The sequence below is a fragment of the Patiria miniata genome, unplaced genomic scaffold (assembly GCF_015706575.1).
Source record: "Patiria miniata isolate m_02_andy unplaced genomic scaffold, ASM1570657v1 HiC_scaffold_5, whole genome shotgun sequence".
NCBI classification, from domain to species: domain Eukaryota; kingdom Metazoa; phylum Echinodermata; class Asteroidea; order Valvatida; family Asterinidae; genus Patiria; species Patiria miniata.
This window is the reverse complement of record NW_024037072.1, coordinates 10,241,787-10,385,965: the sequence shown is the minus strand read 5'-3', so window position 1 is coordinate 10,385,965 and position 144,179 is coordinate 10,241,787. Positions and strand designations below refer to the sequence as shown.

Sequence of the window (144,179 nt, the reverse complement as noted above, 5' to 3'; positions counted from 1 at the left end):
GCTGGAATTGTCTTCCGCTTGTGCTGCAACGCTGGTTTCCTGCTGTTGGCTGAGTATGTCTGCATTAACCTCTGTTGTGTTCTCAATCCATGAGATGAGGGGATTTCCTATGTAGGACTTCAAGCAGTCCCGATGCACAACTTTCATCTTTCCTCCCGTTTTACGTTGAATCCGGAAGATGACATCGGACAGCTTGTGCACGATGAGATACGGACCCTCCCATCGGCACTGCAATTTAGGCGACAAGCCTTTCCTCTTTGCCGGATTGTGCAGCCACACGAAATCTCCAGCCACCAAGTTATACTTCACAGATCGTCTGTCGTAATGAGTCTTCTGCCTTCTGGCGCTCCGCTTCAGACACTCACGTGCCCTACCGTGCGCGAGTCTGAACTGCTCCCTCAGTTGTTGCGCATAGTCAGTCTCTTCGCTTTCAACCTCTTGTTGGTCGTCACGGGGTTGTTCAACAGCCAAGTCGATGGGAAGGCGCACCTCGGTCCGAGCATCAGCATATTAGGTGATTCACCTGTTGACTCCTGTGGTGAGGCACGATAGGCAAACATTGCCAGTGGAATCTTTTCATCCCAATCTCGCTGTCGTCTGTGGGGCTCTATCATCATAGAAACCATTGTGAGCAATGTACGATTGAATCGCTCAATCATCCCATCACTCTTCGGATTGTACGGCGTCGTTCGCGTTTTGTCAATGCCAAGTAGGCGACACATTCCGCGAAGACCTGGGACTCAAAATTACGACCTATGTCGGAGTGTCGAACCTGAGGCACACCATACCGGCCCACAAACTCTTTCACGAATTTATCGGCTACTGTTTTTGCCGTTTGGTCCGGGATCGGGTAGGCTTCTGTCCACTTACTCAGGTAATCGCCCACCACCAGTATATACTTGTTTCCTCTCTCGGTAACCGGTAAAGGTCCAAGTACGTCCAAGGCGACCCTTTCCATAGGTGCTCCAACCATCTTTTGCTGCAGGGGAGCTCTTCCGGTCTTTGTTGGTGATTTCTTACGGGCGCAGACATTACTCGCCTGAGGATGGACCGAACGTCTGCCGAAATTCCAGCCCATTAGAATCTCACCTTAACTTTAGCCAAGGTTTTCCTAACGCCCAAGTGTCCTCCAGATCTGTTGCCATGTAGTTGATTTACCATTTCGTCTTGGTATTTCGCTAGTAGCACCGTGAGCCATCTCGACTCGCACCCGTCGTCCGTCTCCCATTTCCGGCAGAGAACACCAAAGCGGACTTCAAGTTGGCCCCGGTGGCGCCTATAAGTCTTCGCCCTGGACGACAACGCAGACAAATCCGCCCAGTCAGGTTTTCGCTGATGTTCTTTTTTTGCTTTTATCACCCATCTGAGGTCTTCTTCCTCCAGCTGCGCCTTCCGTAACTCTTCTGAACTCAGGGTCGGTTGTGCGGTCACCACTCTCGAGTGAGATACCGCCGACGGTGTTTCTGTTTTCTTTACTTCATCGTTGTCTGTCGGTTGACATTTTGCCTGTTGTCCCTCTTCTCGGCCACATTGAGTGCAAGGCATCCGTGATTAGAGGGCGCTGCACCGTGGCGACCACTCGTCTCTGCAAAATTGTCTGTTGAAGTTTTACGTTTTTTTCCCGTTTTATGTTACTTTTGGTGTGTTTCGTGCTACCAAGTGTTGTGGTATGGCTTCAAGCTCAGTTTTAGTGTGGAAATGTGTCGTCGTGTTTCTTACTTGTGGTGTATTTCGTAGTGTTTTTACACAACCATGGGATGGAACTGGCAGTCTCTCCAGTGTACGGCCATTGCCTATTGTGTACAGCCGGGATGCTTTGTTAAAGCTCAGGTCACAGGTTATCACACCACCGAATTCCGACATACCTGAAGACTGTGCCGGCTGTATGAAAAGCCACTACAAAGGTCGCAAGCGGGGAAAAAAGGGAGGCGTACGAGTACGACTTCGACGGCGGAAACATAGCCCACCTTTACCTTCAATCATCACAGGTAACTGTCGATCTTTACGGAATAAACTGGATGAATTGCAAGCCTGTGCAAAATACCGCTATGAATATCGTGAAAGCTGTTTAATGTGTTTCAGTGAAACATGGTACAAAGATACTGATACAAGCAATAACACTGACATCGATGGATTCATTTGTGAAAGAATGGACAGAACAACGGAGTCCGGAAAATCAGCCGGCGGAGGAGTCTGTATTTACGTCAACAAGCGTTGGTGTAATAACCTAACAGTTAGAAATCGATTCTGCTCTCCAGATATTGAGCTGATTACCGTCAGTGTCAGACCGTTTTACCTGCCAAGGGAATTTACACAAATATTCATCACCATGGTGTATATTCCACCTTCAGCAAATACAGATATTGCAGCAGCTAAAATCCACGGGATAGTTCAGCAACTTGAATCACAGTCGCCTGACTCTGTGAACTTGATCCTTGGAGATTTTAACAGTTGCGACCTGAAAAATGTACTGCCTCATTACTATCAATATGTCAACATATCTACTAGAGGTGATCGGACATTGGACAAATGTTACGGAAATGTCAAAAATGGTTACAAAGCTTATGGAAAAGCGGGCTTGGGCTCTTCTGATCATTGCATGGTGCATTTAGTACCGGAATACAAACAGAAACTGAAACGGGAGAAACCAAGGGTGACTCGCATCAAGAAATGGACTGACGACAGTGTGCAGGCTCTTCGTGCATGTTTTGAATGTACAGATTGGAACATTTTTACTGAGTCAAACACACTTGATGCAGCTGCTGATGTTGTCACTGATTACATCAAGTTTTGTGAAGACATGCTGGTACCTGTCAAGGAAGTGAAAACATATCCGAACAGTAAGCCCTGGGTAAACAAGGAGATCCGGAACCTCTTGAGGGAAAAACAACAGACTTTTAAAAACGGCAACTCATCAGATAGACGGAGGATCCAAAACGAACTCTCTCAAGCGATTCGTTCAAGCAAGAAGAAGTACGGCAAGAGAGTGGAAGATCAGTTCCGTGCCGGGAATCCTAAGGAAGCATGGCAGGGCATGAGATCTATCACAGGGTCAGGGAAGAATAGTCAATCTGTAGTACCACCTTGCGACGTACCATCATTCATAGAAGATCTAAGTGACTTTTATGCTCGGTTTGACAGACTGGACTTTAGAGCCCTTCACGAAGAAGGTCGTAAGACCCTTGAGAGCCAGGTTTGTAGTAATGACTTCATAAAACTGGATGCTACTGTTGTTGAAATTACTCTTAAACGGGTAAAAGTTTGTAAATCTACAGGACCAGATGGACTCTCTGGCAGAGTTCTTAAACATTGTTATAAAGAACTTTCATCAGTTTTTTGTGACCTCTTTCAGTGGTCTTTGGATACCTGTCAAATTCCTAAACTGTGGAAATCATCAACTTTGATTCCAGTGCCTAAAAAGCCTAAGCCATCAGTACTCAATGATTATAGGCCTGTAGCACTTACGTCAATAGTAATGAAGTGTTTTGAACGCATTGTAAAGGATATTCTTGTCAGTCAAACAGGTGCCTACATTGATCCCTTACAGTTTGCCTATAGAGCTAAACGTAGTGTCGAAGATGCTATCATTACACTATTGCATAGCGTCTATAGCCATCTTGATCAACCAAGGACGTATGCTAGAACATTATTTGTGGATTTTTCTTCGGCCTTCAATCTGATCCAACCCCATGTTCTGACTGGCAAACTGAGAGGGATGAATGTGAACCCCTGTTTGATTATGTGGATCGGTGATTTTTTGACAAGCAGAACGCAAAGGGTGCGTTTCATGAATTCCCTGTCTAATGTTGTTCATAGTAATACAGGGGCTCCACAGGGGTGCGTTTTGTCCCCAGTGCTTTTTACTCTTTACACTAGTGACCTCAGAAGTGAAGACCCTATGTGTCCTATGATAAAATATGCAGATGACACCTCACTGACAGGGTTGATTAGTCATGACAATGAGACTGGATACAGGAACGAAATTGTTAAGTTCTGTAATTGGTGCAAAGATAACTTCCTAATATTGAACACGCAGAAGACGCAAGAAATTGTTTTTGATTTTAGGAAAAATCAGAATGTCATCAAACCTGTTGTTATTAGTGGTGATGAAATCCAAATTGTGACAGAGTATAAGTACCTTGGGACGTACATTGATAGTAAATTGAATTGGAATGTGAATACTCTTAAGTTATGTGCCAAGGCTAGTCAACGGCTCTTTTTCCTGCGGAAATTGAAATTATTTCATGTTAATCGTGATATTATGTTGCTTTTTTATCAGAGTGTCATACAGTCCGTTATGTCTTTTTGTTGTATCGCCTGGTTTAATGGTTTGACTGTTGTGAATTCGAACAAGTTGAAAAGGATCACTAAAATTGCCAGCAGGGTCATTGGTGTTGATGTTCTGGACATTCAATCAATGTACCACAATGCTCTTGAATCCAAACTGAGAACCATTATGCAAGACAATACTCACCCACTCCATTCGTTCATAGTACAAAACAGGTCAGGTAGAATCCGTCAATTGAATTCTCGTACAACACGACACAACCTTTCATTTTTACCCAGTGCAGTTTCACATTTTAACAAGAATTATACTAGATAATGCTGTTTTTATAATCGTGCTGTAGTGTGTTTTTAGTGCAATCAGATTAGCCCTTATTCTGTCTTATCTCATAATATTCTTATCCACCCCTCCTCACACATCTACCCATTTGTGTCAGGTTAAATTAGTAAATTGAAATCTCGTTAACACGACACATTTTTTTTTTCCCCCTTATTTTTAACCAGGGCAATCTCGTGTTTTTAATCAGACTTATAGTAGATATTATGCTTTTTAAATCGTGATGTAAATGTGTGTGTTTGTACCCCTCGTACATGTAAGTTTAAACCCTTTCCCTGTTTCCTTTTCCCCCGGTCATATCCCCCTGGCTTTCTAATCCCCCCCCCCCCCGGCTTGCCATTGTGTCCTTCCCATTTTTCGTCTTTATACATAATAGCTCTATCAATCCAGATATTTTATTTATATATTTAATCAGGCTCAATTTGTTGTTCTATTTCTGTTTACGTGTACTCTTGTCAGTGTTCTTATATTGTTACGCCTATTTGTACATTTATGTAATTTGTTTTTGTTTTGGTTTTTAATGTGAAGTTTTTAAGTGTTTTATACATCATATTTGTGTGCAGAACGAGGAGACAAGTTTCATGTTTTTACATGATGAGAATAAATAAATAATAATAAATAATAATAATAATAGACCGTCCGCATTCGTGTGAGAGCGCCCTGCTCGATGTACCACAGTGAAGTCGCCATCTCGCCATTTGTCCTTGCCGAAATTGTTTCAGGAAGACCACTACCGCCAAGAGCTCGCGCCTCGTAACGCAGTAATTGCGCTCAGCCTTGCTTAACACTCTACTCACCTAGGCGATGACTTGTTCTCGACCTTCAGTATCCAAGATGTAATCGGCATCTGCAACAGGATAGGCGAGTATAGGTGATTGTAGTAGTCTCATCTTCAGCCCCTGGAAGGCTCTTTACAGGCGCCACTCCAAAAGAAGTCTCTGGACTTCTCGGTGAGACTATGCACGGGGCGGGCAATGTCAGCAAACCCTCTGATGTACCTCTTGTAATAAGACGCCAGACCTAAAAAGCTCTGGACATCTTTTACCGTCTTGGGTGATGGCCACTCCCGTTTGGCGCAAATCTTGCGGGTCAGTAGCGATACCCTTACCCGACACGACATGCCCTAGGTACAGTACACTCCTCCTGAACAGGTGACACTTTTTAGGTTTAAGCTTGAGACCGGACGCTCGCAAGCGTTGGAATACTGTCTCGAGTCGGCTCAACTCTTCCTCCACCGTTGTTGCAAAGACGATTACATCATCCAAGTAAACCAATATGGTTTCCCAGTGAAGGCTAGCTAGCACCCGCTCCATCAGCCGTTCAAAGGTGGATGGAGCACTACATAATCCGAAGGGCATGACTCGCCAGGAGTACAAACCACCTCGGACTACGAATGCCGATTTCTCTCTCGCATCATCGTCGAGCTCCACCTGCCAATACCCGGACTAAGGTGGAAAACCACTTGCTGCCAATAGGGTGTCCATGGACCCGTCGATGCGGGATATATGGGAAGGCGTCCTTGATGGTTACCGCATTTAGGCGCCGGTAGTCTACACAAAAGCGTTGGCTGCCGTCCTTCTTCTTAACGAGGACCACATTTGATGCCCAAGGACTTTCTGTCGGCTCTATCCTACCCTCCCTAACCATTTCCTGGATTTGCCGATTTATTTCGTTCTGTTCACTTGGAGGAAAACGCCTGGGCCGCTCCTTGATAGGATGCGCTTCGCCTGTGTTTATCCTATGTCGGACCAGGTCTGTACGTCCGATATCTGTGTCGCTCCTTGCAAAAACGTATTGGTATGTCCGCAAGAGTTCACCTACTTTCCCATGGTACTTCCTCTCCACATCTTGGATGCTACGGTTGTACAGATCCTTAAGGTGTTCGGGGACATCTACCTGCCCCGTCTCAGTAGGCGGTGTCAGCCCATTCTCTACTTCATCATTCCCAACAGGCGTTAGGAAGCCTACCATAGTACCTCGCCTCACAACACATTCCCTCTTTCCAGGGTTGAACACACACACGGGAAGCAACTCTTCTCCTGGGTTCACAAGAACACGCGCAACGATCATGCCCTTGTCTGCCACCTCACTTCGATCAGATGGCTCTATAAGACCCAGCTGACTCCTGACGCTCTCACCTGTCACAACCCAGGCACTAATGCTTCATGTCCTGCGGAAACCCTCGTTGTTTCTCCTATGATTACCCTTGCACATAGGCCTCCTCCATTTAGGTCATTGCATGTTATTTTCTCCCCATTTAGTTTCAGTTCAAGAGAGTGGAAGTCCAAGGAACCCTGCGTTGGCAACAGGAAATCCATTCCCAGGATTCCTTCAACTTCACCTATTTTGCCGAAAACAGCCGGAACGGGACACGTCGTCCTTCCAATTTGCACTTCTACCCAGGCTCTTCCGAGAGTTTTCATGTTGCTACCGTCAGCGTTACGAACTCCTGTACCTCCACTCTCCAGCTTAGGTCGTTTCTCAATGGGAATCATGTAGTAAAACTCTAGCTGACGATAGGACGGTGTCCGTCGCACCTCTGTCCACCAAGAGGTTTGCCTTGACTCCCCTTATAAACGCCTGAACAAATAGTCCAGCGCGCGCCCTTTGGCCAACGGTAGGCTTCACATCTCTCCCATCTCTACTTGGTCTCTCGTGGTTGTCTCCGTTCTGGTGTTTCGGCCCGTCTATTTCTCCAGCTGTCCCTCTGGCCTTGGAGCCAGCTGGCTGTCGTTTCCCGACGCCTGTCTGTCGATGTCATTGCACTTGAAGCACACGTCTTGGGGAGTTGCCTTGCGCCTGGCAGCAATCCTCGGCCCTCTAGGCGCTCCTGGGTTTCGCTTTGACTTCATGTCATCTAGCATTTTTGTCATCATTTGGAGCCACTCCTTAACTTCTTGGTCACTTGCACTCTGAAAAAAAATGACTCCTTTGCTTGACTACTACTCTCCTGAACTTCACTCTTGACCTCCTCCAAACCCAACCCAATCGACGCGACCCGGCCCGGGTCTGACATTAGTGGCCGCAGCCGCTATACATCAAGAGTGTTAATTTGACCCAACTACTCTCCCGAACTTCACTCTTGACCTCCTGCATAGGATCGTTAGATATCCCGTCTACTGCTCGGGCGTACTTGACTCGTCTGTCACTCCGTTGTTCTTCAATCTTAAGGAAGCTCTCTGTGCTTAAGGCGGCGCGGATGGCTTCATCCAGTGACGACGGTCCTGCCCTGAACACTCCTTCGCGGATGGCTTGCTCCCAAATTGCGTCTGAAAAATGACCCCTAGCTAGGCGATCTCGCCCGTCGTCTGTCAATTCTGGATAGGCGAGTGCCGACAGGTCACGTATGGATTATCCCAACTCGTGCAACGTCTCCTTATCTCCTTGACGCCTGTGGCGAAGTTCCACTAGGTGATTTTCCGCCAGTTGTCCGGGGCCAAATCGCTTTTCAAGGAGACCCATCAGCTCAGTATAGGTAACGTCTTTGCCGCTGGAAGCGAGGTTCCCAAGCACTTTCACTGCCTCGCTTTAAAGACTCGCTGCAAGGAAAATGAAGTGAAAATTTTCCTTGCAGCGAGTCTTTAAAGCGAGGCAGTGAAAGTGCTTGGGAACCTCGCTTCCAGCGGCAAAGACGTTACCTATACTGAGCTTGACTATCGGTCCAAGCATTTGCCAGTTTACACGCCTTGAAGTGTTGCTTATACTCCCTCCAAGGGGTCTTCCCGTTGAATCGGTCTGGTAGGATGTTCGGCCGCTTATTAGTACTAGTGCTCGACTCGCAGCTGCCCTTCTCCTTCAGGTTTTCTCCCTGACGCCAAATGGATCCAGCTTGCCTCCTTCGAATTTGGCGCTGTGATTCACTCGCAGAGAGACATCTTCTATTGCACTCGAGGGCGAAACTTCACTGTCACATCTGGAAGGTGTCCATCCTATAAGGTTGCTGGTTTCAGCTGTAGGCGTCGATGAAGCTGGTTGCGTAAGCACTGGGGTAGGTGGAGGTGCGAATGTGTTAAATTTCCTTCTGGGTTTTGGAGTAGGTGGAATTCTTGACCGCAGAACAGGCGCTGACATCACCGAACCCCGATGTCCAATGTTGAGTATCTTGAGTAGTTCTTGTACTTGAAGTTGTAACCGGTAGTTTTCAGCCTTGAGTTTCTCTCTCTCGTGGGTCGCTCGCTGGAGATCGCTGTCAATCTGGTCGACCTCCGACAAATCGCCATCAAAATCAATGAGGCTGACAGCCATGACGCCTAGGTACGTGAAGTACTCCTTCACACTCTATCGATGATTGATGGTGACTGATGATAACTCACAGGAGACAATGATTAAGTCACAGTCCTCTTTATATAACTTAACAATGGTGTTTTATTGTGTGCGCCTTAACAGGCGACTCCTGTATAGGCGTTTATCGCTAACTCTTACGTGGACACAATTGTTGGCTGCTTATTCTAACTCTTACTGGCCAGTTAACTCACTGACTGACCACTCACTCACGAACTAACATGTGTCATGCGCTTCTGCTGCTTGTGACTCCACTGGTGACTGACCGAGTGAGTGAGTGTCACGCGCGCGGCTGACGCACCCTTTTATACCCGCGGGCAGTGCGTGCATAGACAGTAGTAGCGCAGAGACCACCGACGAGGGCACCAGTACCCTAGACTTGAACTATGTCCAATGTTTTGTTACAATGACAACATTGGTCATAGAGTGCACAAGCCACTCCTATATACCTGGAACAACCCCCATTGGGGTTCCATGATGTGATTTACCTATTCGGTGAATAGCACAAAACACACACGGTTAAAATGTATTAAGAAAGTTGTTATTGAAAAATACCACGGAGCAATTTGGAATCTTTTTAGAAATGATAGGAAACCATTCATGGGAAAAAAACCCATATAAAATGTCCCATGGTAAAAAGCCAATGGGAAAAATCCCATGCTACATGGTGTCCAATTCACCATGCAATTCCCATGGGGACCTATGGGAAAATTGGGAACTACATGGGAGAATTCTGTAAGGGTGTACCTTTCTGACTGACCGATTTGCTGATGACCCCACCCAAACCCAACCCAATCGACGCGACCCAGCCCGGCCCTAACTGACCGACTGACATTATACTGTCACGACTTACTATCTGGCAACTGAATGACTTGTGACATAAATACTTGGCTACGTACGGCTTGAAGTTACAAACATGTCATGGTAAAAGTGGTCGCAGCCGCTATACATCAAGAGTGTTAATTTGACCCAGAAAAGGTGTCATCTTTGACCAAGAAAAGGGTTAGGCCACATCCTGTGTTCCTTGTCAAGCTGACAAGGACGCGTTGTTTCGAGTGCAGACACGTGTGTAATTTCAAGCCGTAGCCGCGTAATTTGGACACCCCACAAGACTGGTTTTAATTTTCGACTGAGATCAGGCGAAATCAGGGCAGTTATGTTCTATCATGAGTGAACAGATGGCTAGATAGGCCAATCCGCGCTGAGTTCCATGGACATGTAGACAAGGATCAGTGGATGTACCAGTTGGTGGATGTGAGATAGTTGGATCGGAATGTAATGGCTGAGCTGCCAACGTACACTGCTGTAGATGTCCTGACGGCCCACAGGTTACAGAGCCGTTGTGTATGGGGCGTCACATGCCACTGTTCTGAGCTGTTTATTAATCCCAGGTGTCAGGGTGTTGTTTAAAGCCGTTAAGCTATTGTATAAGCCTTAACCTTTGTCCGGATTTTTAAACCTGAATAGCCAATACTGTCCGCATTTATGTTCCTATAAAACCTCCATGCCTGGCTTTTCTTTCTGATGTTAAGCTATTGTATAAGCCTTAACCTTTGTCCGGATCTTTTACCCTGAATAGCCAATACTGTCCGCATTTATGTTCCTATAAAACCTCCATGCCTTGCTTCTCTTTCTGATGTATTTAATGATCCCCATATTTTAATAAATAGCCAAGACCAGCCTTTTCCCAGACACTCTGTATACATTGTAACACAGAACCTTGGAAGAAACCACAGCCTGATGACCACTAACACGTGTCCCTACATCATGTTACCCCCCATGCAGACCCTCCTATAACCCTAAAGGGGCCGGGGGCAGAATCCGCCCCCTCAACTTTTTCCGCGATAGCTTTAAACAAAATTTGCGACCCGAGCTGGTCTGACTTTTTAGCCTCGAGCCATGCGCATCTTTTGATACCAAAAACATATGAATCGGACAACGAGTTGCCACGCAGCGAACATTTTTCCGGCGCTAGTACGCGCCGTGAAAAATGAATTCCACAACACGTGGTCTACACAGAGCAGAATTACCATTCATGAATATGAATAATTAATTAGCAATAATTCAAAACCCTTTGACCTATAGTCATGAAATGTCTTGTATATGTTCATGATAAGTCGTTCTATGCATGTACCGAGTTTCAAAATGTTTCGTCACTTGATGGCCGAGATCGTGGGGGGGGGGGGGTTCCAGAAACCGCCCCCCCCCCCCCCCCCCGGCTGAGAGATGATCAAAATAGCCAGGCCCTTTTAGGGTTAATGCCCTTTAATTATAATTCACTGTCTCTTCCTTAACCCTTTGGCTCCCAGGAGAATAAAGTACCATGAGTCTCCATTACCAGGAGCGTTTGGAAACATTTCATTGTGTAGCGCCCTCGCATTTCATGCATGGAGGACAGAGCCAATAGTCTTGTGCCCTAGACCTGACAATTATTCCCGACGCTCACGTCTAAATTGTAGGTCAGGCAGCCTCCGTGGCTAAAAAATAAACATGACGACATTGACGGCCCTTTTTCAAAGCTCGGCTCCGTCTCCGATTTCACTTTATCACTTATAGATTTTTACTGTTCTGATCAAATTTGTAAATAAACCACTTGCTTTATAATATCATAAAGTTACGATAATACTGTTTGATTTTTCTGTGAGATAACATTGACTAATGTTGATCTGGAATCTTCAAAATTAGGCACCCAAATAGCACTGTTAGCAGGTTGAGCCGAATGAAGACCGAGTTTTGGAAAATCTCGGTAACGGTCGTCAAATTCAAAATAGTCCATGACGCAGCAAAAAGTTCGCCCATACGATTCGAGTATACTTGATGCACAAAATCGTCGTTGAATTCCAAGTTTTCGTAATAATAATAGAATTTAAAATAAGTAATTAGCAGTTAATTAAGCCTATATTATACTCGGAAATACTCGGGCGCTATCCAATTGTCGACGAAATGAACTCGGCAAACCTCGGACATTTTCGGAAAAAGGAGGAATTCCTCCCGTTTTAGTCACGTGACGTAAATTGTAATACAATGTATTACCGGAGGCTACCTGACCTAGATTCATCAGGAATAGTCAGAATCTTTTGGTCTGGGAACCAGACTACAGAGCCCATTGCTTGCCCAGCAATGTAAACAATATGTGAACTTCTTAACCGCCTTCATGTTTATTACCCTTAATGTGTTTACCAAGATTATGTAACCGGACACGCGCAAGTTCAAGCCCCCCCCCCCCCCCCCGTTCAATGTTGTTGGAAATCGGGCGTTCAGGCAGACTGGTCAATTCCCCTAGCAACATTGCATGGGGGGGGGGGGCAGGAATAATGTTTATATTCACATAGTTGAGTAGTCTGTTTGATATGCTTCAACCATGGAGTTATAACAATACACAACGCATGATGCCAGAAAGACATTTCGTCGAGAGGGGGCGCTATTTACATTTTCGCAAAATGCAGAATGGTTTGGTACCAAAAGGAAGAAAGTGGTGTCGACTTTGGTGCCAAAAGGAGCCCTGGGAGTGAAAGGGTTAAGAAGTCAGACGTACCTCTTCAGACTTCCTTATAACTTAATTGGCTCGAGCTAGATCTCTTTCCTGTATTTCTCCATTGTCATTCGCTCCAGTCCGCACCTCAAACAAACTCAAAGTAACCAAAACACTGGAACCGGTAAAGTAATCTACCACCCAGGCAAATGTTTAGTGTAACACTGTCTTTACAGTTTTTGTTTGGCCAATGTGCGAGCGCTTCCTACTTGTAGCTCGACGTAGAGGAGCTATTTTGGTATGCGACGGTATGGCACAGGAACTGCATGACCTGCCCATACTGCTACTACTAATAATAACAATATATTATTTTTATTGAACCCATTCCATTCAATGTACACAAACGCATAACAATTATAAAAAAACTTTAATACGTTGAAAAAAGAACAATGATAAATCGCTGAAAACATTGGTAAGTTATTACAGTATCACAAATTATTCGGTAAAAAGCTCGAAACTTCACTTTAAACTAAAAATACAATACAATAGAATAGAATACAAATCAATCAATAACAGGTTTAACTATTTGACAGTAAATTCCTTACATTATCTAAAGAGAACATCTTTTCCAATTATATAAAGCTTATAAGATATTGCTTTCGGTAGCACCATGCGATAAATATGACCCTCAACGTTTCGGACAGTATGCTCTGCCCGTCGTCAGGAGACTGAGGGATTCGAACGGTGAAGCGGGGTTATATGGTGCCTCATACAGGACGTACGTGGGGGTGCTGGATGATCAGTGAGGCGTGTCAGTCTGAAGGAAGGGCGTGATGAAGGGAAGGTTGTCAAGGGTATAGGGGACCCCAACGATGGAGAACTAATTTGTCCTTTGGGTATAGGACTTCGAGGTCAGGATGGGGTACCAGTTGTCACTGATAGAGAAACCGACGTCTTTGGGAACCGCGTGTTGTTTTTGACGGTTTCAATGGCTTCTCTGATGCGACTTGGGTAGCCTACGACCAGGTTCCAGTTGATCTGATGGTCTCCAGTTGATTTTTACTGTTCTGGTGATTGGTCAAATACTGTTATCCGGCCGTTAGGTCATACTATTTTATTTCTTTTGTTATCGTTTAAGTGTTCTTCTTATATTGTTTTATGTTTTGAATTACTGATTATAATTTGTATATTGTCCGATTTTCAACCAACACAGCCCCTTGAAAATCAACCTCGGTTGAATGGTTTACTGTGTATAAACACGTTAAAATAATGGAATAATAAAATAATAAAATAGTCTTCGCTGTTGGAGTGTTTGACTGTGGATGACTTATCAAAGTCTCCCTTTGTGCCTCGGGCTTTGTGTTCATTGAATCTGGTGGGGAGGTCCCTGCGAGTCTCGCCGATGCACACTCTGCCACCGTTGGATCCTGCCAATTTTAGACTTGTTAACCCTCAGGGTGCATTCGTAGCCCCCTCCAGTGTGAATACACCCTACATCACAGCAGTGAACAATTGTTTGTGTCTTTCCAGCAAGTCGAGAGCATAAAGTAAATTGATATTTTCTGCACCTATCATATTTAGGCCTATTTATTAGTTGAATAACATCCGCCACTCACAATTAACCCTTCACATTCCTTTTAGATACCATTGTCCGGTTTATTTCCAAACAGATAACAATTTTCCAGTAAGGCTTGTTGGTGGAACTTCGGGACGGAACGGCGCACTCGAAATAAACTTCCGAGGTGATTGGGGAAGTGTATCGTCTGACAAGTGGAACGCCTTGCAGGATGCCAGTGTGGTTTGCAGAGAGCTGGGCTTCAACGGGTCGCATATATCATACGCCCTCAGTCGTCGATTCGTTAGTTCATCGCTCCTCCAAGGTGTTGAATGCAGTGGGGAGGAGATGGTTCTTGCTGATTGCGCTATCGATGGTTGGTTACCGGCTATATTTTCCTACCGAGTTTTCGTGTCTTGTGGAATTGGTAATTGTCTTGTTTTCCATTCTTTTTAAATACATGTAATATAATTATTTTTATTGAAGAAAATTGAACCTCCTAAACATTTTAACCATACACGGAGAAATTCAGGGGGATAGGATGTGGCCCAATATGCACTCTAAAAAAGCATTAGTCAGATTTGACCAGAAACCAGTCAAATTTGACTAGCCATTCAGGGTCAGCTGGGTGCAACTGAAAATCAGTCAATCTGACTAAATTTTTCCAGTCAGTATTATTGACTTTGGAAAAATAGTTATGCAAGAAACTGAAATTGGAGTCGAACCCAACTACTTTTTCTAGTCAAAATATGAAGCTTTGCATGTTTAACTAAATTCCTAGTCAATTTTCAATAACTAGGAAAACCAGTCAATATTTTGACTAAGTTGTTTTTTGAGTGTGTGTTCGAGGGTAATATTCACGTCATGGTTTCGTAAAGCTCATAATGCTGACCCGGCCAAAAAAAAATCAAAATTATTTGCATTGCAATACAAATCGTTACATTTCAAATATTACAGCACCAGACCTTGTCCAATTTAACTGAATTATGACCACATTTCAAACAGATGACGAAACATTCTTGATCGTTCGACTGGTGGATGGGCTGTCTTCTACCCAGGGACGGCTGGAGGTTAACTTTGACGGCCATTGGGAAAATATAAACAGTAAAAACTGGGATGATGCAGCCACCAGTGTTGTGTGTAGACAACTGGGACATTACGGCCATAATGTATCCGTGCAATGGGACTTCTTTGGGCGGGGTGAAATGCGCGCATTGATTCCATACCGGTTCGAGTGCAGAGGTGACGAGGCCACACTTGCAGAGTGCCAGATGAGTGATGATGGCGTCGAATACTATGGAAGTTCAGTGGGAATAGTGTGTCAGGCAGGTGAGTTTTGTTTCTGCAGTGGCGTACTTGGGGAGGTGGCCCATCCCAATCCCCGCTGGAGGTCTGCCTCCCCTTGTGCAACATTAACCTTTTACAAATTGTATCTAATAATAAAAAATATATTGAAGTCCCCTTTACAGAAAATGAGCTCCCTCTTAAGAGCCCCCCCCCCCCCTGCAATACTGACCCCAGATTGTATTGTCGTTTCCATCGGCTTTCTCGTATCGTAGCCGAGCGGTTAAAGCGTGGAGCTACGGAGTGGAAGGTTGGCGGCTCGAATCCCTTTCGGACCAAAAAATGGAAAACTCTCTTTGACGACCCAACAGTAAAATGGGTACCTGATTCGTTCAGGGAAGGTAAGACGGCGAGAGGAGAGGACTGGGCACCGCCATTCATATGCTGCACCCAAGACACAGTAGACCTCTACCAAGCTCAGTAAGAGATTCCTCCTCTGCAAGCCTGGTCTTGCTTAGGGCTGCGAAGTCAATGCTGTAACGTGAAATTCCTTTGGCGACTTAGGCTGTTCTCCTCTGTGGTCTTCCTGACTTGTCCCTGTCCGTAAGAGTGCGTACTTTCCATGTTCCAATAAGTAGTTTCATTCTCTTTTTGTTGTCAACCGCATCAATGGATTATCTTCCTGATGCTCGTGGGGCAGGCGAAGTTAAGACCACCTTTTATAGACCTCTCCTAAAACGGTGAGCAGCGTTATCCTGAAGATATCTGTTTAGTCTCACTTGATACTGCCGGACTCCTCCGCTGACCCCGGGTACCAAGAAGAACGACCACTGGTCCAATGCCCACCTGTACGTGCAGGTTCGTAACTTCAACTCTCCGTTGTCACCTCCACCTGTTGCTTCGCCACTCCAACATTTCTGCAGGACTTGTACAGTAGGGTTAAGGCCGAAAGTGCACAACGAAACATGTACTCGAAAGATATTTAAGTTTGAACGACTTTGCACAGGGGCAATCCAAGTATCTGAAGTCGGGGTCCAGTGGCAAGAAAATCGTTATAGCTGGAGAACTCTTTGGCTGAATTGGATGGTCGTGATATTACGACCTCGGCACTGTACTCATTGATGTGCTGCTGCGATGCCTTTCCAGCCGTTGAGTCTCGGGGATTTCCTCTGCCTGGTCCGCCAAGGCAGTCTTCACAAGCTGGGATTGCAGATCCCTTATCACAGTTGTTTTGGAATCCATCGGCTACCCTCACCTGGTTTAGCCGGCCTGTCAAAGCTATTGCCTGGGGTGTGGCCATTACCGCATGCAAGTACACATGTGAGAGCTGGGTTGCCAGCCTGGACCCATGAAAACCACTTGGAGAAGTGTGACAATACTACCTTTAGAGGTGGATCCCTCTGTTACAACCCAACACAACCCCAACCACGGAGAGGGTCTACCCGATGTTCCCCAATACTTGTGTTCCCCAATACCGATGTTCCTAAAATCCTTAGTCCTGATTCAGGTTAGGGTTAGGGTTGGTGAACATTGGTATTTGTGACCATAGGTATTGGGGAACATAGGTATGCACCCCCAGGGAGGTGCACCAACCGCATCCACCTCTTTCACGACGCCACGGTAGAAGTACTCTCATGTGGTGAACTTTCCAAGAGTTTTAATATTTCAAACGGGGTGAAGCAGGGCTGTGTACTTGCTTCGGTACTTTTTTCACCTGTTTTTTTGCTGTGAGAGAACTGAATATGGGGGTCTACCAAAGGTACCGCCTGGACGGGTTACTGTTTGACCGCGTTACCCGTATGGACGAGTCCAGGATTCCACGGCAGATATTCTACGGAGAGCTGCAGATGGCAGACGCAGACAGGGTTGCCCGAGGAAGACGTGCGAGCACCACCTCAAGTCCATGCAACCTGAAGTGGGCAGACCTCCATCCACGACGCTTTGAACCTGCTGCCCTAAACCGAACTAACTGGCGTACATTAACCATGAAAGTGGCAATGAACCTCGAGGCCGATCGTTGTCTGCGCTCGCTGCTGCACGTGACCGGCGACACAGATTAGCATCTGCCCCTTTCCTGACAAGCGGTGTCACGTGCCATATTTCTTATCGCCTCTGCGCATCAAAATACGGCCTGCCAAGCCATATGCGCACCCGCAGACGATAACTGCAGAACGCATCGTCTTTCTCGGTTCTCGAGATACAGCAACCGATCGTAGCGTGAAATAAATTGAATTCCTGTCTTCTTTTGTTGCAAAATGCCAATAAGAGAGACACAAACACATGATTCCTATATCTCAGAAAACAAAGAAACTTTTTTCTTCCTCAGCCAACAACACTCGAACTAAACAAAACGACACAGCTGACGCCACAGCAACTCACATCGGACTTAACTTATACACCGTGTTGCATCGCCCACTCGCCTGGGCGTCTGGCCAAACCCTTCCGCGTAACTGAATAAAAGAGACCAAATTGATAATCTATTTGCATAACCTAATTTCTGGAGAGCGCTTGTATACTTGCCACCACATTGTCAATCAACTATACCGGCAGTATAGTCCACCAATACCGGCGGTATTGGCGGTAGCAAGAAATAAACGAAAAGAAAAATACTCCCCAAACGTGTCTGTTAAAATATATTTATCACGTTTGACAGTAGCTGGCAGGACAGGGCTGCGTACAGAAAAGGGTGTTATTTTGTTTCCACACTGTTTACCTAATTATCGTCTTGGTATGAAGTGTGTATAGTTGAGACTGTCGAGTCCTGCACCAGTGCCCCGAATGAGACTCACAAGTTTATTACAACTCGTATCAAAACCCAAGACAAGTCACAAGCTTATTCAAATGGACTGTGACTAGCGACGTACCTCGTTTCTAACTTGTGGGGGCACAGCGAGGCACTGATTGTGGCAAAGGTATTTCTTTACAGTCTTAGAACCGCCTTTGCCCTGGTCCTTATGACCTAATTGTAAATTAAATTGTGATTTGATTGTGAACTGGCGTGTGATGGACTTGATATAAAGTGAAAAAATAACAGATTTTTTTTTGTTCATTTCGCAAATTTAAAGTTGAAGAGCACCCAGTTCGACTTATTGGTGGTCATTCCAACGTATCGGGGTTGGTCGAAGTTTTCTTCAATGGTGACTGGGTAGCCGTGTGTATGAATGACAACACTGGTGAACTGTACGGACGTGTAGTCTGCTCACAACTCGGTTACGACGGACCAAGCGTGAGCACGAACGAACAGTTCTTCACTGGTGGGCACGGAGCTTTGGTTAAGTATGGTATGGATGCTGTACAGTGCGCTGGAAACGAGACTAAGCTGGTGGATTGCGCCTTCAAAGACTGGGGAACTCGTAGGTGTCCATCCTATTCTCTCGGCGTTGTGTGTCAATCAGGTATGAGCCTATAACATGGATAATGCATTTATGTCTTTGCTGTTTCCGGAGGGCCAGCCTATACAGGGTGTCCCACATAAATGGTAACTTCCAGGGACATTGATATCTTGGATGCACACATCTGGTCATGCATCACTGAGTTCCATTGTTTTGACAAATGGTGTGTAATAACCTTTTCAGGACAGTTTGAGTAAAACATTGAAAACACAGCCACATCTAAGCCACATCTGAACAAAACAGATTTTCCAACATTAGGTTTCGCAAGCGAACGGATACGCTTACACTTACGCTGAGCCATCCGTACCCGTTTTTTACTTACGTGTAGCGAGCGAGATATGCGTGTCGTCTGCACGTTTAGTGGATAGTGAGTGGCGTATGACGTCATACGTGCAGACGACATGCATATCTCGCTCGCTACACGTAAGTAAAAAACGGATACGGACAGCTAAACGCAAGTGTAAGCGTATCCGTTCGCTTGCGAAACCTCCCTGATATCTTGTGATGCCGCATCGCGAGTTAAATTTCGAACATTAAGGAATGGTACATGCATTTTCTAACATCAAGGGAAGGGGGCACAAGACGGTGCCCCAGCCGACATACTAAATGCTGTCAGGAATCGCTTTCAGGAACTTTCGGGGACACAGTAATGTCACTGAATCATTCCTTGGAATGACCTTCCACATGACATAATTTGACACCTTGAGATTTTTTTAGGGGGGGGGGGAGAACAAAAGAACAATGTTTTTTGCAATCAACTCCCCGACCTTCAGGATTTGCAGTCCTGCATTTTGCACGAGGTGGACAACCTGCAATGGTTACTTAGATGGCATAATGGGCCACGGAAGATATGCGCCACTGCTGAAGACTTTGTGTAAAAAAGGCAGGTGGACATAATGTGGAGGGTGATGTATGTAGTAAGGTCTTGAATCCTGAATGGTTGAGATTATCAATTGACAAAAATTGTGTGTGTTCATGATTTCATAAATTAACATTTCCCATTGAAACGTCTTATGTCTGGCTGTATTTACAATGTTTTAGCCTAAGCTTCTAAAGAAGCTTTTTACATACCATCTTAAAAAGCAATGGAAATCAGTGACGAATGACCAGATGTGTACCTCCAAGATATCAATGAAACACATAGTTTATGATAAAACCATACTTGTAGTCATAAACATCATAGTTTGTTAATATTGTCCCTTTTTGTGGGTTACCTTTGGGGGGGACAACCTGTATAGTCCACCTGTACCTATCTCACTGACCGACTCACTCATTGACTGACTGACTGACTGTCACTTGTCACTAAGCCTGCTTGTTGGCTGGTGAAAGCCGGGCAGTCTCATTGTAATAGATTACCTCCATATTAGGCTAAATCCAGTCCATTGTGTACACAAGATGCATGGCAAGACTTCCAGTTCTTAGGGTTATGTTCGATTCTGAATGAACGTTTATGCGCTCAAGGTGTTAGCATGTGGCCTAAGAAACGGGAATACGCACAGTTGCTCTTAACGTTAACTTCTTTAATCAGACATGTTGGGCAAGTGCATAGCGCCCTTATGAGACGGGTGAAGATGTGACACAGGGATCAGCTTTACTAGGCTTGCTTTGCTTCAACAAATGTTGATTTTTTTTTCGACGCGTCCAAAATGAATTGCAAGTGACTACTCGTCCTCTTTTCAAAGCATCCTTGTTTAAATCGTTGTTCTACTTTTGAATATAATAATACTGTGACGAAACTTGGAGGTCTAAGGACTTAAAATTAGTGCGATGGCTTCTGCTCACCGGACACAATTTAACAGATGAAAAGAACGGGCCAGTGACTGGGTGTAACAGAAAATTTGGGGAAACATTGCCCGAACACAGATGAAATAAAGGGAGAAGATGGAAACGAAATATACCGTCTTGGGACTCTCTGATCATTTAATAATTACATTTCCATAACCAATCATTCATAAGGTCTACACTTACAATGCATAAGTCAGTGTTCCATTTTTTTCTGGTCTGAGGTGATGCGCATCCGATTCGAATCGTAGATGGCATGTCAGATACGGCTGGTCGTGTTGAGGTACTGTTCAAGGGAAAATGGGGAGCTATATGCAGCGATGGATGGGATAACGCAGATGCTAGCGTAGTATGCCGGCAGCTAGGCTACTTCGGCCCAAACGTCTCGGTGATTGTTCCACTGTACTACGGCTCAGACTTACCACTTTATCTTACCAATGTCGGCTGCAAGGGTCACGAGGACAAGCTCACGAACTGTCCTCTCCGATGGTGGAGTGTTCCATGTTTCACACTTGCAGGTGTACGATGCCAAGCAGGTGAGAAAACTGACCAGCCAAACGACCAATATGACCGACTCCTAGACCGCTTGTCCAGCCGACTGCAGCAAACAAACCAACCAAACAGCCGACTGACTGTTTGAACAACTGAACGACCAACTGACTGATCGACAGACAAACCAAACGACCAAATGACAGATCAGATGACCTACTAACCAACAAACCGACCAACCGTTTAGCCGACAGACTGACAGACCGACCGGCCGACTGCTTCACCGTATGACCGCCCAACCAACCAACCTAGCCGATCGACCGACATACCTACCGATCAAGAGACAACAACCTGACCACAAATTCTCTCACTTATCTCCTTACCAATGCCTCTTCCCCAAACCTCCACTCCCGCCTTTTCTCCACATCCCACAAGAACTGAACACATTTAAACAGATCTACAATGGCGCCTTTACGACGATTCTGATACATAGACAGAGAATGAAGATGTTTTCTCTAATAATCTCCGTGGTTTGAATTCATCTAATTTCAGAGGATGAGTACCCTATCAGACTTGTTGATGGTCCATCGAGTACGGAAGGTCGCGTTGAGATGTTTGCCAACGGTGAATGGGGAACAGTATGTGACGACGGTTGGAACGCCAATGCTGCCAGTGTAGTGTGCAGGCAGCTCGGCTACAACAACGGGTCCAGCATATCTATCACCAATGAACTCGTTGAGCAGAGCGCCGGTGTTATACAGCTAAGTAGTGTGAACTGTAGAGGCGATGAAGAGAGACTGATAGATTGTTCATTCCCTTCCTTGGGGGCTTATTATTGGACCTGTCCCGGACATGGAGCTGAAATTGGCGTTATTTGCCAAGCAGGTTTGAAAGTTGTACTTATTATAGACCAATCCAGGCTCACTGTAACGCACACTCACACCATTGGTGTGTTTTCCAACTGTGTCCCCCTTGATCACGTGACACGGGAAGCTGATGTTCAGATGATCCGTCTTACGCAGTTGATTGAACAATATCAGTAACAACGCTTTCGACATTGAATTGTCCTCATGTGGATGTACTTTGATATGGTCCGGTAACTTAGAGCTAATTTTGGGGAAGATCGTGAGAAGCACCTAATTTGGTACACTTGCTGTCTAGGTCCCTAGAAGTCATCCTAGAGGAGGTACCCAGTTTTGGCAGCCTAGAGCAGGCTTAGGTCAAAGTTTAACATGTGTGCAATACTGCATATAGTTGTCGTAAATTTCCACAAAACTCTGAAATTTAAGGTTCTGAATAGCATAAAAGGATGCCAAACAACAGTACTATAAGACCTACCATATCAGAAGAAAATCAATCAAAAAGCCTTCGCCTAACCAAAACGTGGAGTTTACTCTATTTCCAAATATGCTGAGTCAGCACTTTTGAGAAAGCTTGCTTTTTGTTTTGTTAATGTTAAAGAATTTTTCCCATTATTTCTTTGGAATGTGATAATAATCACACAAGCATTAATAATGATCTTCCTTTCTTTTATTTATTAGTAATGGTTTATTATTATCTTAATTAAGCGTCAGTTTGCTTCAAATGATGTTTTTAAAGTTGCCATTTTGTTTGCATATGTGTATGTATATGTATTCTCATCACATTTAACTCACAAGGCATGAAGGTGTACAATCAATTTCCAGTATTCTAATCTTGGTCCAGTGTAATAGCTTTGCCCTATTACTACTATAGTTACCCGTGTTTGATATAAGTGTAGTGTGGAAGGTGAACATGCATGTACTTGGATGTCGAGAAAGGTCAGTACTGCATACTGAGCTCTTTAACTGTTGTAATCTGTTCATAAAGGTTTATTTTCTGATTTACAATATATTAATTCATATTTTGTGGCCAAAACTCAAGAGAATGCACTGCACGTTTACAATCATTCCTCATCAATAGATTTTAATCATAAATCTTAGCAACCTACGGAATAGTTGGCTATTCTCCAGCCATTGGCTCCGTTCGAAAAAGTTGTTGAGGTCATATACTTCTGGACCACATTTTCAAACTAGCCTTATTTTCATCATTGAGAAATATAATATTTGGCATGATAAAGTGTGCACATTTATATGCATTTGGGTTTAGCAACTCGCAATTTTACATTTTGAGCTTTTATGGAATGAAAAGTGTTCTTGAAAATCTCTTTGTTCATTGTGAATCAATCACACACACGGTATAGGACAGCAATCATTGAACACATCAGGGTGCTATGATGCAAATGAAAAACAACTTGCTTGCACATATCATTACAGGTATTTGCCTCATCCGTAATTATACATGCACATTGTATATAAATGTACGCGTACGTAAATATCTACCGTCCACCGTGAAACAATGACACCCAAAGAATAAAACTGTAAACTGGAACGACCAATAGATTTTCAGCAGGAAAAAAATGGAATACTCGAAATTGTCCATGCCTTTTCATGCCCTGTGAGTTAAAACGTGATATGTAGATTCAATATATACATAATGCATACACAATCAGCTTTAAATCATTAGTGAAATCAAACTAACGTTGTGATAAGGATAATTAATAAACCACGTATAATTTATAAATCAATCAAAGGAAGTGCATTATTTGTGCTCGCGAGTATCCTTGTGCCGAAGTGGCGATACGAAAAAAAAACCCAAAGTTCCTTTGTCTATAACTTTTACATAACAGAAAGGAAACTTCCTAAAAAGTGCTGACTCATCACTTTTGAAATGGAGTAAACTCCCCTATTTTATTGGGCAACGGTTTTTGATGGAACCTTTTCTGAAATGTAAGGTCTTATCGTTGTCAGACATCCTTTTATGCTATTTAGAGTTTAAAATTTCAGATTTTTTGTGGAAATTTGCTTCAATTATATACCGTATAATAGTACACTATGTGAACTTTGACCTAGGCCTGACCATGACATAGACCGCCAAAACCGGAAAGCCCCCTCTAGAAATCCTAGCATTTTGGGCAATATGCAGATCCGTTATTCTTTTCTCCCCTGTTAGATGAAGACTTCTCCATTCGTTTAGCTGGCGGCGGTAATCCGAAATCTGGCCGTGTAGAGCTGTTCTTCAAAGGTCAATGGAGCACTGTATGCAACAGGGAATGGGCTGATTCGGACGCTGACGTTGTTTGCAGACAGCTGGGTTTCCTTGGGCCCAGTATCGCAGTCTCTGGAATCATCCCGGATGGGGAGCTGCGTCCCTTATATATTTCGTTTGAAGCTTGTCGTGATGATGAAGCCAGGCTGGCGCAGTGCATTCTTGAGGAAACTGTCCTTGGCCTCTATGGTTGCAGACCCGACACTGCTGCGGAGGTGATATGCCAAGCAAGTAAGATTTCAATAGAATCAAAGTAACATCTATCTAGCATGTTTCAATTTGTGATAGGAGGGAAGGTGCTTGTGATGCATCGTATCGGATGCAGAGCTCATTATTCCACAACTGTCAGTAATGAATCCAGGTAGTAGTAGTAGAAACATTTATTTCAATGTTGCCATTTCCAAACAATAAAATGTTACAATGCCGAACATATTATACACAGAGAGCAAATTGCAATGAATTATGTAATTGTGTATAATAATGTACATGATCAATACTACAACAAATTTACGACAACATTTAGGTATAAGGTGAAGCCTCACGCTTTTGTACCCTTACCTATCGACAGACAAGTGGACATGACCGAGAAAAACAGAGACAGTGACAAAGGCCAAAATGGACAACAGTGACACACACAAAGACACAACCTAGAAAAACAGTAACACGTATGAGACGAGGGCATATATCTAGATTCATAAATTATAACTAGTTGTTCGAGTAATAATTGAGTAGATGTGATCTAAAGTTTTTAACAAAGACAGAGTAGGAGGGTGATGATTTTAAGAAGTCATCTAGACTATTCCAGTATGATGTACCACGTTGAATAACATTTCTCCTACTAGTGCTTCGGGTATTATTCAAATGGATATCAGATGTGAGCATAAAGAAGGGGTTGAAACAAGTAGGTAATGCATTGTGTATAAACCTATACATAAATTTACCCAAGTTAAAGTAGTATAAGTCATTGAATTGTAAGAGTCTCAAATTCGCAAATAAAGGAAGGGTATGATCACGATAAACAGCATGAGATATTAATCGTACCGCTCGCTTCTGTAACATGAGCAGTTTGTTGCATTTGGATGGTGAACTACCCCAAGTCGAAATTAAATAAATTTAGATATGGCAAAAAAGGAATTGTACAAAATGTGTAAGATTCTACTGGGGAGGTAATATTTTAAACAATTCATTATGCCAACATTGTTTGATATTTTTGTCGCTATATCATTGATGTGGTTTTTTTTGTCCATGTGAGATGCTCGTCAAAAATTATGCCCAAGAATTTAGTGCTTTTTACTTGACTAAGATTGGAATCGTTTAAAATTAAGGGAACACTGTGATTGAGTGCATTTATACTGATGGGCAACAAAAATCATATAGTTCAATTTTAACAGATTAATGCAAAGCTTGTTAGCTAAGAGCCACGTACTATTTTTTTTCAATTCAACATTAAAGTTTCTAATAGCAGTATCAACATTTTTATGAGTATATAATTAACTAGTGTCATCGACATAAACAAAATGAAATAATGTCAGAGGTGTTAATGATATCATTAACATAAATGATGAAAAATATTGGGCCTAATACAGAACCCTGTGGTACCCCACAAGTAATATCTCGATAGGAAGAATTTACACAATTATAAGACACGTACTGCTTTCTAATACTCAACTTTTAAATAAATCAAGTGCTGTTCCACGCACACCGTAGTGTTCCAACTTACTTATTAAAATATCATGATTGACTGTATCAACAGCTTTTGACAAGTCTAGAAATATGCCAATCGAGAAATTATCATGTTCCATCGCGGTACATATTTTACTTAGAACATAGGATGTCGCCAGATCAGTTGACGTTTTTAGTCTAAAACCAAATTTTGCATCAGGCACGATATTGTGCTTGTTCATAAAAAATATTAATCTTGTGTAAATTAACTTTTTATATTAGTCTGGTATAAAATAACTTTTCAAATAATTTGGAAAATGTGGACAATACCAATATGCAGTGGCGTAGCCAGGAATTTTTCAGTGGGGGGGGGGGGGGGGGCGCTGGGGGAGCTGGAACATTTCATGGGGGGGGGCGTCAAGTAGGGGCGTCAATCGCTTCTCGAAAGTGGGGGGGGGGGGCATACCTTGATCATAACTGATGCAAGCGCAAAGCGCGAAGCCCTTACGGCGTGGGGTTCGGGGCCCGCTTAAGGGCCGCGAAAAAAATTGGATTCTAGATGTTCTGTGGTGTGATTTGAAGCAATTTCTTACCACTTTCCTCCATAATTTAACTAATATTTTCTTGGCAAAAGATAATTATTTGAACATCGTTTTCGAGGTTGGAGACATTAAATCAGCTATCGGTATTCTGAGCTATTGGCGTGGGGTTCGGGGCCCGCTTAAGGGCGCCGAAAAAAATTGGATTTTCGATGCTCTGTGGTGTGATCTGAGGCAATTTCTTACCACTTTAACCAATAAATATCTTAGCACAAAAGATAATAATTTAAACATAATTTTCGATTTTTTTCTCAGCTTAAGGCATAAGAAATTTTGTGAACATTGTTTTCGATGTTGGAGTCATTGAATCAGCTACCAGAATTCTGAGCTACAGGCGTGGGGTTCGGGGCCCACTTGAGGGCCCCGAAAAATTTTGGATTCTAAATGCTCTGTGGTGCTATCTGAGGCAATTTCTGACCACTTTATTCAATATTTTCTAAGCAAAAGATACATTGTAGTACATAATAGGGCCCCTTGCGTCATGTAGATCACTGATAATTTTTTTAGAAACTCAAAATCTCAGTGGGGGGGGGGGCGACAAGGTTTCATGGGGGGCGGTCGCCCCTCCCCCCCCCCCACGCCCCCCCCCCCCCCGTGGCTACGCCACTGCCAATATGGGTCTATAATTACCAAAGTCATGCTTACAACCTTTTTTTGTAGATTGGTGTAACCTGGGCTATTTTTAAATCATCAGGAAGCACTCCAGCTGTCAAGCACTTATTAAATATGTCGGCCAAAGGCTTCGCTATAGAATACCGTGCTTGTTTAATAACAAAATAGCTTAAGCCATCAAATCCGGAGGCCTTGTCAGAAGGAAGTGTTAAAATTATCCACAATCTCGTCTGGGGTAACAGGTGACAAAAAGAATGAGTTCGAGCATGGGCTCTTTAAAAATGAACGAAAAGAAGTGTTACATGACGGTAGTTTGCTAGCAAGGTTATTGCCAATATTGACAAAATAATTATTAAATGCCTCAGCAATCTCCATGTTACCTTTAAGATTAGTACTTGTTAAAAAAAAGAAGGGTGAGCATTTTGCTTTCGCTTATTTAGAAGAGAATTAATTACATTCCAAGTACCTTTAATATTGCTTTTTACTTCATAAAATTTTTTTATGGAGATAACTTTTTTTATAATTTAATAAGAGAGTTAAGTTTATTTTTGTAGCAGGTTTAGACAGATTTATTGTGCAAAATAGGTTTCTTCCTGAATTGTCTTTACAAATAATTTGTACGCCTAATTGAATGGGGGATTTAAGTTTATCATAAAGGCATTTTAACTCGTGTAAAGGAAAGTTTTTGTTATAAATTTGTGTAACATGTAACAGAAATGTATTGTACATACTATGAATATCATTTGATGACGTTATTTCATCCCATTCAGTATCATTCAAGTCATGAATAGAATTGTCAATATTATTGTGGTTAAAGTCACGCTTTTTACATTTTCGATCAGGTTGCTCTCTTTCTTTAAGGTTTTCAATTACTAAAATTACAGGAGGATGGTCACTGATATCGGTCACCAAAACACCGGCAGGATGAGTTTGATAAACATTGGTAAAAATATTATCAATAAGAGTTGCACTTTCCGTAGAAATCCTGGTTGGTTTGTCTATAGTAGGATAGAAAGAATGAGATAATAAGGTATTTAGGAAGTTTTGAACGCTATTATCAGTATCACATTCCATTAAGTTGATATTAGAATCGCTCATAATGTAACACGATTTATTCTCACTATCTATTTGTGATAATATTGTATCAATACTTTCAATAAAGTCATTACATGTCACATGTCACGCAAGGAGGTTTATAAACAATTCCAACGATAACGTTCGCTTTAACTTAGATAAGTTTGGTACTTGGAACACTAAAATCAGTGATACCTCGCGCGCCCGCATTTTGTTTGAATGTAGCGCGCGTAGCATGGGCCGAGATTTGTCGGGTCAATAATTTTGTTGCTAGCGCTCTCTAACGCCGTGGCGCCGTGAACCGGCTGCTTTATGGGAACTAAATCCTAATCAATTCTGGGAACAAGACTATGTTGAATTGAGATAAGATCCCCCAATATGTACGAGTTTAGCCTCTCAAGATAGATCCTGAAGGGTTTTCAGACTGTATTTTTATAAAATATTATGAGGCCAGCGAATATGAGGCACATAGGAAACAAAGGCATTGTAATATTCAGTGTTTTACTCGCAAGCATGGCGAATGTATAGCTAAACATCTAATTTTGCATGAATTGATGAAGAATTTAATGTAAATCATTGAATGTCGGTATTCATATTTATATTCACACAGATGAAACTTTCCCAGTTCGTCTTGTGGACGGTATGTCCTATGCATCCGGACGAGTTGAAATATTCTTGAACGGCCAATGGGGAACCGTTTGCTCGAATGACTGGGACTTGGCAGACGCCACGGTTGTATGCAATCAGTTGGGCTTCGACGGAGCAGAAGCTTCAGTCTACCAGTCCCTCTTCGGAGAAGGCACCGGGCCTGTTGTGATGAACCATGTTCAGTGTAGCGGCAATGAGAGCAAACTGGCTGATTGCCCTTTTGCCGGATGGGGAAAGGCACTAAACTTCTGTGAAGGGATCGTAGGCGTCATATGCAATAATTGTAAGTTTCCAACTGTTGATTTACAATGGACCGAGTCGCTTTTATGTGTATATTTGCAGTCGACAATTTGAATCCCGCGGTCTTATTGGTCACAATCTTAATATCATTGTAAAAGTTCCACATTTACATAGCATTGCATGATGAAAACTAATCGGCCAGTTCAAGGTTCCTCGAATTTTATGTCATGACGTCGTCAAGTTGCCCTTGTCGATAACACCAGCGAAGTAAGGTCAAATGGCAGAGAAAGCATGATTTTTTGCGATTTAAAGTGTCCAAGATGCAATTGTTTGTTTTTGCGACCATGTAAACTCACGGAGTATTATTCGCATGCGTCTTAAAGTCACCGAGTATTATAATCATGCGTCGTTAAGTCACTGAGTATTATAAGCATGCGTCGTAAAGTCACTGAGTATTATAAGCATGCGTCGTAATTACTCGTAAAGTCACTGAGTATTATAAGCATGCGTCGTAAAGTCACTGAGTATGGTTCGCATGCGTCGTAAAGTCACCGAGTATTACTTGCATGCGTCGTAAAGTCACTGAGTATTATTCGCATGCGTCGTAAAGTCACCGAGTATTACTCGCATGCGTCGTAAAGTCACTGAGTATTACTCGCATGCGTCGTAAAGTCACTGTGTATTGTTCGCATGTGTCGAAAAGTCACTGAGGTATAATTCGCATGCGTCGTAAAGTCACCGAGTATTACTCGCATGCGTCGTAAAGTCACTGAGTATTATTCGCATGCGTCGTAAAGTCACCGAGTATTACTCGCATGCGTCGTTAAGTCACTGAGTATTGTTCGCATGCGTCGTAAAGTCACTGAGTATTATTCGCATGCGTCGTAAAGTCACTGAGTATTATTCGCATGCGTCGTAAAGTCACTGAGTATTATTCGCATTCGTCAGTTGGTAACGGAATGGTTCTCGGATTTAAGTTCCCTTGAAAAATCCCCCAGGGCAAAGAATCAGAAAGAATAAAGGGACTTTTATTTCATCGATCAGGAAGGGGGGGGGGTGTTAAATTACTTGCAGTTGTTCAAGGTGAAAGAAAAGGTCCTGATGCCAGAAATTAAAATGCGCGACACATTGCATGTATAGTTACTTACCATAATGCGCATGCGTCAGTTGGTGACGGAGTAGTTATCGGACTTAAATTCTCTTAAAAATCCCCAGAGCCATGAATCAGAAACAAAGGAGAATTATATTTCATCGATCAATAGGAATTGATTAAGTTTAAGCAACAGTTTAAGCAAGAAATTCATTTCTGGGGAATAGTTTTCACCTGCAGCATTCTTACCACCGACCGAGCGTAGCAGGCCACAGTGATGTCATGCTTTTCGCAGTGAAATCTAATACATGTATGTTATTTCAAATCAGATGACATGTTAATCAATCACGTGATTATGTTTCACGCATGCGTATCTAAGCTAATGGCTTTACCAGCCTGCAGAAGCAAACTTTGCGTCCCGGATATTTAATGATATAAGCATGATTCCGAAGTATATGTTTTACTCATCCAACTTGTACACAGGATTATAATGAAACTGCATTAAAACAATATTTGTATTTTAATTCATATATTAGCGGCTTTTGGACAAACATGCCCGCCTCCAGAATCGTCATATATTGACGGAGTCCCAACCATCGAGGTCATAATTCCTCGAGGAGAATCGACAGCCAACGTGAACTGGACTCTGCCAACGCTTGTCAACGTACCAGAAAGTTACGAAGAATACACGACGTGCAAAGCCATTGGTGATGAGACTTCCCGTAGGCCGTGCGAGAGTGGCGGGTCGTTTGGCGTCACAAATATCCTATGGGCCCGGTTCAACAATAAGACAGAGGTGGAAGTGGTAATGGTGGTCAATCTGGATGGAAATACCTCTGTCAGTCACCGATGTACGTTCTACATATCCGTCCGAGGTGAGAAACCCTTCTCCTCATTGTGTGCGTGACAAAAAAATGCCACTGACTTCTAATTGGACACTCTCTGGCCAATGTGTCTCGATCAGTGTTATAGTTGAGACCGGATATTGTTCGAGACCAACACCAAGACCGAGACCTGGAGTTTAGAGACCGAGACCTTTTAAAAGTACCGAGACCGAGACGGTAATGGTCCGAGACCGAGACTGCGAATAGTACACTGAAAAAAAAAAACACATCATGAAAATATACTACATCAATGGATAACAAGTTGATTGCATGTAGACATTTAATGTAACTTGGAACCTGCAAGAACAAATAAAGGCCTGTCACACTGCAGTGATAACATCATTGAAAACGAGATGCAAAATGTTGTATCAACCAACGATACTGAACGAAAACAATAAACGCAATGCAATCGATATTATGAGCGAAAAACGCTGCATACTGCTGGTCTCGACTCGAGACCAGCAAAAATATCGAGACCACAGGGAACCGAGATCAATACGGGTCGGAAACCCAGACCAGCAAAAAGTGGTATCGACTAGACGGGTCTCCAGAACGTGACCTACATCGTTTGTCTTAAAGTAACCGTCTGCCATCTTGGATCCCCAAAGCGTCACGTTCTGCAGTTGAGGTTTTTTTTCAAACAGTAACTTCCCTATAGGCCTAATCATTTATTCTTCGGATGTTGGCCATCCTAGGAGTGGGATTGTCGAAATATTGCAAAAAGCCCATCATTATTATTTTCGCTTCCCAAACTACCATTAAATATATTATCAAAACTTTACAAGTTTAAACCAGCAGTTACTGTGTGTGCGTCATGTGACTCAAGATGGCGGAAACTGCGTCAATGCGTGGACATTGTCAGCCAGTACAGTTAGTATTGAGATTAGTGATATGTACATTGATCGTGGATAGTGACCTACCCACAGGGATTAGTGGTCACCAGCGTCATTGAATAGAGCGGTGGGAGACGAGCAAGTGCCTTGCAGTGAACCTAAGGACCCGAAGCTCATTTCACATTAATGTTTATGCAAGACATGTATGCCCCGGTCGCGATTTTTGTTTTTTCCAAACTACATCCGCATATGGGTGTGCGCTATGGCGTTTTGGACTTTACTTTTCTAAAAACATGAGAGGGAAATATAAAATTAGAAGAAAAAAGATGAATTCGAACGTAATTCAATTCGGACAAAAATCCTCTGAAGCCCCAGGTTAGAAAAAAAACAGATTCGGGTACAAAACGGTGATTGAAACCCGCAAACTCGCGGTGCAAAATCACGACCCTGTATCGACTGAGCTATCACACTGCTCGCCAAGACGTGGGGAACAACTTAAAAACCTCGTGTCATTGGACGTAATTTGTTTTGCAGAAAGTTTCTTCAGAGATGGAATGAGTCCCTTTGCTCGAATTCCTGTGCAAGGCCAAGACGTGCCGGCAACCACCGCTGGTTACAACTCAAGCAAAGGTACATTTTTTTCATTGAAAAGCCTATTTTTTGTTTATAGGCCTGATTTTCAAACACTCGCAAAAACGAATTTTGCTTTTTCAATACAACTCCGCTCGCCACATGAAACAAATTTACCGAAATTGGGACAATTGAGAATGATAGGCTACAAAGTTGAATTACAATACACCTTAAATGGAAACCTTTTAAAATTGAAGTTAATAATGATAGTAATAAAATACCGGAGTCTTATATTACCCAGCGCACGTTCTATCAAGAATTGGGTACTCAAGGCAGTGATAATTATGTCTAAGTTAATGAAATAATGAGGCCCATTATGTAGTACCTTTATAAAGGCTAAAAAGGTGTTTCGGCGCACATTGCAGCCACTGCCAGAAACACTGGGGTAAACCCCTTCTCTTGGCAATAATTGAAATTGATGTTGAGAATTGAGCTCGATAACGTTCTGTTACGAATCGTTATGTGGAACTAGTGTAATACAAGTGTTAAAATAGTTGGGAAAACCTATACTAAATCATATTTATTTTGTTGAATATTAGGGCAATGTCCTGAGGATGTGACGTATAATGAGGCGTTTGGCTCCGTCACATGGCCTGCGACTGAGGCTGGTGTACAGGTGGAATCCGTGCAGAAATGCCCACCAATGACGTTAAATGGTAAGACTTAAAATAGATAAACTACCGAGATATAACAATAGACGGCAGCAATTCTAAAGTTGTCGGACTCAGATATCTGAGCCGGAGCATTAACTTGTGAAATATAATAATGCACACGACACTAGTGCAATCAGATCAGGTTTGCTTTCGATTTCGAGTGAAACTGTAAATTATCAAACCCTTGTATGTGTTTATACGGCTGCCCTCAAACGAGCAATATAAACATGGTGCTCATCTTTGTTTAGCTGGTAGCCCACTCGGCAGGAGGAATTGCTTACGAGGCAATGACCAAGAAGAACCCAGGTGGGACGATCCGCAATATCAGAGCTGTGATGAACAAGTAGGCCTACAAAGTACGGGAGGGCAAGCGCCGGTATGTATACTAGAAGGGGCCTACTAAAACTCTGGAGGGCGCCCCTGCACAATTATGAATTTCAGGTCACTGTAGTGTAACCGGATATAGAGTTCATGAAAGTCTACACAAACTGAATGAATGTCGTCCTTATTTCAGCAATTACGTTCTGAATTACGAATCAGGGTGTAAGTGGCAGTTCGAAGGGACATTCAGAAAGCAACTTGCTATGTATACGAATGCTCTAAAAGGGTGTAAATCGTCAAAATTAAGAAGAGATCAACTGAGCGCGAAACTAACACGCCTTTGCTAGGAAGCGCGCGTGATTACAAACAAGTGTTTCGCTTTAAATGCAGTAATATTGCTTCCCCCGGACTTGTCCCTAAAAGCTTCACATTTCGTTGATTAGTGATATGAGTAGTGATTAATTCAAGATTTAGTATCCCTATATGCTACGGGATTTTTTGCTACCCTCGTCTTCAGGCTTATTCAAACGGAAGTCACGTGGCCAAGCTTCTTTCTCAGATAACATCTTCGGAGATGTGGAGCAATGGCCAACTGTCTGCACAGAACATCAACACAATAGCTGACATCTTGCAGAACATTTCCAGTGCTGGTGTCGGCCATCCTCGGGTATGTATTATGTAGTAAAAAGCCAATCTTATCGTTGAACTTTACTGCAATCCGAAATAGCCTAGACCTGACGTAAACAAAAGACGAATGAGTTGCTATTTTCTGATCATATCACAAGAAGACGACAATTAGTTTGCTGTTTGCATGCTCGAGGAATTTAAGCGGTTGTGTCTTTGCTTGAAAGCGGTATTGATACACATGCATCGGTTGCACGTACTGCAGCCATCTTTGGGGATTCAACAGAGATACGTCTGAGCAGACCACTTGTGTATCATTATTAATGAATTAACATAACAAAACACACCTCCAAGACGGCTGCTGAAAGCAGTCGATTTCCGGAGGGTACAACTTATTATGAAGATAGTACAACTCATTATGAAGACAGTCTCCAAGTGGCCGGAGTAGGTTTTTGTTTTAATATTGGCATTTTCTTTTCCTGTCAATTTCAAGACCATTTCAGATACAAAACTACTGTCGGGGATCCAATCAATTATTACGAGAATAAGAGTGCTTTTTCTTTTTCTTCACCGAACGGAAATCTAAAACAAACTCGTATGACACTCATTTTGTGAAGTATATCGAAACCGAATTGAGTTTGGGCCTCGGAAGAGGAACATAAAAGTCATGACAGTTGCTATAAGGTACCGGTTGTCTTTTATTGAGAGATGATGTCGATCCTTGACACATTCTATCTTCCTTATAAAATAATATTGGTCTCATGGAGGGCAGGTCTAGTAGGTCATCTTTGCACTAGACTGACTCATTCAGTGACTGACTGAATGAATGACTGACACTTGTGAACCAGACTGGTTGCCTATCTCACGGACTGTCTGTCACTTATGGCTTACACTGCTCTGCCGGCTGCGTGCAACGTATCCATTCGTGTATGTCGTATGGCATCTACACCGCGTGTGCATGTAGCGCGACTTGTTTATGTACTTCCATGAAGCCAATAAGTTAATTCGGCATGCGAACAACATTAAGACTACAGCTTTCTTTAATGAAATTGTGAATCGGCTGATTTTACGCCTGCAGGTTACTGATGAAGTTCTTGACGTTGCTGATAAGACCATGCGTGCTTTGAAACGCCACGACGCATCTGACAACACGGAAGCAGGCAAGCTTGTCAGCATTGCACAGTCAATCGAGACTCAGGTCTCCTGGACCCTTCGACAGCAGGGTGAGGTCAGTGTCCAGAAGGATTCCATCAAAGTCAAAGCGGCCAACCGCAACTCCTCCGATGTCAGCGGCGGTCTAAGCTTCGCCTTGGTCCGTCACCAGAACGGTCTACCGCCCTCTGCCGGTCCAACGCCGGAGGATGGAGCCTTTTCCGGGTCAGAGGTCAGAGTTTATGAGAGCAGCGGCGAGATACCAGATGAAACGATTGCAGCCGTCAGTCTACCATCCAATCTGTTGGCATTGGTCGAGGCAGAAAATGGTTCGTATCAGCGGAAGGGTTTGTATAAACCACTGCCCTATAATAACCGAACTGGCTGAAAATGTCCATGCTCTAAAGTAGTTGTAAGCCACCTTGAGTCTCCCATGATGCACTCCCGGGAAAGTGATATTGTTTCAAGGGTAGTTAAGCATTTGACTGCTCCAGAGTGAAGCGGCAAAGTTTCTCCAACTGGATTTTGAGAATTGAACAATTCATTCCTAGGACTGGCCAGTATTTCAAAGCGTAATTGATTATCATGGGAGTTGGTGTTTTAAGTTGCAGAACTAAGCTAACATCAACAGTAGAGCGATGTCCACGTACGTCCTGTCATGTCGCTTATAGATTCAATATGGTGGATCAGTTGCTTTAAGTCTCTTTTTCCACATAGCTTGTCCAGTTTGTATAATGGTCAGCGTTAGAGACTCTGGGTTAATTAAAAGTCCGAGGATTTTTTTTTTTAATGTTTATGTTCTTTTTTCCCCATAGATACCTCATAATTTCACTTTGGTGTTACCTTTAGGCAACAGCTCACTGATGTACATTGCTACTCGTTTCATCGCCTATGGGGATGACTCTCTCTTCCCTTCGACAAGGAAATCCTTGTCAGGAACAGGAACCCGTTCGGTTATTCCCGGTGTAGTAGTTTCTGTTGCTGTCGAGGATGTGGAGCTACGGAACCTGACTGAACCAGTTGTTATTCAGATTCAGGTGAGATGACGGGTAACCTACAGGACCACGTGGTATGGGGAAAAAGTCGTGAAGAGTAACTCACAGCAAAATGTAACATTTTTGGGGAAAAAATGTCATTAAGTTTATAGTGACAATTGTTATCGTGGAAAGCCTTTTAATTCTTTTGAAAACTACTAGAATATATTTTCCTATAGGCAGACGTTTGTAACAAGATTTTTTGATAGATACCTGTAGCATAGATATCCAAATGGCTGTGCATTTGCGCCATTGCTATTTGAATGGCCTTACTACAGTGAAAGATCTGAATCAAGTGGGTTGCCTCGGCTTCCCATCCACAACTTGCTCATAGAGGATATTCGTTAATAAACACCAATATCCACAAGACTGCGGATTTCGTGGCTACTTCTTGCGGTAGCACATAATGTCAATGGGAAGTGGATTTCGCTGGTTGCAAGCGCATCACACGGGACTTGACACTCATTTTGACAGTTGCTTATGAGGCAACTTTGGGCACCTACAGAAAGCCACAGGCTTTTATTCATCCAGTGTTAATCGTGATCTGACGAATATAGGGTTTGACTTGAGATTTGATTCTTGATTGTCTAATGGTTGACTCGATTTACAACTCTAGCTTCCAGTGATTATCAACATCAAAGAGGTCACGTGTGTCTTCTGGGACTTAACTCTGAGAAACGGAGTCGGTGATTGGTCCAATGCTGGATGTGAGTTTCAGGGAGTGACCAATGGGCGACACAGATGTCATTGTAATCACGCAACCAACTTCGCAGTATTTGTAGTGAGTATATGTCCCTCGGATTTAAGTAATGTGTGATGTTTGCCTAAACATTTCTCCATTTTATGTTTTATACGGTGTGCATTGCTCATGACATGAGAAGAAATGACGACAAAAGGATGACGTGAAAAGAAATGACAACACGTGAATTTTTTTTATATCCTATTTGGGATTAAAATCAATCAAATTCAATGTTATAAATATCTGAATAAATCACTGGATAATGACGAAAAGAAGCGAATTATTATGGTACAGTCATGTGGTTGCGAAGGGCGATTTCTCAAGGTTACGTAAACTTAATTTTGAATGAAACTACATTTACACACATGTTCACGTTGGCGGGTGAAATCTTTGAAAATTAATTTCTCCAGTTTGGAAGACCGTATTTTCATGCAACATTCAGGATTAATTGCCTTATAATGATCCAAGTATATGTGCTAAAAATCGTTGTGATATGTTCATTATTTTTCGTTAAAATTGGAAAAATAGGCCTGGCTACGTGCATTTTTGAAAATTGTAACACTGGCGTTTGCAACATATGTCAATCTTTTCAAGCCTGAGGAATATTAATAAGGTTCCTATCCATAATGTTGTGCAGTAACAAAATGGAGAAAAACCTCCTACACGAGTAATTAATTGATAAATATCACCCTTTTTGCCGGCTTCCATTGCATTGGTCGATACCGAGACCCACGCCTAGCCTGCCGAGTGACGCTAATGAATATAATCTACCATATGTTATTGTGTGGCTTGGCCGGAATCCCTCAGCCGTAGACAATGCACGTCGGTTGTGTCGGCGGAAAATCCTCGTCAAAATTTTCCATGGAGATTGTTCTAGTTGTAGCACTAGCGTTGGCAACAATAGATTAAACTGAAATTCTGAATATTCTTAGTGTTGAACTAATCGTGATTTAATCAAATTCCTAGAAATTGAGGTTAATACATGCATTTGGGAAGATTCCTTCCAGACTTGAAGGTCAGCTTTACCAGTTACCAGTATTGACGTTTCGGCATCGATAAGCAAGATTTGTTCACTGACGTGAAGTTTAGAATCTCGTCTTCCGTTACAATTTTACAATTCAATCATACTGAGCATATTTACTGATAAACACAACGTTCAAAAGGCCATGTTTTTTCGGGTGCATGGATTTCACTGCTCTGTTATAGCGTCTAAGTACGTAATCGGATTAGCTTTGCCTAACTAAACCAGACGCTTATTGCCTTAGCAACTACATGACTGTATACCTAAACAACTTAGAACAGCCGCTGCAAAGACACACCAATTCGTTAGTTACAAATCTATTAAATTCGGTAAAATTTCAATACTGACACCAGGGATAATATAGATGTGTTGTTTTTATTTTGCAAGGAACTAGAAGACGAGTTGAAGTCGTACCATCGAGCATTGAATCCAATCACACGGATTGGCTGCATTGCATCAGCAGGGATGTACGCGTTCATGCTGTTGATGTATTTTCCGTTCAGGTAGAAAATGCTAATGTACTTATTTTGCGAGATGCCAATAATAAATTAACAAACATTGCAAATATAACGGCAGAAATATTATCATACATAGCCCAACACTGTGTTCCACTTCAAAATAGATCTTGAAATACTACGTTACGTATAGTGATGTTAATCTTGTTTTGAGTTTGGTGAATTGTCTGTGAGATTTTTATATAAGGAACTAAATTAATTGTATGGGTTATGTATTTTTTGTAGGAAGCTGCGCGCGCTGAAATCCGGCCAGATATTCGCCCAGTTCATCCTGTCGCTACTGTTATTGTACACTGTGTTGGTGTCCGGAGTAGAGAATGCGAAGGTATTATTGTATGTTGTATGATTGTATGAAAAGGTTCCACTTTCACTGAGACCAACAACAACATGACATAACAAGTTATGTTAAATGTTATGTGGACCTTAACCCTTTTCTTTGTGAATTTGAAATTCCAAGCTAGAGCCTATTTAGTGTTTACCGTGTTCAACTCCGCAGAGTGGAATGAGGTACTATATACTGTAACATCACCTAGAATAAGATTGGTTTTATTTCACTGACAGGTTTCAACCTACGGTTGTGTAACTGTGACTGCTCTTCTGCACTACTTGCCACTATCCACAATGATGTGGACGGCCATTGAAGCAATAAACATGTACACCAATGCTCTGACGAGGCAAACTCCTACGGATGGAACTTATTACATGATCATTGCGAGTACCGTGGCGTGGGGTGGGTATATTTTGATGTATGGGGAACCATATTGCATTGTATTATTTTCCATTTGTCACAAATTAATATATTCTTATGCAGCAGTTTATTTACTACAACAATATATAATTTAATAGAATGCTAATACATGTACAACACTTTGATATATTTGAATGAGTTTGTTTCTTCATTCAATAGGGGACGTTAAACTATAAAGGACAATAAGGTCCCCAATTCCCGAGAGGTCCCCTATTTGGATTCGTGTACAAACACATATGGGAGGTCTTCCCAAAAAGTTATGAGTACAAACAAAACAGGGGTCCCCGATTGCAGGCAAATACACACTTGTGTGTATGGGGAACCTACTATCATTTTACTGTCCGGTGGAGACATGAACCTAGTGCATTGAGGACACTGGTTTATCGTAGTTTCTGGTTGGAGGGGAATTTGTGTATATATGAAATTTAAAGTGGCCGTAATTTTGTTTTTTCGGCCATAAAAAAATATATTTTGCTAAATGTGGGGACGGAGAGTAGAGGGCTTCCATTAGGAAACCTACAAGCAGGAGCAGCGGGGGGGGGGGGGGGGGGGGCACTTGTCCCAAGATTTTCCCAGGCCGACACAAGTGCCCCTCTTGTGCCCCTCGAGATGTAAACAAAACTGCCCCTCAAACGCACACGTATGAAAGCATAATGCTTGCGCTAAAATAAAATCGTTTCCTGTTGTAATGCAAAACTGCCCATCAAAACACATTGAGGATTGTGCACATTCTGGAGAAGGAAAACTACCCCTTGAAAGCACAAATATACCTCTCACAATAATAAATCTATGTCCTTGAAGTCGCCTGTTATTTCATTGTCTTCCCCCAGGACTCCCCCTGATTGTGACAAGCATATCGCTGATAGTTGCAACTGACCAGTACGGCACCGCTGATAAGTAAGAAACTGTTTTGTTTTATTCAGCTGGTAACATCTGTGTTTTGACCATGGGATGACGTTTGGTTTATTGGAAAAATATAAACTTTGAAATTACAATAGTGCACCACAGGAAAACAAAAACAACACAGCTCCCAATTTCTTCATGCTTATTAAAACAGGCTTATTAAAAACATCATCAAATTTTCTCTATTTAGAAATATTGTATTAAGGCCATCAAACAACAGAAGTTAAACAAGAACCATCCAAATAAATTTAAAGTTAGATTGAAGTGTTTAAACAGTTCTAGTAACTGTCTGCTAATATGGCTATATATCTTGTATCAAGTTACAAACAAGCCTGAGTTCATTAAGTACCGGTACACTAGTGCTTGTGAAGCAAGTTCTGTTGGGAATGATTTGACAAACTATGATTCACTGAAATATAATTTCCTGGTATCATTTTCAGCTGCTTTGTAGCGCCAAATCTGGCGATGTACCTGGGCATCCTCCTGCCAATCTGTCTCATTCTGGTCAACAACGTCGTCCACTTTGCTCTGGTGGTGCGCGTCCTGTGCAAATCCAAGGATGAGCCTCCCTATTACGCGCAGATGACAAAACGCCTGGTGACGGCCGTGGGGATCTGCACTCTGACATTGGCTGCCTGGTATGTGGGATATCTTTCCCTGCAGACTGCGTCAGATGCCTTCTCAATCAGCTTTTGTGCGGTCAACTTGGTCCAGGTGAGGTTTTAGGTGTCTCTTTACCTTTGACACGTTAAAGTTGTTCTCCCCGTGCTTTTCCTTTCTTTCGAGTCTAACCCGAAAAAAATACATATATGTATATAATTATATATAGTTGAATTTTCAAATTGGTTTGCTTTTTTTTAAGCAAAACAGTTTTATTCACTTTGAACAAGTCAACATACACATTTTGGATTAGCCTACCGTTCTGTGCGGCACAATTATTATTCGGGTGTATCATTTCGTGCTTTGTGGGAGCAAAACAACCCAAAATAATTTGCTTTCAGGGGGTTACAAAAGTCGAAAGTAAACAATATAGCGATTCGATCTTTAATCATGTACCAACACCTTCGTGCTTTTAACCTCCCGCCAAATACTCCACTGTATTCGATTCCTTCTGCTTCTGTTCTGATCGATTCCTAGATCTGATGAGAATCCATTCTGTCATACTTGTATTCGATTCTTACCTTGCCTTGTTACTAAAGGTTGATAAAAAAGGACGACCAGTCAATTGCGCCCTATGAAAAAAACAAAATACACGGTGTTCAAAAGAATCGCGTGACACAAAAACAATTGATAGCCGATGTTAACGTACCGTCTTGGATCAAGACTCGATGTAATTGAATTATTTACACTAATCCTGCAGTTATACGAAATGAACATCAATGACGTCTTGATTTGCAGGTTGCTCTTGCCTGCTTCAAAGTACACCTCATCGTCAAGGGAGACACTCTGTCCTCAGGCAAAGCCCATGGCGCCGAAGCGGCTGATGCTGGGAGCGAGGAGAACCCACCTGCCTCCCTGTCTAATGTCCAGATCGCCCTGCCTACTCTCTCGGAAGCTGGACCCGAATCGGACAGCAAGGGAGACGGGGATCAGACCGACCTTGCATTTGACGCGTCCTTGTAAAGTTCCAAGGGGGATCAGTGACAAGAGATCTAGCGAGAGTACGTGAATCCTGGGAATGTAGTAACCACAAATCGTGCACATTAATGTTGCGATAAGACACACGCGGAGTATGTAGTCAGTGTTCGGTATCAATATATGTTTACATAAAAAGGTGAATGTGAAGTTGTATAAACATGAACACCTAGTTAGATTTGACTACAGAAAACAGTCATATTTTCATCCAGCCGACTAGGCCTACAGCTAGGGTCATCTAGGTGCAAATTTAAGTAATATGTGTTTCAGAGTGCAGAACAAATACGAAATAAGAACTTTTTTGAAATCACTTTTTAGAACTCAAGTATTCTGGATGAAAGCAAACACATACACTTGATGTTATACGTGTGGATGAATGTTGTTTTATCGTGCACGTGGTAAATCAGTGTAAATCAAATTTTCAATATCGGTTTTTGGTGGTTTTTTTTTTTTTGACCCACTTGACTTACTTCTGAAAGCGATTCCTAGCCCATTATCACTACAAAAATGTCCGTAAACTTGGTCCTGTTTTGACGTGTAGTCGAAATGGGTTGGGAAACACAGCAAAGGATGGCTACCTCATGAATTAAGACCAATCGTTGTATCTTGTACAATCCTTTGCCTTTGGCGGGCAACGGGGGAAAAACTTATGATTTTCAGAAATTAAGATTTGAGGCTTGGCACGGTGAAGATAGTAATGAGTGAAAGGTTTGCGGAAACACCATAAGGGCATAATTTCTCAACTAAGAGAATGGTTCTGAAAAGAATCACCTCTAGCCTGGTTCTTTTCACAACCATTCTCTTAGTTGAGAAATTATTCCCATGGTGTTTCCGCAAACCTTTCACTCAATTTTGAGATAAATCTTAGCGAAGTTCATTGTTATAAACGATTCTTATCACTGTACTGCATTAACGATGCAACTTTCAATATTGGGTGGGGAGGAGAAGAACACCTAAGTTTCAGACCAGTGTTTGATTAAGTACTGTGTGATGTTGTGTGGCTGATTATAAGCAAGACTTGTGACGATTTATTCCGTAAAGTTGTCAATGCACCGGTAAAACAGTGTTGTGTTTAAATAATCGAGTGTACTAGTTTAAGCGTCAAAAGTTGTCGCATTCGTAACACGTAAATTCTAAGTAATTCAGGGTTGGTCATGTGAAAAGCCATTCAAATACACTGTGGCAAAAGCACAGACGTCAGAGAGTAAATTTAGATGCATGACATAAAGGGTGGTGTCCATTTAGGATCAATGTTGTACTTGTAAAGTGAAGGTGAATATTGTTGTATCGTTTTTTTAAAATAAATCTGGGGGAGGGGGACACAAGGAAGTCTTAAGTCAGTTGAGATCTCAGTAGCAGAATAGGGGAGGGGGCTTGGTAGGGGGGAACGCCCCATTCAGCCGCTGACTCATGTTAGGATACTAGGGACATTAATACTAAATGGAATGCTAAAATTTCTCAAATTGCCTTGGAATGTAAAGGAGAAAATATCGTTTATTTCAACCTACCGGGGCCATTCGGAACGTCTACACTTAATCCCCTTTCATATCACCCACCTTCCCCATTTTTGAAAGCAAGAACCGCCCACGGATTCAGGAAAAGGAAACAGGTACTTAATTTGAGTAATAAAGAGTTGTCTGAGTGGTGTTATGTATTTGTTTTGTGATTTTGGGAAATTAAAGCGTTGTGAATGTTGTCATGAGATTCGTTCATATTGTCATGTTTCATTTATCCCCTCAGTAACGGCACGGCATCGAAAACAAACAACAAACAACCAAAACCCCCAACAAACAACCACCCAATGGTGCTGCCGGCAAAGTAAAATCTGAAGAATGGAGAAGGAAGGGATAATAAACCCCGCTGCTAAAAAACCCGCGAAGCTAAAATCCAGTTCTGAACTCATGGCAAAAGATTGTACATGCTATCATGTCAGGCCTTCAGGGCTTCGATGTTGGATGTTTCATCTGTTATAGGAACTCGGATCCTGTACTCCACGGTCAATCCTTGGTTTCAGCTATGACTACTAACGGATATTTAAAGATGCAATTTATATTTTACTTTAGGCCTCTTGTTTCCTTGAACAAAAATATGACTTAACCTCTACCAAGACTTGTAAACCTGATTTAAAAAAATGGGAGATAGAAAGTATTGAATTATTTTTAACAATATTTCCGTCATGGAATATAGACTTGTACATGTAGACCCACAAGTTGCGAGGTACCTGACTGCAATTCACTTGCCGCGAAGCGCGGCCACTGCGTGTACAAAAGTACAAATTCCCTGGTGTACGTGCGTCACAAACAAGGAACGGTGCGCGTCAACCAGCGAAATGTCCCGTCGATCCATGGGACGTCGTTGCTAGGTAAAAGGGCGCCCTCTTTTGGTGGCGCACGGCGCTCTTACAAATACTGACTCACTGGTAGTGTTGCGCATGCCTACGTGAGGATTAAGGCACCGGATTTTTGGGAGTCCAAATTTCATGTGACACTGAAAAAGTGTTGAAGACCAGCTAGCCATGTCTTTATCATCCATTTTAAGACCGGCCACGTGACGGGCTCTCGACCAATAGGAATGGGTAAACTGAATAAAGGTATTTATGAATGTCCCTTTAAGTATATTCGAACTCAATACACATGCAATTCCTACCGAGTCATTAATTTTCGTTTAGTTTCGCTCTATTGGTTGGAGCATTTAGCGCAAGATATATAAACCGGCAGCTACAGCTCCTTTTATCGTTACTTTTGCAAAATACATGAGGATTCAAGATCATTGCGGAAAAATGGGTTTATTGATGTAAATGTTGGTAAGCGATAAGGCCTACAAAGAAAAAATATTCGGTCTCTGGTCAGACCAAAGTTCCGGAATTGACGCGGGGACGCGCCTTTTTTTTTTTTTTTTTTGCAAGCTTGGATTGTACAGACATAGAGGGGTACTATTTTGCTATTTAGTGTCCTCATGTACATTGGTGTCCTCCATAATTTGCCTTGGTGCTCTCGATCATTTACCTTGGTGCAATTTCCCATTCCTTGGTGCTCTTTCGTAAAAAGAGGAGGTGCGGCAATAGAGGGCGCTATTGGAGCTACCGTGGAACATTTTGGGGGAAAAAAGATTGACGCGCATGATTAAAATCGACGCGCGCGCTGACCAGAGACCGACTAATATTTTTTTGGTCTACTATAGGCTATTATTTCTAGCTAATGTGTGCGCTGTAATTGACACCGTCGTCTTGGTACAATCAGAGCAAGTATCACGTTTATTGAGGAAATTTAGAAACTTAATTTTAATCTAAAACATTAATTCTGCAATTGTCTTTAGCCTGCAGTAACCTGCATGGGATTTACGTCTACCTGTACCGCTAACATGATGCCGCAATAGCGCCCTCTTGTGCTCACAGTAGGCGCTACTCTCAATTTTACTTTTTTACACCAAAGAATAGACTGCAAAGTGACCATTGGTCGCCAGCTCCATCTCTGTTGGATTTTCACCGTGCAGACGACACTCGCTGGTGCCCGACACGAAGTCGAAGGAAACGCAGCCGGTATACCTGGTGCAGCTCGCGGCACAGCGAAGCAGCGATGTGAACCGTTTGATGGACAACGGGGCTGAACTTCTCACCGAGACTCCCTCGTGTAGACGAACGAAGTTGCCAAACTTGGGCATTGATCCTGAAAGGCCAACAAACAAGGGGAAGGCTATGTTAAGGTGGTTGAAGTTGTTTTCAACTTGCTCTGGACTGGCCTCCTTATTTTGGCACCCAACCCAACAACATGTGAGTTGGAAATCGCCACCAGATCTACATTGATAACATTGATAACTTTTTTCCCCCAATTCTTACACAATGGAATCAGGAGAGACAAAGTTTGTTAGCGTGTTGGCATACTCAGGAACCAATTTGAGATCAAATGAATTAATGTAGGTGCCCTTTTCCTCGCATCTGAAAATCTATAACTTAAAATATATTTATATATATCTTTAAATGAGTGGCATAAACTATCAGAGGCACGCCCTCTCCTGCTTGAGGTCAAAGTGCATCTTGGTCTTCCCTTTCCCTGCTAACTCAGCATCTGGGGAAAGGCAAAAGTCAGCTTTTTGTTGTCAATAACGTTCATTAAGTTCCCCCAGTTCAGTGGCGTGGCAAGGGCATTTTTGTAAGGAATGTGGTTTAGACGTTAAAAAAGGGCACTCGCCTCATCCTTGCTGAAAGCTGGACATTTTTGTTCACTGGCCACCCGGCCTCCATTAACGTTCACGCGACATTTCCCCCCAAAATGCACTGGTTAAAAAAGGGTGCTCGTGAAAAAAAAACAGTTGTGAAAAGGGGTTTTCTACAGGCACAGAGTATTGAAGTGATGAAGTAACTGATTAAAAATATAGTCCCACCAAAAAGTGGATACACCTTTCCCTCCGGACTTGCCGATTTTCGGCGCATCACACTCTCCAGACGTGTATTCCTCCAAACGGACCTCTGCCAGTTGCAGATAAGCCTGGCTGGCCGTCACACCTGGACGAGAGATGTTTATATCCAGGCTAACATAGCGGGCCATTCGCGGCGGATCGCACAGGAATGTGTTGGTTGCCCCGTCCGAGGACTGATTCCTGAAGGCTGGGGAGCCGCATGGTGGGTTTGGATCATTGGTCACATTCATGTTCAGTCCTGCCCGGACTAATGCGCCGGTGAAGCGGTGCTGGCCTGATTAGGGGAAAGGAATTTACTTATGAACGACAAGCAAACAACAAACGACAACAGCGCCGACGGCGCTGGTCGGTTGGTTCGTGGTCACGTTCACAAGCATGTCCGTTGGTCGTCGGTCGGAAGGTCGGTGGCCGGTGGTCGGTCGGTCTACCTGTTGTTTGGTCAGTAGTCAGTTGTTATTTAGGTCCGAAGGGCGGTTGGAAGGTCGGTCGGGTCTTTCGTCGGAACTTACCGCAGCATCCTGTCCGAAGTGTGACAGTAACTCTGCCCAAGCAGTGTTCCCCATCTAAATCGACAATCCACCACGGATGAGGGTCCCCAGGGACTGGAAGGAATCCATAAACAAGACAATGAGGTACATTATACGTTTCCCCAGTTAATACATTCGGTGAAAAGACACTTTAATTTCGTTCCTCAACATCTTCAATGTAAATTTCAATTCCACCTTTGCACTAAACAATTTCGTTTTTAGTGGACTGTAATAATGAGGGTATTCCTATTTGCTTGTCATTCATTATATTGCTTTTGTAATACCATTTCGTTTGTGGCAAGGAGAACGTTACGATTAAAAATGTTTCCAATGCTTCATTTCTTCAGTTAGAAAAACGGTTATTTACCATGATGATTATTTTAAAATTGTATTCCAATGTACATACTGATGAACGTTTAAATCGTACAGACACTAACATTAATGCATAACACGAAATTTCATGGTCGTTCCAGGGAATTTGTAAGATAATGGTTAATGAAAGTGACCGGGAATCCTTTGGAGGAAGCTGAACAACATTGTGTGCATTATCGAAATAGGTAGAATATGGTAGCTTTAAAGGGACATCGCACACATATATTGACACCTGTTCTGCCTTCGGCAGCCTTTCCAAAATGTGTTTAGCGCCCTCTGCCGTTTATGCGTATTTTTTCATGCCATCATTTTGATCAGTTATTTATCACAATCGTGCTCTAGAAAATCAGTAATTTCGACAGGTTTCACCAGTAATCCAATCCCCTTAATCAGCACAATCTGTAAGTAATCTTTCTCTGATCATGTAATGTATAAGCTTTACTAGTTTGATCACTGTTTTGTGGGTTTTTGGGGGCTATTTCTTAAATTTAGTGTCGTTTATTTACGGACACGTGTACATAAACGTGTTCGGTCGCATGTACATTTTGTAGGGGTTTTTGTGGACATTTTGAGGGCTCTGTTTTTCCTTCTCATCTTGCTTTCATGTCAATTTGGGGGATTTGTCTACTTTTACATGTCTGAAATCTTTATTGTAATTTCTCTGTTATTTAATGGGGTATTTCCAGCCAGTTAATTCTCAGATTTTGGATTCTTGGGGTAGACTTGTCATAGTCCTTGGGCCATTTCCTGTATTTTCGTCTCTTTCATTAGTGGTCAATTAAGATAGTTCATGTAATCACCTCACACTAATTAATACTCCATTAATCTTCTGTACTTTATTGTTTTAACTCAAAATGTGTTCTGTATGATTTAAATTGCAGTTTCACACCGCTTCCAATAAACAGCTAATTTGCCGACTCCACTACAGTCCATTTTTGGCTCATTGGGAGAGTGTTTAGCCTCTGCATAGCTGCGCACATACACGTGCAGTGAGGGCAGAAGAGTGAAAAGATTAACGCTACAACCCAAGAGGATCTACATTAACTGGTATCCTGCTGCAACATTGTTCCACAATGTCGGCGCCTCCAAGGTCCCGTGGACCGCCATCTTTATCTTCACGACACTCGGTCCAGTCCAATGTCAGCTTGGCTGCAGCAGAGGCCCGTGCTGCAGCAGAGGCCGCACGCACAAGAGCTGACTACACCAGACGTCAGATTGAGATGAAGGTGGAACGGGCACGGCTTGACGCCATGCTTGTCGCTATGCAGGAAGAGGGCGAAGCTCAATCTGCATTAGCTGCTGCTAAAGTACTAGAGGAAGCTGCAGACACTGAAGCAGCTAAGGACAGAGCAAGCACTGCAAGTCCCCCTGTTCTTCAACCTGAAGCCATGCAACGTACAGAAGAGTACGTGAAGACACATTTTGATCACGAAGATCAACGCACCACCCAAGTTGACCAAAAGGACAACCCCATTGATAATGGGAACTCACATCTACAAACTGTCGCTGTCGACTCGCAAGACCCCTTACCTCCACGACTCCCGCAGAATCCTCTAACCTGGCAAGCTGCACCCCCTATACCTACCATGTCAACTCCCCTTTCACACACCCCGCACTATACGTGTACTGATGTGGCCGATCATCACAACATGTACGGTTACAACAGTGGACCAAACAGGAACCTCCCCAGACTTTCAGACATCTCTGATCTCACAGCACACCTCGCTCGTCGAGACCTCCTCTCCGCCGGACTCAAGGTTTTTGACAACCGGCCAGAGAATTACTTGTCTTGGAAAGCCAGTTACCGCAATGTCACACGAGGACTAAACTTCAAACCCAGTGAGAAACTGGATCTACTTACCAAGTGGCTTGGTGGAGAGTCACAGCAGCACGCTATGAGAATCAGAGCGGTCCACATAAACAATCCATCGGCAGGCCTTGACATGGTATGGCAAAGGTTGGATAAGAAATATGGATCTCCAGAAGCCATCGAGACGTCTCTCTTCTCGCGTTTGGAGAAATTTCCTAAGATTGGAAACAGAGACTATCTGAGACTACAGGAGCTTGCAGATCTTCTCGCAGAAGTGAAGGCAGCAAAGCTTGAAGACAAGCTACCAGGTCTTAGCTACTTGGACACTGCTAGAGGGACAAATCCGATTGTAGAGAAGCTCCCTCACTATCTTCAAGAGAAGTGGCTGACACAAGGCTCGACGTACAAGAAGACACATCGGGTGCCGTTCCCACCCTTTTCTTTCTTCGTCAACTTCGTGTACTCACAGGCTGAGATGCGAACTGATCCAAGCTTTGTGCTCCAACCCTCCAATGCGACAACCATTGCTGCTGAGAAGCCCTCACCAAACCGGTTCAAGCCCAAGTCCTCAATCACTGTGCACAAGACTGTAGTGGGAACACCAGCGACCCCATCATCTGACTCCAATAAGCAGATGGAACCAGATAAGCAGTGTCCTATTCACAAGAAGCCCCACTCCCTCAGAAAATGTCGATGGTTCCGAAGACAACCACTAGAAGAGAGAAAGGCATTCTTGAAAGAACATGCTATATGCTATAGATGCTGTGCGTCTACTGCCCACCAGGCCAAAGATTGCAAGGTCGATATTCGCTGTTCAGAGTGCGGCAGTGACTGTCATGTGTCCGCTCTTCATGCTGGGCCACCCCCATGGACAACGAAGGATCCCTCATCTGCAGAAAATCATGGCGGGGAGCAAGTCGGTACAGAACCGACTGTGGCTGCCCCAAACTGCACGGAGGTCTGTGGAGAAGGAATGCAGGGAAAATCATGCTCCAAGATATGCCTGGCCAATGTGTTTCCAGAAGGGCAACCTGAACAGATGAGGAAGGTGTATGTGATGTTGGACGACCAAAGTAATCACTCACTTGCCAGATCAACCTTCTTTAACATATTTGGTATCTGCGGAGACATCTCCCCCTACATACTACGCACCTGTTCAGGCACAACAGGCGCACAGGGAAGAAGAGCAAGTGGCTTCACAATTCAATCAGTAGATGGCGAAGTCCAGCTGTCATTGCCGCCACCCATCGAGTGTGACTTCATCCCAAACAACCGAGACGAAATTCCAACTCCCGAAGCCGCAAAGCATCATCCTCATCTGGAGACCATCGCCCACAAGATCCCACCACTCGATCCCTCAGCTGAAATCGTCCTGTTGCTAGGCAGGGACATCATACAGGTCCACAAGGTTCTTAGTCAGTGTAATGGACCTCACAACGCACCGTATGCTCAACGCCTGGTCTTAGGCTGGGTGATAGTGGGGGATGTGTGCCTCGGCGGAGCACACAAACCTGCTGTCAACGCCAACAAGACCAGCATTCTTGACAACGGACGCCCCAGTTATCTGACGCCATGCGAAAGCAGGATCCATGTGAAGGAGACATTCACTAACAAGACCCCATGGCATGCTTCAGAGATGTGCCAACCAAACAACATCAGTTCTGACATCTTCAGGGAAAGTCCAGAAGACTACAAAAAGGCATTATCGGTTGAAGACGAGATCTTCCTCTCCATCATGAATGATGCATTTGTCAAGGATGATGGTAACAGCTGGGTGGCCCCGCTCCCATTTCGTTGTCCTCGACGGCGTCTACCCGATAACCGACAACAAGTCGTGAACCGCCTCATGTCTCTTCGTCGGATGTTACTGAAGAAACCCGAGATGAAGGACCACTACTTAGACTTCATGAAGAAGATTTTTACCAACGGCAATGCAGAGCTAGCTCCCCACTCAAGCCAGACCAAGAATGTTGGTACCTACCAAGCTTCGGTGTTTATCACCCCCAAAAGCCGGGACAAATAAGGATCGTGTTCGACTCCAGCTCCAAACATGACAACATATCTCTCAACGATGTACTGCTCAGAGGTCCAGATCTCAACAACAGCCTGCTGGGTGTCCTCATCCGCTTTCGGCCTGAACCCATAGCTGTTATGGCTGATATACAGCAGATGTTTCACAGCTTTCTGTTCAAGGAGGAGCACCGTGACTATCTCCGCTTCCTTTGGTTCAAGGACCACGACCTCAATGGAGAAGTACTTGACTTCCGCATGAGGGTCCATGTGTTCGGCAATTGCCCGTCACCAGCTGTAGCAATCTACGGACTCAAGAGAACTGCCACTGAGGGAGAGAAGGAGTTCGGAGACGATGCAAGATGTTTCGTTGAACGACATTTCTATGTCGACGATGGGCTAAAGTCGTTCCCTAAAGTAAGCGAAGCTGTTGATGTGCTCAAGAGAACACAAGACATGCTATCCCAGTCCAACCTTCGGCTTCACAAAATCGCATCCAACAACTCAGACGTCATGAAAGCCTTCCCTGGTGAAGACCTTGCCAAAGGGCTCCAGACCTTAGACCTCGGACAGGACCCCCCTCCGATGCAGCGAAGCTTAGGCCTTCAGTGGGACTTATCCGCAGACACGTTCACTTTCAAAGTGACAACCAGCAGTAAGCCATTCACCAGACGCAGGGTATTGTCCACCATCAACAGCTTGTTCGATCCCCTTGGATTTGCTGCACCTGTAACTATTCAAGGGCGCTTCATCCTGCGGGAACTCAGCTGTGATGCCTGTGACTGGGACACGCCCCTCCCCGAAGAGAAGTACGTGGAATGGATGAGATGGAGGGATTCCCTTCAAGATCTTCAGGAGCTCAAGATCCCCAGGATGTACACAACCCTTCCGTTGTCTCAAGCAAAGAAACGAGAGATATGCATTTTCTGTGATGCCTCAACCAAAGCAATCGGCGCTGTTGCCTACCTGAGAGTCACTAATGCAGCGGGCCAATGCGAAGTAGGATTCATCCACGGCAAGGCAAAGCTTGCTCCAAAGCCTGAACCCACTATCCCTCGTTTGGAACTTGGGGCAGCTGTCATGGCTGTGGATATCGCAGAGGTAGTGCAAGACGAGTTAGATATGCAACCAGATGCAGTCACTTTCTTCACTGATAGCAAGGTAGTACTTGGCTACATCTACAATGAAACAAGAAGGTTTTACGTATACATCCACAACCGAGTGCAGCGCATCAAACGTTCCACACGTGCAACACAGTGGAACTATGTGCCGACAGACCTTAACCCTGCTGACCATGCCACCAGGGCACTACCTGCGAGTGTCTTATCTTCTTCATCATGGCTCAGTGGGCCTGCATTCCTCTCCGATGCTGGTCACGGGCAACTACATGAGGAGACCTTCGATCTGATTGATCCCCAAAGTGATGCAGAAGTGAGACCCCAGGTGACCAGCTGTGCCACGGCCGTGACTGATGCCAACTTGGGTTGTGACCGCTTCAAGCGTTTCTCAACTTGGAAGTCCCTGCTCAATGCCATATCGAGACTCTCACATATTGCCCAATCCTTTCTTCAGGACGAAGGCAGCACCTGTCGTGGATGGCATCTTTGTAAGGTACATCTACGGCCAGACCAGCAAAACCAAGCAAAGGCAACTATCCTCCGTTTTCTTCAGATGGAGACATATGCAGATGAGGTCAGATGCCTTGAGAATGATCAGCCAGTGTCCAGGTCAAGCCCACTCATCAAGCTCCATCCGTTTCTTGGCAAAGACGGTCTTCTCCGTGTTGGAGGTCGGCTGGAGAAAGCCAAGCTTTCATTTGACGAGACACACCCAATAGTAATCCATGGGAAATGCCATGTCACTACCCTTCTCATCAGACACTACCATGACCAAGTACGCCATCAGGGCAGACACTTCACCGAAGGTGCTGTGAGAGCAGCTGGTTACTGGGTTCTTGGTGGCAAGCGAGTTATCAGCAGCATGATCTATCACTGTGTAACCTGTCGTAAACTAAGAGGCAAGCAACAAGATCAGATTATGGCAGACTTGCCCGCAGACCGCCTAACCATCGACCCACCTTTCACTTATGTAGGCCTAGATGTGTTCGGTCCCTGGTCCGTCACAGCACGGAAAACAAGAGGAGGTCAAGCTAACAACAAGCGATGGGCCGTCATCTTTACCTGCATGGCTACGCGGGCTGTGCACATTGAAGTAATAGAGTCGATGGACACCTCCAGCTTCGTGAATGCTCTTAGACGCTTTCTGGCCTTGAGAGGACCTGCTAAGCTACTGAGGTCTGATTGCGGCACTAATTTCATTGGTGCCTGCAACGAGCTTGGCATCGACTCAGTAGGACGTCAGAAGGATCCGATTGAGCACTTCCTTGCCGGTAAGGGATGTGTCTGGCAGTTCAATCCTCCACATGCCTCGCACATGGGCGGCAGCTGGGAAAGGATGATTGGCATTGCTCGTCGCATTCTCGATGCCATGCTTCTCCAACTAGGACAAGGGAAGCTAACCCATGAGGTGCTGACAACCCTAATGGCAGAGGTGACTGCAATCATCAATGCAAGGCCCATTGCACCCGTTTCTACAGATCCCGACAACCCGTCCATTCTCACCCCGGCGACTCTCCTCACGCAGAAGGTTGGTACGCCCTCTGTCCCTCCTGGTGATTTCGACAACAAGGATCTTTTCAGAAGTCAGTGGCGTCGTGTTCAGAGATTGGCTGACATGTTCTGGATAAGGTGGAAGCGGGACTACCTAAGCAACTTACAAGCACGACGAACGTGCAAAACAGAGAAACCAAACCTGCAAGAAGGAGATGTTGTCATCCTGAAAGACACCCAAGTGAAGAGGAATGACTGGCCCACCGGGTTGATCACCAAGACCTTTCCCAGCGAAGACGGCAAGGTCAGGAAGATTGAGGTCAGGATCATCCGTAATGGAGAACCGAGACTGTTCTTGCGACCTGTGACTGAAGTCGTTCTCCTGTTCAACAAGGACTTTACCAAGTGAACTGTTTGCACAGTGAACACTCACATTGAACATGTTGAACCTTTTCGATGTTTCTAGTTTGGAATCTTTCAGATACCAGGCGGGGAGTGTTCTGCCTTCGGCAGCCTTTCCAAAATGTGTTTAGCGCCCTCTGCCGTTTATGCGTATTTTTTCATGCCATCATTTTGATCAGTTATTTATCACAATCGTGCTCTAGAAAATCAGTAATTTCGACAGGTTTCACCAGTAATCCAATCCCCTTAATCAGCACAATCTGTAAGTAATCTTTCTCTGATCATGTAATGTATAAGCTTTACTAGTTTGATCACTGTTTTGTGGGTTTTTGGGGGCTATTTCTTAAATTTAGTGTCGTTTATTTACGGACACGTGTACATAAACGTGTTCGGTCTCATGTACATTTTGTAGGGGTTTTTGTGGACATTTTGAGGGCTCTGTTTTTCCTTCTCATCTTGCTTTCATGTCAATTTGGGGGATTTGTCTACTTTTACATGTCTGAAATCTTTATTGTAATTTCTCTGTTATTTAATGGGGTATTTCCAGCCAGTTAATTCTCAGATTTTGGATTCTTGGGGTAGACTTGTCATAGTCCTTGGGCCATTTCCTGTATTTTCGTCTCTTTCATTAGTGGTCAATTAAGATAGTTCATGTAATCACCTCACACTAATTAATACTCCATTAATCTTCTGTACTTTATTGTTTTAACTCAAAATGTGTTCTGTATGATTTAAATTGCAGTTTCACACCGCTTCCAATAAACAGCTAATTTGCCGACTCCACTACAGTCCATTTTTGGCTCATTGGGAGAGTGTTTAACCTCTGCATAGCTGCGCACATACACGTGCAGTGAGGGCAGAAGAACACCCATATTGACGCCAATATTCACGACATGGCCTCCATGTCGCAAATATTTGCGCCAATATTCACGACATGGAGCCAAGTCGCAAATATTGACGCCAATATTGACGCCAATATTCACGACATGGTCTCCAAGTCGCAAATATTGACGCCAATATTGACGCCAATATTCACGAAATGGCCTCTATGTCGCAAATATTCACGCCAGTATTGACGCAAATATTCACGACAGGCCCAAGTTGTAAACCCACTCATGCGTGATTTTTTTTCACAGCAACTTGACCAAGCTCAAGGTAGCCGTGGATTCGGCCGGATTTCTAGCAGAATATTCAACTGCGTATTCAGCCGCGCATTCACCAAAAAAATCTATACTACGTGCTGCAAAAGGTGATCTATTTTCCAAATAGATAATTTACTTTATTTAAAGAACGAATTTTTCAAAATAAACGACAATTATCAATATTTTTTTTCACGCTGTATCAAAACTCACAAAATAAGCAACCATTTCAAAACGATTTTTAAAAAGGTTGATGCAATACTAACTTATAAATTAGCTACTTAATGGGAATAATCACATTTCATGTAATTTTTCAACGCTTTTAGAGATGTTGAAAATTAAATACTTCATTTGAAAAAAAGGGTACCTCACATGTCGCCAAAAACTTGCAGTTTTATTTCATAATCTACGAGAGCATATTACTGGACGCACTTAATTTTGGTATTGGCTTCATCCCTACACTAATTAGTGCCTAATTAGCGCGTTAAAGTGACCCCATTCTTACTGCACTATTCTTACGCAAATTCTGCTGCGTATTATCACTTCCTCTTTAAAACAAAGTGTACCTCACATATTATTTGCCAAAGACTTGCAGTTTTATTTTATAATGTACGAGATATACTGGCAGACTTAATGTTATTTGCTTCTGCTAAAGACTAATTAGCCCGTTACAGTGACCCCGTTTGCCCTGCCTTATTGAATGGTTCTATTCGGCTGCGTATTTCACTGCCTCTTTGTACCCACAATGTTAATTCTTAAAAACTCACAATTTTCTTTCATAATCTACGAGATATTGCTACACACTTATCCATGTATTTGGTATTGGGGTCACTTCAAGGGGCTAATTAGGCACTAATTAGTGTACGGATGAAGCCAATACCAAAATTAAGTGTGTCCAGTAATATGTTCTCGTAGATTGTGAAATAAAACTGCTTTTTGCGACATGTGAGGTACACTTTTATAAACATCTCTAAAGGCGTTGAAAAATTACGCGAAATGTGATTATTCCCATTAAAGCCCGAGTCCATCATTTGCAGCTATCCAAAAAAGTAACCGGCGTAATTATTGTTGAAAAACATACTGGTTGAAAGATAGTAAGGGGACTAAACTCCTTGTGAAATAATCCTTTCTGGCAAGCTCTCATTTTGAAGAAATCAACGAAAGAAGGCATTTCCAACGGTGCTTCATAAGAAGCACCGTAGGAAAATTTAAATTAGTTGTTTGTTTTGTTATTCGGCGCAGCGCGCAAAAAGCATTGGAACGACGCACAGGCGCGCGCGGTTGCTATAATTCGTTGGATCAGTGCGCAACATCGCATAAAGCTGCAATTCAATGCAATTCGAAACATGATTGAGCAACTTTTGATTTTAAATTGAGATCCTAGAATGCTGTTTTTCCCGGAATATGAAGATGAAGCTGAGCTGAAACTTCATGAAATAAGTTGTTCAGTATCCTTCATTAGATTTTAAACACTTTTGTTGCTTCAAACGAACAAAATGCACTAATTACAAATGATGGACTATAGCTTTAAGTATTAATTTATATGAGTTATTATTGCATCAACATTTCAATAATCGTTGATGAAATGGTTGCTTATTTTGTGAATTATGATACAGGGTGAAAAAAAATGATAATTGTCGATTATTTTGAAGAAAAAAAAATGTTAAATAAAGTAAATTGTCTATCTGGAAAATAGATCACCTCTTGCAGCATGCATTATAGATTTTTTGACTTTTGGTGAATGCGCGGCTGAATACGCGGTTGAATACGCGGCTGGAAATCCAGCCGAATCCGCGGCTACCTTGAGCCAGGTCAAGTCGCTGTGAAAAAAAATACACGCATGAGTGGGTTTTCAACTTGGGCCTGTCGTGAATATTGGCGTCAATATTGGCGTCAATATTTGCGACATGGTGACCATGTCGTGAATATTGGCGTCAATATTGGCGTCAATATTTGCGACTTGGTGACCATGTCGTGAAAATTGGCGTCAATATAGGCGTCAATATTTGCGACTTGGGTCCATGTCGTGAATATTCGGTTAATATTGGCGTCAATATTTGCGACTTGGGTCCACGTCGTGAATATTCGCGTCAATATTGTCGTCAATATTTGCGACTTGGAGACCATGTCGTGAATATTGGCGTCAATATTGGCGTCAATATTGGCGTCAATATTTGCGACTTGGGTCCATGTCGTGAATATTGGCGTCAATATTGGCGTCAATATTTGCGACTTGGGTCCATGTCGTGAATATTGGCGTCAATATTGGCGCAAATATTTGCGACTTGGGTCCATGTCGTGAATATTGGCGTCAATATTGGCGCAAATATTTGCGACATGGAGGCCATGTCGTGAATATTGGCGTCAATATTAGCGTCAATATATATGTGCGATGTCCCTTTAAACCCACCATAGTAGAATGATTGCTAGACTGTTTTTACAGAAATGATACGTACACATTTTCAACTTTCTTTCCCTGAAACATGTCCGCTTGCACCAGTCTGTCACAAAATATATTGTTAAACGCGACTTCATTGCGTGTTAATTGTGTATAAAATTGAGGACACTCACGTGCAACATCATTGGTGAATGGAGGACAGGAACCAAATCGAGGACGATCTCGATTAGAAAACGTGTACAAAACCAATGAGAGCTGATTTAAACCACAAACACACATTGAGTGGTCTTACCAGTGTATTGGAACGTTTGGTAGGAATTATCAATCGCCCTCCCCGCGGGCCCTCCGCTAGTGCTCTGCCATGCTTGCTTGTTGACAAGCGGAAGGGCTGTGAAGAAGAAACCAAATCACGGTGTTTGCAGTCAATGACATCAACGTATTCATTCTTTTAAAAAAAGTGGATTTTATAAATCAAATTGTTTGCCTAATCAGTGTTGTTAATAAAGATATTGTGTAGGCCTATACTACAGTTGTTAACAGTTGTTTAAACAAGTATTCTTTGCCATTTTCTTTGTCGTCGCCAACAGTCAGAAAAGACACCAAACTGTGGGTTTTTTTTGGACGCAACAGGTTTTAGGGCCATTGCGTTTAACTGGTGATATTCTTTGAACGGATTGAGCAATTTCAGTATTGTTTCGTCTAAAAGTAGCTTATGAAATTGGCTTCCAAGTCATTATTATGTTTGGTGCTACATATTTTTTAAATATGAAATATATTTGTTGGGATTTGGGTTTCGCTTTTTTTTACTCACCCTGTATACACTGCAATGATTTTTTTTTCTCGCAATTAACTCGGGTAAAATTGTATTCACGCTAAGGGGTATATATAAGTTTATCATCTATTATTTTTGTCATAGATCAATAAATTCGTCTTAAAGCAAATGTGTTTTTCATCATCAAGTTGCAATGCCTCGGTCATTCGAGTTTCATTGTTTTTACGCTTCCATCTCCTCTTTCGCCGAGGATCGGGAATGCACGTACTGAATATAAATGACAGAAGCGCGAAAATAAATGATACTTTCTCAATTCAAAGCAAATTAAAATCGAAAACGGAAACAATAATGACACCTAACGACTGCCCAATGTGGTTTTCTCCAGTTTTTTGCTTTTCCGTAAAGTTGCGGAAAAAACTTTCTTTTTATTCCGATATTTGTGTTTTTTGCTTTTTCGAAAAAGCCTTTCTTTTTGTTCTAATTTTTTGGGGGCTTTTCTGCAAATTTGCGGAAAAGCCTTTGGTTCTGTTTTTTTAATTTCTTCATTTTCTTAATTCACATTTTCACTGTTCTGCTGCTGGACCTCCCACCTCTCTGCTTAAGACTGCCATTTAGAGCAATGCATAGTTGTAGGTGTGTCTGTATACTAGTATACTCGTGTCTGCATTAATTAGCTCTGCGGAGGCCATCCGTGTTTTTTGCCTCAACTATGCATTGCACTGATCGGCAGACAGGTGGAAGGGTGATTCAGCAGGACAGTGAAAATGTTAACCTTTTCAGTAATTCAGATTCAAGTTCAATACATGTAATTCCATTTCATTCATATTCTGCCCTGTTGTTTATATTTCCTTCATTGTCTAGAGGCCCATTGTTGCTTTTGTGTTAGCAAGAGACATATTCTGAACATTGTGCTGGCAGTGTTTTCGGTTATAGCCCGATAGTCTGAAGGTTCGATAGTCCGAAGGGCCCATTTGTTTAGTCCAAAAACAAACTAAGGTTCATTAATCCGAAGGCTCGATCGATAGTCCAAATAGACGACAACAAGGTTCGATATAGCCCGAATAGATGATAAGGTTCGATAGTCCGAATATACGGTAGGGTTCGATAGCCCGAATCGTCAATAAGGTTCGATAGCCCGAATTGACAATAAGGTTCAATAGTCCGAATTGACAATAAGGTTCGATAGTCCGAATGGACAATACGGATCGTCAGTCTGACACTTTGGACCTTCGGACCTTAAACTTTATTCGGACTATCAGACCTTATTGTCGATTCGGAATAACGGACCTTATTGTCGAATCGGACAATCGGACCTTATTTTCAATTCGGAATAATGAGCCTTCGGACTATTGAACCTTATTTTCGTTTCGGACTACTAAATCTTCGGACTGATTAATCGTATTCTAAATTCAGACTACTGAACCTTCGGACTAATGAACTTTCGGATTAATGAACCTTTGGACTATTGCATCAAAATACTCGGATTATAACGAACCTTCATTCATTTTCGGACTAACGAACCCCCTCTTATGGAATTTTTGTGCATTCGGACTATCGAACCTTCGGACTAAGAATTGTCGGACTATTGGACCTTCGAACTATCGGGCGGCCTGTGTTTTCGGGTAGTCACAAAGTAAGGCCTGTTTCCTTTCATGCATGGCTGAATATCAGTAAGGGTTTTACTGAACATGGTCAATACACAGACTGATTGTTGGATGAGAGATAACCCTAGTAACTTTTCCCGTTTTTGTGGGAGACAAAAACTAATCCAAACCGACAATTGTTTTGACTCACATTGTATGTGTTTGGAATCATCTAAATACCTCGTTAAGATACCATGTTGAATATCAGCATGCTTCATTTTGTGGAAAGATCGCGGGCAGTACTTATGAACGGAACTTGGATAAAGCATTGTACACGTGTTCTAAACTACCCAAAATTAATGATTGCAGAATAGGCGTGCGTGATCATGTACATGTAAAAGCTTGCCGTTCAAAACTCTCGAATTTTTTGCGTTGACTTTTTGAGTTTGGGTTGACTTTTCGAGTTTCTTTTCGTGTTTTATTTAGTTGAATTTTCAAGTTTCGAGTTGAATTAGAGTTTCGAGTTGACAGTTCTAATTTCGCGTTGACTTTTTAAGTTTGGGGTTGTAACGTCGTTATGACGTCAAAATGTCCATTTAAAAAGAAAACACATATAAGGGAATGCCTGATCTTGTTGAAACTTGGTGTTAAAACATTATGTTAATAGGATGGAAAATCTGAAATCAGTCCAAATACCAACCTTTGAATAGATGCACGAGTAGTTACTAATAGTGAACTTAAAATGGACTACAAAAATGGTATTGTTCTGAAGAAAACAATCCATATGGTTTTGAGTAATTGTGCCAACGGGATTCGTTAATTAAAAACTGCCAAGATTAGCCAGCCAATGCGACATCGACGTCACGTACACTAACCGTCTGAATAAGAATCGTGTCCAGAGTACTGATTTGGGGATTTTATGAAATTCAAAATACGGAACAGCAACTTCTGAAACGGAATCTCTAGCAACGGAAGCCACTTTCGAGATCAAACAATGTGCAATGTGTTTCTGTGATTTTTCAAAACGTATAGAATGAAACTTCAACAGGTTGGCTGCCGTGCACAAAATTGCACAAAAACAAATGGTCCTACGTATACGTATATACCTGTAAACATTTTGTAATTTCATACCTGTAAGATCGCAGTAAGCATACTGGATGCAGCACAGCAGAATCGCCGATATAGAGAAGAAACTATTACCCATTTGTTTGCCTCCAGCATTCAGTGACAGGCCAGGTTTTTCCAACTTCTCCACTGAAATAGTCGGAAACTAGTCAGTCAAGTGTATGGACGTACTACAGCTCGACCTTGGCGTAGAAGTGACACTGTATATTTTCACCAAGGATACCGGTCTTTTAACCGCATCAGGGAACCAATTTTATTGCCTAATTATATCGTTAATAATTAAGTATATGAGTCGCCTGCGACATATGTAGCGCACAGAGTACCACAAGTCTCTCACTTGCTGGTGCCCCCCCCCCTCCCACTGGAAAAATACTGGCTACGCCACTGGTCATAGGCTGGAGAAGAGAGCCTGTTAATGATATGGGTATAGGCCCTATGACTACCCCATAACGCCAAGAAATTGGCTAAACCCGGCCCATTGTGAAGATCAGATGCGTGGAAAGACTCTACTATAGACAGACCATCGCTTATGTTCTAACGTCGTTTATTATGCGTATGGCGCCATCCTTGAAAACATTATCGCAGCAGAATTAGCACTGTCCGCGGAACCGACATCACAAACAAAATCCACTTAGTGCATCCGTTCCACCTAAACAAGGATACGGATAATTAAGCACAGAACAAAATGGTAATAAATATAACTATCGTCATGAAAAAGATACGCCGTAACGAGTGCTGTCTGTTTGGTCAACCTACAAACGCTCATTGGGATGATTAGCAAATACCCAGAAAAAAAAACATGAACAATTCAAGGACTAATATCGAAATAGCGCACTTTGTGTAATTATTTCCCCTCAAATGGTATATCGTTTGGAAGAAAACTGACATTGATGGTGGGTTTGAAAATAGGGTGCCCAGGGTCCTGGCACGCTACGCTAGCAACGGAATCCAGTTACAAAACCCTAAAAAATTGCGTATAAGATTGTTTGTTTCCTGAACTAAGAAGGCTAGGCCACACTGTGGTATTTTCGTACACTGTCGAAATATTGGGCATTAAAACGTTGAGTAAAGCCAGATTATCCAGAAGGGGGTCTTTTCTAGTGAAGATGTTGGTATTTTTTCATAATATTTACCCAACACCGGGTGCTCTAATTTGGTGAAAGACATCAGACAACAATTGTAGAAAATTTGACCAGATCATCGTAACTTCCTTACCCTAACTGAGTTGGGTATATTTTGTCCTCTCAATTGGGTAACATTGGGTATTAAAACGTTGGTTATTGGGCATTTCAACGTTGGTTAATGCTGAATTGTTAAGATGTTCGTCCTTTTTAGTTCGTCCTTTGCCCAAGCTGAGTTGGGTTTGTTGTCCTCTAAATCGGGTAACATTGGGCATTGAAACGTTGGGTAAAGCTACATTGTCTAGAATTTGGTAATCATAGTGTTACAGCAGAAGTTGGTCATTTTCCATAATATTTACCCAGCACCTAATTTGGTGAAAGGCATTAGACACAAATTGTAGAAAATTTGACCAGATCATCGCAACGTGGGTATTGAAATGTTTAATTAAAGCTATAATGTCCACAAGTTGGTCATTCAGTTTTAGTGTGAGTCGGTTGTCATTTCCTAAACTACTGGTGCTCAATTACTTGGTGAAAGGCACTAGACAACCCAACTCCCATATTGATTTTCAGAGGCAAAGTGTCCGGAAAAAAATTCATTTCAGAATTATTTGCTTATGATGAAATCCACACTGCGAAAATTCCTGTATCCGCCCCTTGCTGGGTATGTTGTCCTCTCAGTTGGACATGTCAAAGGCATATTATCGATGCAACAATATTAGTTGGCAACAACATGACCATCAATAAGTGCAAATTTTGAAGCGGACCATTTTATATTTAACCGTATGGCACAAAGCTCATAAAGTGGGCGTAATGTGCTGAAAATTACTTTAAATTGATAAATTTATGATGGCCGTTTTGACATAATGTTATGTAGGACGTGAGCCCAAGTGATATCTGTGAATTTATATGTGTTTCTTGACAACTATATCACTGTAAAAATGTTGGGCAAAACACTGCTGGGCAATGTAATTTTACCAAACATTGGTTTGAAAATTGATTTGGGTAACAATTTTCCAATTATTTGGACAATTTGCACAAGAGTTCAACCTGTTGATATGTTCACCATCACCGGTCTACATACATATCGACTCATTTTGCCCAACGTTTTTACAGTGATGTATGAAAAATATGTCTTGTTGCACAATGTGAAAATAAGCCTGACCAATTTTCTTGTAATCATAGTTGACCGTTAAATGTGATAATAGACTTTATAAACGTTGGTGAAAAACCAGTGACCACTCTATGAGAACATATCGAGACACCAATGTTGTTAAAGTATAGTTGACCATTAATTGATTGAGTATATGCTCCATGTATTGGTCAAATCCAACTTGCCATCTAATTGTGTAAGATAATTTGACCAATAAAATGGAAATTTTTAATTGACCAATTGATTGGAAAAGGCTGTGTAATCATTAGCTGGTAATTTATATTTTACCCATCTTCTGGTCTAAGTTGATATTTACACCAATTTAGGGCAAGCAGTTGGTCAAGAAATGCTTTATTTTTTTTTTTACAGTGTAGGCCCTCAAGCTTTTCGTAGGCCCCAGAATATTATCGCAGGTCCTAGGCACAGTGCTTCCTGTGGCTATTGAATAATAATCAACAAAATAGTTGTTTATGATATACACTCCATTTACGATTTTGAGCAATTTCATTGCTTCAAACGAAAAGAAAGAAATCATACGTAAGAAATCATAGAAATCATACGTACCTTTAAGTTATATACTAACATAATTAGCGCGACTTCATGCGCCAAAGGGACCTATTAGACTTAAGGACATATTTTGGTTTTATTCCTTTCTTATTATTCTTATTATCCCACTTAGCTAGCTAGGGACCTATTAGACTTAATGACATATTTTGTGTACCCCTTTCTTATCATTCTTATTATCCCATCTAGCTAGCCAGGGACCTATTAGACTTAATGACATATTTTGTGTACTCCTTTCTTATCATTGTTATATCCCACCTAGCTAGCTAGGGACCTATTAGACTTAATGACATATTTTGTTTACTCCTTTCTTATCATTCTTATTATCCCACCTAGCTAGCCAGGGACCTATTAGACTTAAGGACATATTTTGTGTACTCCTTTCTTATCATTCTTATTATCCCATCTAGCTAGCTAGGGACCTATTAGACTTAATGACATATTTTGTGTACTCCTTTCTTATCATTCTTATTATCCCATCTAGCTAGCTAGGGACCTATTAGACTTAATGACATATTTTGTTTACTCCTTTCTTATCATTCTTATTATCCCATCTAGCTAGCCAGGGACCTATTAGACTTAATGACATATTTTGTTTACTCCTTTTTTATCATTCTTATCATCCCACCTAGCTAGCTAGGGACCTATTAGACTTAATGACATATTTTGTTTTATTCCTTTCTTATTATTCTTATTATCCCCACCTAGCCAGCTCACCATGAGAAAGAACCCGTGTCAAAATACGACACTGCAAGCATACCGTACACTCATATTCGGTGCCGTTTACAATCGGGCACTTCCATGTCCATTAAATTTAGACTGGACATCTATGTTATCACATTTTGAAAATATTAATATCTATAACCTGGATATTCAGGATCTACAAATAAACCCAATACAAATGTTCATCCAAAAAAAATAAGACGTGGCAGGATATTGTTTCTTCATTAAAACTAGAAAGCACTCAGAGCGCACACTCCTCCGCTAAGGCTAAACACAATGTAATCGATTTGCAATTGTACCAAGGACGTGGTGTATTCACTCTTCCATGCCACGCGTGTATCGCAGCTTTTGCCAGTGAGTTCCATGGAATACCTACAGCTTTGTGACACTGATGCGCATGCGTCTAATTTGAATATTAGATCACGCCCCATTGCATTGCAAAATTCGCGGTAAACTGTTCGTGGGGGAACCACGTACCACTTGGTACTTGTTCTTTTAGGTCCGAATAAGATCTTAACCTTTTACTTGCTTCAAACCCTCAAGAGTAAAGTGCACAAAAAAGCTATGTTAAGAAAGCAAACTGAGGGTAAGGCCAACCAAAAAAATGTTCGGTCTCTGGTCAGACCAAAGTTCTTTTTTTTTATTGGCTTTTTTTTTTCTTCAAGCTTGGATTGTACAAACAATGTGGGGTACTATTTTGCTATTTGGTGTCCTCATGTACATTGGTGTCCTCCATAATTTGCCTTAGTGCTCTCGATCATTTGCCTTGGTGCAATTTCCCATTCCTTTGTGCTCTTTGGTAAAAAAAAAATGAGGAGGTGCGGCAATAGAGGGCGCTGTTGGAGCTACCGCGGAACATTTTGGAAAAAAAGATTGACGTGCATGATTAAAATCGACGCGCGCGCTGACCAGAGACCGACTTATTTTTTGGGGGGCCTAACCAAAGGTGTTTTGTTGCTTAATAAATTGTGCTGTGCAACACCCTACACCTTGTTGGGAAATGACTGCTGTTTTATGACGTGTTGTGATCAGATAGTTTTGCTGTTACGGATGAAAGAGGAGCCAGCAGCGAAAGGAGGGGTGAAGGGGAGTGGCTCATCAAAGATGAAGGAGGAATGAAGCGTTCTACACATAACACTCCTTCCAATTCATAGTGTTCCCAATTAAAGGCTCATACCATACTTTCAATACTTTCAATGGGGGCGCTGTTCAAATCCGATAATTATTAATACTATATCCGGTATTATCATTATTATATTAGGCAATAAATTATTAAGATGTACATTATGAAAACATCCTTGAGAAATACACAATAACGATCGTTCTTATGCGTTGTATGCATGGGCGGAATTGGGGGGGGGGGGGCGTGGATGCCGGATGATATGTGTTCCTCACTCTTTGTCCCCCGCCAAGACTTTTGTTATGATCAACAAGAATTCCGGGTTTGAGGTTTTCTTCGAACTATATTAATTATTAAACAATTATTCTCAAAAACGGAGAACACAATACAAAAGATTTCAATGCACATTTTTATGCAAAATAGCTTAGGGCGTATGTGCGCAGCATGTACATTTGAAAAGACAATAAAGTTATTTTGATATTGGGCATTAGACATTCACATCCAAATAAAATATGGACATTCACTTTACAAACCAATGTGCACATCCAATGTCCAATATCCAAACAGCAACATGGACATTCCCTGTACAAACGAATGTGAATGTCCAATGTCCAATATCAAACTAACTGTATTGTCTTACATTAAGAATCATGAACAGCGTCCCCTATTGTCACGTGGTTTCTATCCCCTCCGCCCTCTCTTCAAAATTGTTCACTGCCGGGCAATTTTAGTACTCTGCCGTGTGGTCATCCGTCATCCCCCGACTCGTCGGCACAGATTTACACCACTGGTTGTAGGTATCTCAGAGGGTGTTCTCTGTTGTTTTAATTTAGCTACAATGAATGCATCTACTCATTCCTTTCCCAGTAATGCAAAAAAATCCCTCAAACTCCGCCTTACCGCATAAGGTCTATAAAAAGGCAAAAATATGTAGCAAATAATAACAAAACACAGGACAATAAATCAGCCAAATTGCATTAGGCATACATCATGTGTCAAATCTTAAATTAGGGTAGGAACAATGACAGAGGGATACGTTGTCATCATTATTTGCTGGAGCGACTTTTAGTACATCATATTAATTGAGACCGAATGAAACTGGTTGCTGAGTTGTTCTTGATGTGTGATGACACGAGGACCTGACTATAGCGCTGTAGGCGATCATAAGGATAGCATGAAATCTAGCATGAAATCTGTAGTCCACAGTGCCAAAATCGGTTATGGTTATGGTTTATTTTTTCATATCATAGCACAAACAACATAATAAACAGGGAACTAAATAAAAAATGATACAGGTAAAAAGCATATGCTTGTAGCTTATAAATTAATATTCACATTCGTATGAATACACATAGGTCTAAACAGTACTTACTTACATCCATACATTACAAGAAATAAATCAATTTATTACAATACAGGAAAGGGAGGAAGTGGGCAAGAAGCAAAAAGTGGCCAAGGAATTATAAAACAATACTATATTTTCCAACAATCTGTGAGATGACATGAACTTACAATTTATTGGGATACTAATAATGGTTGAGATAATACAGATTATTGAGATCCACGCGACGTCCGTATTGTGTGATGTTCTGGTCACATCAGTAGAAGGAAGTTCTAATTGGACACGATGGAGGAGACGTCAACAAGTGACACGTGATAAGCGTTTGTTTTGCATGAACCTACGTTAGCTCAAATCTCTTTAATTGGTCATTCGGGAAAACGTCCATGTTTATATGAGGTTTGTAAAACCACGCTACGAATCACTTCGTCTTTGTTTTCGTAGGGCACTGACTGTATGCCTGAAGAAAGCAAAAACAGTGGAAGGCTGCCAGATGATGTGGCTTCTTTTATTGGGCCTAGCCCTAGGACTTCTTGGAACAGCTTTGGCAACAGGTACAGGCACTGGTAAGCAAATTTTGCTCACAATGACTGCATTTTATTAAAATATCAGGCCAGGTCATGGATCAATATAAGTTACCATTTGTAAATCATATAAAATCCCGTAAAAAAAATTAAGACTATTTTGTAGGATCTGCAATTTGTCCGTTTATATTTCCGTTTTCTTTCGTCCTCGTGCGTTGTCTTAGAACTCAAAAGGTTCTAACGGCTGTATTAACACAAGAAATTATTTACGAAGAAAATTGGTCAAAATAACAAAGGATTGTTTAAGTTATACGTCATTAACCCTGAAAGAGCCATTTTTATCTTACAACCTGGGAAAACTTGGAATGTCTGCAGAAGTATCCATTATGAGTACATCTGTACATCTCACAATCATTATGTAAAGTTACAATTAAATTGGACACTAATTTATTTTGTTATAAAATGTAAATCCACACCCCACGCGTGCCAGTCTGTACGCAAGCACTTTTACACCCGTAATGGGAAAAGTTTACATATTCGCTATACCCCTGTTCGAGAACAGTATGCCTAATTTTCATAAAATATGAGTCGAAATGACCGCAAGACATTAGAGGAACAACTTATGAAAGAAAAAGAAAAATGCGTTAATATATATAATATCGAAAAAGGAAAATAATTAAAAGATGGGGTCGTCCCCTGCTATTTAAGGGATGAAATAAAATCTGTAAATTTTTCCCCTCATATTCACATGGGTCCCAATGTATTGGCGAGTAACAGCAAGGGTGTTTGTCTGAAAAACATTTGAATTTTTAGGATCGTTATTCATGAAACATGGTAGAGCGTATTATTGGTTTTCCCGGCTATTTTAAAACATTATTAATACAAATTCAACAACTCTAGCATTCAATTTCGTCCGAGAAAAAAATCATACGCTTTAAACAAAACCAATTTAGTCATTTACCATTCAATTTCAAAGTTTGGTCACGCTCTTTAGTCACGGGCTCGAGAATATTCGTCCTTACAGATCAATTAATTACAGATCAAAGCTGAATGTTGCCGAATGGCAGCATTCAGAGATCGAATTCGTCGTACATAAATCAATTAAGATCAATTTAATTTCTGAATAACAAGGTTTGGCATTGACGAGACGAAATCGAAAACTCCGGGACGAAAACGTGTGCTCATTGTTTGAAATTGCTTGAACTAAATTTAAAATAGTCCGACAAAAGACGAATTCAACATTGGAAGTGCACGAAATCGATATTGATGGTCGAATTTCAATATTAGAAACGGTGAATTCAAATGATAAAAAAATTAAAATAGCTTGGGAAACCTATAGTAAGTTTATTTGTAAGATGATATTTGCCCTTCGAGACGTTATTGAAATAGCACTGGACGCTCCGTGCTGTCAGAGAACTCGCAAGAGGAATTCTCAAAACCTCAAGATTACTGATTGAATTGCGCTTCAGGAAGATGCAATATGTGATGTTTTATAGAATGTCCTTTATTAAATCCGCTCGTCTAAAATGAACGACTTGAACAAATATTGTATTGATCTTGCGAGGTAAAATGGCCGGGGCGGGTATCCCCCTCCACCCGCCACCTGTACATTTTTCAGATACCACATCAAAGCAATATTTTAGAAAATCAGTCCGGGCTTTCATAAGCTGTTCGGCTAATGTTTTTTTGTCAATTTGACTCCCACTGTGTAAAAATCAGACACACCGTTCACTCCAAATGTCCTTTTTTTTTTGCTTCAGGGGTACAAGCAAAAATGCAATCTTTTCTTTTTCAAGGTCGGATCAAGAGAGGTTTCTGCCGGGATGGGGGGGGGGGGGGGCGCTCTCAAAGGAGGGGGGGGCTCAGCACCCACCTGGATTGCACATCTGTTCATGCAAAGACTACACGCATGCATTGAGAAAATGAATTAGAAATGTTATAATGAAAACCCTATTTTTTACAATTGAATTGAAACTAACTATAATTCCAGGAATCTCTGTGTGTCTGTCTGTACTTCGATTGTTTCCAGAACCGGGCAATGTATGAAGTTGAAAATTGGCGGGTTTATTGCTCGGGACCACATAATGTGCAGTGTCAAGTTTGAAGTTACTTGGCTGAGCGGTTCTTTAAAAAAATGCAAACAAACTGCAAATTGACCCCATTTGCACATACAACTTATCGCAGAAATGTTTAGCGCCGCTCGTTATGACGTCATCGTCACGTTCTCGCTTTACACGCATGCCATCTACTTCGGCCAATCTCGGTCGACTCGCTTCAGTTTTACGAATGAGCTTATTATGCATCGGGTGGCGCACATGTGTAGTATGGCATGATAAAAAGCTAAAGATGGCCGCTTTCTGGTGCAGACGAAAGCGTCCAAATCAATGAATTAAAGTTGTTTGGATGAACGGTTCTCGAAAAAGCTGCAAATTGGCCCCATTTGTCTAATAAAAGATACAAGATTTGGCCTGTGTGTGTGCGTAGAGCTGACTTTCAGGGGGGGGGGGGCTATCCATTATCAACAATGGGTAATTTACGGGGGGCTATTCCATCATTATCAATGGGTCAATAAACCGTCCCCGTTTTCACGAAGAGACAAAAGTCTGCCCGTTTAAAGTGAAAAGCATGTTTTGAGAAAATCGCATTTGAAGTTGGTCTCTTTTTGCATCGCACATTTCCCTATTACCAGGTACTCTTTTTAATTCACCAATGTTACCACACGAAAGACCAGATGTTGAATGACTAAAAACTTTTAAATTATTTCAAAAAAAGAATTAATTAACATTGGTTAATTAGCAAAGAAACACTTTTGTCTGTTCGTGAAAACGCTAAAATGTGTTTTGCCCTCCACGCAGTCACTTTTCTCTCTTCGTGAAAACATTACGCGCTGTACCTACGCGCAGTGGCGAAGTGGGGTAAAATGCACTTTCGCTCTTCGTGAAAACGGTACGCGCAGTACGCGCAGTGGCGTTGTGCAGTAAAATCATATAGCTCTAGGGTAAAATGCACTTTCGCTCTTCGTTAAAACGGTCAAGTCGATCTAGGGCAGTGTTTTCCCCTACATTCGCGCATTAATCGTGTACACAACTAAGGTAGATGGGCAAACACGCATTATTTTGCAACTCAAAGCAACTTGGTTTCCACGTAAAATATAATTATGGTCTTTTTTACAAATCATTAGTCTCTTATCCGGCCGTATAACAGATGCAGTAAGATTATATGACGTCATTTATTATGTGCTACTGCAGTAGCTATAGGGTGCTTTCGGGTTACTGTGTGATGAAAATTTTTGGTCAATGGGACTGGGTAATTTTTGTTTACATTAATTTTGTACAGTTTTTTTTTCCATTTAAACTGTTCTCATTTGTTTGTTTTGTTTCCACACATTTATGATCAAGTTACTTCAAGAGGACCCTTCAGCTTAGTGATAGACTTTTCATTTTGTCTGATACCATGAACGCAAAATATTATCAAAATGAAGTTTTCATTACATGCAATTTGCCATTTTCATTTCACTGTTTTTCCATTTTTAATTTTTTTTTGGCTTTCGTGAAACAAAGGGAAATAAGTTCTGCACGTAGCACTTTCAAAATCTAGGATATGAAAGCCCAATTCATCAGCTTTCTTTTAGTGCAAGAATAATAATCAAGTCATTCATGTAATGTTCACGTTATGGAATTGTAAACACAACCACCGTTTCAAAGTTTAGTCCAGAAACCTTGATAAATAATGATATAGGCCTATTTGGATTAAATTCAAGCCAGTTCTAAATTAAATGGTTGTGGTATCCACTAATGATATCAGTATGGCAGGAACACCTCTCGTCATGAGCAGGCAATCGGCAAAGGAGAAGAGATGTACAAATGCATTAAATCCATGTCTTAAGTGTACTTCTCTCTTCCCGTATTGAAATATTACAAGATGGAGGAGACGTGAAATGTGGCACCAAGGTGCGGCAGAACTAGGTGGAAGGGGGAACTTGCCCCCCCCCCCGGCCAACAAAAGTGCCCCTCTCCGGGTCCGTAAATGTGCCCATTCGAGATTAAAACAAAACTGCCCCTACGAAGTCATGAAAGCATAATCATGATTGCGCTTAAATATTGTCTTCTCTCATGTAATGAAAAATTGCCCCTCAAAAACACAATACCCCTCGCGTGAACCTTCTCCAGATTTGTGAAACTTCTCGATATGGAAAACTACCCCTCGAAAGCACAAATACCCCTCTTGCAATACTAAAATTGTGCCCCTCTCGAGATTTGAAATTGGCTATCAAAAACAAAAGTGCTCCTCTCCCAACAACATATCGAGATGGAAATCTGCCACGCGAAAACATAACAAGTACCCTGCTCGCAACATTATTATACTCTGCCACTCTCAAGATGGAAAACTGGCCTGTGAAAAAATAACATGTAAAAGTGCTCCTCAAGCGATAAAACAAAATGGTTACTAACCGGCCATCAAAAGCAACATTGCCCCTCTCACGATAAAAAATCGGGTTCCTTTGCATAGGCTTAGCTAGTCAAATTTAAGGGCGGACCCAAAGAGGTTACTGCCGGGGTGTGCTTGGATATAGGAGGCCGAATGTCTCTCTCAAGTGAAAAAGTCAGGAAAAGCTAGCATACTGTAAATTATTTGAGTTAGGAAATTAAAATGTAAAAAAAGTTTAACGCAAACATTTCAAAAAGTGTATTTCGCTGTTAGTAAATTTGTTGCTAGTAACTTTTTTTGCAATGTGAACGAAAACAGTTTCACAATTTTCTCTTCTTTCACACCGACGGGAGGTGCCTTTTTTCTGAGGAAGTGCCGCCTTTTATTGATGCCCCCCCCCCCCCCCCCGTTTAAAAAGCATTCCGCAAATACAAGCTATTATTATTAATAACAAATGATCAAAGCACTTGTGCAAGCTTCCCAAACGTCCTCCTGGCAATTGAAATCTTCACATAAGCATGCTGTTTTTTGACGAGTTTTATTTTCTGAGTATTTATCTTGATCGTTTTCTGTATACATTGTTACAAGAAGTTTAATGATGAACAGAAACACTTTGAAATAATTGACATGTTTCATTTGGAGTGCACTTATGAGACATAAAAATGATCAAAATAGCACGTTTTAGCGGTGTAGCAGTCAACTCATTACTCTAAACATCTTCAATTAAAGCCATATTTTCCATCGTTTCACGCACGCCTCCCCAAAATAAGGTGCACTAAAACAAAGGTAAATGACAATCCAGTACTGTCCTTGTCACAAAAACTTCCTTTTGTTCTATTTTCGTTTATGGTATCAGACAAAACGAATATTCCATCAGTAAGCTGAAGGGTCCTCTTGTAGTTTCTTTGGTGGGAACAAAAATTGAAAGAAAAACTGTACGAATGTAAACAAAAAAAGTTACTCTCAGTCTAACTGTCTAAGTGACCTGATATTTTCAAAACACAGTAACCCGAAAGCTCCCTTCAGCTCCTGCAGTAACACACAATAAATAATGCATATCATCTTGCCGACCGACCTGCATCTGTTATTTAAAAAATGCCGAGGAATACGAATGAGAACCCACGATTTGTCAAAAAAGAGACCCATAATTGCGCAAACCAAAATCTTCTAAGTGGCAAAATAATGCGCGTTTGCTCATCTACCCAAAGTTGTGTACACGGTTAATGCGCGAATGTAGGGGAAAACACTGCCCTAGATCGACTTGACCGTTTTCACGAAGAGCGAAAGTGAATTTTACCCTAGAGCTATACGATTTTACTGCACAACGCCACTGCGCTTACTGCGCATACCGTTTTCACGAAGAGCGAAAGTGCATTTTACCCCACTACGCCACTGCGCGTACAGCGCGTAATGTTTTCACGAAGAGAGAAAAGTGACTGCGGGGAGGGCAAAACACATTTTAGCGTTTTCACGAAGAGAGAAAAGCGTGATTTCATTGATTAAAACTGATTTTGACAAAACAAAAGTTTGCCAGGATGTTCGTTATTGTTCACTTATTCAATTAAGAATGTAAGACCAAAACCAGAATTTCGAAAATATGAAGATTTCTGGCCACTTATCTCTCTTCGTGAAAACGGTGCCGAAACAATGGCACACTTTTGTTCCTCATGTTTTCCGTACTATAATTTGAGAAATCTTTGTGTGTCTGTCCACAGATAAAAAAAAAAAGTGCGTTCAACCTTGAGTGTGCGTTCAACCTGTTAATACAACACCATGAATCGTGTGCGTTTGCATGAGCAGGTCTCAAAAACGCTGCAAGCAACCAATACCAGCGGCCAAGCAATGTGCTCCTTTTAAACAGGCACATTTTCAACGGGCTCTGCACTAATACTAATAATGAATGCTCCTATATACATGTGTGACTGGTGTCATCACTTAACGCTTTGTTCACTTATTCAATTAAGAATGTAAGACCAAAACCAGAATTTCGAAAATATGAAGATTTCTGGCCACTTATCTCTCTTCGTGAAAACGGTGCCGAAACAATGGCACACTTTTGTTCCTCATGTTTTCCGTACTATAATTCGAGAAATCTTTGTGTGTCTGTCCACAGATAAAAAAAAAAGTGCGTTCAACCTTGAGTGTGCGTTCAACCTGTTAATACAACACCATGAATCGTGTGCGTTTGCATGAGCAGGTCTCAAAAACGCTGCAAGCAACCAATACCAGCGGCCAAGCAATGTGCTCCTTTTAAACAGGCACATTTTCAACAGGCTCTGCACTAATACTAATAATGAATGCTCCTATATACATGTGTGACTGGTGTCATCACTTAACGCTTTGCGTAGGATTCCTTTGTGCTTTCATTTTGACCTATAGTCGATTGAAATTTCCAAAGTATTAAACTCAGCTCTTAGAACTTTTTAATTCCCAGAAAAGGCACGAGGACAAAAGAAAATGGAAATGCATGTATACTGGTCTACTTGTTTATGTGATCGAATCCTGCGACATGATTCTTAAGTACCTTTTTCACTTATGGGATGTTAACATGATTTATAAAAGTGTGTAACTTTCCCTTTTGATTTTGGAGATATAAACCATACTGGTGTTCTAATAACATGAAGTTATTAAGGGGTGTCAGTTTTTATGAATATAAACAGTGCGAAATTAAGTTAAGAGGCTAGTAACGCAATGGTAGCTCTGATGACTTATGCCTCATTTTGTTGGGTTGGATCACAATTGATTGCATAAGTGCGGTCATTTTGATGACGTCATTTCAACATGTTGTCCCAAAGTGACTCTGGGAAATTTTTATTTCTAAATTAGTCAGGGTCCCTCTAAAAAAACACCAAATTTAGCTGGCAGAAACTAGTTCCCTCTTCATCCAACACTTTCGGCTCATTCCAATCGCCAACTATCGATATAGGCGTATGTGCTCAAATATCAGCAATATGTTTGTTTTTAAAATAAATAAAAAGTAACAGAAATAAACGAGCCGGGAAATAAAGAAAGGACCTCAGTACACATTTATATTGCAAGAAATAACAAAACATTGGAGAAAACACGTTGAAGAAAAAAAGCAAAACTGTATTCTTTTGTTTAAAAGATGTAATGGAAATAACAAAGCACCGCTATCAAAATAAGGATTTCTTCAAATCAACACAAACAATGGTTTCTAATGCTAATTCTCCAGTGATTAATCACAAGGGAGGGCGTGCCAAAGTAATGATGCTAACGAGTTCATCAATATACTGCACTTACAAAACGTGTCCGTTTGATAATAATTATACACATGGGATCAATTAAGTTTCATTTTGTTTCTAAATTTTTCGCAATTGCAAAACAGATGATCACGATGATTACCCAATTCGGCTTGTTGACGGTGCGACCGATAACGAAGGACGCGTTGAGATCCTCTTCAATGGCCAATGGGGAACCGTTAACAGCGAGGGTTGGGATTCCCGAGACGCTAGCGTGGTGTGTCGACAGCTTGGCTTCTACGGCCACAACTCATCGGTTGGTAGTGCTTACTTCGGTGAGGGGACCGGCACCATCCTGATTACCTATGTCGGCTGCTTGGGGAATGAACATCGCCTAACTGACTGCGCCTTTGAAGGTTGGGGTGTCCTGGCAAGTCATGCGCTAGATGTCGGCATTCTCTGCCAGACGGGTGAGTTGTACATAAACAAAAAGTGTAAAGGGACCGGAATATGCGGCATTTCCTGCAAGAATGTTGCTGGTCACAGAGGGCCAGCACAATGTCATCTTTGCCCTTACAGATATGTCCCATGAGCATCCCATGGGATTCCCATTAGGTATTCCCATGGGACCCCATGGAAAACCCATGGGGTCATCAAGAACACCATGAAAGTTAAAATGATCACCATGGGAGATTTTATGCTCATCATGGGAAACCCATGGGAACACCATGGAGATTGCATAGACAACATGGGAACACCATGGGGATTTTATGGACACCATGGGAACACCATGGGGATTTTATGGACACCATGGGAACACCATGGGGATTTTATAGACACCATGGGAACACTCTGGGTATGGACACCATGGGAACGTACATCATGGGGATTTTAGACACATAGGTGCACTATGTACGCCGGGATATACTGGAGAACATGCATATATGCCATGGGAACCATCATAGACCCAATTGCACTCCCAAACTATAGGCAAGCCTTTCTTTAATTTATTTATTTATTCGCAAGTAAATTTGAATTCAATTAAAAAATGTTCCCTTGTGGTCATAGAGGTTATCAAGAATTCTATTTTTTTTATGCTGACCATGGGAAACTTTTTTCACCAATTGAACACAATGGGATAGACACCATGGGACACCATGGGAAATCGCTTGTGAGAATCGCTTCAATAACGAGTGTTGTAATTGCAAATTTTTGAAATTTTCTGTTGATAAGTGAAGTCATGAAGCATACAGTATTTTTTATGTGAAAAATGTGTCATTCAAAGAACTTTGGATAATATTGATTTATTTGTTATTATGGTTGGAAACATTTATGAGAAAATAAATTGGGTACACTGTGATAATATGGTACAACTTGGCAAGTGGTATGGAAGCAATAATGATGTAACAGTCCGCCGACCCTTCGTCCCTGCTTCCAGCCGGGAGATGCCGCCGGACGGACGCTGACAGGATTAGGCTATCCCGATGAGCGGTTACCGGGAAACCCGGGACGTTACTTCGTTTGGAGGAAGTATACCCCCAGGCATTGCAGTGGACCAGAGATACTCTCACTCAATCACTCTCACCCTATTAGGCTCAATAACTCACAGGAGACAATGATTAAGTCACAGTCCTCTTTTTATAACTTAACAATGGTGTTTTATTGTGTGCGCCTTAACCCTAAAGGGGCCGGGGGGCGGAATCCGCCCCCCCCCCCCCCTCAACATTTTCCGCGATAGCCTCTAAAAAAATTTTTTCGCGACCCGAGCTGTTATGACTTTTTAGCCTCGAGCTTCGCGCATCTTTTGATACCAAAAACATAAAAATCGGACCACGGGTTGGCACGTAGCGAAAAATTTTCCGGCGCTACGCGCCGTGAAAGCTGAATTTTCGCATATACGTCGTGTACACCGAGCAGAATTGCCATTCATACATATGAATAATTAATTAGCCATAATTCCAAAACCCTTTGACCTATGGTCATGAAATTTCTTGGGCATGTTTAGGAAGAGTTGCTCTATGCATGTGCTGAGTTTCAAAATTTTTCGTCACTCGATGGCCGAGATCTTTGGGGGGGGGGCGGAATCCGCCCCCCCCCCCCCCCCCCCCCGGCTGAGAGATGGTCAAAATAACCCGGCCCCTTTAGGGTTAACAGACGACTCCTATATAGGCGTCTATTGCTAACTCTAACGTGGACACAATGTTCGCTGCTTATTCTAACTCTTTCTGGTCAGTTAACTCACCAACAAGGCAGCCCGTCCGGTGGGTCCCTCTTCTGGGTTAACTCGCTAGCGGATAATCAATCGCAGCGCTGCAAGACCTGCATCCAACTGACTGACGACTCACCCAAGAACTAACTCGTGTCATGCGCTTCTGCTTGTGACTCCATTTGTGACTGACCGAGTGAGCGAGTGTCACGCGCGCGGCTGACGCACCCTTTTATACCCGCGGGCAGCGCGTGCATAGACAGTAGCAGCGCGGAGGCCACCGACGCAGGCACCAGTACCCTAGACTGGCACTATGTCCAATGTTTCGTTACACAGCCTCGCCTTAAGTTTGGTCAGTCCCTTTGACCAATAAACTTATACAAAAATAAATAAAGAAACATTGGTCCACCTAAAGTCTCTTAAATTTTGACATAAGGTGATATCTACCGGACTTCTTTGTCCTAGATAGGTTCCTAGCTATACAGCATAACTTCAATAAACATTCAACTTCAAACTGTTCGAGTTTTATAAACACTTCCTAAACTTATGGCCTCAATAAAGTTAACATGTAAACACAAAGTTTAAACAACTCCTAAGCTTAATCGGTAAACGTAATTAAACAACTTGCAAACTTCAAGGTGTAAGGCGTTTAAGGTGAAACTCCTGGTTTCTGTTAACTTGTGAACTTAAAAAGATGTAAAGGCGTCTAAGGTGAAACTCCTGGTTTCTGTTAACTTGTGGACTTAAAACCCAGCTTTAAAATTAACATCAAAAACGCGCTCGGTTTCCTCTCGGGTAACCAAAAGTCCTCCATGGTACAGACTACGGGTCTTCCTCTCGGTGATCTTTGTCACGTTGCCAATCATGGAGCCTACCAGTTGTGCGATGTTCATGGAGGGTCCCAAGCCTTCTGACCTCGAGTCCTTATCCACGATGATCCTACGAATCTTCACCGGGGTGGCGACTCAAAAGTGTGGCCCGCCTTCTCAGGCTCACTTGCCTCTCTCAGTACGACTACATCGTAGTGACGGGATGCAGAATCGTGCAGGGTACGCATCTCACCAAGGTAAGTATCTGTCTTCTCCTATTCGGTGATCCTCACGACTTGCCCGGCAAAGAACTTCCCAAGGGGTACCTTTCCTGGTTGCCGTATCGGCTCCTCTGGTTTAGTGGCAGTGCTACACATCGGCATGCTGTCCCACAGCATGGATAAGGTAGGCGAAACCGCTATCTCGAGGATGTCCTCACTTGCTAGGAGCGGTCCCGCATCAAACTCTGGCTGGGAAGAGCCCTGCCCTGCAGGCTCTCCATGCTCGCCTTAAAGCTTAATCGGTAAACGTAATTAAACAACTTGCAAACTTCAAGGTGTAAGGCGTTTAAGGTGAAACTCCTGGTTTCTGTTAACTTGTGAACTTAAAAAGATGTAAAGGCGTCTAAGGTGAAACTCCTGGTTTCTGTTAACTTGTGGACTTAAAACTCAGCTTTAAAATTAACATCAAAAACGCGCTCGGTTTCCTCTCGGGTAACCAAAAGTCCTCCATGGTACAGACTACGGGTCTTCCTCTCGGTGATCTTTGTCACGTTGCCAATCATGGAGCCTTCCAGTTGTGCGATGTTCATGGAGGGTCCCAAGCCTTCTGACCTCGAGTCCTTATCCACGATGATCCTACGAATCTTCACCGGGGTGGCGACTCAAAAGTGTGGCCCGCCTTCTCAGGCTCACTTGCCTCTCTCAGTACGACTACATCGTAGTGACGGGATGCAGAATCGTGCAGGGTACGCATCTCACCAAGGTAAGTATCTGTCTTCTCCTATTCGGTGATCCTCACGACTTGCCCGGCAAAGAACTTCCCAAGGGGTACCTTTCCTGGTTGCCGTATCGGCTCCTCTGGTTTAGTGGCAGTGCTACACATCGGCATGCTGTCCCACAACATGGATAAGGTAGGCGAAACCGCTATCTCGAGGATGTCCTCACTTGCTAGGAGCGGTCCCGCATCAAACTCTGGCTGGGAAGAGCCCTGCCCTGCAGGCTCTCCATGCTCGCCTGAGTACACTATCTCCAATGGGTGAAGCGTCGCCTTGCCTAGCTTTGGCCCTACTTCGTCATCTGGCGCCTTCGATACCGTGCTAGATGGAGTATTCGCCTTCTTCGTAGCCTCGCCTAGCTTTGGCTGTACATCGTCAGCTGGCGCCTTCGATACCGTGCTTTGTGGAGTCTTCGCCTTCTTCGTAGCCTTGCCACGATCTTTACTGGGAAAGTCCTCTGCCTGTTCATACTTGCATTTCTTGTCCGATGTGGCCTTGTCCTTCGATTCGGCATTGCTTTCCCTTCGGCGTCTGTCTTCGCGGGTCTTGTGAGACTCGCCCTTTATCTCGCCCACTTCATCCATGCGGTTGGGGTGACAGTCGCGGTAGTGCGCCTTCAAATGTCTCGGCAATTGTTCTTGTGGGCGCAGTGCCTACACCAGTAGTACAATCGCGGCCCATGCTCGGTAATTAGGTGGCGTTCTAGGCTTCTCTTGTGAAGTCTCTCGTGGCACTTAAGGGCACCTAGTGTGGTCCTGGTCCACCTCATCTCTGGACTTCTCTTGACTGTCTCGGCCCATGGCGAGTATGTACAGACTCTGTAGTGAAAATGCAAAAGTGGTGAGTTTCATTAATGTGTATTTCACCTTCTCTCGCTCTCACAACAATCTTTCACATCTAGCGATATCTCTGGGGCACCTTGCAATGCCTGGGGGGATTCCGACGCGGTAATGGGGTCTCAGTATGGCATGTTTACCCTTCCGAGTTTTCAGGCCTCAATGTGGTTTTGGGACTTGGAATCACGATCGGTGGTGTCTCCTGGGTAAGGTGATTGCCCTCTGGTGACACTCTGGGGGTGAAAGGACGGACGGTTGGGTTTGGAATTCGCCTCCCTGTCGTAGGCGTCTCTATTTGCCCGCTGGAATTGTCTTCCGCTTGTGCTGGAACGCTGGTTTTCTGCTGTTGGCTGAGTATGTCTGCATTAGCCTCTGTTGTGTTCTCAATCCATGAGATGAGGGGATTTCCTATGTAGGACTTCAAGCGGTCCCGATGCACAACTTTCATCTTTCCTCCCTTTTTACGTTAAATCCGGAAGATGACATCGGACAGCTTGTGCACGATGAGATACGGACCCTCCCATCGGCACTGCAATTTAGGCAACAAGCCTTTCCTCTTTGCCGGATTGTGCAGCCCCACGTGCCCTACCGTGCGCGAGTCTGAACTGCTCCCTCAGTTGTTGCGCATAGTCAGTCTCTTCGCCTTCAACCTCTTGTTGGTCGTCACGAGGTTGTTCAACAGCCAAGTCGATGGGAAGGCGCACCTCGCGTCCGAGCATCAGCATATTAGGTGATTCACCTGTTGAATCCTGTGGTGAGGCACGATAGGCAAACATTGCCAGTGGAATCTTTTCATCCCAATCTCGCTGTCGTCTGTGGGGCTCTATCATCATAGAAACCATTGTGACCAGTGTGCGATTGAATCGCTCAATCATCCCATCACTCTTCGGATTGTACGGCGTCGTTCGCGTTTTCTCAATGCCAAGTAGGCGACACATTTCCGCGAAGACCTGGGACTCAAAATTACGACCTTGGTCGGAGTGTAGAACCTCGGGCACACCATACCGGCTCACAAACTCTTTCACGAATTTATCGGCTACTGTTTTTGTCGTTTGGTCCGGGATCGGGTAGGCTTCTGTCCACTTACTCAGGTAATCGCCCACCACCAGTATATACTTGTTCCCTCTCTCGGTACCCGGTAAAGGACCAAGTACATCGCCTGAGGATGGACCGAACGTCTGCCGAAATTCCAGCCCAGTAGAATCTCACCTTAACTTTAGCCAAGGTTTTCCTAACGCCCAAGTGTCCTCCAGATCTGTTGCCATGTAGTTGACTCACCATTTCGTCTTGGTATTTCACTGGTAGCACCGTGAGCCATCTCATCTCGCGCCCGTCGTCTGTCTCCCATTTCCGGCAGAGAACACCTCTGCGGACTTCAAGTTGGCCCCAGTGGCGCCTATAAGTCTTCGCCCTGGACGACAACGCAGACATATCCGCCCAGTCAGGTTCTCGCTGATGTTCTTTTGCTTTTATCACCCATCTGAGGTCTGTGAGATACCGCCGACGGTGTTTCTGTTTTCTTTACTTCATCGTTGGTTGTCGGTTGACATTTTGCCTGTTGTCCCTCTTCTCGGCCACATTGAGTGCAAGGCATCCGTGATAGGCCGTCCGCATTCGTGTGAGAGCGCCATCTCGCCATTTGTCCTTGCCGAAATTGTTTCAGGAAGACCACCACCGCCAAGAGCTCGTGCCTCGTAACGCAGTAATTGCGCTCAGCCTTGCTTAACACTCTACTCGCCTAGGCGATGACTTGTTCTCGACCTCCAACAATCTGCGATAGAACGGCTCCTATACCAGACCGACTGGCATCAGTATCCAAGATGTAATCGGCATCTGCAACAGGATAGGCGAGTATAGGTGATTGTTGTAGTCTCATCTTCAGCTTCTGGAAGGCGTCTTCACAGGCGCTACTCCAAATGAAGTCTCTGGACTTCTCGGTGAGACCATGCACGGGGCGGGCGATGTCAGCAAACCCTCTGATGTACCTCTTGTAATAATACGCCAGACCTAAAAAGCTCTGGACATCTTTTACCGTCTTGGGAGATGGCCGCTCCCGTATGAAGGAAATCTTGCGGGTCAGTAGCGATACCCTCACCCGACACGGCATGCCCTAGGTACAGCCCTTACAGAATTCTCCCATGTAGTTCCTAATTTTCCCATGGGACCCCATGGGAATTGCATGGTAAATTGGACACAATGTAGCATGGGATTTTTCAGGAGGAGGTCAAGAGTGAAGTTCGGGAGAGTAGTAGTCAAGCAAAGGAGTCATTTATTCAGAGTGCAAGTGACCAAGAAGTTAAGGAGTGGCTCCAAAGGATGACAAAAATGCTAGATGACATGAAGTCAAAGCGAAACCCAGGAGCGCCTAGAGGGCCGAGGATTGCTGCCAGGCGCAAGGCAACTCCCCAAGACGTGTGCTTCAAGTGCAATAACCGAGGGCATTTTGCACGGGAGTGCAGGAAGCGCGTCGGACATGATGAAATCGACAGACAGGCGTCGGGAAACGACAGACATCTGGCTCCAAGGCCCGAGGGACAGCTGGAGACGGGCCGAAACACCAGAACGGAGACAACCACGAGGGACCAAGTAGGGATGGGAGAGATGTGAAGCCTACCGTTGGCCAAAGGGCGCGCGCTGGACTATTTGTACAGGCGTTTATAAGGGGAGTCAAGGCAAACCTCTTGGTGGACACAGGTGCGACGGACACCGTCCTATCGTCAGCTACAGTTTTACTACATGATTCTCATTGAGAAACGACCTAAGCTGGAGAGTGGATGTACAGGAGTTCGTAACGCTGACGGTAGCAACATGGAAGAGCCTTGGTAGAAGTGCAAATTGGAAGGACGACGTGTCCCGTTTGGGCTGTTTTCGGCAAAATAGGTGAAGTTAAAGGAATCCTGGGAATGGATTTTCTGTTGCCAACGCAGGGTTCCTTGGACTTCCACTCTCTTGAACTGAAACTAAATGGGGAGAAAATAACATGCAATGACCTAAATGGAGGAGGCCTATGTGCAAGGGTAATCGTAGGAGAAACAACGAGGGTTCCCGCAGGACATGAAGCATTAGTGCCTGGGTTGGTGACAGGTGAGCGCGTCAGGAGTCAGCTGGGTCTTATGGAGCCTTCTGATCGAAGTGAGGTGGCGGACAAGGGCATGATTGTTGCGCGTGTTCTTGTGAACCCAGGAGAAGAGTTGCTTCCCGTGCGTGTGTTCAACCCTGGAAAGAGGGAATGATGAAGTGAGACTACTGAGACGGGGCAGGTAGATGTCCCCGAACACCTTAAGGATCTGTACAACCGTAGCATCCAAGATGTGGCGAGGAAGTACCATAGGAAAGTAGGTGAACTCTTGCGGACATACGAAGACGTTTTTGCAAGGAGCGACACAGATATCGGCCGTACAGACCTGGTCCGACATAGGATAAACACAGGCGAAGCGCATCCTATCAAGGAGCGGCCCAGGCGTTTTCCTCCAAGTGAACAGAAAGAAATCAATCCGCAAATCCAGGAAATGGTTAGGGAGGGTAGGATAGAGTCGACAGAAAGTCCTTGGGCATCAAATGTGGTCTTCGTTAAGAAGAAGGACGGCAGCCAACGCTTTTGTGTAGACTACCGGCGCCTAAATGCGGTTACCATCAAGGACGCCTTCCCATATATCCCGCATCGACGAGTCCCTGGACACCCTATTTGGCAGCAAGTGGTTTTCCACCTTAGACCTGGCGTCCGGGTATTGGCAGGTGGAGCTCGACGATGATGCGAGAGAGAAATCGGCATTCGTAGTCCGAGGTGGTTTGTACTCCTGGCGAGTCATGCCCTTCGGATTATGTAATGCTCCATCCACCTTTGAGCGGCTGATGGAACGGGTGCTAGCTAGCCTTCACTGGGAAACCTTATTGATTTACTTGGATGATGTAATCGTCTTTGCAACAACGGTAGAGGAAGAGTTGAGCCGACTCGAGACAGTATTCCAACGCCTGCGAGCGTCCGGTCTCAAGCTTAAACTCCTGTTCAGGAGGAGTGTACTCCTTTACATGGTAAATTGCATGGTGAATTGGACACCATGTAGCATGGGATTTTTCCCATTGGCTTTTTACCATGGGACATTTTATATGGGTTTTTTCCCCATGAATGGTTTCCTATCATTTCTAAAAAGATTCCAAATTGCTCCATGGTATTTTTCAATAACAACTTTCTTAATACATTTTAACCCTGTGTGTTTTGTGCTATTCACCGAATAGGTAAATCACATCATGGAACCCCAATGGGGGTTGTTCCAGGTATATAGGAGTGGCTTGTGCACTCTATGACCCATGTTGTCATTGTACGTAACGAAACATTGGACATAGTGCAAGTCTAGGGTACTGGTGCCCGCGTCGGTGGTCTCCGCGCTGCTACTGTCTATGCACGCACTGCCCGCGGGTTTAAAAGGGTGCGTCAGCCGCGCGCGTGACACTCACTCACTCAGTCAGTCACAAGTGGAGTCACAAGCAGAAGCGTATGACACGAGTTAGTTCGTTAGTTCGCGCTGCGATTGATTATCCGCTAGCGAGTTAATCAAGAAGAGGGACCCACCGGACGGGCTGCCTTGTTGGTGAGTTAACTGGCCAGAAAGAGTTAGAATAAGCAGCCAACATTGTGTCCACGTTAGAATTAGCGATAGACGCCTATATAGGAGTCGCCTGTTAAGGAGCACACAATCAAACACCATTGTTAAGTTATATGAAAAGGACTGTGACTTAATCATTGTCTCCTGTGAGTTATCATCAGTCACCATCAATCATCGATAGAGTGTGAAGGAGTACTTCACGTACCTAGCCGTCATGGCTGTCAGCCTCATTGATTTTGATGGCGATTTGTCGGAGGTCGACCAGATTGACAGCGATCTCCAGCGAGCAACCCACGAGAGAGAGAAACTCAAGGCTGAAAACTACCGGTTACAACTTCAAGTACAAGAACTACTCGAGATACTCAACATTGGACATCGGGGTTCGGTGATGTCAGCGCCTGCTCTCCGGTCAAGAATTCCACCTACTCCAAAACCTAGAAGGAAATTTAGCACATTCGCACCTCCACCTACCCCAGTGCCTACGAAACCAGCTTCATCGACGCCTACGGCTGAAACCAGCAACCTTGTAGGACGGACACCTTCCAGATGTGACAGTGAAGTATCGCCCTCGAGTGCAATAGAAGATGTCTTTCTGCGAGTGAATCATAGCGCCAAGTTCGAAGGAGGCGAGCTGGATCCATTGAGCGTCAGGGAGAAAACCTGAAGGGGAAGGAGAGCTGCGAGTCGAGCACTAGTACTAGTAAGCGGCCGAACATCCTACCAGACCGATTCACCGGGAAGACCCCTTGGAGGGAGTATCATAAGCAACACTTCAAGACTTGTAAACTGGCAAATGCTTGGACCGATAGTCAAGCGAAAAAAAATTCTTGCAGCGAGTCTTTAAAGCGAGGCAGTGAAAGTGCTTGGGAACCTCGCTTCCAGCGGCAAAGACGTTACCTATACTGAGCTGATGGGTCTCCTTGAAAAGCGATTTGGCCCCGGACAACTGGCGGAAAATCACCAAGTGGAACTTCGCCACAGGCGTCACACTATGAAAATGTACACGGTTAAAAATGCAGTTTGACGGTTAAAAATGGAAACCACACATTTTAACCGTGCCGGCACACGATTGAAACACGGTTAAATAATGGGACCAAAAAGTACACGGTTAAAACAGGTGTCTTTTCGGGACTTGGCTTCCAGAGTTGCTCATTAACTCTGCGGTCAGTTTCGCGGATTTAATCCCTCACATCCAGTCTTGCTTCTCGGTTAAAATGGGGTTGTTTTCGGGCGCTTTGCCTTTGCGGTTTTTAATCCCGCACGGTCAGGCTAAGTGCTTTGTGTAAGGTGATAATCCTGTAATAAATAGGTGGCTAATGGCTCATCAAGTAATGGTGCATAACGGTTTGTGATTGACAAGTTTGTTGCCTTAGTCGGCTGCAAGTGATGTGGCGCAAGCTAGCAACAGGCACATTGATTCCCGCATTCATTTCCGATAAACGGCTCATCCCCCTCCAATCGAGGTCGGACGCAGAGTATAGATTGGCGGCAGCCGTCAGCGCGCTGCTGTACTGTAGGCGTCCGTACGACGGAACAGTTTTATTACTATTAGGCCCACCCTATTTATTTAAGCCGCTACCCTAAACATTGTTTCGGCAAGTTAAAAAAAATAATACTAATAAATGAACGAATAAATTAAAAAAATTATGTTGTCTTTTCTGTCTTCACAAAACATGTGTCAAAAATGGTGGTATTAATTTGTTCGCCTACTTACTAACTTGTTTTCAGCCTATAACCTCCGTTATTTTCGGTTCGCTTTGCATTAGGCCTAACGGTACGAGTTCGCAATTCGATGTCGCGGTGACGATAAGAACACGTGCGATGACCGTGTTCCCGCCGCACCGCCGGGCCAAGGAAGGCATGATGAAAATGCGGTAACCAGTCTATGCACGCTATGCCAGCCGCGCGGTGTATTACAGGTACGGCGGACTGAAATGCCAAGAAAACACGGAATTGTTTGCAAGTTAATTCACGGAACTTGATCAGTCTTGTCTTTGTATGTATTCTCCGTGTTTGTGAATTTATTTCGAGGTCGTACTGGTCGTATATTTGTCATGACAGTGTTGGCCAGTTTCCCGTACTTGACTTGCGGGGTGTATCATGGTGTGCACGACCTGATATTTCCATTATTTTTTTAAGAATTATCGAACGTAAATACTTTAAGGTAAGCTTTAATCACTTTTTGTGGCCATTTTTTGTATAGCTTTCGTAGTTCAAAAATAACACGATGTCTTAAAAATATATTGAAATTTTGTGTTGTTTATTTCTCATTTTAGGTCAAAAAAGCAAAATTTCAATATTATGCTTTGGCGATGTGTCCAATGCCCTCATTTATCATTTTTGTTCATAAAATTTTATTTTTTTAAACAAGGACCTTTTTCTTAACATTTGTTGTTTGGGAGGTGGTTGCGACATCTAGCGTCAAGTTTCGTGACATTTGACGCATCGGTTCTCATTTTAGGTCAAAAAAGCAAAATTTCAATATTATGCTTTGGCGATGTGTCCAATGCCCTCATTTATCATTTTTGTTCATAAAATTTTATTTTTTCAAACAAGGACATTTTTCTTAATATATGTTGTTTGGGAGGTGGTTGCGACATCTAGCGTCAAGTTTCGTGACATTTGACGCATCGGTTCTCATTTTAGGTCAAAAAAGCAAAATTTCAATATTATGCTTTGGCGATGTGTCCAATGCCCTCATTTGTCATTTTTGCACATAAAATTTTATTTTTTCAAACAAGGACCTTTTTCTTAATATATGTTGTTTGGGAGGTGGTTGCGACATCTAGCGTCAAGTTTCGTGACATTTGACGCATCGGTTCTCATTTTAGGTCAAAAAAGCAAAATTTCAATATTATGCTTTGGCGATGTGTCCAATGCCCTCATTTATCATTTTTGTTCATAAAATTTTATTTTTTTAAACAAGGACCTTTTTCTTAACATATGTTGTTTGGGAGGTGGTTGCGACATCTAGCGTCAAGTTTCGTGACATTTGACGCATCGGTTCTCATTTTAGGTCAAAAAAGCAAAATTTCAATATTATGCTTTGGCGATGTGTCCAATGCCCTCATTTATCATTTTTGTTCATAAAATTTTATTTTTTTAAACAAGGACCTTTTTCTTAACATATGTTGTTTGGGAGGTGGTTGCGACATCTAGCGTCAAGTTTCGTGACATTTGACGCATCGGTTCTCATTTTAGGTCAAAAAAGCAAAATTTGAATATTATGCTTTGGCGATGGGTCCAATGCCCTTATTTATCATTTTCGCACACAAGTAGAAATAGTAACTGTTAAAATTTATGTATGTATTACTGAAAGTTTTCAAACACTCCCTGACCATGCACAAAAACATGTACAGGCATCAAACAACACACGAATATTATGCAGAACTATACCAATATACACACTTGTTGTTGATACACCCATGAGTACACCTCAGTGACTTTTTTGAAATCACAGCACAATAGGATTTCTTCAGACTGGCTTTATGTTATGTGTGTGGTTAAGCCAGGGATTAACCCATCTTAAACTGGATGACTAGATACATGTACTGTGCAACCCATGGGCGGATGATAATGGGCCTCATTAGCTATGCCAATCCTCTAGCATGTCAGGATAATAAACTGGTAAATTCTGAGGGTAAAGGGACAAAGGACTTATTAAAGGCAGTGACCAGTACTCTTCATTATCACATGTGGATAGTCAACAACTGCACATTCCCACTGACCGGGGAAAACATTTGGTCAAAGAGTCCCTATTAAGAATGATGTTCTAACTTCAATAAGACCAATGATATTTAAGTTATATTGCGACATCCTGGTTTATGTCGAGGGAATTTCATTTTAAACACGCTCTTGTTTAGTGTTGCATCAAGGAAAAGCGTTTGATATCAACAAAACCACTATATAGAAACAATTCCCCCAAACTTTGCAAACCGGTCTTGGCATAATGATGTAAATACTATTACTAGTCTAGGCCTACAAACAACTGACCAAATGTCATGCATGTACCCAACCTTCCAACAATGTTTACCGCTTAGCACTGCGCTTATCTGCTAATGCGCCAGCCTCAGATTTGTGTTATAAGTTTTCGTTGATGTTCAAACCATGGACCATGGTGAACAAAACACAGTACACGTAGGCCTACATCGCCGGTGTTGCACTGCAACAGTGCATGCAAAACATGCATGTACACCATTCATCGCGATCGGCATCGTGATGGACACCACGATCCCAATAAAATTAGATTCTGAAATCTTACACAACTATCCCGACGTGTAACCATGTACTTATTTTTTTTTCTTTCCATAAACTCTCTAACACCATGCTAAAACTATATCGATAAGTACTAAACGTAGCCAAATCGACCGACTCCGTTTTCCAAAGTTTTTAAAAAAAGGAGCTTTAGCCATATCGTCTGGAGCCTGAACTTAAGTCCCTACTATGATATGCAATGGAACAAGAGGAACCACACTACTTTGCATGTGGGCTTTTCGACTAGCTCCCAGTCCATCCGGCAGGGTTTTTTTCGCTAGTGCGCACAAGGTTCTCGGACTTTATTTTCCCATCCCGTGTCATTTTAAATACAAGTCAGACTATGACGAAACTTCTAGCAAAACAAGCTTTAGTTTTCAAAGATTGCTTCAGGTATTAATCGGATAGAAATACACTTAAAAGGTAAAAGAGAGAAAATACAATAGGAGTTTATTCTGAATTAACAAAAGGAGCTTATCGCCCGCGAACTTCACAAATACTTCAACAAAAACTTCTTGGCAAAACATCATGGCAGAACAAAAGCAAACAGTTTCTTTAACGAATACTGGGGGCGAATATGACAATATAATGAATTAAATCAGTGTAAAAAAAAATTTTTTAATGGAAGCTAAACAAATTTGAATTAATTAATCAAGTTTCCAAAACGATTTTTTTTTTCTTTAAAATGTCACAATTATTTATCATCGAACAGAACTTTTTGCAATAACAAACGTAATTTCTTTTACAAATGATTGGGTGCGAATATAAATATATCATTAATAAATTTCAGTTTAAATCTTTGAAAAAGTTCCCAAACGAATTTCTAAATTAACGTTATTAATATCTGCAAACATCTTCATATGCCACTTGTCCTTGCCAAATCCTAGATGCATGACAAATAAAACAGCAACTCCCAATCACTGGATGTCCGATCACTTAATGATGAGACATTATTCGTACGTACAATTAATGCGAACAGCGAACCGCACGTGCCGCCCAACCAGTGTCGGCTGATGACTGCAAATGGTGCCCGACTGCAAACTTACTGCAAATATATGGAGTCCAGAGAGGCCACATAAAGCTTATTCTCGATCATAACCCTACCTAAAAACACGTTAGAGTTGTGCAGCAGCAGGATTTCAGTCAAACCAGTGAGTTTGGCGGTTTTGAGACATTTTTTTTTCATTAAAAAAAAACTTTTTGATTTTGCCGACGCGCATGGCCGGCCACGGCAACGCGCATACCAGAAACCGGAGACTTTTTTTGGGGGGGGGGGCCTTATGGATTTTCACAAAGAATTCCTTGAATGTCATTTTAAGATTCCACTGAAAGAAATTTCCTGTTTTTGTTTTTTTGGAAAATGTTCGCATTCTCCGATGTGTAGAGCAAATATTGCCGTCTTGCGTGCACGTGCACGAGAGCCGTATACGTACGCCGCAGTGAAGTCCTAACCACGTGGCCATTGTAGAATGATATAGCATAACGAATTTTTCTATTGGCTAACGCGATGTCAACAAAGACTTGCTTTCAGCAACCTGAAAGCGTTTAGTTTTAAAAAATGATCGTTAGGACACTTTGTTTCCATGATTTCTGCCACAATTTCAAACAACAATTTCATCAAAAATCGGTTTCCATGATGCATGACGTCCCTAGGCTCGAAAGTCTGTACGGCCGTGTAACTCGCGGTCAACCAATAGAATTGCTTGTATAGGCACGGACATTTTCGTGGGAATTTCCCCTGTCACGCAATACCGCGCTGCTGTACAGCTAGCTAGCTCAGAACTTCGCTCGTAACCCCCGCTCTGCATGGCGCACGCACAGGAACATGAGACGTACACAGGACCAGACTTTTTGGATTGCATTGACGAAGTTTTGAAGTACATGCAAACTATAACACGATGTTTTCTTTTGGATAATAAGACAGAAAACAAATTCACTTGCTGATCATGACTATAAATCATTTTGGCGGTCGGCGATTTTGACCAATTTCGATCGAAAGTCGATATAGTAATAGTTTTGTTCTCTAATAAACCCATACAATTGTGTGGGGTCGCATTTATCGCTTTCAAAAATGGGGTCGGTCGGGTGACCCGAACCAAAGGTGTTTTTTTGTTTTGTTGGCCTAAAGGATCGCCATTATGCCAGTGCGGCCCATTGGCGCAACAATTCGTGTCTGTTTAGAAAAAAAACATGCCATTCATAAATTACAACTAAGCCTTTCTAAGATAATCAGGCCATCTACTTACCCCTGGACGCGCGGTTTGGTAGCGGTCTCATACCCTTCAAATTATGTGGACCATCAACACAGTCGTTGTTCAAGACCAACAATTGCAACAAAAGACCGTTTAGCACCTAGCGAACACGCAGAATCCGCCCCCCCCCCCCGGCTGAGAGATGATCAAAATAGCCAGGCCCTGTTAGGGTTAATGCCCTATAATTATAATTCTCTGTCTCTTCCTTAACCCTTTGGCTACCAGGAGAATAAAGTACCATGAGTCTCCATTACCAGGAGCGTTTGGAAAAATTTCATTGTGTAGCGCCCTCGCATTTCATGCATGGAGGACAGAGCCCGTAGTCTGGTGCCCCAGACTTGACAATTAGTCCCGACGCTCACGTCTAAATTGTAGGTCAGGCAGCCTCCGTGGCTAAAAATAGACATGACGACATTGACGGCCCTTTTTCAAAGCTCGGCTCCGTTTCCGATTTCGCTTTATCACTTATAGCTTTTTACTGTTCTGATCAAATTTGTAAATAAATCACTTGCTTTATAATATCATAAAGTTACGATAATACTGTTTGATTTTTCTGTGAGATAACATTGACTAATGTTGATCTGGAATCTTCAAAATTAGGCACCCAAATAGCACTGTTAGCAGGTTGAGCCGAATGAAGACCGAGTTTTGGAAAATCTCGGTAACGGTCGTCAAATTCAAAATAGTACATGACGCAGCAAAAAGTTCGCCCATACGATCCGAGTATACTTGATGCAAAAAATCGTCGTTGATTTTCAAGTTTTCGTAATAATAATAAAATGTAAAATAAGTAATTAGCAGTTAATTAAGCCTATATTATACTCGGAAATACTCGGGCGCTATCCGATTGTCGACGAAATGAACTCGGCAAACTTCGGACATTTTCGGAAAAGGGAGGAATTCCTCCCGTTTTAGTCACGTGTATTACCGGAGGCTACCTGACCTAGATTCATCAGGAATAGTCAGAATATTTTGGTTTGGGAACCAGACTACAGAGCCCATTGCTTGCCCAGCAAATGTAAACAATATGTGAACTTCCCAACCGCCTGCATGTTTATTACCCTTAATGTGTTCAATAACAGGTTTAACTATTTGACAGTAAATTCCTTACATTATCTAAAGAGAACATATTTTCCAATAATATGAAGCTGATAAGATATTGCTTTCGGTAGCACCATGTGATAAATCTCTTATGTGAGTACGTGTGGTCCTGAAGAGAAGAGGAGGGAACTCAACGTTTCGGACAGTATGCTCTGCCCGTCGTCAGGAGACTGAGGGATTCGAACGGTGAAGCGGGGTTATATGGTGCCTCATACAGGACGTACGTAGGGGTGCTGGATGATCAGTTAGGCGTGTCAGTCTGAAGGAAGGGCGTGATGAAGGGAAGGTTGTCAAGGGTATAGGGGACCCAAACGCTGGAGAACTAAGTTGTCCTTTGGGTATAGGACTTCGAGGACAGGATGGGGTACCAGATGTCACTGATAGAGAAACCGACGTCTTTGGGAACCGCGTGTTGTTTTTGACGGTTTCAATGGCTTCTCTGCTGCGCCTTTGGTACGGCCAGGTTCCAGTTGATCTGATGGTCTCCATTTTTAGTGTTCTGGTGATGGTTCAAGTACTGTTATCCGTTAGGTCATACTATTTTATTTCTTTTGTTATCGTTTAAGTGTCCTTCTTATATTGTTTTATGTTTTGAATTACTGATTAGTATATTGTCCGATTTTCAAGCAACACAGCCCCTTGAAAATCAACCTTGGTTGAATGGTTTACTGTGTATAAACACGTTTAAATAATAGAATAATAAAATAATAAAATAGTCTTCGCTGTTGGAGTGTTTGACTGTGGATGACTTATCAAAGTGTCCCTTTGTGCCACGGGCTTTGTGTTCATTGAGTCTGGTGGGGAGGTCCCTGCCAGTCTCGCCGATGCACACTCTGCCACCGTTGGATCCTGCCAATTTTAGACTTGTTAACCCTCAGGGTGCATTCGTAGCCCCCTCCAGTGTGAATACACCCTACATCACAGCAGTGAACAATTGTTTGTGTCTTTCCAGCAAGTCGAGAGCATAAAGTAAATTGATGTTTTCTGCCCCTATCATATTTAGGCCTATGTATTAGATGAATAACATCCGCCCAGGGGCGGCGGAACCGAGGGGGGCTGGGGGGGGGGGGGCGTTTGCCCCCCCCCAGATTTTCCCAAGTGTCCCTTTTGCGGCCATAAATGTGCCCCCTCGAGCATTGAGGTGTCCCCTCGAGATAAATAAAAAAAAAACTTAAAGTATCTTACTATTTCTTCGAAGTAACCATTTCCCAATAATGTTAGAGAATTGTTTGATATAAACGAGGAATATGAAAACCAAGTCCCAAAACCCATACAAGACTCCCTGAAAATGGGCACATAATGTATGTTTAGCATATAATCATTGGTTTTGAAAAGCGCCCCCTATGTTGAAAGATGGTACCAGCCCCCCCCCCCCCCCCCCCCCCCACCCCCCACTATTTGATTCTACGGAGGCGAAGTGTCCGGTGAAAAAAAACGTGTCGACATTTCAGCAAGTTTTGCACGGGTTTGCAAGTGCCCCTTTTGGTTTGCAAGTGCCCCTTTTAGGTGCTCCCCCCCCCCCAGTTTCAAACCCGTTCCGCCGCCGCTGCATCCGCCACTCACAATTAACCCTTCACATTCCTTTTAGATACCATTGTCTGGTTTATTTCCCAACAGATAACGATTTTCCAGTAAGGCTTGTTGGTGGAACTTCGGTACGGAACGGCGCACTCGAAATAAACTTCCGAGGTGATTGGGGAAGTGTATCGTCTGACAAGTGGAACGCCTTGCAGGATGCCAGTGTGGTTTGCAGAGAGCTGGGCTTCAACGGGTTGCATATATCATACGCACTCAATCGTCTATTCGTTAGTTCATCGCTCCTCCAAGGTGTTGAATGCAGTGGGGAGGAGATGGTTCTTGCTGATTGCGCTATCGATGGTTGGTTACTGGCTAAAACCTCCTACCGAGTTTTCGTGTCTTGTGGAATTGGTAATTGTCTTGTTTTCCATTCTTTTTAAATACATGTAATATAATTATTTTTATTGAAGAAAATTGAACCTCCTAAACATTTTAACCATACACGGAGAAATTCAGGGGAATAGGATGTGGCCCAATATGTGTTCGAGGGTAATATTCACGTCATGGTTTCGTAAAGCTCATAATGCTGACCCGACCAAAAAAAAATTCAAAATTATTTGCATTGCAATACAAATCGTTACATTTCAAATATTACAGCACCAGACCTTGTCCAATTTAACTGAATTATGACCACATTTCAAACAGATGACGAAGCATTCTTGACCGTTCGACTGGTGGATGGGCTGTCTTCTACCCAGGGACGTCTGGAGGTTAACTTTGACGGCCATTGGGAAAGTATAAACAGTAAAAACTGGGATGATGCAGCCACCAGTGTTGTGTGTAGACAACTGGGACATTACGGCCATAATGTATCCGTGCAACGCGACTTCTTTGGGCGGGGTGAAATGCGCGCATTGATTCCATACCGGTTCGAGTGCAGAGGTGACGAGGCCACACTTGCAGAGTGCCAGATGAGTGATGATGGCGTCGAATACTATGGAAGTTCAGTGGGAATAGTGTGTCAGGCAGGTGAGTTTTGTTTCTGCAGTGGCGTACTTGGGGAGGTGGCCCATCCCAATCCCCGCTGGAGGTCTGCCTCCCCTTGTGCAACATTAACCTTTTACAAATTGTATCTAATAATACAAAAATATATTGAAGTCCCCTTTACAGAAAATGAGCTCCCTCCTAAGAGCCCAACCCCCCTGCAATATTGACCCCAGATTGTATTGTCGTTTCCATCGGCTTTCTCTTATCGTAGCCGAGCGGTTAGAGCGTGGAGCTACGGAGTGGAAGGTTGGCGGCTCGAATCCCATTCGGACCAAAAACTGGAAAACTCTCTTTGACAACCCAATAGTAAAATGGGTACCTGATTCGTTCAGGGGAGATAAGACGGCGAGAGGAGAGGACTGGGCACCGCCATTCATATGCTGCACCCAAGACACAGTAGACCTCTACCAAGCTCAGTAAGAGATTCCTCTTCTGCAAGCCTGGTCTTGCTTAGGGCTGCGAAGTCAATGCTGTAACGTGAAATTCCTTTGGCGACTTAGGCTGTTCTCCTCTGTGGTCTTCCTGACTTGTCCCTGTCCGTAAGAATGCGTACTTTCCATGTTCCAATAAGTAGTTTCATTCTCTTTTTCTGTCGACCGCATCAATGGATGATCTTCCTGATGGTCGTGGGGCAGGCGAAGTTTAGACCACCTTTTATAGACCCCTCCTAAAACGGTGAGCAACGTTATCCTGAAGATGTTTGTTTAGTCTCACTTGATACTAACGGACTCCTCTGCTGACCCGGGGTACCAAGAAGAACGACCACTGGTCCAATGCCCACCTATACGTGCAGGTTCGTAACTTCAACTCTCAGTTGTCACCTCTACCTGTTGCTTCGCCACTCCAACATCGCTGCAGGACTTGTATAGTAGGGTTAAGGACGAAAGTGCACAACGAAACATGTGCTCGAAAGATATTTAAGTTGGAACGACTTTGCACAGGGGCAATCCAACTCTCTGAAGTCGGGGTCCAGTGGCAAGAAGATCGTTATAGCTGGAGACCTCTTTGGCTGAATTGGATGGTCGTGATATTACGGCCTCCGCACTGTACTCATTTATGTGCTGCTGCGATGCCTTTCCAGCCGTTGAGTCTCGGGGATTTCCTCTGCCTTGGCCGCCCAGGCAGTCTTCACAAGCTGGGATTGCAGATCCCTTATCACCGTTGTTTTGGAATCCATCGGCTACCCTCACCTGGTTTAGCCGGCCTGTCAAAGCTATTACCTGGGTAGTGGCCATTGCCGCATGCAGGCACACATGTGAGAGCTGGGTTGCCAGCCTGGACCCATGAAAGCCACTTGGAGAAGTGTGACAATACTACCTTTAGAGGTGGATCCCTCCGTTACAACCCAACACAACCCCAACCACGGAGAGGGTCTACCCGATGTTCCCCAATACCTGTGTTCCCCAATACCAATGTTCCCGAAATCCTTAGTCCTGATTCGGGTTAGGTTTAGGGTTGGTGAACATTGGTATTGGGGAACATAGGTATTGGGGAACATAGGTATGCACCCCCAGGGAGGTGCACCAACCGCATCCACCTCTTTCACGACGCCACGGTAGAAGTACTCTCATGTGGTGAACTTTCCGAGAGTTTTAATATTTCAAACGGGGTGAAGCAGGGCTGTGTACTTGCTTCAGTACTTTTTTCACCTGTTTTTTTGCTGTGAGAGAACTGAACATGGGGGTCTACCAAAGGTACCGCCTGGACGGGTTACTGTTTGACCGCGTTACCCGTATGGACGAGTCCAGGATTCCACGGCAGATATTCTACGGAGAGCTGCAGATGGCAGACGCAGACAGGATTGCCCGAGGAAGACGTGCGAGCACAACCTCAAGTCCATGCAACCTGAAGTGGGCAGACCTCCATCCACGACACTTTGAACCTGCTGCCCTAAACCGAACTAACTGGCGAACATTAACCATGAAAGTGGCAATGAACCTCGAGGCCGATCGTTGTCTGCGCTCGCTGCTGCACGTGACCGGCGACACAGATTAGCATCTGCCCTTTTCCTGACAAGCGGTGTCACGTGCCATATTCTTATCGCCTCTGCGCATCAAAATACGGCCTGCCAAGCCATATGCGCACCCGCAGACGATAACTGCAGAACGCATCGTCTTTCTCGGTTCTCGAGATACAGCCACCGATCGTAGCGTGAAATAAATTGAATTCCTGTCTTCTTTTGTTGCAAAATGCCAATAAGAGAGACACAAACACATGATTCCTATATCTCAGAAAACAAAGAAACTTTTTTTTTCCTCAGCCAACAACACTCGAACTAAACAAAACAACACAGCTGACACCACAGCAACTCACATCGGACTTAACTTATACACTGTGTTGCATCGCCCACTCGCCTGGGCGTCTGGCCAAACCCTTCCGCGTAACTGAATAAAAGAGACCAAATTGATAATCTATTTGCATAACCTAATTTCTGGAGAGCGCTTGTATACTTGCCACCACATTGTCAATCAACTATACCGGCAGTATAGTCCACCAATACCGGCGGTATTGGCGGTAGCAAGAAATAAACGAAAAGAAAAATACTCCCCAAACGTGTCTGTTAAAATATATTTATCACGTTTGACAGTAGCTGGCAGGACAGGGCTGCGTACAGAAAAGGGTGTTATTTTGTTTCCACACCGTTTACCTAATTATCGTCTTGGTATGAAGTGTGTATAGTTGAGACTGTCGAGTCCTGCACCAGTGCCCCGAACGAGACTCACAAGTTTATTACAACTCGTATCAAAACCCAACACGTCACAAGCTAATTCAAATGGACTGTGACCAGCGACGTACCTCGTTTCTAACTTGTGGGGGCACAGCGAGGCACTGATTGTGGCAAAGGTATTTCTTTACAGTCTTAGAACCGCCTTTGCCCTGGTCCTTATGACCTAATTGTAAATTAAATTGTGATTTGATTGTGAACTGGCGTGTGATGGACTTGATATAAAGTGAAAAAATAACAGATTTGTTTTTTGTTCATTTCGCAAATTTAAAGTTGAGGAGCACCCAGTTCGACTTATTGGTGGTCATTCCAACGTATCGGGGTTGGTCGAAGTTTTCTTCAATGGTTACTGGGTAGCCGTGTGTATGAATGACAACACTGGTGAACTGTACGGACGTGTAGTCTGCTCACAACTCGGTTACGACGGACCAAGCGTGAGCACGAATGAACAGTTCTTCACTGGTGGGCACGGACATTTGGTTAAGTATGGTATGGATGCTGTACAGTGCGCTGGAAACGAGACTAAGCTGGTGGATTGCGCCTTCAAAGGCTGGGGAACTCGTAGGTGTCCATCCTACTCTGTCGGTGTTGTGTGCCAATCAGGTATGAGCCTATAACATGGATAATGCATTTATGTCGTTTCCGGAGGGCCAGCCTATACAGGGTGTCCCACATAAATGGTAACTTCCAGGGACATTGATATCTTGGATGCACACATCTGGTCATGCATCACTGAGTTCCATTGTTTTGACAAATGGTGTGTAATAACCTTTTCAGGACAGTTTGAGTAAAACATTGAAAACACAGCCACATCTAAGCCACATCTGAACAAAACAGATTTTCCGACATTAGGTTTTGCAAGCGAACGGATACGCTTACACTTACGCTTAGCTATCCGTATCCGTTTTTTACTTACGTGTAGCGAGCGAGATATGCGTGTCGTCTGCACGTTTAGTAGATAGTGAGTGGCGTATGACGTCATACGTGCAGACGACACGCATATCTCGCTCGCTACACGTAAGTAAAAAACGGAAACGGACAGCTAAACGTAAGTGTAAGCGTATCCGTTCGCTTGCGAAACCTCCCTGATATCTTGTGATGCCGCATCGCGAGTTAAATTTCAGGAACTTTCGGGGACACAGTAATGTCACTGAATCATTCCTTGGAATGACCTTCCACATGACATAATTTGACACCTTGAGATTTTTTTAGGGGGGGGGGAGAACAAAAGAACAAGGTTTTCTGCAATCAACTCCCCGACCTTCAGGATTTGCAGTCCTGCATTTTGCACGAGGTGGACAACCTGCAATGGTTACTTAGATGGCATAATGGGCCACGGAAGATATGCGCCACTGCTGAAGACTTTGTGTAAAAAAGGCAGGTGGACATAATGTGGAGGGTGATGTATGTAGTAAGGTCTTGAATCCTGAATGGTTGAGATTATCATTTGACAAAAATTGTGTGTGTTCATGATTTCATAAATTAACATTTCCCATTGAAACGTCTTATGTCTGGCTGTATTTACAATGTTTTAGCCTAAGCTTCTAAAGAAGCTTTTTACATACCATCTTAAAAAGCAATGGAAATCAGTGACGAATGACCAGATGTGTACCTCCAAGATATCAATGAAACACATAGTTTATGATAAAACCATACTTGTAGTCATAAATATCATAGTTTGTTAATATTATCCCTTTTTGTGGGTTACCTTTGGGGGGGGGGACAACCTGTATAGTCCACCTGTACCTATCTCACTGACTGACTCACTCATTGACTGACTGACTGACTGTCACTTGTCACTAAGCCTGCTTGTTGGCTGGTGAAAGCCGGGCAGTCTCATTGTAATAGATTACCTCCATATTAGGCTAAATCCAGTCCATTGTGTACACAAGATGCATGGCAAGACTTCCAGTGATCAGCTTTACTAGGCTTGCTTTGCTTCAACAGATGTTGAATTTTTTTTTCGACGCGTCCAAAATGAATTGCAAGTGACTACTCGTCCTCTTTTCAAAGCATCCTTGTTTTAATCGTTGTTCTACTTTTGAATATAATAATACTGTGACGAAACTTGGAGGTCTAAGGACTTAAAATTAGTGCGATGGCTTCTGCTCACCGGACACAATTTAACAGATGAAAAGAACGGGCCAGTGACTGGGTATAACAGAAAATTTGGGGGAACATTGCCCGAACACAGATGAAATAAAGGGAGAAGATGGAAACGAAATATACCGTCTTGGGACTCTCTGATCATTTAATAATTACATTTCCATAACAAATCATTCATAAGGTCTACACTTACAATGCATAAGTCAGTGTTCCATTTTTTTCTGGTCCGAGGTGATGCGCATCCGATTCGAATCGTAGATGGCATGTCAGATACGGCTGGTCGTGTTGAGGTACTGTTCAAGGGAACATGGGGAGCTATATGCAGCGATGGATGGGATAACGCAGATGCTAGCGTAGTATGCCGGCAGCTAGGCTACTTCGGCCCAAACGTCTCGGTGATTGTTCCACTGTACTACGGCTCAGACTTACCACTTTATCTTACCAATGTCGGCTGCAAGGGTCACGAGGACAAGCTCACGAACTGTCCTCTCCGATGGTGGAGTGTTCCATGTTTCACACTTGCAGGTGTACGATGCCAAGCAGGTGAGAAAACTGACCAGCCAAACGACCAATATGACCGACTCCTAGACCGCTTGTCCAGCCGACTGCAGCAAACAAACCAACCAAACAGCCGACTGACTGTTTGAACAACTGAACGACCAACTGACTGATCGACAGACAAACCAGACGACCAAATGACAGATCAGATGACCTACTAACCAACAAACCGACCAACCGTTTAGCCGACAGACTGACAGACCGACCGGCCGACTGCTCCACCGTATGACCGCCCAACCAACCAACCTAGCCGATCGACCGACATACCTACCGATCAAGAGACAACAACCTGACCACAAATTCTCTCACTTATCTCCTTACCAATGCCTCTTCCCCAAACCTCCACTCCCGCCTTTTCTCCACATCCCACAAGAACTGAACACATTTAAACAGATCTACAATGGCGCCTTTACGACGATTCTGATACATAGACAGAGAATGACGATGTTTTCTCTAATAATCTCCGTGGTTTGAATTCATCTAATTTCAGAGGATGAGTACCCTATCAGACTTGTTGATGGTCCATCGAGTACGGAAGGTCGCGTTGAGATGTTTGCCAACGGCGAATGGGGAACAGTATGTAACGACGGTTGGAACGCCAATGCTGCCAGTGTCGTGTGCAGGCAGCTCGGCTACAACAACGGGTCCAGCATATCTATCGCCAATGAACTCGTTGAGCAGAGCGCCGGTGTTATACAGTTAAGTAGTGTGAACTGTAGAGGCGATGAAGAGAGACTGATAGATTGTTCATTCCCTTCCTTGGGGGCTTATTATTGGACCTGTACCGGACATGGAGCTGAAATCGGCGTTATTTGCCAAGCAGGTTTGGAAGTTGTACTTATTATAGACCAATCCAGGCTCACTGTCACTGCACACTCACACCATTGTTGTGTTTTCCAACTGTGTCCCCCTTGATCACGTGACACGTGAAGCTGATGTTCAGATGATCCGTCTTACGCAGTTGATTGACCAATATCAGTAACAACGCTTTCGCCATTGAATTGTCCTCATGTGGATGTACTTTGATATGGTCCGGTAACTTAGAGCTAATTTTGGGGAAGATCGTGAGAAGCACCTAATTTGGTACACTTGCTGTCTAGGTCCCTAGAAGTCATCCTAGAGGAGGTACCCAGTTTTGGCAGCCTAGATCAGGCTTAGGTCAAAGTTTAACATGTGTGCAATACTGCATATAGTTGTCGTAAATTTCCACAAAACTCTGATATTTAAGGTTCTGAATAGCATAAAAGGATGCCAAACAACAGTACTATAAGACCTACCATATCAGAAGAAAATCAATCAAAAAGCCTTCGCCTAACCAAAAAGTGGAGTTTACTCTATTTCCAAATATGCTGAGTCAGCACTTTTGAGAAAGCTTGCTTTTTGTTTTGTTAATGTCAAAGAATTTTTTCCCATTATTTCTTTGGAATGTGATAATAATCACACAAGCATTAATAATGATCTTCCTTTCTTTTATTTATTAGTAATGGTTTATCATTATCTTAATTAAGCGTCAGTTTGCTTCAAATGATGTTTTTAAAGTTGCCATTATGTCTGCATATGTGTATGTATATGTATTCTCATCACATTTAACTCACAAGGCATGAAGGTGTACAATCAATTTCCAGTATTCTAATCTTGGTCCAGTGTAATAGCTTTGCCCTATTACTACTATAGTTACCCGTGTTTGATATAAGTTTAGTGTGGAAGGTGTACATGCATGTACTTGGATGTCGAGAAAGGTCAGTACTGCATACTGAGCTCTTAAATTGTTATAACCTGTTCATAAAGGTTTATTTTCTGATTTACAATATATTAATTCATATTTTGTGGCCAAAACTCAAGAGAATGCACTGCACGTTTACAATCATTCCTCATCAATAGATTTTAATCATAAATCTTAGCAACCTACGGAATAGTTGGCTATTCTCCAGCCATTGGCTCCGGTCGAAAAAGTTGTTGAGGTCATATACTTCTGGACCACATTTTCAAACTAGCCTTATTTTCATCATTGAGAAATATAATATTTGGCATGATAAAGTGTGCACATTTATATGCATTTAGGTTTAGCAACTCGCAATTTTACATTTTGAGCTTTTATGGAATGAAAAGTGTTCTTGAAAATCTCTTGCTTAATTGTGAATCAATCACACACAAGGTATAGGACAGCAATCAATGAACACATCAGGGTGCTATGATGCAAATGAAAAACAACTTGCTTGCACATATCATTACAGATATTTGCCTCATCCGTAATTATACATGCACATTGTATATAAATGTACGCGTACGTATAGATCTACCGTCCACCGTGAAACAATGACACCCAAAGAATAAAACTGTAAACTGGAACGACCAATAGATTTTCAGCAGGAAAAAAATGGAATACTCGAAATTGTCCATACCTTTTCATGCCCTGTGAGTTAAAACGTGATATGTATACAATACATACATATGCATACACAATTAGCTTTAAATCATTAGTGAAATCAAACTAACGTTGTGATTAGGATAATTAATAAACCACGTATAATTTATAAATCAATCAAAGGAAGTGCATTATTTATGCTCGCTGGTATCCTTGTGCCGAAGTAGTGATACGAAAAAAAAACTTCCTTTGTCTATAAATTTTACATAACAGAAAGCAAACTTCCTAAAAAGTGCTGACTCTGCACTTTTTGAAATGGAGTAAACTCCACTATTTTATTGGGCAACGGCTTTTGATGGAACCTTTTCTGAAATGTAAGGTCTTATCGTTGTAAGACATCGTTTTATGCTACTAAGAGTTTAAAATTTCAGCTTTTTGTGGAAATTTGCTTCAAATATATACCGTGTAGTACACTCTGTGAATTTTTGACCTTGGCCTGACCATGACATAGACCGCCAAAACCGGGAAGCCCCTCTAGAAATCCTAGCATTTGGGGCAATATGCAGATCCGTTATTCTTTTCTCCTCTTTTTAGATGAAGACTTCTCCATTCGTTTAGCTGGCGGCGGTAATCCGAAATCTGGCCGTGTAGAATTGTTTTTCAAAGGTCAATGGAGCACTGTATGCAACATGGAATGGGCTGATTCGGACGCTGACGTTGTTTGCAGACAGCTGGGTTTCTTTGGGCCCAGTATCGCATTCACCGGAAAAATCCCGGATGGGGAGCTGCGTCCCTTACATATTTCGTTTGAAGCTTGTCGTGATGATGAAGCCAGGCTGGCGCAGTGCATTCTCGAGGAAACTATCCCTGGCTTCTATGGTTGCAGACGCGACACTGCTGCGGAGGTGATATGCCAAGCAAGTAAGATTTCAATAGAATCAAAGTAACATCTATCTAGCATGTTTCAATTTGTGATAGGAGGGAAGGTGCTTGTGATGCATCGTTTCGGATGCAGAGCTCATTATTCCACAACTGTCAGTAATGAATCCAGGTAGTAGTAGTAGAAACATTTATTTCAATGTTGCCATTTCCAAACAATAAAATGTTACAATGCCGAACATATTATACACAGAGAGCAAATTGCAATGAATTATGTAATTGTGTATAATAATGTACATGATCAATACTAGGACAACTTTACGACAACATTTAGGTATACGGTGAAGCCTCGCGCTTTTGTACCCTAACCTATCGACAGACAAGTGGACATGACCGAGAAAAACAGAGACAGTGACAAAGGACAAAATGGACAACAGTGAGACACACAAAGACACAACCTAGAAAAACAGTTACACGTATGAGACGAGGGCATATATCTAGATTCATAAATTATAACTAGTTGTTCGAGTAATAATTGAGTAGATGTGATCTAAAGTTTTTAACAAAGACAGAGAAGGAAGGTGCTGATTTTAAGAAGTCATATAGACTATTCCAGTATGATATACCACATTGAATAACGCTATTTTTAGACAATGTTGTTCTGTTAAATTGGACATATACATTTCTCCTACTAGTGCTTCGGGTATTATACAAATGGATATCAGATGTGAGCATAAAGAAGGGGTTGAAACAAGTAGGTAATGCATTGTGTGTAAACCTATACATAAATTTACCCAGGTTAAAGTAGTATAAGTCATTGAATTGTAAGAGTCTCAAATTCGCAAATAAGGGAAGGGTATGATCACGATAACCAGCATGAGATATTAATCGTACCGCTCGCTTCTGTAACATGAGCAGTTTGTTGCATTTGGATGGTGAAATACCCCAAGTGGAAATTAAATAAATTTAGATATGGCAAAAAAGGAATTGTACAAAATGTGTAAGATTCTACTGGGGAGGTAATATTTTAAACGATTCATTATGCCAACATTTTTTGATTTTTTTGTCGCTATATCATCGATGTGTTTTTTTTTCCATGTGAGATGCTCGTCAAAAGTAATGCCCAAGAATGTAGTGCTCTTTACTTGACTAAGATTGGAATCGTTTAAAATGAAGGGAACACTGTGATTGAGTATATTTATACTGATGGGCACAAAAAATCATATAGTTCGATTTCAACAAATTAATGCAAAGCTTGTTAGCTAAGAGCCACGTACTAATTATTTTCAATTCAACATTAAGGTTTCTAATAGCAGTATCAACATTTTTATGAGTATATAATAAACTAGTGTCATCGGCATAAACAAAATGAAATAATGTCAGAGGTGTTAATGATATCATTAATATAAATGATGAAAAGTATTGGGCCTAATACAGAACCCTGTGGTATTCCACATGTAATATCTCGATAGGGAGAATTTACACAATTATAAGACACGTACTGCTTTCTAATACTCAACTTTTAAATAAATCAAGTGCTGTTCCACGCACACCGTAGTGTTCCAACTTACTTATTAAAATATCATGATTGACTGTATCAACAGCTTTTGACAAGTCTAGAAATATGCCAATCGAGAAATTATAATGTTCAATCGCGGTACATATTTTACTTAGAACATAGGATGTCGCCAGATCAGTTGACCTTTTTAGTCTAAAACCAAATTTTGCATCAGGCACGATATTGTGCTTGTTCATAAAAATATTAATCTTGTGTAAATTAACTTTATATATTAATCTTGTATAAATTAACTTTTCAAATAATTTGGAAAATGTGGACAATACCAATATGGGTCTATAATTACCGAAGTCATGCTTACAACCTTTTTTGTAGATTGGTGTAACCTGTGCTATTTTTAAATCATCAGGAAACACTCCAGCTGTCAAGCACTTATTAAATATGTCGGTTAAAGGCTTCGCTATAGAATACCGTGCTTGTTTAATAACAAAATAGCTTAAGCCATCAAATCCGGAGGCCTTGCCAGAAGGAAGTTTATTAAGATTATCCACAATCTCGTCTGGGGTAACAGGTGACAAAAAGAATGAGTTCGAGCATGGGCTCTTTAAAAATGAACGAAAAGAAGTGTTACATGACGGTAGTTTGCTAGCAAGGTTATTGCCAACATTGACAAAATAATTATTAAATGCCTCAGCAATCTCCATGTTACCTTTAAGATTAGTACCATCTGGTTAAAAAAAGAAGGGTGAGCATTTTGCTTTCGCTTATTTAGAAGAGAATTAATTACATTCCAAGTACCTTTAATATTGCTTTTTACTTCATTACAAAATTTTATGGAGATAACTTTTTTTTGATAATTTAATAAGAGAGTTAAGTTTATTTTTGTAGCAAGTATATACAGATTTATTGTGCGAAATAGGTTTCTTCCTGAATTTTCTATACAAATAATTGTTACGCCTAATTGAATGGGGATTTTAAGTTTATCATAACGGCATTTTACCTCGTGTAAAGGAAAGTTTTTGTTTTAAATTTGTGTAACATGTAACAGAAATGTATTGTACATACTATGAATATCATTTGATGACGTTATTTCATCCCATTCAGTATCATTCAAGTCATGAATAGAATTGTCAATATTATTGTGGTTAAAGTCACGCTTTTTACATTTGCGATCAGGTTGCTCTCTTTCTTTAAGGTTTTCAATTACTAAAATTACAGGAGGATGGTCATTGATATCGGTCACCAAAACACCGGCAGGATGAGTTTGATAAACATTGGTAAAAACATTATCAATAAGAGTTGCACTTTCCGTAGAAATCCTGGTTGGTTTGTCGATAGTAGGATAGAAAGAATGAGATAATAAGGTATTCAGGAAGTTTTGAACGCTATTATCAGTATCACATTCCATTAAGTTGATATTAGAATCGCTCATAATGTAACACGATTTATTCTCACTATCTATTTGTGATAATATTGTATCAATACTTTCAATAAAGTCATTACATGTCACATGTCACGCAAGGAGGTTTATAAACAATTCCAACGATAACGTTCGCTTTAACTTAGATAAGTTTGGTACTTGGAACACTAAAATCAGTGATACCTCGCGCGCCCGCATTTTGTTTGAATGTAGCGCGCGTAGCATAGGCCGAGATTTGTCGGGTCAATAATTTTGTTGCTAGCGCTCTCTAACGCCGTGGCGCCGTGAACCGGCTGCTTTAAGGGAACTAAATCCTAATCAATTCTGGGAACAAGACTATGTTGAATTGAGATAAGATCCCCCAATATGTACGAGTTTAGCCTCTCAAGATAGATCCTGAAGGGTTTTCAGACTGTATTTTTATAAAATATTATGAGGCCGGCGAAAATGATACTCGATCTTCAGCCCTGAGGCACATAGGAAACAAAGGCATTGTAATATTCAGTGTTTTACTCGCAAGCATGGCGAATGTATAGCTAAACATCTGATTTTGCATGAATTGATGAAGAATTTAATGTAAATCATTGAATGTCGGTATTCATATTCATATTTATATTCACACAGATGAAACTTTCCCAGTTCGTCTTGTGGACGGTATGTCCTATGCATCCGGACGAGTTGAAATATTCTTCAACGGCCAATGGGGAACCGTTTGCTCGCTTGACTGGGACTTGGCAGACGCCACGGTTGTATGCAATCAGTTGGGCTTCGACGGAGCAGAAGCTTCAGTCTACCATTCCCTCTTTGGAGAAGGCACCGGGCCTGTTGTGATGAACCGTGTTCAGTGTAGCGGCAATGAGAGCAAACTGGCTGATTGCCCTTTTGCCGGATGGGGAAATACACGAAACTACTGTGAAGATATCGTAGGCGTCATATGCAATAATTGTAAGTTTCCAACTGTTGATTTACAATGGACCGAGTCGCTTTTATGTGTATATTTGCAGTCGACAATTTGAATCCGCGGTCTGATTGGTCACAATCTTAATATCATTGTAAAAGTTCCACATTTACATAGCATTGCATGATGAAAACTAATCGGCCAGTTCAAGGTTCCTCGAATTTTATGTCATGACGTCGTCAAGTTGCCCTTGTCGATAACACCAGCGAAGTAAGGTCAAATGGCAGAGAAAGCATGATTTAATGCAGGTCTGTTTTGAAACATTTCATCTTGCATATTACCAGTGCTTCTTTATGATTATATAAACAGTAACATAATGACCATGTATTGTTAGGCTATGGCGCGGATAGAAATGCCGTTGTTGGAAAACGACTCTAAGCTGTTATCTTATTAACTATACGGCACAAATTAAGAAGACGTTTACAGGCAATAGACTATCGGCTAGTATAGTTGTAGGATTCTAATCAACTTTCCCAGAATCTTCCCGCAATGACATCATCATAAGCATTGCTTATCACCTGATAACTTCATTGGAAAAGACGGTTCCGGTGAAGTTGTTCCAAATTCCACAAGTTATACCGGATACAATGGACTTTTATTATATTATAATCATGCGTCGTAAAGTCAATGAGTATTATAATCATGCGTCGTAAAGTCACTGAGTATTATAAGCATGCGTCGTAATTACTCGTAAAGTCACTGAGTATTAGGCGAGGCGTCATAAATAAATTAACCGTTCGCACGCGTGCGCACGCGTTCCTTCCCGTTCTGAACGGCCCCCGTTCCTTCCCGTGCCGAACGGCTTTTAGAACGCGTTCCGTAGATCGTGCTTGGGCAAGCTTCACTGAGGGGGTATTGTTATGTTAATCAACCGTTCCTTTGAGTGCGAGAACGGGAGCAGCACAACAAAGATGCGAAGAACAACTATGTGTATATACTTGTACAGAAAAAAAAAATCCGTTTTGGTTTGGAATTTAAATCAGATTTGGAATTTGAAAACCCGATATCGTAGCAAGCATTAAATAAAAAAAAACATTTCAGAGTTTAGACAGCATGAGCAGGTATGAGGAGTTTGATAAGATTTATGCCTTTTTATCCTTAAATATCGTTGTCTGTCGCTGGGCGGGGCGAAAAAATATGTATGGTCTAGGTTATATTAAAAATGCGGAGATTGGAAGGGTTAAAAAAATATTGCAAAGGACTGCTTTCCCCGTTCAAGGTGCCCGTATTTGTATACGTCCCCCCTGTACTGTACGGGCTAGCCTGTAGCGACGAGAAAGTTTGTCGGATACTTTTAGTGCCGATGAGCTCTTCGTGTGTGCACAGACCGTGACTGGCCTTTTGTTGTATAAGAACGCGTTCGGAACGGGATGCCGTGAGCCCGCGTGCGAACGGGAGGTAGACGTAACAAAAGGCCCCGTTCCTAGCGTGCGCACGCGTTCGAACGGTTAATTTATTTATGACGCCTCGTCGTAAAGTCACTGAGTATTGTTCGCATGCGTCGTAAAGTCACTGTGTATTGTTCGCATGTGTCGAAAAGTCACTGAGTATAATTCGCATGCGTCGTAAAGTCACCGAGTATTACTCGCATGCGTCGTAAAGTCACTGAGTGTTATTCGCATGCGTCGTAAAGTCACCGAGTATTACTCGCATGCGTCGTAAAGTCATCGAGTATTATTTGCATGCGTCGTAAAGTCACTGAGTATTATTCGCATGCGTCGTAAAGTCACCGAGTATTATTTGCATGCGTCGTAAAGTCACTGAGTATTATAAGCATGCGTCGTAAAGTCACTGAGTATTGTTCGCATGCGTCGTAAAGTCACCGAGTATTACTTGCATGCGTCGTTAAGTCATCGAGTATTATTTGCATGCGTCGTAAAGTCACTGAGTATTATTCGCATGCGTCGTAAAGTCACTGAGTATTATTTGCATGCGTCGTAAAGTCACCGAGTATTACTCGCATGCGTCGTAAAGTCACTGAGTATTGTTCGCATGCGTTGTAAAGTCACTGAGTATTATTCGCATGCGTCGTAAAGTCACTGAGTATTATTCGCATGCGTCGTAAAGTCACTGAATATTATTTGCATGCGTCGTAAAGTCACCGAGTATTACTCGCATGCGTCGTAAAGTCACTGAGTATTGTTCGCATGCGTCGTAAAGTCACTGAGTATTATTCGCATGCGTCGTAAAGTCATCGAGTATTATTTGCATGCGTCGTAAAGTCACTGAGTATTATTCGCATGCGTCGTAAAGTCACTGAGTATTATTCGCATTCGTCAGTTGGTAACGGAATGGTTCTCGGATTTAAGTTCCCTTGAAAAAAAACCCAGGGCAAAGAATCAGAAAGAATAAAGGGACTTTTATTTCATCGATCAGGAAGGGGGGTGTTACATTACTTGCAGTTCTTCAAGGTGAAAGAAAAGGTCCTGATGCCAGAATTTAAAATGCGCGACACATTGCATGTATAGTCACTTACCATAATGCGCATGCGTCAGTTGGTGACAGAGTAGTTATCGGACTTAAATTCCCTTAAAAATCCCCAGAGCCATGAATCAGAAACAAAGGAGAATTATATTTCATCGATCAATAGGAATTGATTAAGTTTAAGCAAGAAATTCATTTCTGGGAAATAGTTTTCACCTGCAGCATTCTTACCACCGACCGAGCGTAGCAGGCCACAGTGATGTCATGCTTTTCGCAGTGAAATTTAATACATGTATGTTATTTCAAATCAGATGACATGTTAATCAATCACGTGATTATGTTTCACGCATGCGTATTTAAGCTAATGGCTTTACCAGCCTGCAGAAGCAAACTTTGCGTCCCGGATATTTAATGATATAAGCATGATTCCGAAGTATATGTTTTACTCATCCAACTTGTATACAGGATTATAATAAAACTGCATTTAAACAATATTTGTATTTTAATTCATATATAAGCGGCTTTTGGACAAACATGCCCGCCTCCAGAATCATCATATATTGACGGAGTCCCAACCATCGAGGTCATAATTCCTCGAGGAGAATCGACAGCCAACGTGAACTGGACTCTGCCAACGCTTGTCAACGTACCAGAAAGTTACGAAGAATACACGACGTGCAAAGCCATTGGTGATGAGACTTCCCGTAGGCCGTGCGAGAGTGGCGGGTCGTTTGGCGTCACAAATATCCTATGGACCCGGTTCAACAATAAGACAGAGGTGGAAGTGGTAATGGTGGTTGATCTGGATGGAAATAACTCTGTCAGTCACCGATGTACGTTCTACATATCCGTCCGAGGTGAGAAACCCTTCTCCTCATTGTGTGCGTGACAAATAATGCCACTGACCTCTGGCCAATGTGTCTTGAACAGTGTTATAGTTGAGACGGGATATTGTTCGAGACCAACACCAAGACCGAGACCTGGAGTTTAGAGACCGAGACCTTTTAAAAGGGTGACTGCTCTATGTTCCGACACCCCTATGTTCCGACAACCTAGATTGTGTTACTCCCGGTTAGGGTTAGGGTTAGGGTTAGGAATAGGAATATGTGCAGTCGGAACATAGGGGTGTAGGAACATAGAGGTGTAACCTTTAAAAGTACCGAGACCGAGACGGAGATGGTCCGAGACCGAGACTGCGAATAGTACACTGAAAAAAAACACATCATGAAAATATACTACATCAATGAATAACAAGTTGATTGCATGTAGACATTTAATGGAACTTGTAACCTGCAAGAACAAATTAAGGCCTTTCACACTGCAGTGATAACATCATTGAAAACGAGATGAAAAATGTTGTATCAACCAACGATACTGAACGAAAACAATAAACGCAATGCAATCGATATTATGAGCGAAAAACGCTGCATACTGCTGGTCTCGACTCTAAACCAGCAAAAATATCGAGACCACAGGGAACCGAGACCAATACGGGTCGGAGACCGAGACCAGCAAAAAGTGGTATCGAGACGGGTCTCCAGAACGAGACCTACATCGTTTGTCTTAAAGTAACCGTCTGCCATCTTTGATCCCCAAAACGTCACGTTCTGCAGTTGAGGTTTTTTTTCTTTTCAAACAGTAACTTCCCTAAAGGCCTAATCATTTATTCTTCGGATGTTGGCCATCCTAGGAGTGGGATTGTCGAAATATTGCAAAAAGCCCATCATTATTATTTTCGCTTCCCAAACTACCATTAAATCTATTATCAAAACTATACAAGTTTAAACCAGCAGTTACTGTGTGACTCAAGATGGCGGAAACTGCGTCAATGCGTGGACATTGTCAGCCAGTACAGTTAGTATGAAGATTAGTGATATGTACATTGATAATGGATAGTGACCTACCCATAGGGATTAGTGGTCACCAGCGTCATTGAATAGAGCGGTGGGAGACGAGCAAGTGCCTTGCAGTGAACCTAAGGACCCAAAGCCCATTTCACATTAATGTTTATGCAAGACATGTATGCCCCGGTCGCGATTTTTGTTTCTCCCAAACTACATCCGCATATGGGTGTGCGCTATGGCGTTTTGGACTTTACTTTTCTAAAAACATGAGAGGGAAATATAAAATTAGAAGAAATGAAATGAATTCGAACGTAATTCAATTCGGACAAAAATCCTCTGAAGCCCCAGGTTAGAAAAGAAAACAGATTCGGGTACAAAACGGTGATTTAAACCCGCAAACTCGCGGTGCAAAATCACGACCCTGTATCGACTGAGCTATCACACTGCTCGCCAAGACGTGGGGAAACAACTTAAAAACCTCGTGTCATTGGACGTAATTTGTTTTGCAGAAAGTCTCGTCAGAGATGGAATTAATCCCTTTGCTCGAATTCCTGTGGAAGGCCAAGACGTGCCGGCAACCACCGCTGGTTACAACTCAAGCAAAGGTACATTTTTTCATTGAAAAGCCTATTTTTTTGTTTTAGGCCTGGTTTTCAAACACTCGCAAAAACGAATTTTCCTTTTTCAATACAACGCCGCTCGCCACATGAAACAAATTTACCGAAATTGGGACAAATGAGAATGATAGGCTACAAAGTTGAATTACATGACACCTTAAATGGAAACCTTTTAAAATTGAAGTTAATAATGATAGTAATAAAAATACCGGAGTCTTATATTATACAGCGCACGTTTCTATCAAGAATTGGGCACTCAAGGCGGTGATAATTATGTCTATTTCTTAAAGCAGGATAATGAAGTTAATGAAATAATGAGGCCCATTATGTAGTACCTTTATAAAGGTTAAAAAGGTGTTTCGGCGCATATTGCAGCCACTGCCAGAAACACCGGGGTAAACCCCTTCTCTTGGCAATAATTGAAATTGATGTTGAGAATTGAGCTCGATAACGTTCTGTAACGAATCGTTATATGGAACTTGTGTAATACAAGTGTTAAAATAATTGGGAAAACCAATACTAAATTATATTTATTTTGTTAAATATTAGGGCCATGTCCTGAGGATGTGACGTATAATGAGGCGTTTGGCTCCGTCACATGGCCTGCGACTGAGGCTGGTGTACAGGTGGAATCCGTGCAGAAATGCCCACCGATGACGTTAAATGGTAAGACTTGAAAAGCGAGCCGAAGTTGTCATAAGATTATTACCCGTTTAAAAGATAAACTATCGAGATATAACAATAGACGGCAGCGATTCTAAAGTTGTCGGACTCAGATATCTGAGCCGGAGCATTAACTTCGTGAAATATAATAATGCACACGACACTAGTGCAATCAGATCAGGTTTGCTTTCGATTTCGAGTGAAACTGTAAATTATCAAACCCTTGTATGTGTTACGGCTGCCCTCAAACGAACAATATAAACATGGTGCTCATCTTTGTTTAGCTGGTAGCCCAGTCGGCAAGAGGAATTGCTTACGATGCAATGACCAAGAAGAACCCAGGTGGGACGAACCGCAATATCAGAGCTGTGACGAACAAGTAGGCCTACAAAATACGGGAGGGCAAGCGCCGGTATGTATACTAGAAGGGGCCAACTAAAACTCTGGAGGGCGCCCCTGCACAATTATGAATTTCAGGTCACTGTAGTGTAACCGGATATAGAGTTCATGAAAGTCTACACAAACTGAATGAATTTCGTCCTTATTTCAGCAATTACGTTGTGAATTACGAGTCAGGGTGTAAGTGGCAGTTCGAAGGGACATTCAGAAAGCAACTTGCTATGTATACGAATGCTCCAAAAGGGTGTAAATCGTCAAAATTAAGAAGAGATCAACTGAGCGCGAAACTAACACACCTTTGCTAGGAAGCGCGCGTGATTACAAACCAGTGTTTCGTTTTAAATACAGTAATATTGCTTCCCCCGGACTTGTCTATAAAAGCTTCACATTTCGTTGATTAGTGATATGATTAGTGATTAATTCAAGATTTAGTATCCCTATATGCTACGGGCTTTTTTGCTACCCTTGTCTTCAGGTTTATTCAAACGGAAGTCACGTGGCCAAGCTTCTTTCTCAGATAACATCTTTGGAGATGTGGAGCAATGGCCAACTGTCTGGACAGAACATCAACACAATAGCTGACATCTTGCAGAACATTTCCAGTGCTGGTGTCGGCAATCCTCAGGTATGTATTATGTAGTAAAAAGCCAATCTTATCATGGAACTTTACTGCAATCCGAAATAGCCTAGACTTGACGTAAACAAAAGACGAATGAGTTGCTATTTTCTGATCATATCACAAGAAGACGACAATTAGTTTGCTGTTTGCATGCTCGAGGAATTTAAGCGGTTGTGTCTTTGCTTGAAAGCGGTATTGATACACATGCATCGGTTGCACGTACTGCAGCCATCTTTGGGGATTCAACAGAGATACGTCTGAGCAGACCACTTGTGTATCATTATTAATGAATTAACATAACAAAACACACCTCCAAGACGGCTGCTGAAAGCAGTCGATTTCCGGAGGGTACAACTTATTATGAAGATAGTACAACTCATTATGAAGACAGACTCCAAGTGGTCGGAGTAGGTTTTTGTTTTAATATTGGTATTTTCTTTTCCTGTCAATTTCAAGACCATTTCAGATACAAAACTACTGTCGGGGATCCAATCACTTATTACGAAGTAAGAGTGCTTTTTCTTTTTCTTCACCGAGCGGAAATCTAAAACAAACTCGAATGACACTCATTTTGTGAAGTATATCGAAACCGAATTGAGTTTGGGCCTCGGAAGAGGAACATAAAAGTCATGACAGTTGCTATAAGGTACCGGTTGTCTTTTATTGAGATGATGTCGATCCTTGACACATTCTATCTTCCTTATAAAATAATATTGGTCTCATGGAGGGCAGGTCTAGAAGGTCATCTTTGCACTAGACTGACTCATTCAGTGACTGACTGATGACTGACTGAATGAATGACTGACACTTGTGAACCAGACTGGTTGCCTATCTCACGGACTGTCTGTCACTTATGGCTTACACTGCTCTGCCGGCTGCGTGCAACGTATCCATTCGTGTATGTCGTATGGCATCTACACCGCGTGTGCATGTAGCGCGACTTGTTTATGTACTTCCATGAAGCCAATAAGTTAATTCGGCATGCGAACAACATTAAGACTACAGCTTTCTTTAATGAAATTGTGAATCGGCTGATTTTACACCTGCAGGTTACTGATGAAGTTCTTGACGTTGCTGATAAGACCATGCGTGCTTTGAAACGCCACGACGCATCTGACAACACGGAAGCAGGCAAGCTTGTCAGCATTGCACAGTCAATCGAGACTCAGGTCTCCTGGACCCTTCGACAGCAGGGTGAGGTCAGTGTCCAGAAGGATTCCATCAAAGTCAAAGCGGCCAACCGCAACTCCTCCGATGTCAGCGGCGGTCTAAGCTTCGCCTTGGTCCGTCACCAGAACGGTCTACCGCCCTCTGCCGGTCCAACGCCGGAGGATGGAGCCTTTTCCGGGTCAGAGGTCAGAGTTTATGAGAGCAGCGGCGAAATACCAGATGAAACGATTGCAGCCGTCAGTCTACCATCCAATCTGTTGGCATTGGTCGAGGCAGAAAATGGTTCGTATCAGCGGAAGGGTTTGTATAAACCACTGCCCTATAATAACCGAACTGGCTGAAAATGTCCATGCTCTAAAGTAGTTGTAAGCCACCTTGAGTCTCCCATGATGCACTCTCGGGAAAGTGATATAGTTTCAAGGGTAGTTAAGCATTTGACTGCTCCAGAGTGAAGCGGCAAAGTTTCTCCAACTGGATTTTGAGAATTGAACAATTCATTCCTAGGACTGGCCAGTATTTCAAAGCGTAATTGATTATCATGGGAGTTGGTGTTTTAAGTTGCAGAACTAAGCTAACATCAACAGTAGAGCGATGTCCACGTACGTCCTGTCATGTCGCTTATAGATTCAATATGGTTGATCAGTTGCTTTAAGTCTCTTTTTCCACATAGCTTGTCCAGTTTGTATAATGGTCAGCGTTAGAGATTCTGGGTTAATTAAAAGTCCGAGAATTTTTTTGTGTGTTTATGTTCTTTTTTTCCCATAGATACCTCATAATTTCACTTTGGTTTTACCTTTAGGCAACAGCTCACTGATGTACATTGCTACTCGTTTCATCGCCTATGGGGATGACTCTCTTTTCCCTTCGACAAGGAAATCCTTGTCAGGAACAGGAACCCGTTCGGTTATTCCCGGTGCAGTAGTTTCTGTTGCTGTCGAGGATGTGGAGCTACGGAACCTGACTGAACCAGTTGTTATTCAGATTCAGGTAGGATGACGGGTAACCTACAGGACCACGTAGTATGGGGGAAAAGTCGTGAAGAGTAACTCACAGCAAAATGTAACATTTTTGGAAAAAAAAATGTCATTAAGTTTATAGTGACAATTGTTATCGTGGAAAGCCTTTTAATTCTTTTGAAAACTACTAGAATATATTTTCCTATAGGCAGACGTTTGTAACAAGATTTTTTGATAGATACCTGTAGCATAGATATCCAAATGGCTGTACATTTGCGCCATTGCTATTTGAATTGCCTTACTACAGTGAAAGATCTGAATCAAGCGGGTTGCCTCGGCTTCCCATCCACAACTTGCTCATAGAGAATATTCGTTAATAAACACCAAAATCCACAAGACTGCGGATTTCGTGGCTACGTCTTGCGGTAGCACATAATGTCAATGGGAAGTGGATTTCGCTGGTTGCAAGCGCATCACACGGGACCTGACACTCATTTTGACAGTTGCTTATGAGGCAACTTTGGGCACCTACAGAAAGCCACAGGCTTTTATTCATCCAGTGTTAATCGTGATCTGACGAATATAGGGTTTGACTTGAGATTTGATTCTTGATTGTCTAATGGTTGACTCGATTTACAACTCTAGCTTCCAGTGATTATCAACATCAAAGAGGTCACGTGTGTCTTCTGGGACTTAACTCTGAGAAACGGAGTCGGTGATTGGTCCAATGCTGGATGTGAGTTTCAGGGAGTGACCAATGGGCGACACAGATGTCATTGTAATCACGCAACCAACTTCGCAGTATTTGTAGTGAGTATATGTCCCTCGGATTTAAGTAATGTGGGATGTTTGCCTAAACATTTCTCCATTTTATGTTTTATACGGTGTGCATTGCTCATGACATGAGAAGAAATGACGACAAAAGGATGACGTGAAAAGAAATGACAACACGTGGATTTTTTTTTATCCTATTTGGGGTTAAAATCAATCAAATTCAATGTTATAAATATCTGGATAAATCACTGGATAATGACGAAAAGAAGCGAATTATTATGGTACAGTCATGTGGTTGCGAAGGGCGATTTCTAAAGGTTACGTAAACTTAATTTTGAATGAAACTACATTTACACACATGTTCACGTTGGCGGGTGAAATCTTTGAAAATTAATTTCCTCAGTTTGGAAGACCGTATTTTCATGCAACATTCAGGATTAATTGCCTTATAATGATCCAAGTATATGTGCTAAAAATCGTTGTGATATGTTCATTATTTTTCGTTAAAATTGGAAAAATAGGCCTGGCTACGTGCATTTTTGAAAATTGTAACACTGGCGTTTGCAACATATGTCAATCTTTTCAAGCCTGAGGAATATTAATAAGGTTCCTATCCGTAACGTTGTGCAGTAACAAAATGGAGAAAAACCTTCTACACGAGTAATTAATTGATAAATATCACCCTTTTTGCCGGCTTCCATTGGTCGATACCGAGACCCACGCCTAGCCCGCCGAGTGACGCTAATGAATATAATCTACCATATGTTATTGTGTGGCTTGGCCGGAATCCGTCAACCGTAGACAATGCACGTCGGTTGTGTCGGCGGAAAATCCTCGTCGAAATTTTCCATGGAGATTGTTCTAGTTGTAGCACTACCGTTGGCAACAATAGATTAAACTGAAATTCTGAATATTCTTAGTGTTGAACTAATCGTGATTTAATCAAATTCCTAGAAATTGAGGTTAATACATGCATTTGGGACGATTCCTTCCAGACTTGAAGGTCAGCTTTACCAGTTACCAGTATTGACGTTTCGGCATCGATAAGCAAGATTTGTTCACTGACGTGAAGTTTAGAATCTCGTCTTCCGTTACAATTTTACAATTCAATCATACTGAGCATATTTTCTGATAAACACAACGTTCAAAAGGCCATGTTTTTCGGGTGCATGGATTTCACTGCTCTATTATAGCGTCTAAGTACGTAATCGGATTATCTTTGCCTAACTAAACCAGACGCTTATTGCCTTAGCAACTACATGACTATACCTAAACAACTTAGAACAGCCGCTGCAAAGACACACCAATTCGTTAGTTACAAATCTATTAAATTCGGTAAAATTTCAATACTGACACCAGGGATAATATAGATGTGTTGTTTTTATTTTGCAAGGAACTAGAAGACGAGTTGAAGTCATACCATCGAGCATTGAATCCAATCACACGGATTGGCTGCATTGCATCAGCAGGGATGTACGCGTTCATGCTGTTGATGTATTTTCCGTTCAGGTAGAAAATGCTAATGTACTTATTTTGCGAGATGCCAATAATAAATTAACAAACATTGCAAATGTAACGGCAGAAATATTATCATACATAGCCCAACACTGTGTTCCACTTCAAAATAGATCTTGAAATAATACGTTACTTTAGTGATGTTAATCTTGTTTTGAGTTTGGTGAATTGTCTGTGAGATTTTTGATATAAGGAACTAAATTAATTGTATGGGTTATGTATTTTTTGTAGGAAGCTGCGCGCGCTGAAATCCGGCCAAATATTCGCCCAGTTCATCCTGTCGCTACTGTTATTGTACACTGTGTTGGTGTCCGGAGTAGAGAATGCGAAGGTATTATTGTATGTTGTATGATTGTATGAAAAGGTTCCACTTTCACTGAGACCAACAACAACATGACATAACAAGTTACGTTAAATGTTATGTGGACCTTAACCCTTTTTTTGTGAATTTGAAATTCCAAGCTAGAGCCTTTTTAGTGTTTACCGTGTTCAACTCCGCAGAGTGGAATGAGGTACTATATACTGTAACATCACCTAGAATAAGATTGGTTTTATTTCACTGACAGGTTTCAACCTACGGTTGTGTAACTGTGACTGCTCTTCTGCACTACTTGCCACTATCCACAATGATGTGGACGGCCATTGAAGCAAGAAACATGTACACCAATGCTCTGACGAGGCAAACTCCTACGGATGGAACTTATTACATGATCATTGCGAGTACCGTGGCGTGGGGTGGGTATATTTTGATGTATGGGGAATCATATTGCATTGTTTTATTTTCCATTTGTCACAAATTAATATATTCTTATGCAGCAGTTTATTTACTACAACAATATATAATTTAATAGAATGCTAATACATGTACAACACTTTGATATATTTGAATGAGTTTGTTTCTTCATTCAATAGGGGACGTTAAACTATAAAGGACAATAAGGTCCCCAATTCCCGAGAGGTCCCCTATTTGGATTCGTGTACAAACACATATGGGAGGTCTTCCCAAAAAGTTATGAGTACAAACAAAACAGGGGTCCCCGATTGCAGGCAAATACACACTTGTGTGTATGGGGAACCTACTATCATTTTACTGTCCGGTGGAGACATGAACCTAGTGCATTGAGGACACTGGTTTATCGTAGTTTCTGGTTGGAGGGGAATTTGTGTATATATGAAATTAAAAGTGGCCGTAATTTTGTTTTTTCGGCCATAAAAATATATTTCGCTAATTGTGGGGACGGAGAGTAGAGGGCTTCCATAGGAAACCTACAAGCAGGGGCAGGGGGGGGGGGGGCACTTGTCCCAAGATTTTCCCAGGCCGACACAAGTGCCCCTCTTGTGCCCTTCGAGATGTAAACAAAACTGCCCCTCAAACGCACACGTATGAAAGCATAATGCTTGCGCTAAAATAAAATCGTTTCCTGTTGTAATGCAAAACTGCCCATCAAAACACATTGAGGATTGTGCACATTCTGGAGAAGGAAAACTACCCCTTGAAAGCACAATTATACCTCTCACAATAATAATTCTGTATCCTTGAAGGTGCCTGTTTTTTCATTGTCTTCCCCCAGGACTCCCCCTGATTGTGACAAGCATATATCGCTGATAGTTGCAACTGACCAGTACGGCACCGCTGATAAGTAAGAAACTGTTTTGTTTTATTCAGCTGGTAACATCTGTGTTTTGACCATGGGATGACGTTTGGTTTATTGGAAAAAATATAAACTTTGAAATTACAATAGTGCACCACAGGAAAACAAAAACAACACAGCTCCCAATTTCTTCATGCTTATTAAAACAGGCTTATTAAAAACATCATCAAATTTTCTCTATTTAAAAATATTGTATTAAGGTCATCAAACAACAGAAGTTAAACAAGAACCATCCAAATAAATTTAAAGTTAGATTGAAGTGTTTAAACAGTTCTAGTAACTGTCTGCTAATATGGCTATATATCTTGTATCAAGTTACAATCAAGCCTGAGTTCATTAAGTACCGGTACACTAGTGCTTGTGAAGCAAGTTCTGTTGGGAATGATTTGACAAACTATGATTCACTGAAATATAAACTCCTGGTATCATTTTCAGCTGCTTTTTAGCGCCAAATCTGGCGATGTACCTGGGCATCCTCCTGCCAATCTGTCTCATTCTGGTCAACAACGTCGTCCATTTTGCTCTGGTGGTGCGCGTCCTGCGCAAATCCAAGGATGAGCCTCCCTATTACGCGCAGATGACAAAACGCCTGGTGACGGCCGTGGGGATCTGCACTCTGACATTGGCTGCCTGGTATGTGGGATATCTTTCCCTGCAGGCTGCGTCAGATGCCTTCTCAATCAGCTTCTGTGCGGTCAACTTGGTCCAGGTGAGGTTTAAGGTGTCTCTTCACCTTTGACACGTTAAAGTTGTTCTCCCCGTGCTTTTCCTTTCTTTCGAGTCTAACCCGAAAAAAAATACATATATGTATATAATTATATATAGTTGAAATTTCAAATTGGTTTGCTTTTTTAAGCAAAACAGTTTTATTCACTTTGAATAAGTCAACATACACATTTTGGATTAGCCTACCGTTCTGTGCGGCACAATTATTATTCGGGTGTATCATTTCGTGCTTTGTGGGAGCAAAACAACCCAAAATAATTTGCTTTCAGGGGGTTACAAAAGTCGAAAGTAAACAATATAGCGATTCGATCTTTAATCATGTACCAACACCTTCGTGCTTTTAACCTCCCGCCAAATACTCCACTGTATTCGATTCCTTCTGCTTCTGTTCTGATCGATTCCTAGATCTGATGAGAATCCATTCTGTCATACTTGTATTCGATTCTTACCTTGCCTTGTTACTAAAGGTTGATAAAAAGGACGACCAGTCAATTGCGCCCTATGAAAAAAACAAAATACACGGTGTTCAAAAGAATCGCGTGACACAAAAACAATTGATAGCCGATGTTAACGTACCGTCTTGGATCAAGACTCGATGTAATTGAATTATTTACACTAATCCTGCAGTTATACGAAATGAACATCAATGACGTCTTGATTTGCAGGTTGCTCTTGCCTGCTTCAAAGTACACCTCATCGTCAAGGGAGACACTCTGTCCTCAGGCAAAGCCCATGGCGCCGAAGCGGCTGATGCTGGGAGCGAGGAGAACCCACCTGCCTCCCCGTCTAATGTCCAGATCGCCCTGCCTACTCTCTCGGAAGCTGGACCCGAATCGGACGGCAAGGAAGACGGGGATCAGACCGACCTTGCATTTGACGCGTCCTTGTAAAGTTCCAAGGGGGATCAGTGACAAGAGATCTAGCGGGAGTACGTGACTCCTGGGAATGTTGTAACCACAATTCGTGCACATTAATGTTGCGATAAGACACACACGGAGTATGTAGTCAGTGTTCGGTATTAATATATGTTTACATAAAAAGGTGAATGTGAAGTTGTATAAACATGAACACCTAGTTAGATTTGACTTTAGAAAACAGTCATACTTTCATCCAGCCGACTAGGCCTACTACAGCTAGGGTCATCTAGGTGCAAATTTAAGTAATATGTGTTTCAGAGTGCAGAACAAATACGAAATAAGAACTTTTTAGAAATCACTTTTTAGAACTCAAGTATTCTGGATGAAAGCAAACACATACACTTGATGTTATACGTGTGGATGAATGTTGTTTTATCGTGCACGTGGTAAATCAATGTAAATCAAATTTGGAATATCGGTTTTTGGTGGTTTTTTTTTTACCCACTTGACTTACTTCTGAAAGCGATTCCTAGCCCATTATCACTACAAAAATGTCCGTAAACTTGGTCCTGTTTTGACGTGTAGTCGAAATGGGTTGGGAAACACAACAAAGGATGGCTACCTCATGAATTAAGACCAATCGTTGTATCTTGTACAATCCTTGCCTTTGGCGGGCAACGGGGGAAAAACTTATGATTTTCAGAAATTAAGATTTGAGGCTTGGCACGGTGAAGATACTAATGAGTGAAAGGTTTGCGGAAACACGGGCATAATTTCTCAACTAAGAGAATGGTTCTGAAAAGAATCATCTCTAGCCTGGTTCTTTTCACAACCATTCTCTTAGTTGAGAAATTATTCCCATGGTGTTTCCGCAAACCTTTCACTCAATTTTGAGATAAATCTTAGCGAAGTTCATTGTAATAAACGATTCTTATCACTGTACTGCATTAACGATGCAACTTTCAATATTGGGTGGGGAGGAGAAGAGCACCTAAGTTTCAGACCAGTGTTTGATTAAGTACTGTGTGATGTTGTGTGGCTGATTGTAAGCAAGACTTGTGACGATTTATTCCGTAAAGTTGTCAAGCACCGGTAAAACAGTGTTGTGTTTAAATAATCGAGTGTACTAGTTTAAGCGTCAAAAGTTGTCGCATTCGTAACACGTAAATTCTAAGTAATTCGGTGTTGGTCAAGTGAAAAGCCATTCAAATACACTGTGGCAAAAGCACAGACGTCAGAGAGTAAATTTAGATGCATGACATAAAGGGTGGTGTCCATTTAGGATCAATGTTGTACTTGTAAAATGAAGGTGAATATTGTTGTATTGTTTTTTTTAAATAAATCTGGGGGGAGGGGGACACAAGAAAGTCTTAAGACAGTTGAGATCTCAGTAGCAGAATAGGGGAGGGGGCTTGGTTGGGGGGAACGCCCCATTCAGCCGCTGACTCATGTTAGGATACTAGGGACATTAATACTAAATGGAATGCTAAAATTTCTCAAATTGCCTTGGAATGTAAAGGAGAAAATATCGTTTATTTCAACCTTCCGGGGCCATTCGGAACGTCTACACTTAATCCCCTTTCATATCACCCCCTTCCCCATTTTTGAAAGTAAGAACCGCCCACGGATTCAGGAAAAGGAAACAGGTACTTAATTTGAGTAATAAAGAGTTGTCTGAGCGGTGTTATGTATTTGTTTTGTGATTTTGGGAAATTAAAGCGTTGTGAATGTTGTCATGAGATTCGTTCATATTGTCAGGTTTCATTTATCCCCTCAGTAACGGCACGGCATCGAAAACAAACAACAAACAACCAAAAACCCCAACAAACTACCACCCAATGGTGCTGCCGGCAAAGTAAAATCTGAAGAATGGAGAAGGAAGGGATAATAAACCCCGCTGCTAAAAAACCCGCGAAGCTAAAATCCAGTTCTGAACTCATGGCAAAAGATTGTACATGCTATCATGTCAGGCCTTCAGGGCTTCGATGTTGGATGTTTCATCTGTTATAGGAACTCGGATCCTGTACTCCACTGTCAATCCTTGGTTTCAGCTATGACTACTAACGGATATTTAAAGATGCAATTTATATTTTACATTAGGCCTCTTGTTTCCTTGAAAAAAAATATGACTTAACCTCTACCAAGACTTGTAAACCTGATTTTAAAAAAATGGGAGATAGAAAGTATTGAATTATTTTTAACAATATTTCCGTCATGGAACATAGACTTGTACATGTAGACCCACAAGTTGCGAAGTGCCTAACTGCAATTCACTTGCCGCGAAGCGCGGCCACTGCGTGTACAAAAGTACAAATTCCCTGGTGTACGTTCGTCACAAACAAGGAACGGTGCGCGTCAACCAGCGAAATGTCCCGTCCATGGGACGTCGTTGCTAGGTAAAAGGGCGCCCTCTTTTGGTGGCGCACGGCACTCTTACAAATACTGACTCACTGGTAGTGTTGCGCATGCCTACGTGAGGATTGAGGAACCGGTCCAAATTTCATGTGACACTGAAAGGTGTTGTAGACCAGCTAGCCATGTCTTTATCATCCGTTTTAAGACCGGCCACGTGACGGGCTCTCGACCAATAGGAATGGGTAAACTGAATATAGGTATTTATGAATGTCCCTTTAAGTATATTCGAACTCAATACACATGCAATTCCTACCAAGTCATTAATTTTCGTTTAGTTTCGCTCTATTGGTTGGAGCATACAGCGCAATATATATATACCGGCAATATAATGGTTAAAACAGAAGGTTGAACGCGTACAGGAACTCAGTCACAAGAAACTTTGAAACACAAATACAAATGCATTACCTATTATTGAAATTGCTTACAGCGGATGCACGTGATCCATTGTAAAGAATGTGTCATGTCCAGTATTACTGAAGATCGTATTGTCATCATGGTAAATGTGTTTCAAGGCCTCAATAATTTGATTTTTTTTTTCAAAATAATGGCCATGTTAAAGACAATATATTGTAACGGTCCGCCGACCCTTCGTCCCTGCCTCCAGCCGGGAGATGCCGCCGGACGGACGCTGACAGGATTAGGCTTTCCCGATGAGCGGTTACCGGGAAACCCGGGACGTTACTTCGTTTGGAGGAAGTATACCCCCAGGCATTGCAGTGGACCAGAGATACTCGCACTCAATCACTCTCACCCTATTAGGCTCAATAACTCACAGGAGACAATGATTAAGTCACAGTCCTATTTATATAACGTAACAATGGTGTTTTATTGTGTGCGCCTTGACAGGCGACTCCTATATAGGCGTCTATCGCTAACTCTAACGTGGACACAATGTTGGCTGCTTATTCTAACTCTTCCTGGCCAGTAAACTCACCAACTAGTGAGGTAAAGGCAGCCCGTCCGGTTGGTCCCTCTTCTAGATTAACTCGCTAGCAGATAATCAATCGCAGCGCTGTCAGACCTGCATGAAACTGGCTGACGACTCACCCAAGAAATAACTCGTGTCATGCGCTTCTGCTTGTGACTCAGCTTGTGACTGCCAGAGTGAGTGAGTGAGTATCGCGCGCGCGGCTGACGCACGCTTTTATACCCGCGGGCAGCGCGTGCATACAGTAGCAGCGCGGAGACCACCGACGCGGGCACCAGTACCCTAGACTGGCACTATGTCCAATGTTTCGTTACAATATTATCCGTTTCTCTGATCATTTAGTGATCACTGAGCTGCCTTATTGTGAATCTGTTTGGATCATGTGTTATGAAGCAAACTCATTGTTCGCTCGTCCTGTGACGGCATCTGCACAATATGTTAAATCAAGTGCAAGTGCACAATAAGCTCTGGCCGTCTTGCATAAAAGTCTTGTATGAAATCTATCCCTTCCAGAGCTTAAAAACGCGACACCCCAAAAAACGCGACGCCGATGGCACAATATACACTCTAAACAGTCCGGCCGGGTCAAAAAATGGCACCTTTCTGGGTCAACATGGACATTTTTTGGGTCAAAATGACCCGGAAAATGAGTCACACATTGTAATTGTGACCAAAAAAGGTGTCATGATTGACCTGGAAAAGGGTCAGGCCCTACATGACCCTTTTCCGGGTCAAGTCTGACCCAGGACTTTTAGAGTGTCTGGAATGCCATACTTCAGATGTATACCTAGATTGATAGCGATTTAAAACCCACATGACTATAACATTATTGCACATCATTTTGCCTGCTTTGATACACTTTTTATAAACATTCCCCCCCCCCCCGAATTATAGGTTTTCCCGCACATTTTAAAACTGTTTTCATTCAGATTGATAACGGTTTACTTCAATTTCGTTTTGAAAATTCACGACCTTGCATATCCCATGTTCAATTTCGTCTTCGGTCGCTCATTTTCGCACTTTTTTCAAACAATGTCATACCTTAGCAATGCGTTTTCGTGAAAGACCAGTCAATTTCGTCGTCTTCAATTGCTGAATGTACGATAGATGAAGCAATTTTGTCATTTTGCAATCAATGTTAAATGAATTTCATTCAAACTCATCTCATGATTGAATGCTATCTTTGGTATTTTAACGTTTTCATCTGTTCATTTCTTCCAACTACCTGGATAATTATTATGCAAAATCGTAATATTTTTCAATACTTATTAGTTGTGTATCCATTAAGTTCTTTGACAATTGTATGCGTCATGAACTGAAAGAAATAAGGTAATGGCCTTCACGGGCAAATTTATGAATGCAGACTTTCCATTTTATGCAGGAAATAAGTAGGCATATAGTTATGTACATGTGAAAGCAAAATGCATTCATAATTTCACATCTTTTGGAAACAGTGAATCCAGTTCTTCTTGCCATTTGCAGTTTGTTTAACCTTCAATTTCTTGTCTTGCAATAAACCGTGCCAATACCAGCGTGCTCATTTTGTCTGATGAATTTGATAGAAAATTTCTGGAAATCGATTTAACAAAGACAAATTTAATCCTTGCATTAGGCCTACGTAGATGATCATCAGGTGAGACGAATTCCATTGTAATCTGACGACGGCAAATGGACAATGTTGAAATTGATGACCATTCTTCATTTGGAATGACCAATGACTAAATTCATTGTAGCATTTTCGCGTTCCAGTCACCTAGGGACGAAATTAAAGTTAACCGTTTACGCCAAAAAAAAAAATTCTCCTGTTTCTGGTATGGAGCTTGCCCAAAAAGTGGTGCGGCGACGCGGCTTTTTTTTTTTTTTACCTGATTTTTTTGCTTCAAATGTGTGCTGATGACTGCAAATGGTGCCCGACTAAACTTAGTGCAAATAATGGGAGTCCAGAGAGGTCACATAAAGCTTATTCTCAATTTTAACCCAATCTAAAAACACGTTAAAATTGTGCACCAGCAGGATTTCAGTCAAACCATTGAGTTTGGCGGTTTTGAGACTTCATCTTTCATTGAAAAAAAAAAACATTTTCATTTTGCCGACGCGCATGGCTACGGCGACGCGCGCGCATACCAGAAACCGGAGACTTTTTTTTTTGGCCTTATGAATTTCAATGCAACATTTGTTTAATGTGCGGGAAAACCTAAAGGCCTATTACAAACAATTTTTGTTAAATACAAGTACATGTATTTATTTATTTTTATTTTTTTATACATTAAAATTTAGTAACATTTTGTGGGAAACTTATGGGGCTTATTTCGGTCAATTTTCGGGAACAGACATATGCAAAATAAACGCGCATGCGCATCAATCGAAACAAAACCGCTGCTCCGAAAACCGTCAGCAAGAGTGCATTTAATGAGAACGGCATGGCATTTGGTCAAAATAAATGCGCATCGATGGAAGCAAAATCGCTGTTCTGAAAACCGTCAGCTAAGAGTGCATCTTATGAACAACCACAAATGACAAATAGAATTTGGTCAATTAGTGAATTATTTTTGGAGAATCATTTGGTCAATCTTCGGGGACAGACAGACAGACCGACCGACCACCAGGTGACATGTACAAGCTCCTGCCAGAGCTTTCAAAAATACCGTTTTCAAAAACCAGTCTGGAGTTTGATTCTCCATTTCGGTTCATAATATTAGACACGTGCATAAACAAATGTCCAGACCTACCGGGCCAATTATATAAAACAAGATGAGGCAGGCGTATACGCTCGTAGTAAAGCTACGCGCGTAGTAAAGCTGGCTAAAGAGAGCACAAAATTATATCAATTGAATCAATTACATGTACATGTATATTCACTGCAAGCGTTTCGTGCATCTGGTGTACACAATATTGGGCCGGATTTAGCCTATTACGGAGTAATCGCAGATACCTGTCCTTTACCAGCTAACAATCCAGGCTAAACGTCAGTCAGTCAGTCAGTCAGATAGGTACAAAGAGGACTACACGCTGGCTCCTCTGATGGCACCATGATTGTGAATTCGTGAAGGGGAACACACTAAGAAGAATTTTCCTAGGCGGGACGGTAATTTATGCTACCATTTCCAATTGTTCAAATACAGTAAGAAACCCTCTAAAACTTAGACACCAAACACCCCCCCCCAATAATAATACAGGTTTCCCTGCCCAATTTCCTTAGGGCCCTAAATATTCATTCACTTCTGAAAATCGGTCATTCATTTTCGTCTGTTTGAGAATCGCTCTGAAAACGCGTATCATTTTCGCTACCAGAGCATTCGATTCCATTTCAGTTCAATTCAAGTGATTGAGCAGCACCTTTCGTTTATGTCCATTCAGATTTGTTTATTACAAGACTTCTTTTTTGCTTTTAGAGGGCAATTTCAAACATTCACCATTCTATGTCACTTTTCGGTTTAATGCATTCGGCACCTGATACAGTTAGCTGTACCTGAAATTTATTTAGAAAAGGCATGCTTGCGTAAATGAATGCGCAGGTAACGGAAGAGGCCGTCTGTTTCTCAAAACCGAATGCACAGACAATGAAAACGATTGAACATTTGTTGAATTGAAATGGGATTAAAGACGTGCATTCAAATTTAGACGAAAACGAATTACCGATTTTCAGAATTTGATGAACATTTCCGGAAATTGGCCGGGAAAACCTATAACAATGTGGGATCAGCCAAACAGATCGTACCATCATGCCTAACAAACCTGACATCATCGCCATTGACATACAATGACGTGAGGCTAGAATCATCGAAATCAGCATTCCTGCAGACGGCAACAACAGAAGGAAGTTTGCCGAGAAACGAGACAAATACCAAGACCTGAGGATTGAGATCGAGAAACTGTGGCACGTCAAGGCCACCATACATCATCGGTACCGGTTCAATTGGTCTCACACTGAAGGAAACAGGCTGAACACCTTAGGGTACAGACACACCTTCTCCAACGGACAGCCATCCTCCAAACATGCAACATCACCCGTCGCTTCCTAAACCAAACCATCTAGCTCCTGGTGCATCATCAACTGCGATGGAAACCTACAACGGACAAAGTGGCTAATCTGCTTTTCTTTTGACTAATCATAGTCCCGAAAAAATGTCGTCCGCTGGCTGATAAAGTTATGTTAACTAGAAATAATAACACATGTAATAATAAGTCTCACTATATGTCTTTCAAATCTCATAGATTACTTTTATTTCTACACTGCTGCCAGCTTTACAGTTATTTTTATTTTTTTATGAACGGCGAAAAGCTACTTTTACTCAGAAACACGCAGGTTTAAATAGGCAACAAATATCATACTTGAAACTAATTTAAATATTTTGCATAAAATGACAAAACATATCAACGAAATTTCGGTGTATTGAAAAAAAGATAACACCTCAAAACGAAAAAAAAGACAAACAACATTTGGAAAAGAAGTTGATAACAAGGCGACTGAACCTTAACATTGGCCGGTCAGAATTTGGCTTCCTGTCGTGTAGACCAAGCCAAATACCTCTTAACAAAAATGAGAAGTTGTGGACATGTGATACCGACTTCACCAAAATGTTAAAATGTGCACTGCATTCATATATGATACGGATTAAAAGTATTGACAATAACTGTATAATGTGGCAAACAAGGAGGTAATGATGATAGGTTGTTGTTCTGCCTGACGGTAACTAACAGGCATATGACGTCATTGGTGACGTTGTTCATTGTGACGTGGTATATTGGTATTTGGAACTCATGCTCAATGATTCCATAAACAAAATAAAGATGCCAAACAAGGACCAGCACAAGATGCAAGGCAAGAGCATGATTATTTCAGGATTTTAACCACTCAATGATTGATGGTGTGACAAGGTTAAATTGTCCATATATTAGGCAAATAAAACGTTTAAAACAACAAACAAAATGGCGAACAATGAGATTAGACCTCATCCTTGCAAGTATCTCAGAGGGTGTTCTTAGTTATGTTAATTTTAGTTACAATGCATGGACAAAAAGGTTTACTTGTGACTAAAGTGGGACACAAATCATTGCCCTCCGACTCCGCCTTAAAGCATAACGTCTATTCCTGCGGAATATTATCAGAAAACAGGTTGTTCATTCCCTGTTCTCTAACTTGTCCGATGTTAACAATTATGCACCAGTGTCTCTAATGCAATGCAATCTCTAAATACACCAAAAATCAACATCGAAATTAAAATCGAAAAGGAAACCTTTAAAAACTTTAATCTCACAGCAAAAACAAAAACAGCTGGGCTAAATATCATGTCCGAAATTTAAATACTTATTGTGAAATTTCAATATACTTTTTACATAAAGGTGTAAACTACATACATTTAATTTTTTTTCTTCTGAGATCAACTTTAAGTACAGGTTTGTTGATATCAAAATATACTGGCAACTACTATATAATTACATTCGTCACAGGTCATTTACCATTAAAACAGAAGAAAGAAGGTGAAAACAGCTCTCTGTGGTACACCGTGCATGAAATCATAAAGTTTACAACTCTGGCTATTTGCCACCTGTATTAAATCAGGTCGGATTGCCCCCAAACCCACCCGAATCCTACAATTCCAATGGTGAAGGATTTCTGTTGGATTTAGTTGGATTAAGGCTGGCTTTAGGCTACATATTTTTTTTCCTTCCATTTTGTTTTTTCAAACCTACATCTAACAATTCAAAATATTTCATACATAGGCTTAAAAAAAGATAGCAAAAGAATGAGATGATATATGTTGTATGCGTATACATGTACACAATGTAAGCACAAGAAGCATGCCTGTAGAAGTAAAAATTTAGTCCAATGTTAGAATTCTTTCTTGACAATTTTACATACTATATTGACTGCAATAATTAGTTCTATCAAGAATACAATTCTTAAATAATTGTACATTTACATACCAGATAATATTTACATTAAAGGTACTACTAGAGACAAATTTTTCGTATATCTAATCACATAAACCCTGCTTTAAAGGGGATAACTTTATTTAAAGGTCCCATTTTGAGTTATTGGTTCTAGGGAAATTGGCGAAGAAATGCAACAAACTCTTTAACTTAAGTACAGTGTATGCACAAAACCCAACTTAGTCTTATAAAGGTATGCATTAACACTAACCCCCTTGAGTGATTTACTAGGAACCCCCACTCTTGCAAAATCCAACACCACATGGTAACTCAACACCCAAACTGCTGAACTCTGATTATGGTGGTACATGTATGCCTGACCCCATGTAAAGCATAATCAGTTTACTAATGCCATACTCACTCCGACCCATGCTCCAACACATTCTAAAAGAACGTGCAGTTGGCTTTTGAAGGGTTGGGTCATTAGGGTTAAAACATGTTAAATGCAGAGTACAAATCATGAACTGACTGTTTGCTGGATTTTAGGAACAAATGCATGCACACTTTGCATGAGCCAATAACAAGCAGTGTATAATGACCCTATACATGTATCATGTCTGGTACCTTGACTTGTGCATACATGTAATTCACAAGTCAGTGTACGTGTATGCTGACCCCGTATCTTGTCTGGTTCCTTGACTTGTGCACGCATTATTTTGTACTCCTTTTTCCACCTAGCCTCAGCTCCAAGTTATCTCAGCGTTAATGATAATTCTTGACCCAAAGTTTCCTCCATCTACAGGAGCAATCTCACGTTTACCACCCCCAGACCAAAAAGAAAAGAATTTTTTGGGGGGGGGGGGGGGGGTTACATACAACTGAATAAACTAACTCTTCATGGTTGTAACACTACAAAAGCTCCTTGCTCATGAGCTGGCTCTTTCAGTACATGTTCCACTGATACATCAGCCTTCACAAGACTGTCTAGCGTGCCACGAGGGATCTTGTTGGAGGAAAACATTTCCAGTTGACGTATGCGTTGCAGGAAATGGCACTGCATTAACTCTGAGTCGATGAAGTGAGTTGATAACAAATGCAATGAGAACTGTTTGTAACAGACGGCTACCAGGAAGCCAGTCTGCACAGTCATTACGAGGGTGTGAAATGCTTGCTGACACCAATCTGTCACATTAATGTTGTGGCAATCAAGCGAGGTGTGAAATTGATTAGGCAATGGCCAATCCCAATTCTACCAATGCACAATGCTAGCTACAGCAAATGCAGTTATGCCTCATCCATGCAAAGACAGCTTCTTTTTCTGAGCCTGAAAATAATTATTTTCTCTTTACCTTCTTTTGGGCAAACCCAGAGAATGCTCCCGATTGGGGACCAAACCTAACCCACCTTAAGCAAGTCTGGACTAGAATGAAGGATAAAAAAACATTAGTACAGGGAAATCAACCCCCCCCCCCCCTCCTCCGAAAAAGGGGGGGGGAGTAATGCTATCGGCATACAAATTTGCTCGAGGTCAAACAAATTTGTCAAACCCAGCAAATTATGCAAATAATGTAAAAATCGCTTTTATAGCAATTGCTCTATACATGTATTTGGTCCATGTATTACTCACCCGAAAAGAAGAGAAACATACATGCACCCAACAAATTTGGAAGTCTGAACTCAATAATACCTGATTAACACAATATTTAGGTAATGCATAAGTATTTCCCATTTTCTGACAATTTGAGAAAAATAGCATCTTTTCAAGGTACACTACATGTATTTATATTTACTACTTTAAGACATTATCAGGTGGATTGCTGAGAATGCATGGTAACACATTTACAAGTGGGAGCATTCTTTTATCAAGCTAGTTGCAGCATCAGCCAAACTGTTCGCACACGAGCGGGTTCAGAAAAACATCACTAAATCAATGTTTCCCCAGTTTGTTTACATAACCGAAATATGTCTGCATACTGTACACAAAGAATTAGTTTAACAAGATATTAAACAAAAATGACTTGAGCCAGGCTTGAAGCTCTTGTATTTTTTTTCTTCAACGATGAGAAAACTTACAAGTGAAAGAGAGTCATTCTGCTTTATCATTTGCCAAGTACACTAGTAAAATAATAAAAATAGTTTTAAAAAAAAGCGCACGTATAAACCAGTATTAGGGCTCAATGCGCTACATCATGATTACCCTGCTCATTGGACCATTGAAACATTCCCTAGACAATCTCAGCTCCCTGAGGCGCATACAGCTGGATGCTGCCATTTCGGCGCATAGGCAGTATGAAGAATACTTAATGAACTACCCAAAAGCATGATGGCGTAAAGTACTTTATAAATTGGATAGGAAATAACAGGTAATTTGTACAAGTACAAATGTACATGTACATGTGTGCATAGAGATGTATATTTTACATTTGCTTTTAAGATGCATGTAATAGATATGCTCCAGTCTTCATAATGTACCAATTCTCTGATGTACCTCCCTGCGTAGATCACAAGCATGAGTCACCGTGAATCACTTTTCCAGCTGCCTGTGCTTCAACCATCTAAGTTGATACCAAATAGGCCTTTGTAAAGTTAAGTGTGAGGCATAATTTTTTTCACGAGTTACTCTTTACAAATATTCAAAAAATCCAAACCGAATATCCGATGGCACAGGAACTTTCCATTCAGTTCACAGTCATGCCAAAAAAGTGACGAGTGAGATGCCGCATGCCATGCGCTCCAGAGCCTGAATGGTGAAAAAAAATGGGTGGGAACTCTCTGACCAATCAAACTTGAAGACTATTCATGAACCAAGGAGGCCCCTAGCAAGTGAATGCGGTCACAATCAGAGACCATGGAGCAAATTGGGAGATCCAGTTGGTTTCTTTAGCCTATGTCATCAAAAAAAGAAGGCTTAATATTTTTTCGATTATCCTGTTTTCAAAATCTAAACCGAATAGTAGAATTCAAACCGAATTTAAATAAATCCGGATATTAATCCCACCACTAAAAAAGTACCGACTCACAAAACAGAAGATGTACTTTTAATCTGTGTTCAAGATGTCTTGAACAATTAATTGCCACTTTGATGATACATGTACATTGTACATGTGCATGTACATACATGTACACCCTTCTGTGGAATGCTCACGTATGCATGACATGACGTACATCTTCCAAAACCAGCAAAGGCCAGCATGTGGGTAGGAGTGCAAGCAAAATGTAATTTCAGTGCACCTGCCTTAAAACCAAGACTATTCAACAAGCCTGTTTGGAATGCCCACTTGTAAATGTGTAACACGGAACTGGTCAGCACCTTAACTAACATTCATGGTCGGTAGTTCCTGAGTGATGAACTGCTTGAGGCGTTCTAAGTACTGCCCGTAGAGCTCCACATCATTGTGACCGGCGCCCTCTACCCAGAGCGGTTCCACGGTGCGAGGGCAGCGCTCATAGATGGCCAGGCCATGGGAGAAGTCGATGACCTCATCCTCGGTGCCATGAATGACGAGAACAGGAGACGACACCTTGGATGCTTTATCGATGCTGTAATAGGGAGAAAATGATACAGAGAAATAGGAATGAGAATTTCTTTATTTTATTTTATTTTAGAAATGTGTGAACATTTCCCAAAAACTTTTTTTTTCAAATTTAAGCTCAAGAGCCTTCTTGTGCTTAATACATGTACGACATGTTTAATACATGTATTAATACATGTATGACATATTTAAGAAAGTTAAAGGTGAAAAAAGCCAGGTTGAGTTGATGAAGTGCAGTCTGATGTGGAACAGATCTATAGGTAGTCATAAAAAAAACTCAACAATGACACTGCCCAAATATAAAATGCAGACATCACCTACCTACAGGTTGACACCCATAAGTACACTGAACTATTATGCCTGTTTATGCATGGATAATCATGAATAACCACTACATATTACAGATTGCATCATGGTCTGTGTGCCTGCTTGTGTGATTGTGTATGTACACAATGTACAATGTATGTGACATACATGTAAGTACCATACATGTACATGTAGGCATATAGTACAATACAGGCCCTAACCCTCAATATATTTGATTCAAGTGATACAGTATACTTAACTGTAAATGAACACTATGCCACTTTTGCATCGTGGTAGGGGCCTACTCACTCAGAATTCATTTATGATACATGTACAGTTGTATGTATTTCCTTTTGGGGGGAATGTGTTCAGCTGGGTTGGGTTTTAGGACCCATTGAGGAAGTCTATCCTTCCTCCATGTATGATGGACCTGAGACAAATTGGCTAAGTATAACATGGACATTACATTTTCTTCCATAATGCTTGAATTGCCCATTTAATAGTAATCAATACTCAACACAAAATGCACAATGGACATGTTAAGTAAAATACTGAGTAGTGTCTGGAGTACATGTACATGTAATGCCTATGTTGTGCACATGTATGCCCTTATGGGGTTTTGTCTACGTTCTTTTGTGTTTGTTGTATATTTGTTTGTCTTGACAATAACTCTCCACGGCTTTTCTTTCTTGAAACAAAACGCATGAGCAACGTTGGTATAAACATTAACCCCGATATAGAGGTGTGCATACAAGAATATTTCGTGCGATGTCTCACTGAAAAGCTCATGTAATGCTACATAATTATCAATTCAACTATTTTTCAAGGTGCCATACCCAAAAAGCATAGATACACACCAACTTTAATTCATTATTGACAATGTGCAAGTTAATATTGTGACGTCATAGAACAAGAAGACAAGTGGTGCAATTAATACATACACACAAACATGAAGTTAGGCAATATCTAATAAAATAGTCTGGGGCCCAATCACACTGCGTTTGTTGACAAACACAAACCTTTAGTTTCCTCTTGAATTTAACATAATTATACCGAATGTCTTGTGTACATACACGTACTGTAGCATGTACATACAGGGTGAGTCAAAAAAAGTGGAACCCAAACCACAAAAAATATATTTCATGTTAAAAAAAATATGAAGCACCAAAAACAATAATGACCGGAACTAAAAAGCCAATTTCATAAGCTACTTTTAGATGAAAAAAATACTTAAATGGCTCAATCCATTCAACGAAAATCACCATTTAAACGCAATGACCTTTAAACCTGTCTCATAAAAAAAAGCAATTTATTGTGTTTTTTTGACTGTTTGGAACAACAGAGAAAATGACACAGAATACTTAAACTTCAATAACTGTCACCAACTGTCACCAACTGTCATACAATATCTTTAATAGCAATCCTGGTAAGGCAAACAAAATGATTTATAAAATCTACTTGTTTTTTAAAAGAAGGGCCTTTAAAATGACTTTGTTGAATACTGTATTTTTAACATTTAAACTGAGATTTTATCGCTGGTGATGTTTGAAGACAATTGGGACAACGATTCTTGAAATCGCATTTTTGGACGAGGGAGGTTTTAAAGACATTGTATTTAAATGGTGATATTCTTTGAACGGATGGACCAATTTCAGTATTTTTTTCATCTAAAAGTAGCTTATGAAATTGTCTTTCCACAAATTCCAGTCATTATGTTTTTTGGTGCTACATATTTATTTAAATATGAAATATAATTTTGGGGTTTGGGTTCCGCTTCTTTTGACTCACCCTGTATACATGGTATAAAATGAACAGGAAGTGTTGAAAGCATGCAGGTACATGTACCTACACATGTATTATGTCCTGGTAGTTTTCATGATCATACTTAAGTTTGCATGCTTGTAGTCAGTGATCAGTTGTCTCATATAAATAGAATCTACGTGTACATTTGTATACCACATCTCATATAAATAGAATCTACGTGAACATGTACAATTGTATACTACATGTATGTATGTACATGTATAGTTTTGTTTGTGTACACAGTGCTCTGCGCATACATTGTACGTATGTTCATCACATAGGCTACATGTAGGCCCTATAAGATTTTGTTGCGAAACTAAAATCATTGAAAATCCTGTCAAGTCTGTTGTTTGTACATTACAAGGGCCCCAGATAAACACATTTATACAGCTGGTTATAGCCATGAAATTGATTCTGCTCATGTATGGTGTTAATATTTATCCTTGGGTCATCCAATTTAATTTAAAAATATACATGTACATGTATTATGTACCGTACATGTATTATTTACCCAAGAGGAGTGCATATTTAATCAGTATAGAATGCCAATGCATGTACTACATGTAGTTGTTTCATACAGGAAAACTGTACAGTGCCACTTATTTTTTGTATTGCTTTAATTTTCAAACACTTAACATGCTGAAAAATAAATTATTGTCACATGTACATGTGTACATTGTACACTACTACAGCATTTAGCATGTATGTAACAGTGTTTGAACCTTCAGCTAAATGTATCGGTATGTACTACATGTAGTTTTACCACAAAACACTGAGCTGCATAGGCCTACTGACTGTGTGCACTGTTGGTGACTCATGACCCTAGACTGATAGACTGATAAAGAGTGACTCATTTGCATTGCTGTTGCTGCAGTACATGTAATTCAATAATGTGAGTACAGCATTGCACCTACGGTACATGTAGAGCTGTAAACTGAATACTTCACTGTCCAAAACTGCTACAAGTGGAGATTTAAGTTGATGTAAAGGCTAAGGGAAAGCTTTCACATGTGTGTTGAAACGACTTGCAGAAAGAATGTTTCTGTTGAACAAACTGCATTTGTACTTGTGTTGATTTGATGCGTTCACGGAGTTTTTTGTAATAATGGCAGTTAAAGGTCATTCGGATAAAATCGCTGCAGCAGTGTTATTTGGGTACCGAACTCCTCCTTGAGCTTCCATGGGCCCTCGATGAACCTTCGACCATCCCATGGAGCTATCCGGTTTTTTTTTCCATGATTATCCCGAATGACCCATTACCCATACACTGTGCGCATGCACAGTTGAAATACCGAACTGGCTTATTGATGCTTTAAAAACCACCTCCATGCTCAATTTTAATGGGACCCTGAATTCCCCACACTGAAAATATTTTAGATATATTCACTGCTGTTTGAACACAACCATGTACATGTACATGTACATGTATGATTTTTACTGTCCGATAGAAAAAAACGTGTACTTCATAGTACCGTAGCACTAGCAGTACACACAAAATAAAAACATATAATTTATGAACACACATTTGAAGAGACCTCACAGACTCAATTTATATAAAAGTGATGTACAGTTGTACATGTAAATAAATAAAGATTCAGCAAAACAAAAACAAGTTCGGTATACATTATATGGAGTAAACATTCTTTTCACAAAATCTCATTGGCAATTTTTTTTTTAAGCACTGGAGGCCTGGAGCCTGGAGGGTTTATTCAACTCACCAAGTTCAAGGTCTACACATACATACATGTTGTGCCTATTGGTGGATCTGCGTAGTCAGTGGATCACGCCACGCTACTGATCAACGGCGCTTCCATCAGTCCATCACCATTTCTTTCCAATTCTGGACTCTGGATGATTGTTTTGAAAAAGGCGAGTGAAGCCTGCGACATTTTCTGGAAGATTGACTGATCGAGCAAGTGTATTTCTGCGTGATCAATTGCAGATCCACCGATCGCGCCCAACATGTTAAATACATGAAGCTTGACACATCGTACTCACCTTGGAAATGCATCAAACCACCATGTCTTCTTGGTATCTGGTAATGCCACCCGCATCCCCGACATGAGAGGAGAATGTAGAATGACTGCAGCACACTCATACCGTGCAGCTAGGTCTATCGTAGGCACCGTACCGATACTCTGTCCGTACAGGATTATACTCTCTGGGCTGATTCCGTAGCGGGAACGCAGAGCGTTCCAGGCAGCGTCAATGTCCGAATACAGGTTTCTCTCCAGGGGCTTACCCCCGCTGGCCCCGTAGCCCGAGTAATCGTAGCTAAATATATTGCAGTTGATTCTAGAACCCAGTCCTATGTAAAAGCTGCTCATCTGTCCGATATCTACAGCATTACCATGACTAAAAAGTACGGTGTATTTCGGGTTGGAGGCACAGCGCACAAACATGCATGCTGTTCTGTTTCCCCGCTTGTTGCGGGTGTAAAACACCTCGATGGACTCAAGTTCACGGTCGGAATACTGCCATTCTGCCCTTTCGGTGAGATTTAGCGTGCCTTTGGTACCCGTTTCATCCGTCACGATGGTGTAGGTTGGTTCCGGTGGCAGAAACGCCAGCTTGGCCGCAATCCGTGACGGACATGGCGGACAACAAAATAAGCAGCACAATTCACCAACAGTTAAGCCGTTCATTTTAACGCCCGGCCTTCACAGTAATCACCACCAAATTGATCCAGGCGTAGAGCTCCCCAACCTCCTGTAGGGTTCGAACCTCCCAATTGCCAAAAAAGGTGAAAATTTTACCTTTTTCGGTGAGGGATTCTTTAGCATCTGGTCCACACAATGTCTTTCTTCACAGCAGCCGGGTGTGTGACGTCACTCTTTCCGGTCTTTGACGAAATCAACCTCTTTCTCAGGCGAGTCACGTACATTTACTTGAGCCAGGCGGGCTGCTTGCTCTTTGGGAACGACGGTAACCTCTGTTCGTTAATATTACCTTACATGTATGTACTGGGTGACCGTTTCAGCCGAATTTCGGCTAAATTTGACAGAATATTTCGGGGGGAAAAACGAGTTTGACAGAAGCAGAATTCTTTAAAAATATTGATCTGACAGAAAAATATGGCAGATTTGAAAAATATAGCATTTGTTTTGAAAAAAAAAAGCTTCAATTTGAGGTTCCCCGACGTACGTGTAGCAGTACACAGTAAAGTATTTTCGACCATTGCGAGCCAGGCTGGACACGTGCAATTGTTTTGGGTTTTTTAATTATTTTTTTTAAAAGGAAATGTTATGATTTTTTTTTTGGGAGGGGGGATTTTATAACATCTGCATGCGAGTATCAGTGTTAATAAGCAGATTTTTTGAAGTGCATCTAGCAGAATATTGCTATTACTATTACGGTCACCCTGTGTATGTAGTTCAATGAACTCGCGTATTCATCATCTGTCAAAACTGATTATCCTTTCAGTAGTGCATGCCTCCATGAATCATATTTGGTTTCACAGGGACGGACCCAGGATTTTCTAAAAGGGGGGGGGGGTGAAATTTGCAAACCTGTCTGGGAAGTTTTGTTGAGACACACCGACTCGCGAAGCCACGGCGTCCGGGGTTCGGGGCCCGACTAAGGGCCCCTAAATTTTTTGAACTTTAGAAGCTCTCTGGTGGATTTTAGAGCAAATCTGGGGGTCTCTGCATCAGATTTTTCCTCACAATTCAGAGGAGATTTGTAATATTTTTAAAAACAAATATTGAATAATCATTTCACAAACATTGCAACTTCCCAAACTGAAAAAGTATAGGGCCTATGGATTAAAAGTAAGTTTCAAGTTGAGAAATAAGTCGGAAGAACAAAACAAATCTGATTCCTATCACATTCCTATCGCGCCATGAAAGTTATTGAGACTGTCCATCAAAACATTTTGATAAAAATTTGCCTTACCTAAAATATTTATTGTGGGTTATTCTTTAAAATAATGGAGAATTTAAGTCGTTCACGCCAGTATGCTCAAACAATGACAATGTTAGTTACCGTCAGCCGCCGGCTGCAGCACTGGCAGTATATCACGTCGCGGCGCACTATCGGTGTGCATTATAACAGTCATTTACAGCACTGTGTATTGTGTGGGACCCGGAAAAACCCATTGTACTGTGGCCGAAAAGTTTGCAGAAACACGCTACGGTGTATCACGTACGAGCGGAACAATCTCGTTATAAATATTTATTTTAATGGAAAATACATACACAGAAAAGAGAGATCACGTTCTGGGAATTAATTTGAAGAAATTCTCTTTCTCCATCGATGTTCGTTTGGTATTCGTTTGGTATGATCCACACTCAACGCACGAAACTGTCGCAACGTATATAATTATGTAGCCCGTAGTCACTGGTTCCGGTCCTACATCATAGCTTTGATTCTGTTGGGAACGTGGTGGGAACCAGTGAATGGCGATGGCACTGCACTGCATTGCACAGCGGCATGGCTTCGATGTCGTAAATGTGCACTTTGATGACACATGCGTCAGAAATACAGGCTTTTTCCGTCAAGATTTAGCATGTCCATGTGAAATTAAGAATAGCGTGTGTAACTTTTTTTTTCTGAAGAAAAAAGGAGGGGGCGTGCGCCTCCCACGCCTCCCCCCCCCCCTGGATCCGCCCCTGTTTCATGTGTAGTCAAGGGTTGCCCGTACATCAGGGAAAGTCTTATTCGTAAATCCGGTGCGAAGTACTGGCTGTTTAAAGTCTTAATACATTTACCAAGCAATTACGACAGACCGAACACTGCCGCAGCCGATGACCGACCGATATTGTTCAAAATAATGTTCTAAGATATACGGAGAATCATTGAATTGGCGCCCGATCTCTGTCCAATGGCTCATCATGCATGTCCTCTGTTCCGATCCTAAGACCAATGCTGGTAAACGCACGTTCCAATATATGGGGACCTTAGGATGCAACAAGTTACAAACCTCACAGAGACAGGCCGAGTCCCTATCCAAGTTCAAAGGTTCTCTTATAATACTTGAATGGTATTAATGTTGCCCTTCTTTTCTCTCTTTTATCGAATTATTGTTTTTATCTTTTATTTTGAACCAGTTAAATTTAGTTTTAATGTGGTTTTTTTTTTCATTTTTCATTTTAATTGTTTTTGTCTAAAACAGCTTTTATGCATGATTTCAAATTATTTCTTTTTTTCTATCATCCATTTTTATTTTAGTTTGTTCTCTCGGGCATGTTAGCAAGATGGATTGAAGAACTTAGCCAGTATGACAATTATTCACAGAAAAGGCACAGCATATTAATGCCGACTCTTTGTCAAGAATTCCCTTGACAGGTCCACTTTGTTGTTACTTCGCAGCACTGAAAACTTTATTTAGTCAATCGCTGTGAAAAAGTCGTCAAATACCGGGAAAAGAATTAGTAATGCAAATGATTAGTCAGATTACGATTTATTTTAGGGGCATGACGAATTATTTCAGAGGCATGACAATTTTAAGTCCATACAATACGAATCATATTAATTGCTGGACAAATTAAAATCAGTGAAAGACTAATTTCAATGACGGACTAATACTCCGAACGTCAAATGACTAATCTGCATAGTCATGCAAATCGGATTTGACGAAGTATTTTTGACGTGACAAATTCAATGACTAACTTTCTACAACCCGACTAATTACAGCGCGAGCCCGCCAAAATATGCCGACAAATTGTTTGACTAATTACGTTTGGTGTGTACGTTTGTGCTGTACTTGTACGTGACGCTGCACCGACGCCATTTTCTAGCCGTAATTTTATCGCCGCTCTACGAACATGTACGTGCGCAGCTGATTTTTTGATTACAGGTAAGCATAATCAAATTATTACTTAATATTTGCAGATGAGGAATGTAGTCTGAAGCACTGATTTTGGGTCTGTCCACACTAACGGTTACAACTTATAACTTTATGGGTGAGACATGGGGGGTGGATTTCAAAGCTGGTTTTTTTTTGCAAATGTTTGGGTTTTTTTTAACATTCCTGTATTATCCATGATTGCACTGATAAATAATAAGGCTGATTCACTGGATATGTAGGAAATTACTCGGCCATCTTTAAGATGAAATGAAGGATAATGTTTATAACATGGACTGACACTCTTGATTCATACTATATGTTCTTGTTTTATGACATATTCAATGAAGAATTAGTATCATTCAACATTAAAGCAACCTGTTAAGTATTTATGAAATTGTGATGCGACTTGAAACATGTTCATAACATGGACAGAAATTTGTGACACAATTTATGTCCCTGTTATGAACATGAAGTCTTGAAAATGTGCCCACCCTGTAGTTAAAAATACCTAGAGGTTTAACCTGAGATTGGCCAGTGGCAATCTCTCAATGGGTAGCCTTACATAAGGAACAAATTTGGGATAATTCATGTATTTCATTTACTGCTTCCCACCACTTAAAAATAAAATGTCTGTCCATTATTATGAATCTAAAAATTAATGTGGCCTGACGTTGCGAACTTAGCAAGTTCTTCTTCAGAGGCTAAAACAGAAATGACAGAGGTACATACATTAACATGGGGGTGCACACAAACATGCAGGGATGAAAGAAGAAACACAAAAGGAGGATTAGGTGGGAAAGGTGTGGAAAGATGCAGGGGAGGGTGGATGAGAATGGTATGAACAGGGGAGGGACCAGAAAGGGGAAGGATCAAAGGTCACAGGGAGTGGGAACGGACAAAAGAGTGTGGGAGTGAAGGGGGATTATGCGGGGGGGGGGACAGTATGGAGGTGGAAAGGGATGAAAGATGGGGAAAGATGGGGAAACACAAACAATGAAGACCAGGTGGATTATCTGTAACAGAAGACAATGGAGGAAGAAAAATATTAATCATTTCCAAGTTGGATGTTGAGACCATGTGGTTGAATAGTTCGAAGACGATTCATCCACACTTTCTCTCTGCTGAGGCGAACTGAGTCCTTGCGATGGCCAAGAGATTCAATGCCCTGCAAAATCATATCAGAAATGGAGTGGTTAGGCAGGTTGAAGTGATGACCAACAGGGGTGTCTAGTTTCTTGGTGTTGACCGTTGACCGGTGGGCATAGAAACGCTTCTTGAGCGTATTCTTAGTCTCACCTACATACTGCACTCCACAGACCCTGCAAGAAATAAGATATATGACATTAGGGGTGTTACAAGTGATGTTACCAATGGTTCTGTGGGTAGTGACAGAAGAGTGGCCAGAAAAGGAGTCAGACTCCTGGATATGAATCTGGCAGACAACACATCTGGAACTGCACTTGAAAGTACCATGCTGGGTGGGAGGGGATGCATCTAAGGATGGGACTTCAGCTCAAACAATCAAGTCCCGTAGATTTCGAGGACGCCTGTAAGCCAATGTGGGGCCGTTGGGGATGGCGCGGGCAAGGCGATCTGAAGTATGGAGGATATGATGATTGTCATTAGTGATTTTGCGAAGGGGAGGGAGATTGGGGTGAAACGTGGTAACCAAGGGAATCATGGGTTTGGCCATGGCATCAGGGGCCTTTCCCGTGAGAGCTAGATTTCTGGGGATAGCTTTAGCTCTGGCAATGGCACGATGAACTTGGCGAGAGCTGTGACCCCTGGCCACCAAGTTGTTCCTCAGTATCTGTGTATGGCGGGAGAAATCGGAATCATTAGAACAAATTCTTCTGAGTCTGAGTGCCTGGCTAAACGCTATGCCAGTTTTGCAGTGCCTGGGGTGACAGCTGGAGGAGTGGAGGTACTGGTGGGTGTCTGTGGGTTTGGAATACAGGTCAGTGGTTAGTGAGTTGCCTTGCTTGCGGACGGTGACATCCAGAAAGTGGGTTTGGTGAGCCGAGAACTCCGATGTGAATTTGATGGTTCTGTGGAAGGAATTGATGTGGTTAGTGAAGGTCAAGAGACTGTCCTCATCGCTGGTCCAGATGAAAAAAACATCATCAATATATCTCCACCAGATCCAAGGGCGACATGGGGCCGAGGCAAGAATGCGTTCTTCGAGGTCACCCATGAAGAGGCAAGCCATGG

At 42.0% G+C, this 144,179-nt stretch overlaps 5 protein-coding genes across 5 annotated transcripts in view; 4 read left to right on the top strand and 1 right to left on the bottom strand.

Moving 5' to 3' along the window:
- LOC119741459 overlaps positions 1-42,932 on the top strand; it is a 59,424-nt gene extending 16,492 nt beyond the window's left edge. The window contains exons 3-23 of the mRNA XM_038217214.1: positions 14,045-14,356; positions 14,935-15,258; positions 18,279-18,608; positions 20,612-20,923; positions 21,429-21,761; positions 23,907-24,233; positions 28,560-28,880; positions 30,464-30,802; positions 32,179-32,274; positions 32,814-32,930; positions 33,176-33,303; positions 33,766-33,915; positions 34,951-35,353; positions 35,874-36,061; positions 36,675-36,839; positions 38,206-38,321; positions 38,559-38,658; positions 38,895-39,063; positions 39,912-39,978; positions 40,425-40,698; positions 41,383-42,932. Of these exons, the coding sequence (XP_038073142.1) occupies positions 14,045-14,356; positions 14,935-15,258; positions 18,279-18,608; positions 20,612-20,923; positions 21,429-21,761; positions 23,907-24,233; positions 28,560-28,880; positions 30,464-30,802; positions 32,179-32,274; positions 32,814-32,930; positions 33,176-33,303; positions 33,766-33,915; positions 34,951-35,353; positions 35,874-36,061; positions 36,675-36,839; positions 38,206-38,321; positions 38,559-38,658; positions 38,895-39,063; positions 39,912-39,978; positions 40,425-40,698; positions 41,383-41,607 (4,796 nt within the window). The 3' untranslated portion in view covers positions 41,608-42,932. The remainder of the gene's footprint in view (positions 1-14,044; positions 14,357-14,934; positions 15,259-18,278; positions 18,609-20,611; positions 20,924-21,428; positions 21,762-23,906; positions 24,234-28,559; positions 28,881-30,463; positions 30,803-32,178; positions 32,275-32,813; positions 32,931-33,175; positions 33,304-33,765; positions 33,916-34,950; positions 35,354-35,873; positions 36,062-36,674; positions 36,840-38,205; positions 38,322-38,558; positions 38,659-38,894; positions 39,064-39,911; positions 39,979-40,424; positions 40,699-41,382) is intronic.
- A 5,075-nt stretch (positions 42,933-48,007) lies between these two features.
- Positions 48,008-50,767, top strand: LOC119740640. The gene has a single exon (XM_038216004.1). It carries the CDS (start codon positions 48,008-48,010, stop codon positions 50,765-50,767), a length of 2,760 nt encoding a protein of 919 aa, XP_038071932.1.
- Positions 50,768-50,895: 128 nt separating this feature from the next.
- LOC119740639 lies at positions 50,896-53,772 on the top strand. The gene has a single exon (XM_038216003.1). The coding sequence runs from the start codon at positions 50,896-50,898 to the stop codon at positions 53,770-53,772; it is 2,877 nt and encodes a 958-aa protein (XP_038071931.1).
- A 13,466-nt stretch (positions 53,773-67,238) lies between these two features.
- On the top strand, positions 67,239-123,062 carry LOC119741237. The gene is given in 24 exon segments (XM_038216980.1): positions 67,239-67,368; positions 75,101-75,424; positions 93,631-93,942; positions 94,237-94,560; positions 97,577-97,906; positions 99,641-99,952; positions 100,458-100,790; positions 102,927-103,253; positions 106,772-107,092; positions 110,048-110,386; positions 111,883-111,978; positions 112,540-112,656; positions 112,938-113,065; positions 113,528-113,677; positions 114,721-115,123; positions 115,641-115,828; positions 116,443-116,607; positions 117,965-118,080; positions 118,318-118,417; positions 118,653-118,821; positions 119,658-119,680; positions 119,683-119,726; positions 120,174-120,447; positions 121,130-123,062. Coding segments are annotated over 24 exon segments (5,193 nt in total). The 5' UTR covers positions 67,239-67,295; the 3' UTR covers positions 121,355-123,062.
- Positions 123,063-128,860: 5,798 nt separating this feature from the next.
- LOC119740866 (alpha/beta hydrolase domain-containing protein 17B-like) lies at positions 128,861-138,825 on the bottom strand. The gene is made up of 2 exons (XM_038216323.1): positions 138,179-138,825; positions 128,861-134,078 (listed from the first exon to the last, which is right to left on the bottom strand). The coding sequence occupies exons 1-2, from the start codon at positions 138,823-138,825 to the stop codon at positions 133,850-133,852; spliced, it is 876 nt and encodes a 291-aa protein (XP_038072251.1). The 3' UTR covers positions 128,861-133,849.
- Between the last annotated feature and the right edge of the window lie 5,354 nt (positions 138,826-144,179).

Bases quoted from the DNA above. Each gene is read 5' to 3' on its own strand.
- LOC119740866 (XM_038216323.1), bottom strand. From the start codon at position 138,825: ATGAACGGCTTAACTGTTGGTGAATTGTGCTGCTTATTTTGTTGTCCG. The intron at 134,079-138,178 runs GTGAGTACGATG...TCCCTATTACAG, and splicing joins TGGTTTGATGCATTTCCAAG to CATCGATAAAGCATCCAAGG.
- LOC119740640 (XM_038216004.1), top strand. From the start codon at position 48,008: ATGTCGGCGCCTCCAAGGTCCCGTGGACCGCCATCTTTATCTTCACGA.
- LOC119740639 (XM_038216003.1), top strand. From the start codon at position 50,896: ATGGCTGATATACAGCAGATGTTTCACAGCTTTCTGTTCAAGGAGGAG.